Raw genomic sequence first — 132,304 nt, forward strand, 5'->3', positions numbered from 1 at the left:
TCAAGATTTATTATTTTGAAATTGCTTGAATGAAATCATTTTAAGCTGATACAGTTTATGATGGGCACTTTTTATCCTGTTAATTTTGATGTCACAGTAAGTAATGAGTTTTACATTTGGAGAAGCATTAATATGTCTGGTGTATAGTTACAGGACATGCAAAATACAGGCTGATGGTCTTTCCATTAACACGGACTAGTGTTATATATCTCCTTGGAATGGACTTTAAGAAGAGTTGCCAGCTCAGATAATTTAATACTAGAAATATATTCCTTACAGATACCATTAACATTTTGTTGTGAGGAATGAAAATTATGTAGTTTTGGAATGGAAAGGTTTGATATACTGACAGAATGACTGACCGCCAAGTAATTTAATGAAGAGAAAGTCTGGGATCATCTCCAGAAACTTTGATTTCCAAGATTTGCACAGACTTGGCTTATTACTTGCTTTCTCACCAGCAGATCACAAGGTAATACCATGGCCAAAAATAAAATGAGCCAAGGGAGGGAGCAGTGATTCGTATTTGGCATAGAGAGAAGAATATATTTATAGGACACATTTAGAAATGTTGTTCACACCATATCTAAAGTTTAAAGAGATTCATCTTCTCAAGTAATCTTTTTTATTTCTCAAATGTATAGCAGTACAAGTAACAATGTCTGTGTAGGTAAGGTAAGGCTATTTTCTGGAGTTTATTTATTAGAATGAATTCTGTACTGTATGTCCAATTAAGTTGTTCTAGGGTTGGATAGAATGGCTTAGAAAGTGCTGAGCAGACATTGAGCATTAACCAGGAGTCACAACCAAATCTGGAGAATGACTGCTCCACTTGGTTTCAGCCCTGGTATTATAGTAGATCACAGATAAAACACTCTAATGCTGTGGCTTTATGCCAGGTGTGCTGTATTAAGCATTAAGCGTTGCTGTTAAAGTTACTATAGTCCTGAAATAATAAGGATAATGAAAGTTATCAGTTGTATGAGCACATATGGAGCTCCCTTAATGGCTTCACCCACACCCTCACCCACTTTGCAGTGAAGCAGCCAAACCATATATATTTTTTAGATATATCAAGAAAAAGCAAGAGGATCTTATATTCCTACTGGGGGAAGCACAGATGGGTGTGATTATTGTGATTTTATTGTGATTTGACCATTGGTGGTTGCATAGTCCTGCATGGTACAATAGAAGATAAATCTTCTCTGCTGCCAGGTTGAAGATGTGTGTGAATCATTCAGATATTAGAATTTGTATCTTCTTCATTTATTTTCAGAAACACCTTTTTTGGCCAAGCATGTGAACAAGAAATTGTCTTTTTTTGTTTCTTTCAATTAACTCAAAGACTAATAAACTGATATTGAATGTCAAGTGGTTGTTGCTGAACCACGTGAAGCTCTCAATCAGTCCTCTTTAGTCCTCTGTAAAAATAGTCTTTAAATGAAGACAGCATGTTTCTCACTGGAAACTTTTCGCTTGGATCATAAATGCCATAACATAGTGACATGCCAAGCATAGTAATAACTTCCATTATGCCAAGAACAAGACTACACTTAATGCCATTTATTAAATTATTTATAATTTATAGTCTTTATAGTCCTCACTACATGTAATTTATGAATCTGGATAGATATGAATATAAACCCAAACTTGGCTGAGCATAGAGGCACACAGCCGCAAGACTAGTTTGATTTGGGAAGGCTAGTTTATCTACCCAGGAAGCATAAAATAGCCAAGTGTAAATGCATCTCATGAATTACACAATTTTATATTTTCAAGTCTTGTTCTTTCTTGTAGCCCCTCTCTTGCAGTTAGAGTTCATTCTAGCACCAGCTTTAGCCCAGTTCACCTTGTGCAGTCATTTATGTATGGTATGATTCACATCTGTACATAGAATTACACATTTTTTCCAGTGACCATTTATCTCCAAATTGTCTTTTCATGTTGGTTTTACAAGATTTTAGCATTCAAAGTTGTAGCCATGTATTAGACAACCATAGAACCTTGATTTTCTGAATCATTTAGTGTCAGCTGCAGAGTTTCAAGGCAAGAATAACTCAAAAGTCCTTTGGAACTCATATATCAGTCATGAAATACATTTGTGGTTTAGCAACATTCAACTAAGGTTACAGCACTTTTTGGGCCTAGGTAAATATTCTATGTCCAGTCAGTTTTGGCTATGGAAATTTATGACAGTTTATAGATAAGAACGCATAACTAACAATGAGAGTCAAACAGACTATTGAGGGCCCCTTGAAATTTGAGTCTTTGAAGGTTTATTTTCATTTGCTCTCAACATAATATGGTGTAGTGTATATAACGGCCTAAGGAGCAGCTTTCAAACCAGTTTAAATGAGAGTCCAACTGAGTCACAGTTTCTGAATCACAAAAATCAAAAATGTTGTGGGGATGCTGCAGCAGAAATGGCTTTAATTTAATTACTGTATTTTTTCAGTTTTCCAATCTCTGCATTCAACATTCTTAATATGGATATGAGCTGTGCTGTGAGATCAGATTTTGTAAGGGGTCTATGTTATTTGATGACTGCTCAAATTTTTAATTAGGGTAAGGTTGTAGACCTACAGCATGATCAAAAATAGAAAGGTATCTGAAAGTCTGGCCTCATGTGTCAGCGTGCATAAACTCATAAACTGATGACAGAGGCTTCTGGAGTAGATTCATTTTCAGGTTCATTTTCAGAAAACGATATCTCTGTTTTTATTTCCCCAAACCTTTTTCTTTAATTTATTCACTGTGTGTGTGTGTGTGTGTGTGTGTGTGTGTGTGTGTGTGTATGTGTGTGCAATCCAGGAAATGTCAATGCTTGTTTATCTTAAGAATTGCTTTTATCTGTTTTTGCAAATTAACTCTTCAGAAGCCTCTGAATTGATATATGCACATATGCTTTTGGTTTGATTTCTTACTGTCAAAACCTCACTTGGACTTGCCTGAGCAGCACGTTTGAACTTGTCAGCTTTCCTATTCTGGCACAAACTGGATAACAGCTTAGGGTGACAATACAGTTATGTTGCAGTTAGAGTGTCCAGATACAATGAAGCATGTGGTTTTACTTTGGTGCTAACTGTTGGATTTATCAATTCAAACTTTAAAATTCAGTCTGTCACAATTTGATGTTTTGCATTAAACCTTTGTACTGCTTAATCTGAATTAATGTTTTGTTATTGGACCAACTTCAATTAAATCTGCAGTATATATGCATTATGTAGATTATATAGAGGAACTACTCACACTTCACATCAGGGAAATATATTCCTGAAATATGTGCATTTTTGTTCTGTTGAATTTGATGAGGAAGGCACTCTCTATCCATAAATAGAAGTAATGAACTTACTTTCGTCAGTGGTTTAGTGAAAAGTATGGACAATGTTTACAATCCATCTGTATTGAAACTGTAACATGTGAATGAAAATTAATTGTGGTTCAGAAGGTTACATTTTGCCTTCGATTCTGTATTTATCTCTATAAAATGTCAAGATGTCATTGGGTGTTTTAAGGTTGAACACTAAACTGAACTACTTTCCTTGTCCTTTGGGATGAATCATTGTTCATCATAAGGAAGGAAAATGTTCAGCTACCAGAGCCTGCTTGCTAACTACATTAGCAAACATTCCAGCAAAGTCATCAGATGAACCTTCAAATGCTGTGTTGAATACTGTGACTTTTACAAATGAAGTAGAGACTAAATAATACAGAATAAATATTAAATGAAACACTTTATTGACATCATAAAAGGACAATTCAACAGTAAGTTCATATTTTATGCACTCTGTCAAAAGATCCAAAGGGATGATGTCTCTTATTCAGCACTGTCAGACTGGCAAAAAAATCAAGAAAAATAAAATTATTCATCATGTACCAACATTGAAGCTATCTATTTTGTATGGTCGTGCAAGTAAACTTGATAACTGAATTGACCATACTAAAATCTCTACACAATCTATGCAATGTAAACAACACTATAGAGAATACATTTAGATTACCATGAACTAACTTAAACAATCCCATAAAACTAAATTGCCCACACAAGTTTTACATGAAATATAATAACATAAATGGTTACCTTTCCAGCCTCACGACTCTTGGCTCTCAGCTTGTTGACCTGGGACTCAGCAATGTCAGCACGCTCCTGAGCTTCCTCCAGCTCATGCTGAACCTTCCTGAGCCTGGACATGTGAGAGTTGGCCTGCTCCTCCTGTGAAGGAATTGGAGTGAGAATGTGTTGTGTTTTATGAATATTCCATTTTACGACTATAGTTTCTTTACGTCATTACTGATTTGTGTTCCCTTTCCACAATATGGGATCATAAAACATTTGACTTACAGCCTCCTCAGCCTGTCTCTTGTAAGCCTTGACTTTGAGCTGCAGCTTGTCCACCAGATCCTGAAGTCTGTTCACATTCTTCTTGTCCTCCTCAGTCTACGAAAATAAAGGATTGTAAGTGAATGAGGACAAAGACGTCAAAGTGTTGTTTTCTTTTGGTGAAATTGATTAACCTGGTATGTCAGCTCCTTCACTCTCCTCTCATATTTGCGGACTCCTTTAACAGCATCAGCTCCACGTCTCTGCTCAGCCTCAACTTCAGTCTCCAGCTCACGCACCTGTAAAATGTTGGTGATTAAAAAAAGAATCATTAAATTCATTAAAACGTTTAGTAGAAAGTGTAGTTTAAATCCTAAAGCTAAAAATATCATGATCGTTTAAAGTGTATGCAGTTCATACTCTGGATTCCAGTTTCTGGAGCTGCTTCTTGCCACCCTTCATGGCGAGGCTCTCAGCCTCATCCAGACGGTGCTGCAGGTCCTTGACAGTGACCTCCAGGTTCTTCTTCATCCTCTCCAGGTGAGCACTGGTGTCCTGCTCCTTCTTCAGTTCTTCAGCCATCATGGCAGCCTGACATGAAGGGAAGTTTGAAATTAGGATTGTCTTTGTCCCGCCAGACATTAATTGTCAAGCAAGAACTGGATCACGTATTTGTTGAAGTAGCATTAAACATAAAACATAAGACTCACATCAGTGATAGCCTTTTTGGCTTTCTCTTCAGCATTTCTTGCTTCCTGAACAGCATCGTCCACTTCACCCTGAACCTGGACAAGGTCAGCCTCCAGCTTCTTCTTGGTGTTCAGAAGACTGGTGTTCTAAATAAAGACCAAGACAACACAATGTTTTATGTGTAAATGTCTTGCATCTTTGATGGGACACAGTTCTTTTTAATCAGTGAAAACAAACCTGAGAGTGAAGCAGTCCGACACGCTCACTAGCATCAACCAGCTCCTGCTCAGCCACTTTGCGTCCTCTCTCTGTCTGTTCCAGAGCAGCTCTCAGCTCCTCAATCTCAGCCAGCATCAGGCCATTTCTGCGCTCCACCATGGCAACCTGCTCCTTCATGTCTTCCTGTCCTCTGACGGCATCATCAAGGTGCAGTTGGGCATCCTGATAGCAGAAAAAAGTGAACTTTCTCTACCATTTTATTTGCTAGTTTTAAATTCTATTTTTATTAAATATATATCATGATATATACTTTACCTTGAGTTGTCCCTGTACGTTCCTCAGTTGTTTCTGGGCCTCAGCAGCCTGCCTGTTGGCATGGCTCAGCTGAATCTCCATCTCATTCAGGTCTCCCTCCATCTTCTTCTTCACCCTCAGGGCATCATTCCTGCTCCTGACCTCAGCATCAAGAGTGCTCTGCATGGACTCAATCACCCTCTGGCTGTTCCTCTTGATCTGCTCCATCTCCTCATCCTTTTCTGCCAGCTTCCTGTCAACCTCACCCTTGACCTGGTTGAGCTCAAGCTGAACACGGAGAATCTTGGCCTCCTCATGCTCCAGTGTACCCTGTGAGAAAAGTCACAAACAAAGCAAAACATACTTTTTGGGGAAGCAAAATCAAAGTGAATACATGGTTACATTTTAAAAATGTTTTTAATCACATCAGTGGTCCAATATAGTAATCACAATTTTACCTCAGCTTCCTCCAATGCTGACTGAATTTCAGTCTTCTCAGTCTCCACAGTCTTCTTGGCTTTCTCCAGCTCATGGATACTCTTTCCAGTCTCACCAATCTGTTCAGTCAGGTCTGAGATTTCCTCTATAGAACAACCAAAGCCAAGTACAATTAAAGTATCACGACTATGCATTATACATCATAAACAGGTGATGATATGTGTCAAGGATGTTACCACCATAAAAGCTCATAAACTACACAGAAGTCAAAGAAAAACAACTGCTGAATTTATATTAAATATAGTAAGATTGGCATACGCTGCAGGTTCTTGTTCTCTCTCTTCATGGTCTCCAGGTGATCCAGAGACTCCTCATAAGAGTTCTTCATCTTGAACAGTTCAGTGCTTAGAGAGCGAGCCTCTTTCTGAGCTCCTTCCAGCTCTGCCTGGCCTTCCTCATACTTCTGTTTCCACTCTGCAAGGACCTGTAAAAATATTGATGTGTGAAAAATGATTTTATTTGAATAATTCCGATTTTGTTTTCTTTGTAACATTTATGTACCTTATCAAAGTTCCTCTGCTTCTTGTCAAGGTTGGCAGCCAGAGCATTAGCTCTCTCCACATCAATCATGAGGTCCTCCACCTCACCCTGCAGCCTCTGCTTGGTCTTCTCCAAGGAGGCACACTTGGAGTTCACGGCCTCAATGGATTCCTCAGCCTCCTGCAGACGCTGGGCAAGCTTTTTCCTGTCGTGAAGAAGAATTTGCTTTGTTTAGCTGAATAACAGGATTGCAAAAAATAAAAACATCAAGAAATAGATAGAGGAATTTGTACTTTGCTTCCTCCAACTCCTCAGTACGCTGAATTGCATCAGTCTCATATTTGGATCTCCACTGAGCCACCTCACTGTTGGCCTTGGACATTCCTCGCTGCAGCTCAGCCTTGGCCTCCTGCTCCTCCTCAAACTGCTCTCTGAGCAGATCACAGTCATGGCGGGCTGACTGAACAGCATGGGCCAGGGCGTTCTTGGCCTGTTGAACAAACAGTCCATGTCAGAGCTACATCAGAGATAAAGCACCTTTTTTGAGACACATGGTTGACAACGTTTCTCAGATGATCATACGTAATAGAGTACCAACCAAACCAATACATACGCATTCTGAGAATAAAAGAAAATGAACTTTTCATACCTTCACTTCCTCCTCAATGTGTCTCTTAAGCTCCTCAATCTGCTGAGTATAAGCCTGTTTGCCTCTGGTCAGCTGGGAAACAAGAGCTTCCTTCTCCTCAAGCTGGCGTGCAAACTCACCTGAATGACAGAATGTTCATGTGCTGTTAATGAAGATAACTTTCATGATGTCTAAGTACCTATTTTTACAGTACAGTACATTGATGATACAGGTATGTTGCCATTTAATGTGTTTATGTATCATATATGTGTGTTACTAATTACAGTTGACTCACCGTTCTCTGTCTGCAGTCTGGCCCTCTGTGCATTAATGTCATTCAGCTGGCGAACATTCTCATCATTTTTGGCTTTGAGTTCACTCAGCTGGTCCTCAAGAGTTCTGCACATTTTCTCCAAGTTGCCCTATAAACAACACAACAGGATGTGTATTGAGTATTGATGTTGTATGTCAATGCCGTATTTGGTAGTAGCAGTCGCTGTTTCTGAGTATAACAAAAGGCAAATTAAGAACGAATCACTTGCCTTAGACTTTGCAACAGCCTCCATGTTGCTGGAGAGGTCGTCAATCTCCATCTTGTACTCGCTCTTCTCCTTCTCCAGCTTCTGCTTGACACGCTGGAGGTTGTCGATCTGCTCTCCCAGCTCTGCAACACTGTCAGCCTGCTTCTTGCGGAGAGCTGCTGCAGTAGCTTCATGCTGCAGGGTTGACTCTTCAAGATCACGACGCAGCTTCTGGAACTCAGCTTCACGCTTCTTGTTCATCTCGATCTGAGCAGCTGTTGCTCCACCAGCTTCCTCCAGCCTCTCACTGATCTCCTCAAGCTCCCTGGAGAGGTCAGCCCTCTGCTTCTCAACTTTAGCCCGGGCAGCCCTCTCAGCCTCAATCTCCTCTTCCAGCTCCTCAATACGAGCCTAGATTTGATGTAACAAGGTTTATAAATTGCAACATAATTTGCTGTTTTCCACTTACTGAGGCTGTTTTGCCTGCATCTGATACTGTATGTATGTTGAATAAGGTACCTGGAGCTCCTTGATCTTCTTCTGAAGCTGAGCACCAAGAGACTGTTCATCCTCAATCTTGCTGAGGAGCTGGCTGATCTCAAAGTCTTTCCTTGATGAGGATAGCAAAAAAATCTTTCACTTTCATGGTTTTTACTGTTGTTGGATTGTAATGAGTGAGATCCTGAAAAAGAGATTAATAACTTCAAAAAAAAATGTTAAAATCGTACTTCTTGATTTTCTCATCTGATTGCTGTTTGTCATTCTCCAGATCCATTATGGATTCCTGGGCCAATTTCAGATCTCCCTCAAGCTTCCTCTTGGCTCTCTCAAGGTCCATGCGGAGCTTCTTTTCTTGTTCCAGTGACCCCTCAAGCTATGGCATGACAGAAGTTGATTTTAGGTATTTAAAAGACAACAGCATAAATACAAACAAGCTTTTCAGATAATGTTGAAATGTTGACAGGACATATTGTGTTGAATTCTTTTCATGTCATTTAAAACACAGTTTCAGCTACCTGACAATGGAAACAAGTCATCATAACAACGGTTCTCTTACATCATCCACTTGCTGTTCCAGCTTTGTCTTGGCCTTGGTCAGAGTGTTGACTTTGTCCTCCTCTGCCTGGAGATCATCAAGTGTTTGCTGGTGGCTCTCTTGAAGGGCTTTCTTCTCCTTGGTTAACTTGGCAATGGCCTCATCTTGAGATGCCATCTCCTCTGTCAGGTTTTTCACCTAAAATGATGTGAAAGGGTCATTATTTCCATCACTTTTATCCATATTGTCAATTTTTTAAAAAATGTAAGTTTAATATCATTTGAACCTTGTTTTCTGTGGCATGTTTCTCCTTCTCCACTTTAGCCAAGGTGAGCTCTAAGTCATCAATGTCTTTCTTGAGCTCAGAGCATTCATCCTCCAGTTTCCTCTTCTTGGCAGTCAGCTCAGCATTGATTTCTTCTTCATCCTCCAGTCTCTCACTTGTCTCTTTGAGTTTAGCTTCCAGTTGGATCTTGCTTTTGATGAGCCCCTCACACCTTTCCTCGGCATCAGAGAGGTTCTCAACTTCCTTAAAAAAGAAAAAAAAAACAGTTGAAAAAGTTTAGAAGACTGTATGTGGCTGATATGTGGCCGCTTCTTCACACCTAGATATCTTTAAATGTGAGTAATAGTGTTCCATAAGTGAACTGTGTATGTGACAGAATCACACTTCTTTTTGTTTCCTACTTACTGCAGCCACTTGCAGTTGGAGGTCATTCTTTTCCTGCAGCAGGGAAACCATCTTCTCCTCCAGTTCCTTCTTCTTGGCCAATGCAGTAGCCAGGTCTGACTGCATCTTGTCATAGTTCTCCTTCATCTGCTGCAGCTCCTTCTCAGTCTCAGCACTCTTCAGAAGAGGCTTGATCTTAAAGTACAGTTTCAGCCATGGCCAGTTCTTCACATTCATGAATGAACGGATGTTGTACTGGATGGCGAAGATCGATTCTCTGTACAATAAAAATGAACAAAATATCATTTTCACTGGGATGGGTTTTGAAATAAAGAGAATTATCATCTAAATAATAAAATAAATATAGAAAATATCATAAAAAATACAATTTTTTTATGTCAGGATTACAAAATAAAGGCATTCATTTTGAACACACAAATGGACCAAACAGTTCAGTCTAGTGTATAATAATCCTACCTCCTCTCCATCATCTTAACAAATTCCTTCCTCATGACATATCCCCTGCAGAGAGCCTGAGTCATGGTCACCAGCTCAGCCAGTTTCTCATCTCTCATTTCCTCCAGGAGACCCAGCAGACCAGCTTTGAAGAACACCTATGTAGTTTCAGAAAACAAAACTTAAGCAAACATGCATCAAACAGGAAAACTATGAAAGTAATGTTATCTATGAGAATGAACCTTTGTGTGTCCAAACTTGTACTGAGTGTGGTCCACATCAATGGAGCCCAGCAGCTTCTCTGAAGCTTTCTTGTTGTCAATGAACTGTCCCTCAGGGATGACACTGGCATTCAGCACTTTGTACCTGCAAGGAAAATTATGTATTTGTATTTGTTGTTTTATGTAGTTTATTCTGCTCTCTGTCTGACAACCTCTGCCGCAATGCTTCATAAACCAATTGAAATTTTATTGATCCACCTGAAAATTACCTCTGCTTGAAGTCACCATAGAGGATTCTGCTGGGGAAGCCCTTTCTGCAGATTCTGATGCCCTCCAGCACACCGTTACACCTCAGCTGATGGATGACCAAGAAGTTCTCCATAAGACCTGCATATTGCAAAGTTAATGTATTTAAAAAAATCTTCATGTGGCCATGTTACACACAGCACACAATGGTGGGTTATGTGTTTTTTACCTGGGGTCTTGGTTTCATTGGGAATCAGGCAGCGGACAAAATGAGGGTGAGTGCTCCTTAAGTTGGTCATCAGCTTGCCCAGGTTCTCCTGTGGAACAGCATCATAAGATAATAAGACATTAGTATTTTTCAGAGGTTTATAATCGTTATCTAAATATATGAAAAAATACATACCCTGAAAAGAGCAGACACAGTCTGGAAGGAACCGCCCTTCTTTTTACCGCCCTTCTTGGCACCACTAGCCTCTGGTTTGCAAAATAATGAATGTCAATAACACTGAACAAGGACTGGAGTAACAACGGAGCTAATTTTTTTACATTCATAACAATAAATAAAATACCGCATAGTTGTCATCAAGTTCTTACTAAGCCTGACCCAAGTGATTCTTACCCATCACTACAAACTTATTCCACCTCCTGCACACTGCAGTTTTCACTGTCTTTAAGAGTAAAAATAGTTAAACAGATTAAAACATCTGTACTAGGGATGCGGTTTCTGAATACTCTGATGACTCTTAATTTTTTACCTTCAGCTCCAGCATGGGCTGCGTAAAGGAAGGCCAGCAGTTTGTTTGAAGCCTTCTGGTAGAGCTGAACAACTGAGTCATTCAGGGGATCCTTGTTCTTGTCCAGCCAGCCAGTGATATTGTAGTCCACTGTACCAGCATAGTGCACCAGGGAGAAGTGTGCCTCAGCCTTGCCCTTTCCAGGCTTTGGCTTCTCAAAGGCCTTTGTCTTGCCAAGATGCTGGTCATGCAACTTGTTCTTGAAAGTTGTATCAGAGGCCTTGGGGAACATGCACTCCTCTTCAAGGATGGAGAAGATGCCCATTGGCTGAAGGGACATTTTGACAATTTCAAAATAAGGTAGACAGACAACAGAAATTCAGTTCTACCCGACAGACTTGTCTTACCTTCTCAATAAGCTCAATGCAGGCAGCCAAATCCATACCAAAGTCAATGAACTCCCATTCAATGCCCTCTTTCTTATACTCCTCTTGCTCCAAGACAAACATGTGATGGTTGAAGAACTGTTGCAGTTTCTCATTGGTGAAGTTGATGCAGAGTTGCTCCAAGCTGTTGAACTGGAATTATGGAAAAACATTGTCAATGTCATGGCAAAATAGGGCTGAACTTTAAAAGTGCTCAGATATGCTTCAACAACTCACATCAAAGATCTCAAATCCAGCGATATCCAACACTCCAATGAAGAACTGTCTTGCCTGCTTTGTGTCCAGCATCTCATTGATACGGACAACCATCCACAAGAACATTTTCTCATAGATGGACTTGCACAGAGCACTGACAGCATTGTTGACCTAAAACATGGATTTTAGTGTAGAGATTGTTCAGAATATTTGGCACAAAGAAAGTATTTCTGTATTCTTTTTGTCAACCATCAAATTCTTTTTTTTATTACCTGTGGCACAGTCTGACCTTTGGTCACCATCTCATTTCCGACCTTGACTCTTGGGTAGCACAGAGCTTTCAGCATATCGGCTGAGTTCAGGCCCAGGAGATAAGCGATTTTGTCAGCCACTGATGGAGAGAAACACATAATGCACTAAATACACATTAACACATTACAGTTTTACCCACTACAAACGTGTGCATGATGAGAATGTGGTATTTAAGCAATTACCCTCAGTGCCATCAGGTTCAGCCTGCTCCTCACGCTGCTTCTGCTTGAATTTCATGTTTCCATGATGCATCACAGCTCCAGTCAGCTTGTAGATGCCTATTTTTTCCTCAGCAGTGAAGCCCAAGATGTCAATTGCAGTCTGTAATGCAAGTGAGACAAAGTTATTAGTATGTGAATTATTTTCCCCTGTATAGTATCTGTTTAAGTTAATGTGGTTCTTACATCTGTCGCAATGAACTCCTCCACATCATTGATGCTTTTGACAGTGATTTCACCCTGACTGATCATTGGGTAGTCATAGGGATTGGTGGTGATCAGAAGGGCCTCTGTAAGGGCGCAACCGAAATATATAGTGTTTTTATGTGTTTTTTCTGATATTGTGTAAATTTCTATTTCAAATTCATGCAGAAACATACCCAGCAGCTCAGGCTTGTGGCCAGTCATCAGCTGATAGAAGATATGGTAGCTCCTCTCAGCAGACAACTGGAAGGTGACACGGGACTTCTCCAGCAGATCTAAGAATAAAAAATTCAAATGAAAACTTTGAGATTACTGTATTCCATTACAATGTGTTATTTTAGAGACCAGATTGTGGTTGAGATGAATCTTGACTCATACCATGGTTGAAACTTACATGTTTCAATATCAGCTGATGACAGCTTGCCAGAGGAACCAAAGTGGATCCTGATGAATTTACCCTAGACAGCCAGATCATTAAAAACATCAGTTTTTGCAAACAGCAAACAAACAAGTCTCATATATTCCCTCTTCTACTTACAAAACGAGAGGAGTTGTCATTCCTCACAGTCTTGGCATTACCATAGGCCTCTAGCAGAGGGTTGGCCGCAACAATTTGGTCCTCAAGAGAGCCCTGCAAGAGAAGATTCAAGTTACGTTGATTCAAATTAACTTTCCTCTTGCAAACAGGTGTATTCTAAATAAGCGATTTTACCTGCATTTTTCCAGGTGTTGGCTCAGCCTTCTTAGCTCCAATAGCTGCAATTGTTGCAAAATACTGGATGACACGCTTGGTGTTGACAGTCTTTCCTGCACCGGATTCTCCACTGAGGTACAAGAGACACGTTATCAAGATTCTGCTTCATTATCATGAGGTTAAGAAACATTTAGCATGGCAGTTTGTTTAATACTCACGTAATCAGGATAGACTGGTTCTCACGATCTAAAATACAAATGTAATTACTTCAAGTAAGTTTCATTTTCCCTTTCCTTTTGAAGAAGTATTTGTTTAAGATAAATTTTACTTCTGTGTATTTTCATTTTAACACCAGTAACTTTGAGCTTACCGGTGAGCATGAACTGATAGCCATTGTCAGAGATGGAGAAGATGTGAGGTGGTGCCTCAATTCTCTTCTTTCCTCTGTATGCTGCCACACATGTAGCATCATACACGGGAAGCCACTTGTAGGGATTCACAACAACGCAAAACAACCCAGAGTAGGTCTGTAATAGTAGAACACGTTAACATAGTGGTACTAGTTTTACACACGTATATATGCATGCCTACACATTAGACATGCAATTAGTATAGTGTAGTGAATACTCACGTAGATCATCCATGATGCATAACGCTCTTTGAGGTTATACAACACACAAGGCTCATTGAGGTGGGTCATCATGGCCATGTCCTCAATTTTGTCATACTTTGGAGGGTTCCTGGGATGGATGTCATCCTCTTTCACAGTGACCGTCTGAATAGAAAATAGAGTTAACAGTTTTAAGACACTGAGAGACATTTTGTTTAAAGTTTCATCAGTTCCATGAATGGAACTTCCATGGTCTGTGATTCAATACAGTTGGACTAAATTATATTTTCTATTATGGTATCTCTAACTACTCTAACTGCATAACCATTCACCCACCTTTCCTCCGTCCGTCTCAACCGTGGCTTTGCCACCCTCTCTTTTGACCAGTTTACCCTTTAGGTACATCTCATCTGCATCAACCACAAAGAAGGCAGATTTGGCATCAAATGGAGCAGTCTGGGCCTCAATCCTCTCCTTCTCTGGCTTCCGGAGGTAAATGGCCGCCGGGCCATACTGCTCCATCTCTGCGTCCGTGCTCATGGTGGCACTTCAGTGAAGCCTGAAAAGATGAAGAGTTCACAATTGTGTCAACTCAGCAACATGATACAGCCTTAATGTTTTATTTCAGCTGGTAGTAGTGATTTCATGTTCTTTATGGCGATTGCTTTTACCTCAGCTTGTTCCAAAAGAAAGTGTGGTGCAATCTTTGGTGGAGTCACGGTATGCTATAAAAAAAAATGATTGAACATGAATACAATATATATATGTACATATATATATATATATATATATATATACATATATTTGTGTGTGTGTATTGAGATACAAAGAGAGAGAGAGAGACAAGCTAAATAATTGGGTGTTGGTTTTTCTTTGGCATAATATTGTCCAATAAAGACTGCCATCCAGGTAACTGTAGACAATATGGTTAAGCAATAAATAACACAATAACTTTACCGACTAACCAATAGGAGTACAAATTGAGGACACAGTGACCACACTCACCTGTGGTGGAGCCTATCAGTTCATGCAAAGGTTTAGAGCTCCCTCTTTTATAGGGGGTGGGAGTGCCTGGTCAGCAGCAGTCTCTTTCTCAGTTTGGTCATGGCCTCTTTTCACCCTGTTGCTTATTTTGTGGCAGCAATGTTTAAGGAGGTGGGATGCATAATTCACTGTCAACTACAATTTAAAAAATATAGCATGCATTGTGATATAATACAAGTTGATTTTCTTTTAATTTCTTTGATTTAATTGCAATCTTGGATGTGACCAGCACAATTTGAATGTTTAAATTTAAAATATGAATTAATTCTTTCACAAGTCATGTTACCTGTGACGACAATCTCAACTGTAACAAAGGAAGAATAGCAGTAAAGAGCAAGGAGTTGCTGAAACGCACTTACACTTTCTGTGTTCAAACATAAAAACATCCCAGTGAACCAAATAAGGCCAAGGGTTTGCTAAAGGGAGCATGAATGTAAAAATATTTAGAGAGAAATGAGGAGCTTGAAATGCTGATGCAGCTCTGCTTTACCTTATCTTATATGTTTCAAGCTTGCTGCTCGAAATGCTTGTCCTTTAACCTCTCCAAGGGAAGAGGTGATGGCCAAATTGTATAATTCATTAAATAGTGTTGAATATCGTTTTTGTAGTACTCTAATCATTATAATTCTTGATTTAACAGATGCTAAAGTTAAAACATGTTGTGAACATTAATCTATCTTTAATATCAATAGGCAGCTTTGGAGGCTGGTTTTGGAAAGTCTTCCAAATTCCATTGGTATTCAATTGCAGGACACTTGCACATTTGAGACCTCTGGAAGTTCACTCCAAAATGGCACTAATGTAAGTCAGTTGTCAGCAAAATAATTCAATAAAAAATAATATTAATCTTTAATATAAAGTTGTTGTATAGTTGTTAAAGAGGTTGTATTAATAGCTATCATAAAGTGAAGCTGGTGGTCATTTGATGGTGGTTGTGTGCTATTTGATCTCATAAATTAAAATCAAAGCACCTTATTAATAGATATAACATCACATTGCTGTTTTTGTGCCACGTAAGATGCATGCATGGAGCTTAGTTTTGGAAACAGCCCCAAATATTTGGAGTCTACAGTTACAGGACACTGGCACATCTCATATTCCTGTAATAAAATTAAAGAAGAGGTACTATCCATATATGTTCAATCATCTGTTATTTAACTCCCTAAATGGGCATGAAAACAGTTGGCAACTCATTTGAGATCAAGCCCAAAATAAGTTTCACACAATCCAAAATGAACTTCATCGAGTTGCTTCATTTGATACTAAGGAGATGTCATCTCTTAAAGAACCATGATAAGTGCCATGGCATAATTTGAAGGCATGTCCAAATGGCATTTTTGAGTCAAACTGGCAAACAACGGAAAACATTGAAACCCATTTCAAGCGGGAGAACAGTTTTCTCATCTTTTTTCTTAATTTGTGTTGGCTTCCTTTGAGTTGGCTCTTAGACACATACTCATTTGAGCAGATGGTGTGAAGACTTACATGGTCCAAGTGACTAACACAAGTATTTCCCACCACTCTTTATAGCATCTTTGCTCCTAAAACTGATTAGATGGTGTTATTTTTTTAATACTGATATTTTTGTAAATCAAAGTACGGATATATGTTATATATACATTGCTGGTGTCATCATATGTGTGTGTGTGTGTGTGTGTGTGAGAGAGAGAGAGAGAGAGAGAGAGAGAGAGAGAGACCCCATAGCCTTTGTCTCTTGTTTGTCATTATCCCACGGTGCATATGTTTGCAATAAGACAGGGGATGCTCATCAGATCTAAATATTATTTGTATAAAAAGGTGATCATTACAGTATTATATGTTGTGCCTTTGACATTTGGGAATCTGCTTTGGAAAGAAATCCACTGGAGACATTATTCTGTTCCAAGATGCCAAGTCAAGCTGTAATTTCTTCCAGGAGACACAGTGCAGTGCTGGCGGTGGCATACGGATTTTAGAGGATTGCAAGACTTTTTCTGCAGTCTTGTTCTTTATTTTTCATCTTGTTCTTTATTTTTCAAATTGGAAAATATTTTTCGGTTTAAAAAAAAACCCCACTTGGCGGCCTTTCCTTCTTCTTTCTGGCACGACTTTACATCCTTGCAAGGTGTATGGAGGGGGAAAAAGTGGAAAACGCCTGATGAGGTCGAAGCTTCAGCAACAATTGTAGTATACGGAACACCTTCATTTTCAGAGCAATGTGACCCTGATGAAGGCCTCAAGCCTTAATGTGTTGATCTGACAATAAAGTTGTTATGTATTCCACCAGTGCTTCTGGAGTCTGACATCTTCAGACCAGTTTCTCTGGTCAAAGAAACAAAGTAGTCGTCAAAAAGGAAATGACAGGATTCAGGATAGTGATGACAATTATTGCCTTTATTAAAAAGAGCCTACCACCACTTGTTCATATTTTATGAACTCTAATGAAAGGCCTCAACTGTGTTGTGACAATCACTCAGCAGGCTCAGACTAAAAGAGAAAGAGAGAAATTAGTTAGCAGAGCAAAATTTCAAATTTATGATTCGATTTACCAAATAAATTAGCTTCTTCTTTCAACTTACCTTTCCAGTATCACGACTCTTGGCTCTCAGCTTGTTGACCTGGGACTCAGCAATGTCAGCACGCTCCTGAGCTTCCTCCAGCTCATGCTGAACCTTCCTGAGCCTGGACATGTGAGTGTTGGCCTGCTCCTCCTGTGAAGTATTTCAGGTTATATTGTCTTACTTACAATACAGCTAATAGTGATGTTATTGTTAAATCGACAGTAAAAGGTATGTCACATTAACGTCGTTGACTTACAGCCTCCTCAGCCTGTCTCTTGAAGGCCTTGACTTTGAGCTGCAGCTTGTCCACCAGATCCTGAAGTCTGTTCACATTCTTCTTGTCCTCCTCGGTCTACAGAGATAAAGGATTACACAGTAACTGATGAAGAGTAAAGAGTTAAGAGAATTGAGAATTTAGGTTATTCTTTTCAGTAGGAATTACCTGGTATGTCAGCTCCTTCACTCTCCGCTCATATTTGCGGACTCCTTTAACAGCATCAGCTCCACGTCTCTGCTCAGCCTCAACTTCAGTCTCCAGCTCACGCACCTGAAACATGATGAAAAATGATCTATGAGTATTATGCACAAACCTTTAGCAGAACGTTCCACGCACTGAATGTTCAGTGTTGTGATGTGGCTCACAAAATGACCTGTTGTTGTTATTTTTATTGCTTACTCTGGATTCCAGTTTCTGGAGCTGCTTCTTGCCACCCTTCATAGCAAGGCTCTCAGCCTCATCCAGACGGTGCTGCAGGTCCTTGACAGTGACCTCCAGGTTCTTCTTCATCCTCTCCAGGTGAGCACTGGTGTCCTGCTCCTTCTTCAGTTCTTCAGCCATCATGGCAGCCTGACATGAAGGGAAGTTTGAAATTAGGATTGTCTTTGTCCCGCCAGACATTAATTGTCAAACATGAACCAGATTGCGTATTTGGTGAAGTAGTATTAAACATAAAACATAAGACTCACATCAGTGATAGCCTTTTTGGCTTTCTCTTCAGCATTTCTTGCTTCCTGAACAGCATCGTCCACTTCACCCTGAACCTGGACAAGGTCAGCTTCCAGCTTCTTCTTGGTGTTCAGAAGACTGGTGTTCTAAATAAAGACCAAGACAAGACAATGTTTTATGTGTAAATGTCTTGCACCTTTGATAGGACACAGTTCTTTTTAATCAGTGAAAACAAACCTGAGAGTGAAGCAGTCCGACACGCTCACTAGCATCAACCAGCTCCTGCTCAGCCACTTTGCGTCCTCTCTCTGTCTGTTCCAGAGCAGCTCTCAGCTCCTCAATCTCAGCCAGCATCAGGCCATTTCTGCGCTCCACCATGGCAACCTGCTCCTTCATGTCTTCCCGTCCTCTGACGGCATCATCAAGGTGCAGTTGGGCATCCTGACAGAAGAAGAAAAAACAAAGAAGAGTAAACTTTCTGTACTATTTAATTTGTGGGTTTTTTTCATAATTTTTACTAAATATACATCATGGTATAAACTTTACCTTGAGTTGTCCCTGTACGTTCCTCAGTTGTTTCTGGGCCTCAGCAGCCTGCCTGTTGGCATGGCTCAGCTGAATCTCCATCTCATTCAGGTCTCCCTCCATCTTCTTCTTCACCCTCAGGGCATCATTCCTGCTCCTGACCTCAGCATCAAGAGTGCTCTGCATGGACTCAATCACCCTCTGGCTGTTCCTCTTGATCTGCTCCATCTCCTCATCCTTTTCTGCCAGCTTCCTGTCAACCTCACCCTTGACCTGGTTGAGCTCAAGCTGAACACGGAGAATCTTGGCCTCCTCATGCTCCAGTGTACCCTGTGAGAAAAGTCACAAACAAAGCAAAACATACTTTTTGGGGAAGCAAAATCAAAGTGAATACATGGTTAAATTTTAAAAATGTTTTTAATCACATCAGTGGTCCAATATAGTAATCACAATTTTACCTCAGCTTCCTCCAATGCTGACTGAATTTCAGTCTTCTCAGTCTCCACAGTCTTCTTGGCTTTCTCCAGCTCATGGATACTCTTTCCAGTCTCACCAATCTGTTCAGTCAGGTCTGAGATCTCCTCTATAGAACAACCAAAGCCAAGTACAATTAAAGTATCACGACTATGCGTTATACATCATAAACAAGTGATCATATGTGTCAAGGATGTTACCGCCACAAAAGCTCATAAACTACACAGAAGTCAAAGAAAAACTCTTACAACTGCTGAATTTATATTAAATATAGTAAGATTGGCATACGCTGCAGGTTCTTGTTCTCTCTCTTCATGGTCTCCAGGTGATCCAGAGACTCCTCATAAGAGTTCTTCATCTTGAACAGTTCAGTGCTGAGAGAGCGAGCCTCTTTCTGAGCTCCTTCCAGCTCTGCCTGGCCTTCCTCAAACTTCTGTTTCCATTCTGCAAGGACCTGTAAAAATGTAAAATTTTGTGCAAAAATAGGTGTGAAAAATGATTTCATTTGAATCATTCCGATTTTGTTTTCTTTGTAACATTTATGTACCTTATCAAAGTTCCTCTGCTTCTTGTCAAGGTTGGCAGCCAGAGCATTAGCTCTCTCCACATCAATCATGAGGTCCTCCACCTCACCCTGCAGCCTCTGCTTGGTCTTCTCCAGGGACGCACACTTGGAGTTCACGGCCTCAATGGATTCCTCAGCCTCCTGCAGACGCTGGGCAAGCTTTTTCCTGTCGTGAAGAAGAATTTGCTTTGTTTAGCTGAATAACAGGATTGCAAAAAATAAAAATATCAAGAAATTGTTAAAGGAATTTGTACTTTGCTTCCTCCAGCTCCTCAGTACGCTGAATTGCATCAGTCTCATATTTGGTTCTCCACTGAGCCACCTCACTGTTGGCCTTGGACATTCCTCGCTGCAGCTCAGCCTTGGCCTCCTGCTCCTCCTCAAACTGCTCTCTGAGCAGATCACAGTCATGGCGGGCTGACTGAACAGCATGGGCCAGGGCGTTCTTGGCCTATTGATCAAGCAGTCCATGTCAGAGCTACATCAGAGATAAAGCACCTTTTTTGAGACACATGGTTGACAACGTTTCTCAGATGATCATACGTAATAGAGTACCAACCAAACCAATACATACGCATTCTGAGAATAAAAGAAAATGAACTTTTCATACCTTCACTTCCTCCTCAATGTGTCTCTTAAGCTCCTCAATCTGCTGAGTATAAGCCTGTTTGCCTCTGGTCAGCTGGGAAACAAGAGCTTCCTTCTCCTCAAGCTGGCGTGCAAACTCACCTGAATGACAGAATGTTCATGTGCTGTTAATGAAGATAACTTTCATGATGTCTAAGTACTTATTTTTACAGTACAGTACATTGATGATACAGATATGTTGCCATTTAATGTGTTTATGTATCATATATGTGTGTTACTAATTACAGTTGACTCACCGTTCTCTGTCTGCAGTCTGGCCCTCTGTGCATTAATGTCATTCAGCTGGCGAACATTCTCATCATTTTTGGCTTTGAGTTCACTCAGCTGGTCCTCAAGAGTTCTGCACATTTTCTCCAAGTTGCCCTATAAACAACACAACAGGATGTGTATTGAGTATTGATGTTGTATGTCAATGTCGTATTTGGTAGTAGCAGTCGCTGTTTCTGAGTATAACAAAAGGCAAATCCCTCACTTAAGAACAAATCACTCGCCTTAGACTTTGCAACAGCCTCCATGTTGCTGGAGAGGTCATCAATCTCCATCTTGTACTCGCTCTTCTCCTTCTCCAGCTTCTGCTTGACACGCTGGAGGTTGTCGATCTGCTCTCCCAGCTCTGCAACACTGTCAGCCTGCTTCTTGCGGAGAGCTGATGCAGTAGCTTCATGCTGCAGGGTTGACTCTTCAAGATCACGACGCAGCTTCTGGAACTCAGCTTCACGCTTCTTGTTCATCTCGATCTGAGCAGCTGTTGCTCCACCAGCTTCCTCCAGCCTCTCACTGATCTCCTCAAGCTCCCTGGAGAGGTCAGCCCTCTGCTTCTCAACTTTAGCCCGAGCAGCCCTCTCAGCCTCAATCTCCTCTTCCAGCTCCTCAATACGAGCCTAGATTTGATTAAACAAGGTTTATAAATTTCAGCATAATTTGTTGTTTTTCATTTATGGAGCCTGTTTTGCCTGCATCTGATACTGTATGTACGGTATGTTGAATAAGTTACCTGGAGCTCCTTGATCTTCTTCTGAAGCTGAGCACCAAGAGACTGTTCATCCTCAATCTTGCTGAGGAGCTGGCTGATCTCAAAGTCTTTCCTTGATGAGGATAGCAAGAAAGCTTTCACTTTCACAGTTTGTACTGTTGTTGGATTGTAATGTGTGAGATCCTGAAAAAAGGATTAAAAACCTAAAAGAAAATTCTGAAGTCTTACTTCTTGATTTTCTCATCTGATTGCTGTTTGTCATTCTCCAGATCCATTATGGATTCCTGGGCCAATTTCAGATCTCCCTCAAGCTTCCTCTTGGCTCTCTCAAGGTCCATGCGGAGCTTCTTTTCTTGTTCCAGTGACCCCTCAAGCTATGGCATGACAGAAGTTGATTTTAGGTATTTAAAAGACAACAGCATAAATACAAACAAGCTTTTCAGATAATGTTGAAATGTTGACAGGACATATTGTGTTGAATTCTTTTCATGTCATTTAAAACACAGTTTCAGCTACTTGTCAATGGAAACAAGTCATCATAACAACTGTTCTCTTACATCATCCACTTGCTGTTCCAGCTTTGTCTTGGCCTTGGTCAGAGTGTTGACTTTGTCCTCCTCTGCCTGGAGATCATCAAGTGTTTGCTGGTGGCTCTCTTGAAGGGCTTTCTTCTCCTTGGTTAACTTGGCAATGGCCTCATCTTGAGATGCCATCTCCTCTGTCAGGTTTTTCACCTAAAATGATGTGAAAGGGTCATTATTTCCATCACTTTTATCCATATAGTCAATTTTTCAAAAAATGTAAGTTTAATATCATTTGAACCTTGTTTTCTGTGGCATGTTTCTCCTTCTCCACTTTAGCCAAGGTGAGCTCTAAGTCATCAATGTCTTTCTTGAGCTCAGAGCATTCATCCTCCAGTTTCCTCTTCTTGGCAGTCAGCTCAGCATTGATTTCTTCTTCATCCTCCAGTCTCTCACTTGTTTCTTTGAGTTTAGCTTCCAGTTGGATCTTGCTTTTGATGAGCCCCTCACACCTTTCCTCGGCATCAGAGAGGTTCTCAACTTCCTTAAAAAAAAAAAAAAAGTTTTGAAAAAGTTTAGAAGGCTGTATATGGCTGATATGTGGCCGCTTCTTCACACCTAGATATCTTTAAATGTGAGTAATAGTGTTCCATAAGTGAACTGTGTATGTGACACACATGAATCACACTTCTTTTTGTTTCCTACTTACTGCAGCCACTTGCAGTTGGAGGTCATTCTTTTCCTGCAGCAGGGAAACCATCTTCTCCTCCAGTTCCTTCTTCTTGGCCAATGCAGTAGCCAGGTCTGACTGCATCTTTTCATAGTTCTCCTTCATCTGCTGCAGCTCTTTCTCAGTCTCAGCACTCTTCAGAAGAGGCTTGATCTTAAAGTACAGTTTCAGCCATGGCCAGTTCTTCACATTCATGAATGAACGGATGTTGTACTGGATGGCGAAGATCGATTCTCTGTACAATAAAAATGAACAAAATATCATTTTCACTGGGATGGGTTTTGAAATAAAGAGAATTATCATCTAAATAATAAAATAAATACAGAAAATATCATAAAAAATAAAAAATTTTTATGTGAGGATTACAAAATAAAGGCATTCATTTTGAACACACAAATGGACCAAACAGTTCAGTCTAGTGTATAATAATCCTACCTCCTCTCCATCATCTTAACAAATTCCTTCCTCATGACATATCCCCTGCAGAGAGCCTGAGTCATGGTCACCAGCTCAGCCAGTTTCTCATCTCTCATTTCCTCCAGGAGACCCAGCAGACCAGCTTTGAAGAACACCTATGTAGTTTCAGAAAACAAAACTTAAGCAAACATGCATCAAACAGGAAAACTATGAAAGTAATGTTATCTATGAGAATGAACCTTTGTGTGTCCAAACTTGTACTGAGTGTGGTCCACATCAATGGAGCCCAGCAGCTTCTCTGAAGCTTTCTTGTTGTCAATGAACTGTCCCTCAGGGATGACACTGGCATTCAGCACTTTGTACCTGCAAGGAAAATTATGCATTTAGTTTATCCTGCTCTCTGTCTGACAACCTGTCGCAATGCTTCATAAACCAACTGAAATGTTATTGATCCAGCTGAAAATTACTGTCACCTCTGCTTGAAGTCACCGTAGAGGATTCTGCTGGGGAAGCCCTTTCTGCAGATTCTGATGCCCTCCAGCACACCGTTACACCTCAGCTGATGGATGACCAAGAAGTTCTCCATAAGACCTGCATATTGCAAATTTAATGTATTTAAAAAAAATCTTCATGTGGCCATGTTACACATCGTGCACAAAGGTGGGTTATGTGCTTTTTACCTGGGGTCTTGGTTTCATTGGGAATCAGGCAGCGGACAAAATGAGGGTGAGTGCTCCTTAAGTTGGTCATCAGTTTGGCCAAGTTCTCCTGTGGAACAGCATCATAAGATAATAAGACATTAGTATTTTTCAGAGGTTTTTAATTGTTATCTAAATATATGAAACAATACATACCCTGAAAAGAGCAGACACAGTCTGGAAAGAACCACCTTTCTTTTTACCGCCCTTCTTGGCACCACTAGCCTCTGGTTTGCAAAATAATGAATGTCAATAACAATGAACAAGGACTGCAGTAACAACAGAGATATTTTTTTTTTTTACATTTACAACGTTAAATAAATTACCCCATAGTAGTGATCAAGTTCTTACTAAGCCTGACCCAAGTGATTCTTACCCATCACTACAAACTTATTCCACCTCCTGCAAACTTATTCCACCTTCTGCACACTGCAGTTTTCACTGAGTAAAAATAGTTAAACAGATTAAAACATCTGTACTAGGGATGCGGTTTCTGAATACTCTGATGACTCTTAATTTTTTACCTTCAGCTCCAGCATGGGCTGCATAAAGGAAGGCCAACAGTTTGTTTGAAGACTTCTGGTAGAGCTGAACAACTGAGTCATTCAGGGGGTCCTTGTTCTTGTCCAGCCAGCCACTGATATTGTAGTCCACTGTACCAGCATAGTGCACCAGGGAGAAGTGAGCCTCAGCCTTGCCCTTTCCAGGCTTTGGCTTTTCAAAGGCCTTTGTCTTGCCAAGATGCTGATCATGTAGCTTGTTCTTGAAAGTTGTGTCAGAGGCCTTGGGGAACATGCACTCCTCTTCAAGGATGGAGAAGATGCCCATTGGCTGAAGGGAAATTTCGACAATTTCAAAATAAGATAGACAGAAAACAGGAATTCAGTTCTACCTGACAGACTTGTCTCACCTTCTCAATAAGCTCAATGCAGGCAGCCAAGTCCATACCAAAGTCAATGAACTCCCATTCAATGCCCTCTTTCTTGTACTCCTCTTGCTCCAGGACAAACATGTGGTGGTTGAAGAACTGTTGCAGTTTCTCATTGGTGAAGTTGATGCAGAGTTGCTCCAAGCTGTTGAACTGGAATTATGGAAAAACATTGTCAATGTCATGGCAAAATAGGGCTGAACTTTAAAAGTGCTCAGATATGCTTCAACAACTCACATCAAAGATCTCAAATCCAGCAATATCCAACACTCCAATGAAGAACTGTCTTGCCTGCTTTGTGTCCAGCATCTCATTGATACGGACAACCATCCACAAGAACATTTTCTCATAGATGGACTTACACAAGGCCATGACAGCATTGTTGACCTAAAAATATAGATTTTAATATTGTTTTCTCTCTGAACAGCACTTATTGAAATGTAAATATGCTCCATTTCTTTTCAAATGTCAAATTCTCTTTTTATTACCTGTGGCACAGTCTGACCTTTGGTCACCATCTCATTTCCGACCTTGACTCTTGGGTAGCACAGAGCTTTCAGCATATCGGCTGAGTTCAGGCCCAGGAGATAAGCGATTTTGTCAGCCACTGGTGGAGAGAAACACATAATGCACTAAATACACATTAACACATTACAGTTTTAACCACTACAAAAGTGCACATGATGAGAATGTGGTATTTAAGCAATTACCCTCAGTGCCATCAGGTTCAGCCTGCTCCTCACGCTGCTTCTGTTTGAATTTCATGTTTCCATGATGCATCACAGCTCCAGTCAGCTTGTAGATGCCTATTTTTTCCTCAGCAGTGAAGCCCAAGATGTCAATTGCAGTCTGTAATGCAAGTGAGACAAAGTTATTAGTATGTGAATTATTTTCCCCTGTATAGTATCTGTTTAAGTTAATGTGGTTCTTACATCTGTCGCAATGAACTCCTCCACATCATTGATGCTTTTGACACTGATTTCACCCTGACTGATCATTGGGTAGTCATAGGGATTGGTGGTGATCAGAAGGGCCTCTGCAAGGGCGCAACCGAAATATATAGTGTTTTTATGTGTTTGGTTTTTTGGTTTTTTTTTCTGATATTGTGTAAATTTCAAATTCATGCAGAAACATACCCAGCAGCTCAGGCTTGTGGCCAGTCATCAGCTGATAGAAGATATGGTAGCTCCTCTCAGCAGACAACTGGAAGGTGACACGGGACTTCTCCAGCAGATCTAAGAATAAAAAATTCAAATGAAACCTTTGAGATTACTGTATTCCATTACAATGTGTTATTTTAGAGACCAGATTGTGGTTGAGATGAATCTTGACTCATACCATGGTTGAAACTTACATGTTTCAATATCAGCTGATGCCAGCTTGCCAGAGGAACCAAAGTGGATCCTGATGAATTTACCCTAGACAGGCAGATCATTAAAAACATCAGTTTTTGCAAACAGCAAACAAACAAGTCTCATATATTCCCTCTTCTACTTACAAAACGAGAGGAGTTGTCATTCCTCACAGTCTTGGCATTACCATAGGCCTCTAGCAGAGGGTTGGCCGCAACAATTTGGTCCTCAAGAGAGCCCTGCAAGAGAAGATTCAAGTTACGTCCATTCAAATTAACTTTCCTCTCACAAACAGGTGTATTCTAAATAAGCGATTTTACCTGCATTTTTCCAGGTGTTGGCTCAGCCTTCTTAGCTCCAATAGCTGCAATTGTTGCAAAATACTGGATGACACGCTTGGTGTTGACAGTCTTTCCTGCACCGGATTCTCCACTGAGGTACAAGAGACACGTTATCAAGATTCTGCTTCATTATCATGAGGTTAAGAAACATTTAGCATGGCAGTTTGTTTAATACTCACGTAATCAGGATAGACTGGTTCTCACGATCTAAAATACAAATGTAATTACTTCAAGTAAGTTTCATTTTCCCTTTCCTTTTGAAGAAGTATTTGTTTAAGATTTTCATTTTAACACCAGTAACTTTGAGCTTACCGGTGAGCATGAACTGATAGCCATTGTCAGAGATGGAGAAGATGTGAGGTGGTGCCTCAACTCTCTTCTTTCCTCTGTATGCTGCCACACATACAGCATCATACACGGGAAGCCACTTGTAGGGATTCACAACAACGCAAAACAACCCAGAGTAGGTCTGTAATAGTAGAACACGTTAACATAGTGGTACTAGTTTTATATACACACACATATGCATGCCTACACATTAGACATGCAATTAGTATATTGTAGTGAATACTCACGTAGATCATCCATGATGCATAACGCTCTTTGAGGTTATACAACACACAAGGCTCATTGAGGTGGGTCATCATGGCCATGTCCTCAATTTTGTCATACTTTGGAGGGTTCCTGGGATGGATGTCATCCTCTTTCACAGTGACCGTCTGAATAGAAAATAGAGTTAACAGTTTTAAGACACTGAGAGACATTTTGTTTAAAGTTTCATCAGTTCCATGAATGGAACTTCCATGGTCTGTGATTCAATACAGTTGGACTAAATTATATTTTCTATTATGGTATCTCTAACTACTCTAACTGCATAATCATTCACCCACCTTTCCTCCCTCCGTCTCAACCGTGGCTTTGCCACCCTCTCTTTTGACCAGTTTACCCTTTAGGTACATCTCATCTGGATCAACCACAAAGAAGGCAGTTTTGGCATCAAATGGAGCAGTCTGGGCCTCAATCCTCTCCCTCTCTGGCTTCCGGAGGAAAACGGCCGCCGGGCCATACTGCTCCATCTCTGCGTCCGTGCTCATGGTGGCACTTCAGTGAAGCCTGAAAAGATGAATGATGAGTTCACAATTGTGTCAACTCAGCAACATGATACAGTCTTAATGTTCTTTTCCAGCTTGTAGTAGTGATATCATATTCTTTATGGTGATTATTTTACCTCAGCTTGTTCCAAAAGAAAGTGTGGTGCAGTCTTTGGTGGAGTCACGGTATGCTATAAAAAAGAAAAGATGATTGAACGCGAGTACAATGACATTTTTGCATGTGTGTATCTGTATGTGTATATATGTATATATATATATATATATAGAGAGAGAGAGAGAGAGAGAGAATCTAAATAATTGGGTGTTGGTTTTTCTTTGGCATGAAATTGTCCAATTAAGACTGCTATCCAGGTAACTATAGACAATATGGATAACCAATAAATAACACAATAACTTTACTGACTAACCAATAGGAGTACAAATTGAGGACACAGTGACCACACTCACCTGTGGTGGAGCCTATCAGTTCATGCAAAGGTTTAGAGCTCCCTCTTTTATAGGGGGTGGGAGTGCCTGGTCAGCAGCAGTCTCTTTCTCAGTTTGGTCATGGCCTCTTTTCACCCTGTTGCTTATTTTGTGGCAGCAACGTTTAAGGAGATGGGATGCATAATTCACTGTCAACTACAATTTAAAAAATACAGTATGCATTGTGATGTAATACAAGTTGATTTCATTTGATTTCATTGCAACCTTGGATGTGACCAGCACAATTTGAATGTTTAAATTTAAATTATGAATTAATTCTTTCACAAGTCATGTTACCTGTGATGACAATCTCAACTGTAACAAAGGAAGAATAGCGGTAAAGAGCAAGGAGTTGCTGAAACGCACTCATACACATAAAAACATCCCAGTGAGCCAAATAAGGCCAAAGGGAGAGAGAAATGAGGAGCTTGAAATACTTCTGCTTTACCTTATCTCATATGTTTCAAGCTTGCTGTTCAAATTGCTTGTCCTCTAACCTCTCCAAGGGCATGCAAGGAGGTGATGGTATAATTCATTAAATAGTGCTGAATATTGTTTGTGTACTATTCTAGTCATTATAACTCTTGATTTAAAGGATGCTAAAATTAAATCATGTTGTGAGCATTAATCTTTCTTTTTTTTCTTTTTTTTTTTTTTAATATCATTAGGCAGCTTTGGAGGCTGGTTTTGGAAAGTCTTCCAAATTCCATTGGTATTCAATTGCAGGACACTTGCACATTTGAGACCTCTGGAAGTTCACTCCAAAATGGCACTAATGTTAGTCAGTTGTCAGCAAAATAATTCAATAAAAGATAGTATTCATCTTTAATATAAAGTTGTTAAAGAGCTTGTATTAATAGTTATCATGAAGCGTAGTTGGTGGTCGTTTGGTTGTGTTTGTGTTCTAATTGATCTCATAAATTAAAATCAAAGCACCTTATTAATAGATATAACATCACATTACTGTTTTTGTGCCACGTAAGATGCATGCATGGAGCTTAGTTTTGGAAACAGCCCCAAATGTTGGAGTCTACAGTTACAGGACACTGGCACATCTCATATTCCTGTAATAAAATTAAAGAAGAGGTACTATCCATATATGTTCAATCATCTGTTATTTAACTCCCTAAATGGGCATGAAAACAGTTGGCAACTCATTTGAGATCAAGCCCAAAATAAGTTTCACACAATCCAAAATGAACTTCATCGAGTTGCTTCATTTGATACTAAGGAGATGTCATCTCTTAAAGAACCATGATAAGTGCCATGGCATAATTTGAAGGCATGTCCAAATGGCATTTTTGAGTCAAACTGGCAAACCACGGAAAACACCGAAATCCATTTCAAGCGGGAGAACAGTTTTCTCATCTTTTTTCTTAATTTGTGTTGGCTTCCTTTGAGTTGGCTCTTAGGCACATACTCATTTGAGCAGATGGTGTGAAGACTTACATGGTCCAAGTGACTAACACAAGTATTTCCCACCACTCTTTATAGCATCTTTGCTCCTAAAACTGATTAGATGGTGTTATTTTTTTAATACTGATATTTTTGTAAATCAAAGTACGGATATATGTCATATATACATTGCTGGTGTCATCATATGTGTGTGTGTGTGTGTGTGTGAGAGAGAGAGAGAGAGAGAGAGAGACCCTATAGCCTTTGTCTCTTGTTTGTCATTATCCCACGGTGCATATGTTTGCAATAAGACAGGGGATGCTCATCAGATCTAAATATTATTTGTATAAAAAGGTGATCATTACAGTATTATATGTTGTGCCTTTGACATTTGGGAATCTGCTTTGGAAAGAAATCCACTGGAGACATTATTCTGTTCCAAGATGCCAAGTCAAGCTGTAATTTCTTCCAGGAGACACAGTGCAGTGCTGGTGGTGGCATGCCAAAGTAGAGGACTGAAAGCCTTTTTCTTTGGTGTTATTTTTCAAATTGGAAAATATTTTTCGGTTTAAAAAAACAACAACAGGATTTTCATCCCACTTGGCGGCCTTTGCTTCTTCTTTCTGGCACGACTTTACATCCTTGCAAGGTGTATGGAAGGGGAAAAAGTGGAAAACGCCTGAAGGGGATCGAAGCTTCAGCAACAATTGTAGTATACGGAACAACTTCATTTTCAGAGCAATGTGACCCTGATGAAGGCCTCAAGCCTTAATGTCTGACAATAAAGTTGTTATGTATTCCACCAGTGCTTCTGGAGTCTGACATCTTCAGACCAGTTTCTCTGGTCAAAGAAACAAAGTAGTCGTCAAAAAGGAAATGACAGGATTCAGGATAGTGATGACAATTATTGCCTTTATTAAAAAGAGCCTACCACCATTTGTTCATATTTTATGAACTCTAATGAAAGGCCTCAACTGTGTTGTGACAATCACTCAGCAGGCTCAGACTAAAAGAGAAAGAGAGAAATTAGTTAGCAGAGCAAAATTTCAAATTTATGATTCAATCTACCAAAAAAATTAGTTTCTTTTATCATGTGGAGATAAGATGTGATATTCTGAGAACAGTGAAAGTACAAAATTGATCTTGAGATCAAGGAACGTACTTTTCCAGCTTCACGACTCTTCGCTCTCAGCTTGTTGACCTGGGACTCAGCAATGTCAGCACGCTCCTGAGCTTCCTCCAGCTCATGCTGAACCTTCCTGAGCCTGGACATGTGAGTGTTGGCCTGCTCCTCCTGTGAAGGATTTCGGGTTATATTGTCTTACTTACAATACAGCTAATAGTGATGTTATTGTTAAATCGACAGTAAAAGGTATGTCACATTAACGTCGTCGACTTACAGCCTCCTCAGCCTGTCTCTTGTAAGCCTTGACTTTGAGCTGCAGCTTGTCCACCAGATCCTGAAGTCTGTTCACATTCTTCTTGTCCTCCTCGGTCTACAGAGATAAAGGATTATACAGTAACTGATGAAGAGTAAAGAGTTAAGAGAATTGAGAATTTAGGGTATTCTTTTCAGTAGGAATTACCTGGTATGTCAGCTCCTTCACTCTCCGCTCATATTTGCGGACTCCTTTAACAGCATCAGCTCCACGTCTCTGCTCAGCCTCAACTTCAGTCTCCAGCTCACGCACCTGAAACGTGATGAAAAATGATCTATGAGTATTATGCACAAACCTTTAGCAGAACGTTCCACGCACTGAATGTTCAGTGTTGTGATGTGGCTCACAAAATGACCTGTTGTTGTTATTTTTATTGCTTACTCTGGATTCCAGTTTCTGGAGCTGCTTCTTGCCACCCTTCATGGCGAGGCTCTCAGCCTCATCCAGACGGTGCTGCAGGTCCTTGACAGTGACCTCCAGGTTCTTCTTCATCCTCTCCAGGTGAGCACTGGTGTCCTGCTCCTTCTTCAGTTCTTCAGCCATCATGGCAGCCTGACATGAAGGGAAGTTTGAAATTAGGATTGTCTTTGTCCCGCCAGACATTAATTGTCAAACATGAACCAGATTGCGTATTTGGTGAAGTAGTATTAAACATAAAACATAAGACTCACATCAGTGATAGCCTTTTTGGCTTTCTCTTCAGCATTTCTTGCTTCCTGAACAGCATCGTCCACTTCACCCTGAACCTGGACAAGGTCAGCCTCCAGCTTCTTCTTGGTGTTCAGAAGACTGGTGTTCTAAATAAAGACCAAGACAAGACAATGTTTTATGTGTAAATGTCTTGCATCTTTGACGGGACACAGTTCTTTTTAATCAGTGAAAACAAACCTGAGAGTGAAGCAGTCCGACACGCTCACTAGCATCAACCAGCTCCTGCTCAGCCACTTTGCGTCCTCTCTCTGTCTGTTCCAGAGCAGCTCTCAGCTCCTCAATCTCAGCCAGCATCAGGCCATTTCTGCGCTCCACCATGGCAACCTGCTCCTTCATGTCTTCCCGTCCTCTGACGGCATCATCAAGGTGCAGTTGGGCATCCTGACAGAAGAAGAAAAAACAAAGAAGAGTAAACTTTCTGTACTATTTTATTTGTGGGGGGGAGTTTCACAATTTTTACTAAATATAAATCATGGTATAAACTTTACCTTGAGTTGTCCCTGTACGTTCCTCAGTTGTTTCTGGGCCTCGGCAGCCTGCCTGTTGGCATGGCTCAGCTGAATCTCCATCTCATTCAGGTCTCCCTCCATCTTCTTCTTCACCCTCAGGGCATCATTCCTGCTCCTGACCTCAGCATCAAGAGTGCTCTGCATGGACTCAATCACCCTCTGGCTGTTCCTCTTGATCTGCTCCATCTCCTCATCCTTTTCTGCCAGCTTCCTGTCAACCTCACTTTTGACCTGGTTGAGTTCAAGCTGAACACGGAGAATCTTGGCCTCCTCATGCTCCAGTGTACTCTTGATTTCAACAGCAAAATAATTGAAATTAATACAAGATTTATTGTAAACATATTATCACATTTGAAGTGGTGTGCTACAATCTAAAAATCCAAATACATCTCCTTTCAATCGACCCATTTTATTACATTTGTATCGGAGATTGATTTCTCCATATGAGCACATCAGGATTGTTTTAGTGGCATATCAGTGTGCCAAACCAAATTATTTTAAAGATAAGAGGGAAAAAAGTGCTTCATCCAACACCTTTTACCACTGTCCTTATACAATTTTGATTAGACAACTCAAGACCTTCTGCTGAATGTCATTTGCAACTCCCTGTCAACTCCTGATGTTGCTGTACCTCAGCTTCTTCCAGTGCTGACTGTATCTCCACCTTCTCAGTCTCCACAGTCTTCTTGGCTTTCTCCAGTTCATGGATACTTTTTCCAGTCTCACCAATTTGTTCAGTAAGGTCTGAGATCTCCTCTACAGGAAACGCAATACAAAATAAAACAAATTAGGTTTTTAAGTGGCCATTATCTGTATTATTTCCCCTATATTGGTGTAAAGTCAACATACGCTGCAGGTTCTTGTTCTCTCTCTTCATGGTCTCCAGGTGATCCAGAGACTCCTCATAAGAGTTCTTCATCTTGAACAGTTCAGTGCTGAGAGAGCGAGCCTCTTTCTGAGCTCCTTCCAGCTCTGCCTGGCCTTCCTCATACTTCTGTTTCCACTCTGCAAGGACCTGTAAAAATATTGATGTGTGAAAAATGATTTTATTTGAATAATTCCGATTTTGTTTTCTTTGTAACATCTATGTACCTTATCAAAGTTCCTCTGCTTCTTGTCAAGGTTGGCAGCCAGAGCATTAGCTCTCTCCACATCAATCATGAGGTCCTCCACCTCACCCTGCAGCCTCTGCTTGGTCTTCTCCAAGGAGGCACACTTAGAGTTCACGGCCTCAATGGATTCCTCAGCCTCCTGCAGACGCTGGGCAAGCTTTTTCCTGTCGTGAAGAAGAATTTGCTTTGTTTAGCTGAATAACAGGATTGCAAAAAATAAAAATATCAAGAAATTGTTAAAGGAATTTGTACTTTGCTTCCTCCAGCTCCTCAGTACGCTGAATTGCATCAGTCTCATATTTGGTTCTCCACTGAGCCACCTCACTGTTGGCCTTGGACATTCCTCGCTGCAGCTCAGCCTTGGCCTCCTGCTCCTCCTCAAACTGCTCTCTGAGCAGATCACAGTCATGACGAGATGACTGAACAGCATGGGCCAGGGCGTTCTTAGCCTGTTGAACAAGCAGTCCATGTCAGAGCTACATCAGAGATAAAGCACCTTTTTTGAGACACATGGTTGACAACGTTTCTCAGATGATCATACGTATTAGAGTACCAACCAAACCAATACATACGCATTCTGAGAATAAAAGAAATTGAACTTTTCATACCTTTACTTCCTCCTCAATGTGTCTCTTAAGCTCCTCAATCTGCTGAGTATAAGCCTGTTTGCCTCTGGTCAGCTGGGAAACAAGAGCTTCCTTCTCCTCAAGCTGGCGTGCAAACTCACCTGAATGACAGAATGTTCATGTGCTGTTAATGAAGATAACTTTCATGATGTCTAAGTACTTATTTTTACAGTACAGTACATTGATGATACAGATATGTTGCCATTTAATGTGTTTATGTATCATATATGTGTGTTACTAATTACAGTTGACTCACCGTTCTCTGTCTGCAGTCTGGCCCTCTGTGCATTAATGTCATTCAGCTGGCGAACATTCTCATCATTTTTGGCTTTGAGTTCACTCAGCTGGTCCTCAAGAGTTCTGCACATTTTCTCCAAGTTGCCCTATAAACAAAAGAACATGATGTGTACTGAGCATTTTTCAAAACTTATTGAGTAAGTTTTATGCTACTGCCATTTTTGTTAGTCGCAGTTCATGTTTCTGAGTATAACAAAAGGCAGATCCCTCACTTAAGAACAAATCACTCGCCTTAGACTTTGCAACAGCCTCCATGTTGCTGGAGAGGTCATCAATCTCCATCTTGTACTCGCTCTTCTCCTTCTCCAGCTTCTGCTTGACACGCTGGAGGTTGTCGATCTGCTCTCCCAGCTCTGCAACACTGTCAGCCTGCTTCTTGCGGAGAGCTGATGCAGTAGCTTCATGCTGCAGGGTTGACTCTTCAAGATCACGACGCAGCTTCTGGAACTCAGCTTCACGCTTCTTGTTCATCTCGATCTGAGCAGCTGTTGCTCCACCAGCTTCCTCCAGCCTCTCACTGATCTCCTCAAGCTCCCTGGAGAGGTCAGCCCTCTGCTTCTCAACTTTAGCCCGGGCAGCCCTCTCAGCCTCAATCTCCTCTTCCAGCTCCTCAATACGAGCCTAGATTTGATGTAACAAGGTTTATAAATTGCAACATAATTTGCTGTTTTTCACTTACTGAGGCTGTTTTGCCTGCATCTGATACTGTATGTATGTTGAATACCAGTTACCTGGAGCTCCTTGATCTTCTTCTGAAGCTGAGCACCAAGAGACTGTTCATCCTCAATCTTGCTGAGGAGCTGGCTGATCTCAAAGTCTTTCCTTGATGAGGATAGCAAAAAAATCTTTCACTTTCATGGTTTTTACTGTTGTTGGATTGTAATGAGTGAGATCCTGAAAAAGAGATTAATAACTTCAAAAAAAAATGTTAAAATCATACTTCTTGATTTTCTCCTCTGATTGCTGTTTGTCATTCTCCAGATCCATTATGGATTCCTGGGCCAATTTCAGATCTCCCTCAAGCTTCCTCTTGGCTCTCTCAAGGTCCATGCGGAGCTTCTTTTCTTGTTCCAGTGACCCCTCAAGCTATGACGTGACAGTTAATAAAGTTGAACTTGAGGCATTTGAAAGACACAGCATAAAAACAAACAATCAAGCATTAAAGACAATGTTTAAATGTTGACAGGACATATTGTGCAGAATTCCTATCTACTTAGCTGCTTGACATTGGAAACAAATCATCATAATAACATCATAATGTTCTCTTACATCGTCCACTTGCTGTTCCAGCTTTGTCTTGGCCTTGGTCAGAGTGTTGACTTTGTCCTCCTCTGCCTGGAGATCATCAAGTGTTTGCTGGTGGCTCTCTTGAAGGGCTTTCTTCTCCTTGGTTAACTTGGCAATGGCCTCATCTTGAGATGCCATCTCCTCTGTCAGGTTTTTCACCTAAAATGATGTGAAAGGGTCATTATTTCCATCACTTTTATCCATACAGTCAATTTTTTAAAAAATGTAGTTTTAATATCATTTGAACCTTGTTTTCTGTGGCATGTTTCTCCTTCTCCACTTTAGCCAAGGTGAGCTCTAAGTCATCAATGTCTTTCTTGAGCTCAGAGCATTCATCCTCCAGTTTCCTCTTCTTGGCAGTCAGCTCAGCATTGATTTCTTCTTCATCCTCCAGTCTCTCACTTGTCTCTTTGAGTTTAGCCTCCAACTGGATCTTGCTTTTAATGAGCCCCTCACACCTTTCCTCAGCATCAGAGAGGTTCTCAGTTTCCTATATTTTAATGTATTTGTGATCATCAACATACCATATTTTAGACGATGAATAAACAAGAATATGATGATATCATTCAATTTTAATTTCATTCAATGAATCTGTAGAAAGGGAGTATTTCTGAGAAAGCTTGAACAGAATCCACACACTACATTTGTATGTATTCATTTTATAGTTAACTTACTGCAGCCACTTGCAGTTGGAGGTCATTCTTTTCCTGCAGCAGGGAAACCATCTTCTCCTCCAATTCCTTCTTCTTGGCCAAGGCAGCAGCCAGGTCTGACTGCATCTTTTCATAGTTCTCCTTCATCTGCTGCAGCTCTTTCTCAGTCTCAGCACTCTTCAGAAGAGGCTTGATCTTAAAGTACAGTTTCAGCCATGGCCAGTTCTTCACATTCATGAATGAACGGATGTTGTACTGGATGGTGAAGATCGATTCTCTGTACAAAAAATATAAGCAAAATATCACTATCACTGTGATAGATTTTGACACGGAGAGGATTATCATCTCAATAATAGAATTAATATAAAATCTATACATATATATATATATAAATGTCTTTAATGCAGTTGTTTTTCCAGACCTGGGACCATGGGCGGATTACAAAATAATGTCTGGATGCTATTCAAATGGACCAAACAGTTCAGTCTAGTGTATAATAATCCTACCTCCTCTCCATCATCTTAACAAATTCCTTCCTCATGACATATCCCCTGCAGAGAGCCTGAGTCATGGTCACCAGCTCAGCCAGTTTCTCATCTCTCATTTCCTCCAGGAGACCCAGCAGACCAGCTTTGAAGAACACCTATGCAGTTTCAGAAAACAGAACTTTAGCAAACATGCATCAATCAGGAAAACTATAAAAGAATCATTCTATTAGAATGAACCTTTGTGTGTCCAAACTTGTACTGAGTGTGGTCCACATCAATGGAGCCCAGCAGCTTCTCTGAAGCTTTCTTGTTGTCAATGAACTGTCCCTCAGGGATGACACTGGCATTCAGTACTTTGTACCTGCAAGGAAAATTATGTGTTTAGTTTATCCTGCTCTCTGTCTGACAACCTGTCGCAATGCTTCATAACGCAATTGAAATTTTATTGATCCAGCTGAAAATTACTGTCACCTCTGCTTGAAGTCACCGTAGAGGATTCTGCTGGGGAAGCCCTTTCTGCAGATTCTGATGCCCTCCAGCACACCGTTACACCTCAGCTGATGGATGACCAAGTGGTTCTCCATAAGACCTGGACAATGCAAATGCATAATGGGCAAAATATTTCTTCTGGGAGACAGTGAGCAGAAATATGGTTGAACTTTTACCTGGGGTCTTTGTTTCATTTGGAATCAGGCAGCGGACAAAATGAGGGTGAGTGCTTCTCAGGTTAGTCATCAGCTTGGCCAAGTTCTCCTGTGGACAAGTATGACAAAATAATAGTATCTTTATTTTAAAACATTTTTTAAACTTTTTTCATAAATATTAAATAATACATACCCTGAAAAGAGCAGACACAGTCTGGAAGGAACCACCTTTCTTTTTACCGCCCTTCTTGCCGCCACCACTAGCCTCTGTTTGGCAAAGTAATTCATTTTCATTAAAAGAAATGTTTTGTAGTCATTAGAAGAAGTGCTTTTCTTTGTGGAAAATTGATCTTATAATTTAGATACAGTTTGGAAAGAACTGCTTCTCTTTTCCACCACCCTTGTTTCCACAACTGTCAATAGCCTGTCTTTCTAAAGACACTACAACAGTGTCATTGAATCATTTCCTTTGTTTCAGGTTTAACTCTACATGAAAACATGTTTTAGCTCAGTGATGTAAAATTAACAAATTTCTAGTTTATACTGATTAGCTTACCTTCAGCTCCAGCATGGGCTGCATACAGTAATGCCAGCAGTTTGTTTGAAGCCTTCTGGTAGAGCTGAACAACTGAGTCATTCAGGGGGTCCTTGTTCTTGTCCAGCCAGCCAGTGATATTGTAGTCCACTGTACCAGCATAGTGCACCAGGGAGAAGTGAGCCTCAGCCTTGCCCTTTCCAGGCTTTGGCTTTTCAAAGCCCTTCGTCTTGCCAAGATGCTGATCATGTAGCTTGTTCTTGAAAGTTGTGTCAGATGCCTTGGGGAACATGCACTCCTCTTCAAGGATGGAGAAGATGCCCATTGGCTGAAGGGAAATTTCGACAATTTCAAAATAAGATAGACAGAAAACAGGAATTCAGTTCTACCTGACAGACTTGTCTTACCTTCTCAATAAGCTCAATGCAGGCAGCCAAGTCCATACCAAAGTCAATGAACTCCCATTCAATGCCCTCTTTCTTGTACTCCTCTTGCTCCAGGACAAACATGTGGTGGTTGAAGAACTGTTGCAGTTTCTCATTGGTGAAGTTGATGCAGAGTTGCTCCAAGCTGTTGAACTGGAATTATGGAAAAACATTGTAAATGTCATGGCAAAATAGGGCTGAACTTTAAAAGTACTCAGATATGCTTCAACAACTCACATCAAAGATCTCAAATCCAGCGATATCCAACACTCCAATGAAGAACTGTCTTGGCTGCTTTGTGTCCAGCATCTCATTGATACGGAAGACCATCCACAGGAACATTTTCTCATAGATGGACTTACACAAGGCCATGACAGCATTGTTGACCTAAAAACACAGATTTTAATATTGTAATCTCTCTGAACAGCACTTATTGAAATGTAAATATTTTCCCTATTTTTTTGCAAACATCAAATTCTCTTTTTATTACCTGTGGCACAGTCTGACCTTTGGTCACCATCTCATTTCCGACCTTGACTCTTGGGTAGCACAGAGCTTTCAGCATATCGGCTGAGTTCAGGCCCAGGAGATAAGCGATTTTGTCAGCCACTGGTGGAGAGAAACACATAATGCACTAAATACACATTAACACATTACAGTTTTAACCACTACAAAAGTGCACATGATGAGAATGTGGTATTTAAGCAATTACCCTCAGTGCCATCAGGTTCAGCCTGCTCCTCACGCTGCTTCTGCTTGAATTTCATGTTTCCATGATGCATCACAGCTCCAGTCAGCTTGTAGATGCCCATTTTTTCCTCAGCAGTGAAGCCCAAGATGTCAATTGCAGTCTGTAATGCAAGTGAAGCAAAGTTATTAGTATGTGAATTATTTTCCCCTGTATAGTATCTGTTTAACTTAATTGTGATCTTACATCTGTTGCAATGAACTCCTCCACATCATTGATGCTTTTGACAGTGATTTCACCCTGACTGATCATTGGGTAGTCATAGGGATTGGTGGTGATCAGAAGGGCCTCTGTAAGAGGGAAGCAGAAATATATCGTGTTTTCTGGTGTTTTTTCTGATGTTTAAATTTCTATTTCAAATTCATGTAGAAACATACCCAGCAGCTCAGGCTTGTGGCCAGTTGCCAGCTGATAGAAGATATGGTAGCTCCTCTCAGCAGACAACTGGAAGGTGACACGGGACTTCTCCAGCAGATCTAGGATCGACAAATCAAGGTAAGATCACATTATATTGCATGTATGATCTATAGTGGCAACAAATATCTCTTAAACTTTTTTTTCCAGTATCACAGTGTAAATCCAAAAAAGGTGACTAAGCAAAATAAATGACTTACATGTTTCAATGTCAGCTGAGGCCAGTTTGCCACTGGTTCCAAAGTGAATTCTGATGAATTTACCCTAAACATATCAGATTTAAGTTAGTAGGATTTCTGATATGTAGCTCAAAAAGTTATTTCTTCCCCTTTCAACACTTACAAAACGAGAGGAGTTGTCATTTCTCACAGTCTTGGCATTACCATAAGCTTCCAGCAGAGGGTTGGCTGCAATGATTTGATCTTCCAGCGATCCCTACAGAAAGATATTGAAATATATGTTGTAGATGGCAAATAATCTGTGAATAGACAATTTCGTGACCATTTTCTCATTGAGAGCCACCATTTTTACCTGCATTTTGCCAGGTGTTTGCTCTTGTTTCTTGCCACCTGTTGCCACTGCAATTGTTGCAAAGTATTGGATGACACGCTTAGTGTTGACAGTTTTTCCTGCACCGGATTCTCCACTGGAGAAAGAGAGGGATATCTTAGGCCCATATGTGTCAGTGTCCAATGATATTATTTAGTGATTTCTCTATTACTCACGTGATAAGGATAGACTGGTTCTCACGATCTGAAATGAACAAATACATTAATGTCTAAAAAAAAGAAAACAGTTATTGTCTAAACGCATCTCACGTCATAACTGCTGTCGTGTTCTGTGTGTCATGTAAAGATACATTTATTTATCCTCTTAAAATACAATAGAAATAAAATATCTTACCAGTGAGCATGAACTGATAGGCATTATCAGAGATGGAAAAGATATGAGGCGGAGCCTCAACTCTCTTCTTGCCTCTGTATGCCACAACAACCTGAGCATCGTACACAGGAAGCCACTTGTAGGGGTTCACGACGACACAAAAGAGGCCAGAGTAAGTCTGAAAACAGAGCAAAGGGATGTACACCAATATCTCTGTGCGTCTCTGTATCTGTTCTGCCAACTAAATTATCGTTGTCCATATCCATTTTCAGAATGGGCGGCTTTTAAATGGGAAGCGGCTGTTGACTGAATACGAACTGGGTAGGATTCAGTGTTCTTGATGGCAAGAGTAAGAGAACTATTTACAGAACAGATTCTTTGTAAATGGCAAAGAATATACTTCAGTCAGCTTCCTAATAACGATCTTTATCAAGAATTTGGGTATTGACACATTTTACTTGGATGATACTTCACTGTACCGGATACTGGTTACATGTTAAGTTAAACACTCACGTAGATCATCCATGATGCAAAACGCTCTTTGAGGTTATACAACACACAAGGCTCATTGAGGTGGGTCATCATTGCCATGTCCTCAATTTTGTCAAACTTTGGAGGATTCATGGGATGGATGTCATCCTCTTTCACAGTGACCGTCTGAATAGAAAATGCAGTATTAAAAAAATGCAGTTTTAATTGGACAGTATTGTAAATTGCTTTCTATGGCACTGATGGATATTATCATATTTCACAGTTTACAAGAATTTCAAACAGAGCATCGATTCACCTACCTTTCCTGAAAGTGTCTCAACCGTGGCTTTGCCACCCTCTCTTTTGACCAGTTTACCCTTTAGGTACATCTCATCTGGATCAGTCACAAAGTAGGCAGTTTTGGCATCAAATGGAGCGGTCTGGGCCTCAATCCTCTCCCTCTCTGGCTTGCGGAGGTATATGGACGCAGGCCCATACTGCTCCATCTCTGCGTCTGTGCTCATGGTGGCACTTTATTGGGGACTGAAAAGATGAGGAGTTCAATTACTTTGAATATACAGGCCAGTTTAAATAATAATTTTGGCAAAGATTGTCTGAATATTATGCAGTTTTTTGTCATTTGCAGACATGTCTTACCTCAGCTTCTCCCAACTGAATTTGAGCACACAGATCACAGATCTGATATTGTTGTCTAAGGATGCTATGAAAAAGATTGAGATGATCATTGCAGACAGCATTATATATTTGCTACTGTATGGTGTGATCACACTACATGAATTCTAAATTTTCTTTCTTTTTGTATTTTTTAATAATTTTCCATCAGCTTTTATTACTGCACCAAAACTGCACTTTGTTTTTTAATTAGTTTTATGCTTTATCTTATTTTATTTTATCTAATATTAAAAAACAAATGCTATTATATCTTAACTGATTTTATTGGTGTTTATATTGATATAAAATATTATTCTAATGCTTTTCTTTGCCTAAGTAAAGCATTTTTGTGTGTTTGAAATGATCTAAATAAATAAAGTTTCCTTGCCTTTACCATTACCTCAGTTATATAATTACCAAGCCACTCTGAAGACCATAGCCTCTCCAGCGATTGCAAAGTATTTTGATGAAATAACAGATTCACTGTAAAGCTTTTCTAAATCCTTACTTCCTACTTAATTCCTTACTTTAAAAACATCTTTGATTAATATTCTCCCTTTAAAATTACATGGTACATAAGAATATGATAACAAAGTTATATGATATTAAAGCAGTTATAAGTAAAAGAAAATTAGGTAAGGATCAACACACAAAGAGCACTAACCTGGGATGCTGTTTCAGTTCTCAGAGGAGTCTGAAGCAACTGCTTTTATAGGGGCTGGAACTGCCTGGTCAGCAGCAGTCCACCTCTCTATTTAGTCAAGCATCCCTGTCATTGTAAGACCTATCTTGTAACATTGGAAGGTTAGTGAGCTTTTTTGTGTTTAAGATATAACATTGCTTAACCATCAAAACAGCAACAACACGATAACACTGGAAAACTGAAAACGTTTAATTAAGCAAGCTTGGATCAGTATTTTAATGAATTTTACTCAAACTAAAACAGAAAAGGAAGAAAACATGCTAATAGTTTCATACTCAGTTATTGCATGTGGGATTTGTACATTTTGTATATCATACACTCGGTACGATACACAATAAGATCAAAACATAACCAATTTGACAAATACATGTTTGAATCTACTGATGGACTGTGCCTTGACTTCACTTTTTGCCCTTTGTAAGATGAACTCAAATGTCACTGGTATTGAGTGTCAGAGCTGGCCACATTTCATATCTTTTAAATGTAGCAAAATTGAATATAATTTATGAGTATCATCAATATAAGTAAAAGAAGATGTTGTACCTTAAATTCCCTTACACACCATAAATACATTTTTGAAAAGTATGCTAATATTAGAAATATGCAGTGTTTTAAAGAGATGAATTGGGCTTTGCTTTATTTCTGCTCATAAAATGTAAGTGTGATGGTAATGTCCAAAGTATGTCCCAAAATAGATACTGTGCAAAACACACACATGTTTTTTAAACCACTAATTTGGTCCAATAAATAATTTGCTTAAATTTGGATACTGATAAACTTGAAAAATATTTCACCATTTTGAACTGAGAGGCTGTCTCTACTTACCCTTGCAATTAAACATGCTCATGGCCAGGAATGGAACTTAATTTTGGAGAAGCACCCAAGTGGTGCTGGTATATAGTTGCAGGACATTGGCACATCTCATATTCCTCTATTAAAACTGAACATAAGGCCCTTTCCATAAAGTCCAAGTGGTATTACAACTTGCCTTAAAAGGACTAGAACATTTGCCAACCAGGCTGAGATAAGACCTATATTAGTCCCACTCAGATATCAGAGATCTTTATCCCCATGCTACATTTGATTCTAAGGATGTTGTTGCTGTTATGGAAACTTGGTGTCCTTGAAAAACTATGTGACTCTGGTTTTGAGACATTGCTGGCTTTGACTTCAAAATAAACGACCTACTTCAGACTGAAATTGCCTACTATCCACAGGTATTAACACTGAATAATACAATAATAATCTTTAGATTTTCTTAAAAAAAAACTACAATTATCATCATCAACTGATTTTACAGCTTACATTTGGAAATTCTCCATAGTAGCCTATTTATTTTACATTTCTGCATTCCATTTACTCACACAGGTATCTGTGTCTAGAAGATTTGCTGCAGCACACGTTTGCAGTTGGTTTACTCAGAAATTAACAAAATAATGACCTATATTTAGTAGTGACAACGCAAAAATTTCATCCCTGCAGTGAAACATTAGAGAGTAAGGCACTGTTAAAAGGGTTGGCTTCTTTATAAAATACGGTGAAATCCATTTAATTTTTTGAAAAATTGCAGGTACAAAATAATTATTTATGTGCAGGCCTAGAAGTGGGGATTCCACTTATTTTGCATTCATCTTAGTTGTTGTTTGAGCCATAATGACTTCTATTTTACTGTGCATATTTTAGCAGAACCAGCACTTCTCATTAAGATAGTGGGAAGAGTTGTTGACACAGGGAAAATACTGATCATCCTCCAGTTTATCGCTACAGGCTCTCTGTTATCAGTCATAGAGGCCCACACTACCAAGATTTGTCGATTCATTGTATGTTGATTATTGAATGTGCAAAGCTGCGTGTTTCAGATCTAAATAGGCCTAAGGTGTCAGCAGGCAGATAGCTAATCCAACCTACGCTCAATATATAAAGGTCAATTTGGCCAGTGGTAAGGTCAACTGTGTAAGATCTCTGCCAAGGGCAATAGTCCAGTCCTCTATGATTTGCCAATAAGCAAGCACAAACTTCACAGTCAGTAGGCCTATCATTGCAGACAGTTCACATTTGGATCAAGAATTTCCCTCCAGGGATAAATAAAGGAATTCTGATTCTGAATAAGAGTATAATTAGCTGCAAGATATGTGCATTGGGGGTTTCCATACCCACACGTTTTCCTTAGTTTGAGAAATACATTTGCGCTGTTCTGCTATTAAATTGTGTCTGAGTGGTCCATAATGAATGCTTTTTGTATAAAGTGTGAGAAACACTCATGTGCAGGCCACCCCAGAGGACTACTGGTACCTGAATGAGAACTGTGTTATTGTGTGTCTACAGCTGACTATCTATTGTCACATATTGAACTTTACCACCATCTACTGTAAGCTGGATGGCATTTATTTAGCCAAGGTCAAATGCTTTATTTCGCTCTGTTAGCGAAAACAATTAGTGTTTACGCCCAGTGATTCGGATCCACTCCAAAAATTGAATGGAATCAACCACCCTTCTTCCAGGATTCATGAAAAATAGGGCCAGTATTTTTTTTTTCCGTAATCCTGCTGAGAACCAGACAAATAAACAAACAAACAAACCGAGCCGAAAACATAAAATACTTTTCCTCATTTCAGACTGAATTGCCAGCTTGTTGCACACTGTCAACTCGGTGGAGTGGACGGATTCAAAGGTGTGGACCATGGGTGTCTAAGGGCGATCCTGGACCATTGCGATGTCCTGTGACGCGCTGTGACGAAGGCGGAAATGTGACGGAGGACTACACGCTTTGAGTACTCTGCAGGCTAGGTTTAGCTACAGTTAGCATTTTTTTTAAATCGCGAACGGCCGTTTTCTCTGGGAAGAAATGCCTTCGCTAAATGGAAAATCTGATGTTATATTTGTAAGCTACACCATACAGTACATTATTTTCTTTTAGTATGTATTGACACCGAGTACTGGCGTTGGCCTGGTTGTGTGTATGGCAGTGTTGAAGTTAGCTTGTTGCTAGCCGTAAGCTAGCTATGTTGTCAGATATGCATGACTCCTATATTGTCACTGAAGTATTTAAAGTCTGAGCTCACAATAGTTCATAGTTATTGTTCGACTATTGTTAATTTATTAACGTTAAATTCCCATTCTGTGGATGAAAGATAGTAAACGTTATAGCAGCGTTACCCTGTGGCGTCAATGTTAGCTTTAGCAAACGCACCCCTCTCAGAAGTTATTACATTTGTACTTAAAGTGTTATATACTGTTATTTCTGGCTCTGTTAGGAGGACGATGACCTCCCTTACGAAGAGGAGATCATCAGGAACCCATACTCAGTCAAGTGCTGGATGCGTTACATCGAATTCAAACAGAATGGAGCAAAATCCATCCTCAACCTGATCTATGAGCGGGCTTTGAAAGAGCTGCCTGGCAGGTAACATTACAGTTCAAAAGAAAGCTCTGGACTAAAATCCAAAGATTAATGTGACCACATCTATACATGCAAGAATACTTATGTTTGGCCCTGATCAAAATGCTTGTAGCACTGTTATTGCCTAGTTTTGGAGGCCTAACATTAACCTACAGTGACTTCATTTAGATATTGGTGTCAGTGTTATCAAACCAGATTTAAGATGGTTTTCACCTACTATTTACTGTTATTGACTGTTTGCTCCTACTATGTACTATTTTACTATAAAGGCTCCTTTTTTTTTTTAAACAGCTATAAGCTGTGGTACAATTATCTGAGAGAGCGACGGAAGCAAGTCAAAGGGAAATGTGTCACTGACGCAGGCTACGAAGAGGTCAATAATTGCCATGAAAGGGCATTGGTGTTCATGCACAAGGTAATATTTCCTATAGAACTTCATGCTGAACTGCTGGACAGTACTAAATAACATTACTCTGTCGTCTGGAAGTTGTGCTTGAAACTAATCATCTGTTTTTTTCTTAAACTAGATGCCTAGAATATGGCTTGATTACTGCCAGTTCCTAGTGTCTCAGTGCAAGATAACAAGAAGTCGGCAAACATTCGACCGTGCGCTCAGAGCTCTTCCTGTTACTCAACACCCGCGCATCTGGCCTCTGTATCTCCGCTTTGTCCGTAACCTGCCCCTGCCTGAGACAGCCATTCGGGTGTACCGCAGGTACCTGAAGGTATGTCACTTTAAAAGGTTTCTGATCGTACTTTCAGCGCTCTACTACACACACAGTGAAGAAAGCTGTTGTTGCAGTTCTCCTTTGCCATCTAGTGACCCTTCTTTTTTATTTTTTGTTCAACTGTTTGTAAGAAGTTATTGTTATTAGTTTGTAAATAATCTATTTAAACTTGACCACGTGACATGAAGTGTGGTACATATTTAAAAAAAATGGCAGTTTCTTCACACTGATAAATGTAAATGACCCTTATCAGAGCATAGAACTAATGATCTGCTGATCTTGAGAATTCAAGACTGAAAACTCTAACAAGGGCTCAGCTGTCCAAAAATGTTTAATTGATATTGTGACATTAAAATTGAAAGCCAAGAAATGTGAGACCTCTAGCTCTGTTGCTTCCAAAGTGAACACATTTCCTTGATATCTCATCCATACAATACAGTAGAACAGGATTGCTATTTATGGGTGTAATTATTTGTGAAAAGGAAAGCTGTAAATAGATTGTGATGTTGAAATGAAATTTACAGCTTTTTGACATAAATGAAAATGTCCTTAATATCTACTGTCTATTCTTGATACCATGTAGCTTTCTCCAGAGAATACAGAGGAATACATAGACTACTTACGGTCTGTCGGCCGCTTGGATGAAGCAGCTGTACGACTTGCAGCTGTTGTCAATGACGAAAGCTTTGTGTCCAAAGAGGGCAAATCTAACTATCAAGTAAGATTTTATTCTCATCTGAAGTACCTACAAATGTACATTTTTTTTGGCCAGGAAAATTTGTAAATGTTGTTGTGCTTATTTGTGGTTATTTGTTGGACAGCTATGGCATGAGCTGTGTGACCTGATCTCCCAGAATCCTGATAAGGTTACCTCCCTGAACGTAGGAGCCATCATCCGAGGCGGCCTCACTCGCTTCACAGACCAGCTTGGAAAACTCTGGTGTTCTTTAGCTGACTATTATATCAGGAGTGGTCACTTTGAGAAGGTGTTTTTCTCCTGAATATATTTGATTTTTAAGATAATGATTTTTTTAAAATTCAGAATACTGTATTATGATAGTTTATTTGGCTCAATTGCATTAACATTAATTTACTTGTGTGTCAATATGACTATGATCATTAATGTGTCTTTGCTTTTCCAGGCCCGTGATGTATATGAGGAAGCTATCCTTACGGTGGTAACAGTAAGGGATTTCACTCAGGTGTTTGATAGTTATGCCCAGTTTGAAGAAAGCATGATCGCAGCAAAGATGGAAACCACAGCTGAGATGGGACAGGAAGAAGATGGTGTGTGTCGATTCAGTAATATTATTAGCAGTTTTTGCTTTTACTTCTCTTGTCATGCAAGCCTTAAACTTTGTCACCGTCCTACCAGATGACATAGACCTGGAGCTTAGACTGGCCCGCTTTGAGCAGCTGATAACCCGGCGACCCCTCTTGTTGAACAGTGTACTGCTGCGGCAGAACCCCCATAATGTCCATGAATGGCACAAGCGAGTAAAACTGTATGAGGGCAATCCACGCCAGGTGAGTTTTGGGGCTTTTTCTACATTTCTGCTGCTTTTGTATACGCACAAATTCTGATATGAAATGTAACAAATTTTTGCAGCTCAATCTTATGCAATCTTCTGCAGATCATCAACACATACACTGAAGCAGTACAGACTGTGGATCCAATGAAGGCCACAGGGAAGCCTCACTCGCTCTGGGTTTCCTTTGCTAAATTCTATGAGGAAAATGAACAACTCGATGATGTAAGTCACTGAGGTTTCTCTGATGTTCACATCGGATATTTTTTTCTTTTCTTTTTTGTTCCTATGTGTAAAGTTTACTGACTGTCACACAGGCCAGAACAATTTTTGAGAAGGCAACCAAAGTGAACTACAAGCAAGTGGATGACCTTGCTGCAGTGTGGTGTGAATATGGAGAGATGGAGTTACGCCATGAGAACTATGAACAAGCACTGCGTATACTGAGGGTGAGTTTTCTCATCTGCAGCCAACCATTAAAGGTGCAGTCAGTAAAATAGTGGCACCATCAGTCACTCTTTACCTTTCAGACACTTTCAGATGTGTTTGGGAGAAACTTAACTGCACACACTGGGTAATGTAGCATGCTAAGAGACTAAAGCTTTGACAACAAAACAGATTTGTGGCAGGTATGTCTGTTTGAAAATTGTGAACTTACTGACATTGATTATCAATACCTGTAAGTCCCTTCTCATCAGTAATTTGGCGCAAAGAGTAGAATGTCATTGATTCCACCTTTTAAGTATATAAGACCACTTGTATATTTGGACATAAATGCTTTGTATATGTAATTGCGAGACATGTTTGTTTGTTTTTTTTTAAATGATTTGAATGTAGAAAGCAACGGCCATCCCATCCAAGAAAGCTGAGTACTTTGATGCATCTGAGCCAGTTCAGAACAGAGTCTACAAGTCCTTGAAGGTCTGGTCTATGCTGGCAGACTTGGAGGAGAGCCTTGGCACTTTCCAGGTATGTTCACTACATGTCTGTGTGTTTATGCTACTATATATGAACCAAAGATACGCAGTTGGTATACGTCTCATAACAGGTAAACTGTCACATATATAGTATTGGTCTTTGAATACTGATTTACTGTGTTCTTTTGTTTGCCTATAAAATTAGACCTGTCATCCGCCTCTGAGTTGTGTATGTTTAATTCTTCCCTTTTTTTGTCCTTAGTCTACAAAAGCAGTGTATGACCGCATTATTGACCTCCGCATCGCCACGCCACAGATCGTCATCAATTATGCCATGTTTCTTGAAGAGCACAACTACTTTGAGGAAAGTTTCAAGGTAATCGCATGCTTCTAATTAATGAAACCAACATTTAATGTCATAATTTACTCTTGCCTTGGTCAGTGTACCAACCATTCAAACAATTCTTCAATTTATTTGTGTGTACCCTTTTAGGCATATGAGCGTGGTATCGCTCTCTTCAGGTGGCCAAATGTTTATGACATCTGGAACACATACCTCACCAAGTTCATTGACCGTTATGGGGGAAAGAAGCTGGAGAGAGCTAGAGATTTATTTGAACAAGCCCTGGATGGCTGCCCTGCCAAGTTTGCCAAGAGTAAGTAGCTTTGTTAGAATTACACCGACAACTTGAAAACAGTATATTTCACATTGTTTGTGCTTTTTTTTTTCTTGGTGACATGTACTGGAGCCTAATGTACCATTGTGCCTTGCTTTCCAGCCATTTACCTATTGTATGCCAAACTGGAAGAGGGATATGGATTGGCACGACATGCCATGGCTGTCTATGAAAGAGCAACCCAAGCAGTAGAAATTGAGGAGAGACATCACATGTTCAATATCTACATCAAGAGAGCAGCTGAGATATATGGAGTCACATATACAAGAGCAATTTACCAGAAGGCTATTGAGGTACATGGTGAAAGCATTGACAAATATAACAACGAAGAACAACTGAAGCGTGTTTTTTCTGTTGAATTCATTTGATCTTCAGGTAACTCATGTAGATACAATTCTGCAATACTGAAGATAATAATTAATATGTTCTTAGGTTTTAATGGTCAAATGAAAACACCTGTACACTCAAGTATAGGGGACAGGGTGCACACTTGATATGTATTGAGTTTATAACCCCATACATTCTTAACTATTCTTTATATCTGATCTTTTCAACTTGTTGTCTGTGGATGATATCACATCCTTTTATTAATCAAGCTTGCTGTGAAGCGTTGTCATAAAGCTATTTAATGTTCTTTGTTTTGCAGGATTATACACACACACATACATATATAGGTATATAAGGCTAGCACAATTTGATTTGTTCTTACACTTGTTCTTAAACTTGGCATGCAGTGGTTAAAATTTTTTGGAAAGCTAAAAAATATGAAAAATGTTGCTTTGTCCCTTTGTTGTCTTTATTATGATGATAACTAAAATCTGAGTTGTACCTTTGTATTTATTCAGGTTCTTCCTGATGAGCATGCAAGAGAAATGTGTTTGCGATTTGCTGACATGGAGAGTAAACTGGGTGAGATCGATCGAGCCAGAGCAATCTACTCCTACTGCTCCCAGATTTGTGACCCAAGGGTGAGATAAACCACCTCCTGCCATTAGCTGTGTCTCAATGAAATGTGACATGTCCATCAGTGATGTGCACACAGTAGTTCCACTTAATATATTTATAAACCTCATCTTTTAGGTGACTGCCAATTTCTGGCAAACCTGGAAAGAATTTGAGATCCGCCATGGAAATGAGGACACTATTCGAGAAATGCTGAGGATCAAACGCAGTGTCCAGGCCACATACAACACCCAGGTCAACTTTATGTCATCTCAGATGCTGAAGGCCACAACCAGCTCCACAGGCACAGGTGAGAGAGCTTGCAATAACTCGTTAGCCACTGAGCTCTTTCTGGGATAGTACCATGAGCTATATGGGCTGTAAAGGACATTGGGAGGATTTTAAGCAACTCCGATTTAACAGAATTCAATTACATGCAAATCCTTTTTGACTTATATTCTGTTGAATACAGGACACAGACAAGATGTAACATTGTTTTTGTAAACATACGCTCATTCTGGATTTGATGCCTGCAGCATGTTCCAAAAATGTGCGACAGGGGCTTGTTTACTGTCAGTTTTACTTTTAACAACACTATGGTCTTTCCAGTTGAGTCACTCAACAGTTTATGGTCATTGAGTAGTGTTGCGCTTTATAATGTGCCACATTTTCATAGGTTGTAACACAGACCACAGTACACTTTTCCTCTCCATTGCATGCTTAACTACCATTTGTAGATGGAGTGATGACCTGCGTTTGCCACCAGTGGTTTTCCAAAGTGATCCTGAGACCATGTAGTAACATCCTCTCTGATCATGACTGTTTTTAATGCAGTGTTGCCTGAGAGATCGAAGGTCATAGGGATTTAAATTCAAGCCTTAATTAATTAATTAATTATTAAACTGTTGGTCTATTTGACCATGTAGTTTTTCACGAAGTGGTGGACGTTGCTCCATTCTCATTCTCAGCCTTTCGAGGATTCCCATTTCATATCCAGTCATAATACTATCACCTGTTACCAGTCAACCTCTCCTTTAACACAAACCCATTTTTTTCAAATTGGGTTTGTGTTAAAGGATATTATTATGCAGATATGGTAGCCACTGCACAAATATGATTATATTAATGTATTTTGGCTTGTGTTTCTGTGCGTGTCCAACCATTTGTGTCCTCTTGTGTCCAGTGTCAGATCTTGCTCCAGGGCAAATGGGAATTGATGACATGAAGATGTTGGAGCAGAAAGCTCAGCAGCTTGCTGCAGAGGCTGAGCAGGACAAACCCAAGCCCAAAGAGAAGATTCTCTTTGTCAGGTTTGTCTGTCTTTTTTGTTTTGTTTTTTTTTTCTCCAGCGAAAAGTAGTGCTTTTTCGAAAATTTGACATGCGCCAAAGTAAATGTAGTCACTTATTTCTCTGCATCTGTGCAGGAGTGACACCTCTCGCAGTGAGTTGGCTGAGCTTTCGAAACAAGCCAATCCCGATGAGATTGACATTGATGATGACGACGAGGATGAAGATGATGAAGACCAGGGACCAGATGGTGAGACAGACACGAGAGGCCCAGCCTCAGCAGTTAAACAGAAATATTGTGTTGAAACATTTATGTAGACTTGTTTTATTCACTAACATGCAGGTGCTAATTGTCTTCTCTTGGGCTTTACAGAGGTGCAGCTTGAACAGAAGAGTGTCCCCACAGCTGTCTTCGGAGGGCTTAAAGATGACTAAAAAAGTCCTCCCTCCGTTGTTGAATTTTGCAAGATTTTTTTTCTGATTTCCCTTATGAACTTTGAATAGGCTAAGTTTTTGTTAATACTCAGTTGTTCAGTTAGTTTTTTTCATAGAATGTGATATGAGTGAAAAACAGAATGTTGTATGTATTTTCTTGGTGGAATTTTGTAACACAGTATACAAAGATGTGAGCCTGTAATAGAGTTGGCCATATGGTGTCAGTCTTTCTCAAGTATGAAGCTCAAGATAACTGAACGCACAGCTTTCTCTTGTGAAATACCAATTTGAGGTTACATGTAAACTGTAACTGAAGTCTGATGACGGAGTTTTGACTTTCCAAACCACAGTCTGTAGAAGAGTTAACAGTGAAGACACTTTTGTACACCTACAAAATACAGAAACGTTTCTCTGAAAGGAAGCTCTGCCCTAGAAAACACAGGGGAGGAGCATAGTTTCTTCAACAGGGGGCTTTCATTTGAAAGTGGAGCTGTGCATTCAAGCCTCACATTGTTGGCTTGAGGATCACTAGTAGGTGGATGTCTTACAAAACACAATGATTGTGAAAAGATGTCAGAACTTCTATGTGTATGTCACTATCCAAATATACAAATCGTGCTGTTGTACATGGTATTATTGTACACTCAAGCAAAGTTTGTACGGCTAATTGAATAATCAGAGCACTATATAACAACTCATAATTGGATGGCAGTAAATGCTGATTTGGAAAATTGCCTTATGCCAGTGTTCTTGTTACAGTTGTTTACATGGCTCAGTGATCAAAATGTGTTTCAGTCAGTGCAGTGTGTCAGTTTTTGACAAACAAGATATTTCAAACGTTTTTGTATTACCATACTGCTTACATTTCCAGTGAATTATGTATCAGCAATTCTGACTCTCAGAGGCTCTTCACTTCCAATCTATGAAACTTTCTTTACATTGTCTTGTAAACGCAGTTGTAATAAAAATGGGTTTTTGCCTGTTAAATGCATTGACTTTTATCTGACAGGAAAACCTACCCTAGAAAACACTGGTTTGGCATTTGATTTCTTTTCAGATGAGCGTATCGCTGAAACAAGAGTTTACCACTCAAGTCTCATATTGCTGATGTAACATTTTCAATGTAGTGGATGTCATTCACCGAACACATTAAATTTTCTGTAAGTGCAACTTATATATTACGATGGAGTTGCTTTAATGATAGAATAGGATCTACTTCAGTATTTAATCCAAAAGGCCTCATGCATTTTGTTACTGCCACTCCTTAAGAGTTAAATTGACTGAGGACCAGGAAGAAATTGTTTCTTTCATAATTAGATTAAAATAGCTGAGAGGTAATCTTCTTATAAAGTTAGTGCAATGGGGCGCTTGGAGTGCTCTTTTTACTTTGAGGAACATCATGTGATGAAGCACTTGAGATTTCTGTTTTCCATTGTGGATGATGCTGCTGGAAACAAGACTTCAAAAACAACTGAAAGCAAATGGCTGTATTTTCAAATGTAATTTCTCTTTTTCTCCTTTCAGCGTAGATTTACACAAAATAACAGTATGTATGCCAGTCTTTTTAACAGGTTATGACAGCACAGTAAGGTGTGTGAACAGCTGAACTTACCTGCATATTTTTAAAATTGCAGCACACACTGCAAGCAACCCAATTGTTGCTTATAAGAAGCTGATATGAGTAATTCCGATCTGATTAAATCCTTGATAATAAAACCATCATATGTGTTGTTTTTTTTACAGGACTAATAAACATGCATTTAATAATTTACTTCGCATGCTGGTATGACTTGAACTGGTAAAACTATCTACAAATATAAGCTCCCAATGGATGTATTGGTTATGATGTTTTTCTTAAGTGTCACCAATAACAACAGCTACAATCTGGCTTGTCTTCTTTATCGATATAAAGTCTGGTGTGACGGTAGCATTTGTATCACATTTAGCCAAAAGGTGCACCCTCAGGCGTTCACCTGTGTGTGTGAACCTGCGGCTCGACCTGTAGCACGAGTTACACCACACCTCTACCTGTTCTCTGCGGTCACACGGCGAGAGCCCGCCCTCCGTCCCTCGAGCTCAATTTCTATTGGACGGCGACATGAGTGAGTGATGCCAGTGTGGAGCACCTGGTAGTCAGTCATCGGTGGGGCTCTCAGTGGAGCTGCGTACAGTGAAGTGACTACTACACAGCGATGCGGACGAAAAGGGGTGAAAACGAGGGGAATCGTCCGGTTTTGTGTAACGACCCGGTGGGCTGGGGCTTTGCGTGCTCGTGAGGCATAATTTCAGTGGGATATCGTCTCCAAAACCGCCCAGTAAAGGACATTAACTGGCTTGGAAGCAGCTCCGGGGCGGATATTTTCCCGACAAAAACCTTACCCACACTGGTGTTCCCAGCCCCGGCGGTCGTGTGGAATAGTCAGCTAAAAGAATGATCGCTTGAATATTTTTATACTGTCTTGGAGCTTTTTTTAGCCAGCAGCGCTTCCCCCTTTTTTTTACAGACTCGCTATGGTGGACTCCCCTACCATGAAGAAGACTTTTGTGGTCCCAGACGTAAAGCCACTGGATTTGTATGACTGTACTAAAGCAAAAATATGCGCAAGTGTCGGATGGCTATTGGCAAAGTCCTACGGCAGTGCAGGTAGGTTTCAGTTGAGGCTGCAGGCCTGGTGAGTTTTAATGTTGTTAGAGGGTCGTATGAAGATCATCATCCTTTTGTTGTCCAGCAATATGTCTGTATTCTGTTTAGAGGGGTAGCGAATAGCAAAAGCACACACTGTAGGGCAACTACAGTGTGTGTGTGTGTATAGCTCAGCGATTCTCAGCACAAAGAGCAGCATATGAAAGGGAGACCATGCAGGGTATGCATTTTTTGACACATGTCATTTGTTCTCACTCAATGTGTGGCCACATTTTCTAGGTATGTGTATGTGTGTGTGTGTGTGTCAGAGAAACGGGCCTCCTCCCTAGGCCTTATCACGCTAACCCATTTTGTCGTATTTCTAGCCGCCAGGCTTCAACCTCAAATTGCAGCCAGGCTACTGGGTATGTTTTTAATCCGGTTACACAGGCATGGCACATGGGGCGTAGATGATTTTCAGTACCGTTCTTCCCTGTCGGTGATGACAGCCCTAGGAGCTGATGTGAACAGCCCTTTCTTCCGCAATTCATAATCAGGATTAAATAGCTTGTTCATTGTGTGTGTGCCAGTGGACTGTAAATTTGTCAGGGGATCTCTTCCAATATCCTTAGTCCACAAACTCAAGAGGCGCTTGTGAGAAACATCCCCCTATGGTGCAAACCATACCCACCTAAGAAAATAATTTTTTTGTTGCACAGAGCATCGTACTTATCATAAGACATAGTTTTGCCTTAGGTTTTAGAGACAAGTCTTAGAACAGCGTCAGCCCTGACCCTGAGGCGATAACAAGTCTTCTTCTTTGTTTTAAAGTCCTATTTGGTAGATATAAGAAGAAGAAAAACACCAAAACAGTCCTGTTTGAGAAAGCCTTGATGGCATGCCCCTTTTCTTTTTCTTTTGATTTTATTTCAGCAGAAGAACAGGCCTGCGAACAGTAGTCTAATGACAGGGAACTGTTTTTGAGGTATCCTTGGTGCATATAGTAAAATAAGACAAAAAAAAAACCTCAAAACAAACGCGTTCTCACTCCTGTGATGTATGTGTAAATACTCAGAGGTTACTGGCCAAGGTTGTAATCGCAGACTTCATTCTGTTTTTGGATGGAAGTGTATTTGCAAGGGTGAACTCTGTTTTACTTTAACAACACAACTTGCGGGTTACACAATCCCAGCAGGCCTTGGGTTCAGGACTGTAGGCTGCTGCAGCCTCTGTGTGCTCTGTTAAGCACCTCAGCCACCACGCCCTCTGGTCAAAGTCACTCTCCACCCCAAGCTACAGGAATATGAGGACCAAAATTGTGTTGATGTGTAGTTTTGGTCTTTGTGAACTCGGTCGCCTTGCTGATACCACGTCAAGATGACATCAGCGGGTCCCTTCCCAAAAGACTCATCTGAGCAGAACAACAGATAGTACAGCAGGAGCCGGATAAGGTCGTCTGGTCCTCAGCGCCACCAGGTCAATTAACCCAATGATAACAGTAGGTTACGTTTTTAATCTCTGAGTCATTGCAGTGCAGGACCGGCTTTTACATGGTCCACATGCTGTATATGTCTCAGGTATTTTTGTTTAGATTTAAAAGGTTAGACAGTAGCTTTTAATGGAAGCTGGCAAGGGGCTAATGACCTAAAAAATAAAAAAAATCTCTCGGCAACCTCATAGGTAACCCTAATATGAATTCATGTGCAACCGTTATAATCTCAAAGCTTCTTATAAGCTTGTACAGAAATATCCATATTGGAAAAAATGATAATCTAGGAGAACAAGTGCACAGTTTCAGCCCTACAAGATTACCCTCTCCACCACAAGCAAACTTATAGTGTCAAGATAAGCATCCCATTAAACAAATAACAATTTACAACCATGTCTTAGCTTAACAATTTGAAGCACAATACTTTAACCATGTCAGATTCTCTTACTGCTAAAGAAAAATGCTTCAGCAGTTATTGTACTTGTAGCATGCATTATGGGTGTGCCTGTAGGCCTGTACTATAGACCTACAGGGATCAAACAGAGCCTATAGGCCCTATAGGCTCTGTTTGATCCAATGAGTAACATTATGTCTGGAGTTTCATAATAACATTGTTAAGAACTGGCAGAGAATGCATGCTGTAATATACTTGTTTATTAATTCTATATGTAGTGCATGTCAACAAGTTCTCCTTTGGCTCATATAGGCAGATTCATACTTTCTGCAGTTATTTCATTAGGCCATACGTATTTTAAGATTTGCATAATAGATACTAAGCGGCTCAGGACCAAGACAACATCTTATCTTCCTTAGTAGTACTTAACGTATAATTTATGTATTATGTTTTCCATTAAGTTGACGGAAAAGTGGTTTGGCAAGGATGTAATTTATGATCTGCCCTTGTAGTTGCTGTGACAGATGTGAGAGATGTGATGACTTGACAGATCATTTGAGGTTGACTCAAACTAGTTTGTGCCTTTACACTGGAATGAGACCAAGACCAGAACCTTCTGATTACAAGTTTGAAGAGTTGGGAGAAACTCGCTCATATAAATATAACATATTCATGGGGATTATTGATGTGAATTCAGTTTTTTTCTTCTTTCTGACTCCTTTGTAGTCAATCTGTAAACAGTATAATTACCACTTATGGATCAGCTAAAAGCCCAATTTTAAATTCCCTGTTTTGGTCATTTCCTTGGTATCCTCTTATCCTTTCCTAATTTCTTTTTTTGACATGAAATGCAAACCACTTTGTACCTTGGGTACAAAAACCTTGTGTTTCTTTAACATGTTAGCCCCACCTAGCTACAAAGCTCGTCTTGGATCATACCTAAAGCCTATTGAAATGATTACTCATCCTCTCCTGATCATATGCGACTATGGTGAGTCAGCAAGGGACAAGGACCTGAGGAGGATGTTGCTTTGTTGTAAGCGTTTACTCAAGAGGTCGGAAGTTCTGCACTATATGAAACACTTTATAAGAGATGCCATTTGCGACCAGAAGGATAGCCAGACCAGTGATTTAAATTAAAGTTTATTGATAATTTAAGATACTTCTACCACTGTCTGATGAGTGCATCATAGTAAGTTTTACTGCTAGCATTTGAAATATGCTTAAATTAGATAAAGTTATTATTTTTATAAATGAAATAGTACAGTCTTAAAATGTAGACTAGGTCTGCTGGCACTCTCTTCCAGTCCTGCCTGAGACGCTGTAGTGTTTATGTTGGCATTAGTATTTCATTCAGAACCAGTGGTCACGTGTAGGGTAACATGGCCCCTCTCACCACTGCTAGATTTTGAGGCAACAAAACAGTACCTGCTTTGTTCTGAAAATGAGAGTTGGATAATCATCTGTGTTTGATCCTTTCCACCACATGATGTGAGTATGTTTATAGCTGTTTTTAGAATTTAGAAGTCATGACCACTGGCCTTACCAAAACACCTGTAATGCTGAGTTATTCAGCTTATGAAATGTTTTTCAGAAGTTGCACAGGAAGAAAAATTTATCACCACACTGGATTTTTGATTGGGATTGTTTATACTGATGACTTGGGGGTGGAAATGTCTAATCTTGAAGTTTCTGCTTGAATGCTTACTTCGCATGGATCTGCATATCTACGCTTTAATGATTTAACCTGCGTCAGGGTTCCTGAAGGGTTCCAGTAAGCAGTCTCACAGTCTAGATCGTCAAATCCAGCAGGTTTTGCAAGCTGCTGTGCTGTGTTATTAATAGAGAACTACTCATGTTCACTGTTACTGTGACAACCTTCTTGAAATCCAATGCTGATTGTTCCACTTAAATGTAAAGTGAGACAGGGTGGGTGGTGGGGTCTTGCCTGAAATTTGCTTGGTTTAAATAGTGGCTAATTTCAACCAGGCTTTGTTTGTCTGTGTTTATGTTGCTCTGTGTCTGTTGATTACTGTCTAACACGTGCAACAACGTCTGCTACGCAGCCGGCACACTAGCTCGATCAGTCAATGAAGCAGGAGGACACATGGCTGCTGTTATCAACAGGCTATCAGGTCAGTACATATCGGTGCTGACACAGCTGAACTGACCGCAGTCATGATGGCAACCTGTATCAGTCCCACTGTGGTTTAAAGTAGCTCAGTTGTACAACTAAATATTGCACATACCAGCTCAGCACTGAAATGGTGCTGCAGCCTTTTTTGTGTGTTGGTAATGACAAAAACATTTTGACTTTTCTGCTGAGAAAATCGCAGTTTGCTTTCCTTCTGCTCAGGAAGGCGAGAGGTCAGGGTCAGTGATGGCGACAGCATGCGGCTCCTGCAGGCGATAGGGATAAAGTCTCTTGGTCGTAATCTCCTCAGTAGATTTCAAATGCTTGCTTGGACCTTTCTGAAGAGCAAACTCCGTTCTCACTCACTATTGTCTTACTCCAAACAGTAGATAAGCGCTGACCCCATGACCTGTGAAAGTGACAGAGAGGCTGTTGCTCCAGTTTATGCAAACACTCCAGCTTGTGTTTTTGATCTAAACATGTCCCTAGAGATCTATGATGTCAACATTATGCAGGCATAACGTTTTTGTTTTGGCTTAGTTGGTAGTAGCTTAGTAGCCAGCTGGTCATTCTGTTTTAACTTTAGGTGTTTGCTTTATGCAGTGATTGTTACTTTTAAATTGTTTTGTACAGTTATGCATGGATCAGCAACCTTAAATTTGTACTGTTTATTTCTGTGACATATGTGACACAGAAAGTCTTCACTGACAGCCTGTCTTTTAGGCAAATCATTCTCGTATCGATCTCTCAGATCTCACTGAGTTGTGGCATTTGCATCCTGCTTTGCCTTCTGGGTAAGGTTTTTCTTTTGTCTCTTGTAACACCTCAACATGGGAAGGCTTTTTTTTCTCTCTTTTATACTAAGGTATGTTTTGGTTGGCGTGTCACAGTGTTTACAGCACGAAAGTGAGAATTGTGGGTGTGGCACACAGGAGCACATATGAAACAAACCATGTGACAAGACTGACAACTATAGTCATCACAGAGTGAGAGTGAGAGAGAGCAAACAGGACATTGTCTAAACTCTGAAGCTGGGCGTTTTGTTTTGTTGTCTAACATCAGTGGATCCATTACATGACTTTTCAATGGTACACCAATTAGTGACGCCTCCCCTGTTGCTCTGTTAGGCACAGTCTAAGGCACTCATATGTTTATACTTTTCTCTTTTTAGACAGGTATTTCAGCTTTTCAACCTTTTTTCCCAGAAGGCCCTTTAACACAGTGAGAAGCTTATTTCGGTGTGTTTGCACAGACGCACAGGTGATTGAGTTTGCTGCGGGTTTGGTCTGGATGCGGAGAAACCAGTTTCACAGAGGGTGTGTCAGGCTTATGTTTTTGGGATAACGTTTGGTGTGATCTTCTTTACAGACCAGCCTGAGCAGATTCTTGAACAGTCTTCAGCTAGCCACTAATAGCACTGTGTGTTGTGTTGAGACTTTGAGTCATCTCTTTTGTTAATGACTTTGTAAAGATCTGAAAGAGCACCTTTTCACTGAAGCTTTGTACAAAAATGAAGCAAAAGGTTTAAAAAGATGGATGAAACAAGTGGCAGAGCATCTTGTAATCTGCAGACGCCAACCTCTGAGCTCTTCATGCCTCACTAACCTTGATGCTTGCTCTGCTCTACTCACTCATATTATTATAGCTGCAGGATATTCATCAACTGTATTAATCTGGCACTGAATCTGGGAAAAAAGCAGGTTTCACATGCTCAAGATGATCTTTGACTGAAGACACAAAGATGTTCTGCTAATGAGAGAACTTTCTCCCATTGTCAGAACATGCAGAACATCCTGTTTGTGCAGTACATCTCCCTCAACACATTGTTTGTTCAGTTTTTCGAACTTTTAATGACTGTGTCTGTATGTTTTGTCTTTTGGTAGAGAGTGTCCCTGCAGAGCTGCGTGACCCCTTCTACTGTGACCAGTACGAGCAGGAGCACCTTAAGCCACCGGTCACGCGCCTCCTGCAGTCCTCGGAGCTCTACTGCCGCACCTACAGCCTATTGCAGGGGGGCACCGAAGCCGAGGCACAGCCCAAAGACAACACCACCCTGCTGCAGCTCCTCGCTCGGAAAGGCATAGTCACCAAAGATCAGGACACACCAGTGACTGATGCAGACCTTCGACATAAACCTATCAAGATGGTAATGTTATGGGAACAGTGATGACCCCACATCAGTTTGGCTTTTGGTTTTGTGGGTAGTGGCTTCAGGGAGATGTTATAACTACTTTCTATTTGTCTGTCACCCTAAGGAGTGAATGTTCCCTCCCCTGGAAACAGATACTGATGATATAGAACAGATGATATAGAGGAGGCTGTAGAAAAGCAGAAGAATTTGAAGGCGCTTGGTTGTTGAGATAGATGCTTGTTTATGCTTTGATTCTGGGGATTAAAGGACATCAAAAAGACCCCCACTCTTTCAACCCTGCCCCCATTTCCCTGTGCTGCCCCCAGCTGATCCTAGAGGATGAGTGGATCCAGCTGCTGGGGCTAGGGCAGTCACGGTGACACAAGGGGCCACTATTTTAATTCCAGGGTGTGAGAGGGAGGGGCACTCTGGATTCAATAGGTGGTCCAGATCAGTTGCACAACAATGGCTAAACAGTTCTGGTGCAATTTAAGACACTCTATTGAGAGAATACACTGGATTGACTCAGTGAGTCAAACCAAGAGAAACCGGTTTGTCCTCTTAGACCTTGACAATGGGTCTCTCTCTCTTTCTTTCTCACTCTCACTTTAGTGCAGTCAAAATATAGTCCTAAAATTTTCATCCGGAAAGCTGACAGATAACTAAGTTTATTTTAAAGTAAGGAACCATAGTAGTCTCAAAGAAGAGGGATGCTTTTCTGCCTTGATGCACACACACATACAGGCTGCTTTCTGGAAGCTAAGCAGGGAGTCTCTGGGGACCTGTGTGGTTGTTAGGTGAAAGCTGTTCGTTCAACTACTGCTGTATACTGGTCACTGCAGCAGGTGTGGCACTGCTGGTGCCTTTCTCATTATTAGCTTAATTGTTTACTTGATGAGGTGTGCATCCATCTGCGACATTTTCTGAACTGAGCTAAATAGCATAGAAATTGTGTGAATAGCAATAGAACCTAGTGATATGAGAACTCGGTTGTTGGTTAATATAATAATGTGAAATAACTATATCTAATATATGAAAAGCAGTGTAAATACTTGGAAACCTTATAAGTTGTTGTTTTTGTGCAAATACAAGCGAAAAACCCAGTACGCTTGTTTCCAAAAGTCATAATCTAAGTATGCAAGTCTGCCATAATGTTCTGCTATACATTTCAGTAATTTCAATAATTTTGCTCAAAGTGCTTGACCGTAGGCTGAGCTTGTCTACTGCCGCCTGGCACTGTAGCTACAGTGTGACAAGCAAAGAAATTGGGTCATGCTGCAGTAGCAGCATTAGAAGGATGGAGCATCAATGTGGGTCTTGGCCAGTAAACGGATTTGGAGCTGCAGCACTGCTGTGTGTTAAATCTTCTCATATCCGGGTCAGACAAGAGCATAACAAATAGTGCATGTACATAAAAGTACGGTATACTGAGTCATGCTTGTTGCTGACAAGTTAAAACTGGTGCAAGTTAATCTGCCAAGCCACAAATTGTTGATGACTTTTCACTTGTTGTTGATTCATTACACATTTTACATCTCTGCTGTACGTTGCTGATGATTGTGGCATTTGGCTCTTGTATAAATCCAGGGATGAAGGTTTACCCAACCTGTAAAGATGCTGGTCTTGGCTTTGGTTACTGCACCAGCCTCACTACGGTGCACCAGTGACCTGCTCCCTATATAACTACACAGTTTGTGCTATTATCAAAGTAGGGCAAAAACAGACACATCTTAGTTCACCTGACACATATAAAATTGTACTACAGTAGTTATTCTCAACTAAACTCTATGTTGCTGCTAGAGGAGGAGCAAGCATTTGCTGTTTGTCACAGCCTCTGAACCATGACATTTCTTAATAAACAGAAAATAGGTCATGTGAGCTGTGTGATCTTGAACAGGTGGAAAATGAGCCCCATTCTACTCTGATTTGTATGGAAAATGAGAGATTGAAATCTAAAATGAAATAATTTAACAAAGTAAGAGCTCAGAAAAGAAGTCGAGATGTGTTTATTTACTTAATCTTATTTTTTGTATATTGTTGTAATTGTATAACTACTATATCTATAACCTATTAAGTCAGCTGGAAACATGGCGGTCTGAAAGTTTAATTTTGTAACGTGAAATTTTAAATATTAATTAAGTATTAATTAAGTAGAATTTTGTGCCGTACTTTGAGCGTACGTGCAGAGGATATGACGTTTTTGAAACATGGACTAGCACCAGCATCTTTGCAGGCCAGGGTTATGCTCAAAGACGCGCTTTGTAGACAGCACATCCTCAAGGCAAAGCAATGGAGCCTCCAGCTGCCTCCATCAGCTGTGGATTGTAGGCTTTGTGTGTGCGTATGTGTATGCCCTACTGGTAACTGTCCTTCTGGTGGTGGACCAGCTCAGATTAGAGATAATCTGCCATGCAGACTAAACGTCATCATCCACGATTGGATGACACGCCAGAGATGACCACTGACTCACATACACCTCCTTAAATTAATTGTTTGGCAAAATAGAATATAACCAGAATTATTCATTCCAAACATACATACATATTGAACTATCTACTTTTTTTTTTTTTTTTTTTTTTTACAACAAAGCATTTGTTCCCACAGTGAAAAAGCAAGTCATGTAGCCATAATGCAGCTAACCCTCTTGCCGGTCCCCTGTTGGTTTTAGATCGGCACTGACACTTTGTCTTAAATCATACTGCTGTGTTGGCAGGTTTCTGGTCAAGTGAGCATCAGTCAGGAGGAGATTAGTTGAAAACAGAAGTGGCAGACTATCAGAAACGCTCACCATCATCTTACACCATTTGGTCAGCTTTGGGCCTTTGCAGATGAGAAACTTACCACCATATGTTAAACATGTTTGGTGTGGAGCTATTCTAGATTTGTTTTATTTGTTTAAGCACAGTTTACAAGCATATCCGTGTACATATATCCATATGTGTAGAGAGAACCTCCTGTCTAAAATCCTCTGCTGGGCCCCAGACCTGCTGATCCCCCTGTTTGTCTCCCCCTCAGTACCCAGCTGGTAAGGTAGGGGGGGTTGGGGGTTAAGTCATACTTTCAGAGATAATCAGATTTTGCAGTCGTTGTAATCTCACTTAATGATCTGCAAGATGCCTTTGCGTTCTTTGTGTGACTCAGTTGTTAACATAACCATGCAAACAGATGTAAAGATTTTATGTTGATGGGGTTAATTGATGGGGTATTAATTTTTCCTCTCTCTGTTACATTGAGTGTTGACTGTTAGTTGGCTGGATGTTTCCGAGCAGAGAGTCGGTGCTAAGCCAGGGGCACAGAGCAGCGCTGTGGTCAGGCTAGCGTTGAGGTGCATTGTGGGTCAGCTGGCTGGTTGTTATGGTGATCTGGCAGGCTCGTGCTGGGTGCTCATGAGTTGCTCCTCTCTCCCCTCTCATTAGGGACTCTTGTGATTTAGCTTAGTGTGCTCTCCTGGGTCTGCGACGGGAAATCCACTCCTTCTTTTCCCTTTCATTCTGCATGTTTTGTCATGAATTACCCTCCACTCTCTCCTCCCAATAGCTGCAGTGCAGCATGACAACAGCGATGGCTACTTTCACGAGGTCTGTCATTCCTTCTTGTTCATCTCCTCTCATTGTCTCTCTTTTTTTTGGCTCAGCCACCCAGTCTCCTCTCACACAGTGACAATAGCTCAAACCTGTGATTACACTTTGGGGCTAAATGCAAAACTATGTGTCTACCTTAAATCAGTTTATTTTTATACAGAGTGTTTAAAACGTAGCTACTGACAGGCCTCAGAAACCTGAGAACAAATAATGGTTGAAATCAATATCACTGTATTCCCCCTCAATTTTGAAAATAAAGTCAATGGCCACTTGACACTTATCAAATAAAATCTAATACAATCTAATACAACCGCTCATCCATAAATTCCAACAAAGATGACAACGTTCAGGTTTAACTGACACTGTCATTAAGTGTATTTAACCATGTCTTTTTTTTTATTGAGGTTGTGGTTTTCAGTGGTGGTGAACTGAACTGCATTATGGGATGTTTGTAATGTTTTGCCTGCTACATTGACAAACATTAGGGGGAAATTAGAAACAAATTTCAGTATGATGCGGTTCAGTACAACAATACCACTAACAGTTGCTTCAGTAGTGTTGAGTTGAACTGAACGTCAACTTTCAAACTTTCAAATTAATATTAAAAATTGCACTTATAACAATAATAATTAATGTGGACTCTGAGTCGTTTGCAGTAGACAAAATTCTTCACATATTCAAAACAATAGCTTCAATTTGTTAAGGATTTATTTATTTATTTTTTACTATAGAATTTTGCAAATACAGTATATTCATGGTATAAACATCACTGTAATTACAGTTTTGCACAACCCTACTGTGTGTCAGTTTTCCCTGCTAACAGTGCTCTGAATCAGTCAGATTGTGGCTAGCCCTGAGGAGCCATAGTTCCTCTTATCAGGCCATTTGTCCCCTTACTGCACTGCAGACATGTCCACTGAACAGACAAGTCATGTCGGACACACAGTAGCCCTAGTCTTGGCAGCAGTGTTGGGAGCGCAAGCCTGCCAGGCCCACACATCCCCCTAGTGACTGACTGCAGCACATCCACAGAGCTTGGCCCAATGCTATCTGACAAGTCTTTGCTGGCATAGCCCACCCTGCACCGGGTCTGCCCAGGTCAGCACTTTACATCAGGGTTGAGTAGGCAGACGGGCAGAAACGGCTCATGCACGCAGCTGGACTGCCACCAGCACCCATCTGGGGCAACGTAAGAGGTTAGAGTAGGAATGTCTGGCCTCTGAAGTGGAATTTGTAAGTAGTAAAAAGGAACAGGCACTGATTTGTGCGGATTAAGCTCATGCTAAAGACTGGAGATTGAAGAAGTGGCCCCATGACAGGAATGTGTTGTTTGTGTTCTGTCTCTCTGCTCTGTTGGTCGGAATTAATTGTTATATCAAGGAGCTTGTTGCTTGCTTTCTTTTGCGAGAAGAGAAGAGCTCCAGCACTGCTGATGGATGGCAGAAGTGACACAAATAGAGAAGACAAAGATAACATGAATAAATACTACATTGACTGGATAAGGTGAAAGAGTTGTTTATAGAACAATGGGCCAATCATCATCCCATATTTCTAGTGCTACAGCGCTTACTGTGTTGATGAACAATGGTCTTGTCTTTGTTTACAAGCTAGTGTAATAATCTCTGTAACTGCCTCTATGAATTAAATGCACTGCAAATAGTTCAAATACCTGAATCATTTACCACAATGTGGAGTTTAGACCTATAAAATACTGTTGGTTACAGCCCTATGGCACGAACAGAACACAACTTCTAATGAACTAACAGGTTTATAGAATTAAGGCGCTCTCTCTGACTGAGCTGATCTTGTTGGTGGTGCGTTTTAATGGGCTCGAGCCTTTAGAAAGGACTCTGTAATGGCCTCTCAAGCATAAGCAAATACACTTATGTCTGGCTACAAATGCTTTGGAATTTCGTGTATTTGTAAGCAAGAGTATTAGTTGTTGCATTTGTAGAAAAAAATTGTGTGTTGTCTTACAAAAACGTATTCATAGGACATAACTGTTGAAAAGACAGGGAGCACCTGTTTCTTCCAGAGAAAGCTGTTCATTGTTATGCTTCCTGGTGATCTAGTTACAACACCTCATTTCATCCTGTAGTCTGTTACACATGAGTCATACAGGAATATTTTACTGCGCAATCGGGAAGGGAAGCATGCTGAAGAGAAGGCAAATAAAGGTAAAGCAGCTGAGGAATGACAGTCCTGGGACACACGTGTTATCATATTACTGGTCCGTTGCCTATTTAATGATTGTACAAACACAAGTCCAAAGTTCACCCACAACTACTGCTGTGTTTATGCTTGCTTGGAGCTCTTGTCCATGTTTCTGCTGACTCACAGTTGGCTTCTGGTGACCTCTAGAGGATGCTGCTGGTAAATAATGGTAGTGCTGCTGCAGTAAGGGGTGATCTCTGTTCTGCAGTAAGCAGTGCCCTGCTAGAGCAACAGTAATCTCAGTGTCCAGCGTTATGACGCTAGCTGTAATTGATTGGTGCCGTCTGGCCTTTGCTGTAAGTGAAGTGACAGTGCCTCTTCCTTCTCCCATGCGATTGGTGCAGACTGCTCACCTTGCTGTGATCGATGCCCTGATGGCCGTGGGAGCCATGGAGACGGTGACTGCGGTGAAGACGTGTGGTTCTGCCGAGCTATTGGGTGGAGCCTCCAGCTGGGAGGACGCTGTGCTTCATTGGGTCAATGTGGTAAGGAGAAAGCCGAAGTGATACCATGTTTATTTTCAAACACACATATTGTATCCTGTCAGAAAGTAATTATTTGTTTAGACTTTTATTGTCTTAAGACCTTTTTTGTAGATGATCCAATGTCTGTTTAGCTACATAAAAATGATGTAATTATTTAACCCACTGTGTTTTAACAAATGTGACAACACACAGTATACTGTAGATCCATAAGCTACCCGTGTTAACTATTTTGTCTACTTCCCATGCTCTCAGTTAAACCAGAAGTTGAGAGAACGTACTGAAGGAGCCCAGAATGACTCATCTCAGGCCATTACAGAGCCCCAACCTGTTCAGCCCTCTGTGAGTACTGCTTTGCACATTCACTGTATTTCTGTCTCTCGTCGCACATCATTATATCCAGACGCAAATGATAATCTGTCTAGGATGATGGACTCAGTGCTGCCCAAAGTGCACATTGTTTGTTCTGCTGCACTTATTGCCCTTCATCTATTCCTACTCTACAAGTAAAGCTCATTTTTGATTGACACGGTTAAGGCCAAATTAAGGGAAACCTCACTGTTTTGTCAACAAGATTGTCTTGTCATTTCAAAAAAGTACCATCGTTGCAACCCTTTCTCTTGTTTGTCTAGTTCTCCCGCTGTAGGCTTAATAGCTCTCCTTGTGCTCCTGTTCTCCATTTTCCTGTCTTTCTCTATGTCCCTCCTCCTCTCTGACAGTGTCCTACCCGCTGGTACTGGAAACTTGTTCCTGTAAGTTCCCTCCTTTCCTCTGCTCCCTCCCCCCTGTCCCTCCATCCCTCAAGTGTCTTCATCAAACTTATCAGCAATTATCTTACGGTCAGGTGTGTTATTTCCCCCATATGCTGGTGTGGGAATGCTAGTGTGCATCACATCCTATTTGGCATTAAATTGCATGTAACTGCATAAATGTCGTAGGGTGTGGCAGAACAGGGGCGCGAAAGGCATTGTTTGTTCACACACGAGTGATGCATGAATCACAATTTGTACTCAAGCAGGCCTTGAATCTGCCATGTGCAACCGGTTCCTCTGGTCCTCTCTGCAACAGAGGTGTGTGTTTATGTGTGATTGGCTGTGAGGTTTTACAGAGACAGGCTTCTAGTCAGCTGGTCCCTGCTGACAGTGTGATGTTTGTCTGTATACTGCAGTTGTACCTGAAACATTTTGTGCCTCTCTCTTGCCTCCTGAGACCCTCAGTTGTCCCACTTTCTCTTGACAAAACCTTTCTTCTTTCTGCTCTGATTAAGTCAAATCCTTTTGCATTTCTCTTGTGTACATTAGCATGATCTTTATTTGTCTCTTCTTCATACTCCAATTCTTTTTTTAACATTTGCTGTTTCATAAACTTCAGGGTATCCACCCATGTTTGAAAACCTCTGGACTTTGATGATGGCTGAACATTAACCAATATGTCATATATTTTTCACATAAATCTTAATTATTTTCTTGTATGTTCTTGTTTGTTTTTGTTTTTTCTTATTTTCAGCTTCGCTACAGGAAAGATAAAAATCAGTCCAAACAAAAGCCCATCTTTCCAGTGGTGAACGAAGTCAAAAATCTGTCAAGTGGTTGTGCTGTTGCTGCAGTCATACATTACTATTGCCCTGGCCTGCTAAGACTTGAAGGTACCAGCAAATACTGTAACCACAAAGAGCTTTTCAGTACTTTTGCATTTATGTCAGTTTAACACTTTTCCCCCCTCTCTTTCTTTGAGATGTTTGCATGAAGGAGTCCATGTCTGTAGCAGACAGCCTGTTCAACCAGCAGTTCATCCGTGAATTCTGTGACAGCTGTCTGAAGAGCTGCTGTCACTTGACACTAGAGGACATGATATATACACCACAGGAACTTCAGGTAATTCCATTAATGTTCATGTTCATGATCATTAATCAACTAACTCACACATTAACAATAATTGACTACTGTCTTCTTAATAGCTGATTTATTCGGTGTGATTTGTGTAGATCAACTTGCTGAGCTTCCTGGCAGAACTGCTTAGCTGGTTTGAAGTACGAAGGCCAGAATTTGTTCAGCCATTAGACACATTAGGTGAGTGTCAACAAATTTGTTGTCTTATCTTACACTGTGTAATTACAATGTTTACGGTCTTTTATAAAGGCTTACTGGGGCTTTTCTTTTTTGTTAGATGGATCCACACCAGTAACACCGAGTAGCTTGAGTGGTAACAGGTACAGAAGAACAGAAGCTTTCTGAATATGATTTTGCTTTTGTAGAGGTCTGGCATATCTTTTGAATGAAGCACTTGTTTGAGCTAAAAAGAGCCGCGTTTCTCTGCCTTGCAGTACCTCCCCTTCTATCTTCAAGAAGCCTTTCCTCCCCATCTCCTCACCTGCATCAGGTAAGATTAAGACTCTGTCCTGTCATCGTTACATCAAGCTACAGCGCTTTGTGTATGTTTCTATCATTTACCGTCCAGTTCATTTCCCTCAATTCCTGTTTTTCTTTTAATTGTGTTGAGCGTATGATAACTGTGTCTTTTATTTTTTATGGATATCTGAAATTTGTGTGCTTATTTTTTTTCCTTTTATGTTGCATTGTTTGGTTCATTTGTGCATCCCTGTGTGACGTGCATGCCTTTACATGTCTGTGTGTGTGTGTCCCCCACTGTACTCAGGATCTTTGACTCAGTCTACCTCAATGTCTCATATAGAAGGAGTTGGAAAGACTTGGAGCAAGAAACCTCTCAGGTAGGACTGTTTATTCAGTACCATTTAAAAAACTGTCTTTTAAACTTATTTTTATGGTACTTATTGTGCTTTTTTTGTCTTCTCAGTCGCCCCTTGTCAGCTGTATCTTTCAGCATTCCTTTTGGCCTGGACAGTGATGTGGACATTGTGATGGGCAACCCTGTGATAACCCGCTCTATGAGCTCAGACCAGCTCAACCCAGCAGGCCAAAATATGACCCGGATGCCCTACACGCCTCCTGAAGACCTCAGCCATTTATTGAGTAAACCCTCTGGCCCTAATGGTCCTCAGAGAGCTTCCTGGGCCACCCAGAATCCCAGTATTCCAAGGTTGGCAGAGGAGAATGGCCTTGCAGCGAGTGAAACAGGAGAACTGCCTACCATTGAAGAGGCTCTCCAAATTATCCACAATGAAAGCAAGATGGAGCCTCGTTTACACCCCGATGGTGCTCCTGATGGCTTCTACCTCCACTCACCTGATGATCCTGCTAGTTCTAGACATAACTTACCTAACTTAGCACCGATCAGCTGCTCTGCCCCTTCACGCTCAGGAATGATGTACCGACCCACAGGAGAGTCCAGGGACTCCACTCGCACTAGAAACACCTCTGAATGTTCACGAGATGATGACTCTGTCTTGAGAGATGGCAGCGTGGACTCAGATGCATCAGAAGACCTGCCTAAAGCCCAGTCCACTCCAACCACACCGGCTACTGGTACACACTCTGCGAGAGACCAAAGCAGAGAGGTGTCTGACAGTGGTGTGAAGATGACCAGTTTTGCAGAACGCAAAAAGAAACAAATTATGGATTCTCCCAAAGCCAGTGACCCATCTTCTATTCAGATGACCTCGTGGGCCCAGAAGTCTGAAGAAAGTCCCAGCAAGAGCCCACAACTCAGTAATGAAATGTCTGAGCTCGAGGTTCGGCTTGGGGAAAAGCGCAAGGCTATCGAAGCTCAAAAGAAACGCATTGAGGCCATTTTTGCAAAGCACCGGCAAAGACTGGGCAAGAGTGCTTTTCTGCAGTTAAAGAAGGAGCAGCGTGAGGACGAAGTTGGGGATGGAGGAGGGGATGCCCAGGTCAGCACATCATCCACAGAAGAGGACCTCTCTCGCTTGACCCTGGAAGAAAGGCTAGCTCAAATGGAAGAAGAAGAGCAACAGGAACAGAATGAACAGCACCTTTTAGTGGAGGATGAAGGTAATGTCAAAGAAGGACTTCATCTCAACAAACAGGTCAGTCACTCCAAAGAAAAAGCAGATATACCAGGAGAGAAGAGCTCTGGGACACCTGGAGAGAAAATGGTAGCTCCACTTGGGGAATATAATAATGCTGTATCCAAGCTGACTGCAGCGCTCAGCTCCCTGCAAACTGATATGCAGCGGCTGACAGAGCAGCAGAATCAGCTACTCAAGAAGAAAACCACAGCTTCTAGCAGCAAATCATGGGTCATTCCAGCCAGCCCGAAAACCTCCACCCCAGCCCCAGCCCCTGCTCGCCTGTCGCGAGAATCCACCCGAGATTTAAATTCAGCCTCCTCCTCACCTTCTCCATCCCGCAAAATCACAAACCACACCACTCCTCCTAAATCTCCTCATGTCCAACGTAGAGCTCAATCTGTGCCCCCTAAAAGCCCCAGACACCACCAACACAGTCGCCCCTTGGACATTAAGGTTCCAACCTTGTCAAGGGTCATCACTGCTCCTCAAAATGTAGATCGTATACCCCACCTTCGTCGTGTAAATCCCTTGCAATCCCAAGTCCAGACGTCTTCTTCATTCTCCATTGGTGACTCTGACAGCCTAGGTGAGCTGCGCTCCTCTGGACCAACTCCTGTCCCCACACGCACATCAACCCCAGCACCAGCTCCTACCCCGACTCCCCGTCTTGCCGCTGATGACAATCTGTCTGAGGTAGGCTCCAATGACGGTCATAGTGTATTTAGTATGGACCTGGAGGCTGGACCCTTGCATGGTTCTTCGGCTAAGAAGGAAGGGCATGCTGGGGGTGGCTACAGCTCTGGTGCTCCGTCAGAGTGCTCCTTCGAGAGTGATGCTCCTGCAGGGATGTTGAATGGCAAACGCAGTAGCCTGATAGAGATCCCGCTGTCTACTCTGCCGGGTGATGGTGAGGAGGATGATCAAATACCTGACCCTTTCTCTGACTCGGTTAGCGACCGGACAGAGCCAGAGATGAGAGGGGGTGTTGGTTTCTTTTTCAAGGTAGGTGACTGATTATGTGTTGTACTAAACATGTTGTTTATGTAAGGCCAGTACAATAATGCCTTTTTATTTCTGCCCATATTTATAGGATGACAAGGAGCGACCGGAGGATGAAATGGCCCAGCGTAGAGCAGCTTTGCTTGAGAAACAGCAGAAAAGAGCCGAAGAAATGAAAAGACGCAAACTTGAGCAGGAAAAGGAAAAAGAATCAAAGTGAGAATTTTTGTTATTCAAATACCTGAAAATTCAGAAAGATTTGTAACATTAGCATTTAACATCTTATAATGAAGTTGTTCAACTTTGTAAAGTTTGAAAGGTGGTAAAGTAGTCAGGTTTTGTAGTGTATAACTGAGGAGGACTAGGATTTATTGTCCTGTGTTTAGTGTACTCAACAAATTGTCCCCGTTACCTGTCTGATACATCAGTCTCATGTTTTTACCACTGGTTCTCAATGTCACACATTGAAACTTTTACACCTTATCATCCTTTACTTGTAGCAAACCTCAGTGGATGGTCATCGAGGGCTGGGGTAATAAAACTGAAGACAGACCCCAGACTCCAGGTACCCCTCCAGCATCACGTACCCCTCCAGTAGATGGGACTCCCCTGCGCAGAGGAGACTTTACTAGGCAGGAATATGAGAGGAGACAGCAGTTGAAGATCATGGAGGACCTGGACAAGGTGTTGCGGCAGAAACCCACCACGGTTCGCGGTGTCAAGAAACAGAGACCCAAGACTGTGTTCAGAGATGACTCTGTCCTCTCTCATAGCCCCGTCAAGGGTTTCATGGGTAAATACTTTGAATGTTTGTCTGCAGTAGTCTTAATCTTTGTTTGTCCACAGTAGTCTTAATCTTTATGGGCCTTTTTTTTTGCACTCGCTTATTTTCAGTTTCTCAACATAATTTTCCGTCCCTTTTACCTCCTTCCAGGCACCAGGCTGAACAAAGTGTACTCCCACTCAACCATGAACCTGTCCTCTATGGCTAATGACTCTGGAGGTTTAACTGTCAGGAAGTCTCCCAGGTAACCTACCCAGTGATAGCAGCTTGTATGTTTTTTAGTAAATGCTCAGAAAGTTTGATGTACGTAATTTGGCCTGAAACAGTAACAAAATTATTTTAAGTTCAAGACTTGCACTGAAAATATTTTCTGCCAGCTGCAGTTGCCTTGCCTAAAATATTGTCAGAATATTGATATCATTGTATTCAGTATGGATGTATGTATGATTGTATACCAACTACTGGTATTGTGGTAGCGGTTATCAGTGTTATCAGGGACAAAGGTACATGTGACACAAAACATGTACAAACAGACCCAAAGTCGACTTTATTCACTGAATACTTTGTTTTTTTAAATCCCAACAGCCGTTCGCACTCTCCCTCCAGGCTAATGTCACCAAGACGAATGAGCGGGCAAAATGGAGACAAGGACTGGGAGAATGGCTCAACTATTTCCTCTCCTGCTTCTATTCCGGAATACACAGGTCAGTGATATTCTTCATATTGAAAGGTTATGAGAAATTAATCCAGTGAGCGTGTTTTTCTTGGGGTGATGACATATTAAATGCTATGTCTTGCAGGACCAAAGCTGTACAAGGAGCCTAGCTTTAAGTCCAACAAGTTCATCATCCACAATGCTATCACTCGCTGCTGCCTGGCCGGCAAGGTCAATGAACCACAGAAAAACAAGATTGTAGAGGTAAGCCACGCTGCCGTGTCAGAGTCCAACAACGAGGTCCACACTAACTAGGCTGTAAGTGATTGTGATTTCAGTTGTCGGCTTCTCTTATCATGCTTTTTTTTCTGTTTCTTCTTCTTCAGGAAATGGAAAAGAGCGCAGCCAATCACTTCCTCATCCTCTTCAGAGATACGAGCTGCCAATTCAGAGCAGTATACACCATGAACCCTGAAACGGAGGAGATGGTGCGACTCACTGGCATTGGCCCCCGGATCATCTTACCTGAGATGGTCGAGTCCATTTACAAGTACAGCTCTGACCGCAAGCAGTTCACTGTCATCCCGTCCAAAACCATGTCCATGAGTGTTGACGCCTTCACCATCCCTGGTCACTTTTGGCAAAAGCGCCCAGGAACTCCCAAGAAGCTTGGGACCCCCAAATAAAGACATACCCAGGATGGGTGTTACAATTCAGGGAACCATCTCCCAGCTCGACTCCCATTGTCTGCCATTTTGGCCAGTGAGGAAGTTGAGATTGTTTATTACCCAGTTAGTCTAGCAGTGGACAGCATGACTGATTTTGGCTTTTGGTCAGCCATCGACCTGGACCCCAAGAACAACTCTACATGCCAAGAGAAAGGGTCAATGACTCATTCAGCTAAAGTAGTTACTATAGTTTCGCTGTTGAGAGCTTCTGTTTGGCTCTGCCTGGTCTTCTTAGATTGTAAAATGTAATGCAACTTGCTCTGTTGGGATGAAGGATTCTCTCTACCTTGCACCCTGCCTCCTCATGCCTTGCCTTACCCTGCCCCTGGAGTCATTTTTGCGACTCATTGGTAAGAAAAAGGGGGGACAATCACACTGCCTTTGCCCGCACAACAGTATTTTGGGCCAGAGTAGTTCCTGCCCCTCTCGCATCGGCTTTCTTTTCTTTTTGCTGCCTTTCCTTCTTCTTCTTCCAGGGCTCACTCTCTCTCCATTCTACTGAGATAAGTGGCTCAGCACTCAGTTCTGATAGGAGATCTCAGCTGAAAATCAATAGCAGGTAAAACTGCTTTCATATGAATGTAGGACACACACTAACCACTCATTCCATTCAGGGGTCCTTTCACTGGTTGGTGACAACCAGAAAGTAGTGGGTGATTCCTCTTTGGGTTGCACCGGTGGTGGTGCTGTGGTTGTCACTGAGGAAAACTGCCTGTGCTCCCTGTAGTTCATGCATTCCACTCCATTCCAACTCTCCTTCAGCTGTAGACATGTGGATGTTTTTTATACTATTTTGACATGTTTTGCAGGACAAATTGCTTGGGCCTTTGAGAGCTTAAAGAAGAATGAAATTCACATGAGTTTTTCTTCTTAACTTGCTTTCTCATTTTCAACATGTGATGAATTGAAACGTTATATGAGCTTATCTTGAAAAACAATACTGGAAACATGAAGGAGGGCTTTATCGTGTTTATCATTTACTTGGATACAGCTCTGTATGAAAATGATAATCAGTGGTGATTTAATATATACTGAATGCTGATTACTTTGATTTATTTTTTTTTGACAATGATTTGTAAAAAGTAAGTTGACCTTTGTAAGCTACAAATAAGCTAGCCTGCTGCATTAGTGAGATGTATGTTTGGGATGAGAATGAGTGAATGAGAATGAATAGAAATTGTCAAACAGCTGAAACCTTTTGTCTAGGGATTAATAAATCCTTTAGGTCACTAGGGGTCTGTTTTCTTATTATATGATTCCCTGTTTGTGTGCCCCGGCGTATAAACAGTAGGTATGTTAATGAAGGATCATTCCGGACTGTAACAGCCCTCGTCTTTTCCATGCAGTCTCTAGAGACTCCTTCATACATAACTGGGGGAATGTAAAATGCCAAGCTGTTTTTTTTTTTCGCCAGTGTGTTCATGCTATTAGGAGAAACACTTGACCCTGCAATTGCTTGTGATCAGGTCAATATCATCACAAAATCTGTGTAAAATTGGCCTTCTTCCCTTCCTTTGCAGTCTTTAGCACTACAGCAGCTACCGTGGCGCAGCTGTTTTCTTTCTAATCACTGACTGCCTCCAACAAATGTGTCGTTTGAATGAGATTCCAGTACAGATGTGAAAAAAAATTGTCGATCAGCATTTAGGAGAAACGACAATTTTGTTAAAGGTGTGAGTGGAGGTGTGCATATGGAATTAGTGGATGCTTGTATTTATGTGTCTGTAAAGAGTAGTATGTGGAAGTTAAACACTATATTTTGATTCCGTGCAATTTTCCCCTAGAAACCCCCATGTCACCTGGAGTTGTATTTATTTGGTTTGCATTAGATGGTGCATTTGATGTTTAGTTTCAGGTTTTGTTTGTCTCTTTTGGTTAAGGTGGTAAATCACTCATTCATTTCATATAAGCTGTCATAACATTTATATTGTTTTCCTTCTCTTCTGTTATCAAATCTGTGCCAGCACATTATGTATTTTCATTTCATAAATTGACTATCCTTGGCAACTGAACCAGACAAATAAAAATCCTTTTTAAATCATTGTCATCTATTCTTTTTTTCATTCCCACGTTTATTTTTCCATTTGCATTTGCGTTGTTTATGTTAATAGAACTTTGTGTGCTGTTGATTTTGATTAGTGCCACTAGCCTGTGAGTGAGAGAGAAAAGAGCTTTTCTAGCAGATACTGATATGTGATGATACACACTTGAGATAATTCAGTCATGGGTTTTGAGGCATATTCAAAAAAACATTTCTTTATTTATTGATGCATTTTTCTTTCTTCTTTACACAGTTAAGCTTCTGCTTAAAAAAATATCATGGTAGTGCTTGGGTCCCAAATCTGTCCAACAATACTGACAGAATAAAAAAGCATTTACTGGGTGTTTTGGCTGTGGTAATACTGGTAATAATGGGCACTTGGGTGAAATATGTTTAGTAAAAATTTCCCACATTTTTCCCCTCACCTCAGTGCTTGAAGCTTTAAGGACTCTTGTCTTGTAGTGTCCATTTTTACTATTTGCAACAATCACCAAAAGTAAAAACTACAGTGGGATCTGAAAGGCCAAAATGGAGGTACAAATATTCATAGCAGCAAACTCAGACAGTGCCACTCTAGTGTCACCAGGGCTTGACGATACAGCAGCATCTTCTCAGCTGTGCTTGGTGTGCAGCATCTCGGTGAGTAGAGAGTTGCAGGGCAAATCTCCCAGAAGATGCCGCTGGTACAAATACTCCTCAACCTGCAGGCTAATGCTGCGTACTTCAGGCAGCCGGAGAAGCAGCTGGCCGAACTTGTCTGGGTGTCCTGGATGACTACGTTGTGTGTGCTCCATCAGGGCCCTGTTCACCCGCTCTTGAGTCTGCTCCACCTGTCCACGGCTCTGCACTGACTTCACATCTAGAGCGGAAAGAGGATACATGGCATATTCATCATCAGCACACAATACATACATATAGACATGCTCAAAACAGAAGCTGCATGCATGACAGTAGCATAAAAAGCAAAACGCACAGCTAAAGGTCACAAAGTTAGATCTGATTTGGATGTTATAGAGGATGTAATATAACTGAGACTTTCAAAAGGAAAAGCTCACCAGGGTTGAAAAGCACCAAGTATTTGAGACAGACAAACTCATGTTTGTCAAGCTGGAGGACCTTCAATTTGGAAACCAGGTCCTGGGTCCTGGATACCAGGCCACTCAGTGTCACTCCTGCCTGAGAGAGGATGGTCGACACCTCAATCTGCATCAGAATGAGAAAAAAGTTTCTGTACAACTCAAATGTATAATGTCCAATCCAAAGGCATTTTTGATGATCATAAGGTTACGTTACAGCTGAAGTTTACCTGTTGTCCTGTGACCAGATATATGCAGCCCTCTTTGCCATAGGTCACCTGTCTACAGAGGTGATCCAGGACGAGCAGCTCGCTCCAGCAGCTCTGCAGCAGCACCATCTGGTCCTCCACCTGTATGAAGCATAAAAAAATGTTTCTGATGTAATTTGCAAATTAAAGGCTATGACTTCTGAACTCAAGTAAGTACCCAGTGCATAGCTTAGTAAATGCCATAGGTCTGTTTGCTCAGCCAATTAGAGATTTCTACTACCGTGAAAAGGTTGATGTAAGTGTAGAATTTCATGATTCATTACCTTGAGCTCCTTGAAGAGTGCACTGTTCCTGGCCCATTGCACAAGCCCAAACAGAGTCTGGTCAGCCATCTTGCACATGATGCTGAAGGTATTTAAGCGGTCATGTTTGCCACGGTTGGCCTGTTCTCTCTGCAGAGTGGCGACAACCTTGGCACAGAGCTGGCTTTCATCCTGCTCTCCCTCCAGGAGCTGGCTTAGGAAGTTGGGTGTAAGACTGGCAGATGAGGGGGTCTCTGGGGTTTGGGTGGGAGCCTGTGAGAGAGGGGTGGTTGAGATCGGTGTAGAGCAGGGTGATGATGATGGTGTGTTTCTTAGTGTAAATGTACTGTTTGGAGCTGGGTGCACCGGATAGTTTGCGGGAGCTGGGCTGTAGCTAACAGACATTTCTCCTTTCTCCTGGAGGTATCCGGGGAACGTGCGGTGGTACAGTCCAGGTAAGGGCATGGATGGAGGATTGAGCACCCTGTCTACATTCATAGTGCAGTCCAGAGGCATCGGTGCACCCGACTGTCCAAGGCCAGAGGGATACATGTGGGAATGATGAAAAGTATCAGAGGACAATGGAGCACTTGTGTGACTGCTCATTAACTGAGGGTCATTTGCAGCTGTGGGCCGGTGTATTTGGGTAGTTTCCATCTTAATCCTGTAGGGAGCAGTGTTTGCCTGGTGACGCACTTTTTGCTGCTTCATCTGCCTGTCCCGCCGATACAGAGGGCCGAATTTATTCCTGCCACCTCTCATACGATCGGCTCTAACCGCTGTTGAAAAACATGAAACAAATTATCAAGGTTTTCTAACAAGATTTCAGAAATTGATTTAGTTGATTTAGTAGATGATTTAGTTTAAACAAATAATATGCCCCTCTATTTGTATGGCTCACTCAAAGACATCATATATAATCTGGGTCATAACAGCACTGGTTTATGACTTAAGTCAGTGGGAGAAAAGAGACAGCATTTCCTCAGCATGTACCTTCTTTCCTCATGCCTACTGCCAAACACTTTTGGAAGCGACAGAAAGGACAACGTTTCCTCTGCGACAGGTTCATAGGGCACCTTTGTTGTTCTGCACAGGTGTAATTCTTGTTATTCTGCACTGAACGTTTAAAGAAGCCCTGCAGGGAGAGAGAAATGCAAACCTGTTGCTTCATTTTCTACAGGTTACAAGACAATCCTAAATGACACCAAAGTGCCTTGTGGTGCTGTCACAGATCACATACTGAACTTTTTCATTGACCATCCAAACCCTGGGACTTACCTTGCAGCTTTCACAAGTGAGAAGCCCATAGTGGTATCCCGACACTTTGTCACCACAGACAGGACAGCTCTCCTCTGACTCTGGCCTGCACTCTGGCTCTGTCTTTAACTCCTGAGCTGAAGAATGACATTGCATTTAACCTTAATTGTTAAATGTACAGTATGAGACAAACATCTACAGGAGGCCAGTGTAGCACAGGACGAGATAACACATGCTGATTGTTCAACTGAGATGGTTTTCATCCGTGATTCATGAAGCAAATCCTGCCCAAGTCTTCTTCTGGTTCCCATCTTCATTTCTTTTTTATTTACTGATAGTACAATGTAAAGACACCAAAGGTGAGTGGACTTTCCACTGTGTGTATTTGTTTTGTTGGGGATAATTAATGTATTTGGCAAGTACAACAAACAAGCACAATATTCCAGTTTTACATCAGTGTAGGTAATATCTTAGGTCAGTTACTTAATTACTAATATGTGTGAAATGAAAACAGCTATACTGTCCGATTTGAGTTCAGTTTGAGTGCTATGCTACTGACTTGTAAGTGTGTCATCTACTGAGGTTTATTGCTCAGCTGTTGAGACAATAGCAAGAAGTCCAGGACTGTCCCCCTGTTGCAGACAGTACCTTATCACTGTGCTCAAAAGCTTGACTATGATTAGAGATATGACCCTTACATAATTCCCAGAGATCACTGCTTATGACTTCCACAGGAACTAGTCTACGAAATGAAAAATCTGTTGCAGTTAATCACTTTTATGCCTTTACATTTATAGTTTATATGTGGTTTTCAACATGGGCGTGATCAATATAGTTTCTGTACTACTTCATGCAGACACTGTTATAATCCAACTTTCAAAACTAGAAGCCTGAAACATTGATATCTCAGCACTGTTGTGTACAAACAGTATTTTCTGAAGTCCACCTGAAAGGGTACTATCTATCTATCTATCTTGTACTCACACGTTGATGATCCCTCCAGAGTTAACAGACCCTCTGTGCAGTTGCCAGGATGTTGGACAAGAGGCTGGGGCTGCTCTGGGTGATAACCAGGTAGGTCCATTCTGGCCGATGGGACGTGAGCTTCGGAGTCAGTCTAGCCTGATCTTCATTGTTGCAGAGATCATGAGACCGGAGACATGCTGCAGGTGAGCCACAGAGAGGCCGGCAGGAAGGCCCGACAGCCCCGGTGGACTGATGGTTGTTCGAGGCCCACAAGTGGACTTCGATCTGTACTGGGTGTCATAAAACCTCTCCTGCCTGGCACTCCTACCCCCCTCAGTCAGTCAGCAAGCCAACCAGTCTCTCCACCTGCTGGAGTGTTCCTGTAGTGAAACCACTTCAGTATCACTGAGCCATCTTGGAACACAGCTGATAAGATAAAAGTCCAGGGAAGAGTGCAGTTAATCACAGTCAAAACTACACTCGGATTTCAAGTTAATTGCTAGTGTCAAATACGCATTGTTATGTATGTGTGCATTACTGGATTTTATGCAGTGGTGCAGGAAGTACACACAGGTACTTTAATCAAGTAGAAGTAGCAGCACAGTGATGTAAAAAGGTCTCCATTACAGGTAAGAATGCTCAATGTAAAGTGGTTTAAGTGGTGCTAGTTTTTAACTATTTTATATACAGTTCAGATGCTCTGATTTCTTGCCATTTCTTTCTTTCTTTCTTTTATATTTTTAATTTTTTTTTGCCTCCTGAGGTGTTTAGGGGGAAAACACTCTTTAGTGTACCTAAATTCTTCAACAAAAATGCGAACTTTTTAGTGAGGCGTCGGGCAAAAAGGTTGAATCTGTTTAATTTTTAGCAAGCACTGTGTTTTAAAAGCTGAACATGTTTTTTTTTCTAACATACAAAGTAACTAGCTGTCATGTAATATAATTAAGTAAAAAGTAATACCTCTCTTTTTGAAATGTATCGGAGAATATAGCAGAAAAACACGGAAAAGTAAAAATCTCAAACTCTACTTTCCACGGTTGAATTGAAAGTTAAACATCAGCTGCTCATTCAACAGCGTTAGCAATGACGCATTCAAGGAAAAGACAACATAAAAATCTTAACCCTTTGATTTATTAATATATTAATTCTTCATTTTTCATTTCCTCAAAATTAGCCAGTTTGGGAAATCAAACACTGCGTTGATATGTTCCGCATTCTCCGCCGATGCTTGACATAAGGTGCAACTCAAACACCCAAACAATACAAGCTGCTTTGATGAAGGTCACACTGACGTCAGTAACAGCAATTCAAGGGTGGATGGTTATGACACCTGTACATTAGCCTGTAAATGGATTATGAAATTCATCAATAAAACGGTCTCCCTGTTGTTGGTTTTTTTTTGTTTTTGTTTTTGTTTTTTTTGTTTTTACCAGTATGGTTCCCTTCTGACACTTTCTCTCTTCTTGCAGCGGGAAAACCTTCATGAAACGTAAAATATTCATTTTCACTTTAAGCATGTCACGGAAAAGCCGTAAATGTTGGACACTACGTGTATTCCTGAAAGTGAAGTTAGTCTTGAACGCAGTGGTGCCATCTGGTGGTTTGGTAGAACAGCACTGTTGAATGGGATGAGCCTGCCTTGTTTTTTTGCAGGCTTCATCCATTGTTAAACTAGCTGCTTTATGCACATTTCAGGAGGTGATTGGTTAAGAACGACCGCTAGAAATGAATGCAAAAGGGTTACTTTATTGAGTAAGACAGAAAACCATCCATCTGTGCTAAAAGCTGCGTTCTCACTTGCAGGTTAATCATAGGGTGCATTATGACTTGAGGCATTCAGCTGCAGCATCTCTCTGTATATACTGTCTGCTGAAGGTCACTGCACTGGTGCCACGAGACTCAAGACACAGGAGAAAATTCCATTTCCTCACTGCTGGGACACTCTGGCTCATCCTCAGCGACGTACCACACCTCATTGTGCCTGTTAAACAGCGTCATTGGACTGCAAGAAAGGAAATATTGCAGAACATTAAAAAACAAATCATCAAATTTTAATGTTTTACTTCTCTTTTCTTTGGTGCTTTTCTTGTCTATTGTCACTGAGAAAACAGTGGTGATCTGTTCACCTGTTATATCCAGCAGCATAGTGGTAGAGTTTGTTGTACTTTGCCCCTACTGAGTCAAGAGCAGAGGACAGACTGCTGGCTTGGTTTTTGTCAGCCGTGCTCGTCATCCAGCCTCCGTAGCTCTGCACATACACTTTCATAGCTGGCATCTCATGGATTTGCACCTGCAAGTTGGCAAAGTTTCATTATCTGTGGATTTTGGAAGTAGATTTCACACTGTAAATTCAAACATGAGTGTGCAGGTGTGATTAAATGAAGGTTGATGTGTTGTGTTTTTCTGCCACGGCTTGTCGGAGAAGCTTACCTTCTCATCAGTAGGTTTAGGGGGGTTCACCTGATGTTCAGCTGGCAGCAGGAAACTCATTGTGTAGACACCCATTTCCCAGAATTTCTGGTCCTCTGGCATTTTTATGAGAACGGGTGCAGTCATTTCAATTTTGTTTTCTGAGGGCACGTAATAAGAAAATACACTTTGTTTTAGGAATGTGAAACACAAAACAAAGATAAATTGTTGTGATTTGAACGTCCAACAAAACTGCCAAACTGTCTGCTCTCCGATCACAAGTGAATACAGTAATTATAGTGTCAAGTCAAGGGATGTGTTATTTTTAGCTGTACCACACAGGAAAAAATGACGTTGAATAGTCCTCACAAACTGAAGGAGTTACAATAAGTTTTGCAAACAAAGTCTCTAACTTTAAAACTATATTCAGACATTCTGAATACCTGCAACTGCTGTCTGTAATGCTGAACTGCTAAAAAGTATGTAAAGCAAATGGTGCTCTTCGGATTTTCTTTTAGTCCATACTTAAATAAAAAGTAAATACATGAATACATGCACACACACACACACACACACACACACACGCAGCACTCTTGTTGGTACCAGTGATGTATGTATACAGTCGCCTGAAAGCGTGCATTGCTGCAAATTCCATGAAGAAGGATGTCTGCTGAGTTGTGACCCATTTAGCAGAGTCATAGTGACGGACCTGAAGGACAAACAACAGGGTGGGGGTGGAGTGAGCTTTTTTGAAAGTTTCTCGTGCCTGAAATGCGAAAAGGGTTTTCTCACCTCATACTGGTCAGTCTCACAAATCAGATCAAACAGCAGGCATTGTTCCGTTTCAGAACAGAACTTTAACTGAGATGAGGGTCTGTGTAATCAGAGCGCAAACTATTAAAAAAAGCCTCAGATGCAGACATTGAGAGCTTCATAAGGTGATAACAGTAATCATCTTCGCTAACATCTGCACAAATATGTCATTGGTATCTTCAGTCCTTCATATAATTTCATGAAATGATATTTCAATTTCAATATAAAAGCATTTGCTTTTTGACAAATTTTGTTAGAAAGGGGCAAGCTACTAAACATGGAGATTAAACTCAGGTTTCTTACCCAACTCTGGCCTCGGTTGTTAGCACCAGCAGAAAGCCAACCAATCCTGAAAGACACATCCTGAGACAAATATTTCGCTCAGCACTAAAAACTTAAGCAATCTTTGTTGATCCACTGAAAAGAGGACAATGTGATTCATACAGCAAGAAGATTCTATTGGAAGATTTTTATCTAAGACAATCTGGACAGTAAAATTACTTACATCGTGGCAGACATTTGGATCCTGTGCATGTGAAAATTATATCTTTGCAGTCTGGCCTGGTCTTGGACTAGTCTGGTCCACAGGAACTATTTATTTCAACCCTGGGACATGACCACTCCCTGGACAAGCCAAACAATGCAATGTTCTGACCAATGGGAACCCAAAGTAGAAACAAGAAACTGGGAAGTTACACAAACAGAGAGACACATCTGACTGCATGTGACATTTTTAATTCCTCTAATCAATAACATCTCTGTAATGCTTTTCTGGGAGTTTTTCTGTAGTCGATGTGAGGGTATAAGGGCAGGGGATGTTGCTATGATGTTATGTACAGCCCTTTGAGACAAATAAAGGTGTCTTGCCTTGTTTTGTCTTAAGGAGACTGAAGATCAAATACCACCTTTGTGAAGCAATATTCATCTGTGGCATGAAGTCACTGTGGGAAAATTTAAGTCTGAGAATTCTTTTTATCAACAAATATGTTTTATTTTTGTGGTACTTTGCTAAACAGTGGGGATGCTGTTTTTCCCATATTTATGTATAGCTAATGTCTTTATCCTGTGTCTTTATGCAAATGTCCCTTGGTTGGTTTTAATAAAAGTAACCTTGAATAAAAATTTTGCAGTGAACTGCACAAATAAAATCTGTCTACAATAAACATTTCCACATACACTCAGGTACACTTGTCGGTCAACACATCTAAACCAGTTACTTTGATTTATTTTCATGATGCTTGTAGTGTTCATTTTTTTAGAGGTGTTAGTTAAATTTGCTCACTGTATCTTAGCGATGTTGTTGCACCAGACTTTATACACTTTGCAAAGGTAGCACTTATGACAGAGCTGTTCTACTGGACTGCATTACACTGTACAGGTGTAACAAATGTAATGACAGTGGAGAGAATAACATCAGAACAGAAATTTATGAAATGTGACCTGATTTCTCTCTTAAATCCATCTACAATCTTAATGATCAGAATAAAATAAAATAACATTATATTGAATAAAATTCAGGATCCACAAAAAAAATTGAATAATCACCAAACACGACTCGTAACAGTAATGTGAGTACAAAACCACATGAGGCGGTGTACAAAGTGTGACAGGAGCTCACGTGAACCTCACATTTTTTACTCTCAGAACACATGTGAAATAACATCTAGTTCCCATGTAATATTAGGTACCACCGCTTTGTCTGGAACGGCCTTAATGACCACTTTGGCTCTACATTCTGCCAGAAACAAAACAAGAGGCTCAGAGAGAGCTGATGGACTAACAATGAAGGGATTCTTGTCACAAGAGAGTTGCTTACGTTGTCTCTTTTGTTGGCACATAATACCTGTTTTTTTTGTTTTGTTTTGTTTTGTTTTTTACTTGAATTTCAAGAAAATGCATTCAAACACAAAAGATGGAGTCACACCCACATAGACAATACATAAGACAGTTTTGATGCGTAATCAACCAACACCATCAATCAACACACAAAACTGTTAACAAGTACAGTTACAATAAAATAGATTACTCAAATGTATTACAGTTGATTTTTTTGAAGGGCTTTAAATTTTATTTTAAATGATCTCCATAAGTTAAAAAAAACAACATCAGTCATACTAAACAAGAACCTAAAGTCACAGAACAACAAAATTCTCATTTTGCTGCCTCCAGACATGATTTTCAGGACCATTGTTTTACGTGGTAACTAATTAAATATGGACATTGTTTTTATTATAAATCAGATGAAATTCTTGTGTTCAGATAAAGATGACCTACAGATCTGCTTTCCACTGTATTAACAACTCACTGAAGAAAGACTTTAGCATTAATTCTGATTGATTGATTAGCCAAATATGTACAAAGTTTTCGACAATCGAGAGAAATGTCTAGAAGATTGTTCTCCGTACGCACACATCACTGCAGCTCATAATGGAAAGTAAAAACACGTTTTAAAACTTCACTTAATACTTTGTTATCACGTTTTTGTAAATGAACACTGAATGTAACCCGAGTAGGACAGCTGCTTAGAATGAAGACTTTCTTCTTTTGACAAAGCATATAGGAAGTTATATGAAACCCTCCCTCAGGCCTCAGCACAGCTCTCACGCATTCCTGTTCTCAAGCGTAATAAAATACACATATATCCTTCAGCTCGTTTCATAATAATAGTTGTCTGGTTATAAACTCTGTATCATATGCTCATATGAATATACCTAAATAGCCTCTGGTTTATATTGCTGTGAAGTAAATCATATTCAATTCAGTTTAGTTTATTTATATAGCGCCAATTCATAACAAAGGTTACCTCATTACACTTTCCAATTAGTGTATCACCATATCACCATATAGTTATAGTCTTGTACATAAAATTGCATGAGATGGATAAGTAGGGTCAGAGTACCAAAGAATAATCTGTTTTCCCATCAAGATCCAAAAAATGAAAAACTGTATTTCAGAAATGGGTTGAATAAATGAACTGCTTTGACTTTAAGTAATAACTTTAATGCTTAAAAAAAATAAAATAATAAAAACTAGAAAAAAACGCCAGAAAAAAACAACAATTAAGATTTCTGGGTTAATAAATGTTAATGTGACTCATGAAAAGGGAAGCTAATGAGCCATGAAAATGCTGTGCTTTCAAGTTCCTTGTGAAAAAGCATTAAATACATCATACGGCTTGCAAAGTAGCTACAAAAAACACTCACACGAAATGCAACTGTTTAAAGCATACTGCTCCCAGACACTGAGCATCGTTAGCTGATAATTAGCCTGATGACTGATCAGTCACTGTCAATACTTTGCTTGGAATGATAGGTGTTCACTGCCCTCTAGTGGCCACAGTATGACATTGTGTTGCAAGAACTGAAGATGGACCAGTTTACAATTTTTAGAGTTGGCTGCCATCTTCTGGTTACATTCAGGAACGTCAATATATTATAAAATTGCCAAGGTAGCGATCAAAGGTAACAGCCTACTATCTGAAAATGCTTCCGGTAAGCACTTTCAAAGTTAAGTGACAAAGTTGAAACACAATCCAGCCCTCCGTGCTAGTAAAGTACATACATAAATATTTTTTAATCATTCTTAACGCATATCCGTAGAGTAGTGATTCTGATACTTATCTATATGTATCTAAATTATTAATGTAGCCTATTTTTTGTTTCAAATAAAGTGTCCACATTACTGACAAACCGGAAATAATCACTAAAACAAATGTAAAAAAGGAGAAAAGAAGCACAATTACCTCAAAGTTGAAACTTGAATAAAACTTAAAACGTGAATAAATGTTAGTTTCAGTCCACCACTGCTTTTTAGACCTACACATACTGACCTATAATAGTACATTGTGTTGTTTTTCTTTTCAAATCATTATCCACTTCAGTTTTTGAGGCTGAGTGCTTGATGTAGTTTAAAGTTTAATCATAACCTAGATAGGAAGTTGCTGTCACTTAAAGAACTACAACTCCCACCAACAGAGCAGGTCTCCGTGACCCATTTAGGTAATCGCCGGGCTTAAGTAGCAGCCTTATTGGTCTTGGCCGTCCTCTCTGTAGTAGCGGTCTATCGATCCGTTGGTTTGTGTCTTTATTTTCCATACCTGCCGCTGCAGAGGACGCGCTGTTCGCTCTACAGGTTGGTGGACTACAGCAGCACTGAAAAGCAAACTGTTTGGCTATGGTTCACTGGTCCTGCATTTATCCTGGATTTACGGTGTCTGCAATACTCACAGTGACCTTACTGTAGACTGTTTTTATTTTTTATTTTTTTTTAATCAATGACATTGTTTAAATAATATCCTGCAGTGGTGAGAAGTAAGACTCACGTACTCTGCTTAATTACGATTTTTAGGTAGGTCTACCTAGATTGAGTGTTATCATTTTCCTTCATTGTATAAGATTGTAGTTTTTCCTCAGCTACATTCTAATTTAATATAATATGTAAATATGTGAAAACAATAACATGCATTATTATATCAGTGATTAGGGTGTGAGTGGATTTTCCAAAATTATTGTTATTATCATGTTGTGCATCTCGAAAATGTGACAGTTGACATAACGTGCTGTTACAGGGTTAAACTGTAACCGAGGGGCCTCTATGGACAAAGCACTAAGCTTTGTGTTGCAGGCAGCCAAACATTCCAGTTTACAAATCAGATTAGAGAAAATGCTTTCTCTGAACAAGCCTCTCGGGGTTCATTGGCTATATTTCGATTTGAATTAATTGTTGAGAGCAACAACTCAGCTTTGGACTCTCACTGAGATGTGAGATCGACTGTGAGATATTTGCAGCGGAAGTGTCATGGAATTACATTGGAAACATTGAGCCTAAAAATTTGGATTTGACATTAAAAGCTTCTAAGAGGAATAATTATTTGTCCTTAGGATTCAGTGATCATACGGAGAGAAATAAAAAAGTTAAAGAGATAAAAAAGAGAGGCAGAGGTACCAGTTGCTTCAACAGGCATGAGAAGCATAATCTAGTGCAGCCACAAGATTTTTGAAGCATGCAGTAGAAAATCTTGAACTGTTCGCCTTTTTGCATCTATTTTCATGCACATTCTCTAGGGATTTTTAGCATTCATGGCAAAGTAAGACATCAGAAACTAAAACAAGAGGACACATGCTGGCATATTAGAAAAAAAAAGTAAATTCTAACACTTAATCACAAAATAATGTCTTCGCTTGTAAAGAATGGTGATGCTGACATGATATTGTAAGAGGAATATACTGTACCTTCAATCAAGTTTCCTTGTTCACAGCATTTTCTTACTGAGCTGTCAGGATCCTACTGAGCCTTGAGGTCAGACAGCCATGGGAACCAGGAGGGTGCTGGTAACCGGATGTTCCTCTGGCATTGGCTTGGCTGTGGCTGCACGGCTGGCCAAGGATGAGTTTAAACGCTTTAAAGGTCAGCCAATCTCATTCTCTCTCCTCAGTTAAATAAAGGGCAGATGACAGAAATGATCACAGCTACTGACAGTCAGTGCGTTCATTGTTTGTTTGAGGCAGTGGTTGCCACAATGAGGGATCTTACGAAACGGGGGCCCTTAGAGAAGGCAGCAGGTGACTCCTTAAACAAAACCCTGGAAATCAAAGAGTTAGATGCCTGTTGTGAAGTCTCCATCAGAGAGTGTGTCAACAGCCTGCCGGACAGACGAGTGGACGTTCTGGGTCTGTCTCCTCTCATTCACACTTTTTGAGTGAATTTAAGATATTTCCACAAGCATAAATTGACGCAGGATACTTTACTCTCATAGTGAACAATGCTGGTGTTGGCATGATTGGACCGCTGGAGTGCCAAAGTATCAACGCCATGAAGGAGCTTTTTGACACAAATTTCTTTGGCCTGGCGCGGCTGGTGAAAGAGTTGCTGCCCGACATGAAGCGGAGGCAGAGTGGCCATATTGTGGTGATGAGCAGCGTCATGGGACTGCAGGGTACGTTTATATGCGCCTGTGAAATTACACAAGCAATTTATAGAGTTTGAAAGGTTGCTAACAGGTTTCTTTCTGTTTCTACACAGGGCTTCTGTTCAATGACGTCTACTCTGCCTCCAAATTTGCTGTGGAAGGATTTTGTGAGAGTCTGGCAGTGCAAGCAATGAAGTTTAACATCAAGTGATTACATGTCCCGAAAAATAGCTTTATTAAACTTAATGAAGCTACCCTACAACTGAAACCTATCAGTAAGCCCGCCTCAGTTGGCTGTAATGGAACAGCGGCCCAATATTTTCTTTTATATCTGTGTCACAAGGACGACTCTAGTGGAACCTGGCCCTGTGGTAACAGAGTTTGAGAGGAAAGTGTATGAAGAGGCTGAGAAGATGGATCTGTCAGGGACAGACGAGGACACTGCCAGAATCTTCCGTGAAGTTTACCTGCCATATTCTAAGAAAGTCTTCGCCTCATTAGGCCAGACACCAGAAGAAGTGGCTGAGGCAAGTGATGACAATTATGTTTCCTGAATTTGAAAGGTCACCAAAATTATTTGCTTTTGCCAATGCAAATACAAAATGAGGAAGCACCCTCCAGTGGTGAAATATTTTTCTTTTTATTATGCAGCAAACAGTCAAAGTGATCACATCCAAGGAACCTCCTCTGCGCCACCAGACCAACCGCCTGTACATGCCCATGACTGCACTGAAGCACGCAGATCCAACTGGTCGATTGCCTCTGGATACATTTTATAAGATGATCTTTAAGCATGACAATGTGTTCAATGCTACTCTCGGGGTGCTGCGGATGTTCCAGAGGCAGACAGGGAAAAAATAAAGATTTAACTACCCAGAATATAAATATTATTCTTAAGAAGATAGTGAATGACTGCAGTCATTGTTGTCACAGTTTTAAATGTGTAATGTCAAGCTGTAAGGTCACCAAAGTTTCCCTCTGAGCAGCAATGCACATGGAACAGACCACTGAATGTTTTCTGTACAATACAGTAACTCTTAAAAATAACACTAATGCCTCAAGTAGCGTAAATCCTGTTTGAGCTCATGTTAATAACACTGCACAGTTGGGTGGACATGGGCACAGTTTCATGGACTAAATATTAGGTCTAATACAATAATCCTGCAACTTGTGATACCATTGTGAATACCATCAGGGAAATTTTGTTGATATAGACAGATCAAATAGGTTTTCTTTCATTGTTGCTCTAATATTTTAGGCTGTGGCTTGAAATGGCGTGAGAATAACCGACAACTATGAATCTAATTCAATCCAGTATTTCATTATGAGGACCTGAATTAATGAATATCCTTCCTTAAAATGTGAAACAAGCACTGAACACGAGGACACAAACATGTAGTTCCCTACAGTTTTTATTATAAGTAACTTATCTTACAACTTTTGACTGTGGAAAGAAAAACCGTGGAAAGGTTTTATGTACAATGATTTTGAACTACTTTTAAACAAGTATAGAAATTAATAATGATAGAAAATATCTATGACTGTTCTAATAACACAAGGCCAATAAAATATCAGTCACAGCCTCAGCTTCAAATAATGCTAAATGGAGTACATTTTATTTTTGTCCTTTTTAGTACATAACAATCATTTTAGAAACATAAGACTTCTCAAGCAAAGATCTACCCAGAACAAACATATTTACAAACAGAAGTTGGGAGGTTGAAATGTACAGAACACTTAGTGCGACCTGGTAGGGACACTGAAAGACCAGTTATATATAAAAATAAAAAAAAACAAAAACAGACTCATTCTATAGTGAACAGAATAAAACCAGTGACAAATAAACTGTCATGCAACTGTCACAGCTGTCATTTAAGTCTATGACACAACTAGGGGCAGTGTTAGGTCACCACAAAAGTAATAGCTGGGGCAGTGGCCGACTCATTTCTGTTCGTGGTGTCACAAGATGAAAATGCAAATGGTTACGTTCTCATAATTCTACACTTATCAATAAACTTTATCCTGAAATGTTACAGAGAGGATGACCCCTATCCTACACACTCAGGTCATGTGGGGGTGAAAGATGGTCAAACATAAGGTTAGCTGGATGACAAGGAGGGTCATTCTCAGAATTTTGTAAAAAGTTAAAGGGTGCAGCACTACATAGTAGTGTTCCTTCCTTCAGTATCTTCTAACAATCATCTTAAGATGCAACTCCACGGCCCCTGAACTGGAAGCTACTGTAGATGCAAGGGGAACTTTCCCACTGCATGCCATAAAACACCTCCCTGAGGAGTGACAGAGCATAAGCAGTCACAGCCCAGCAGCCACACACTCAAACTGATCGCTACTCCACCACAGACACTACCAGAGACGAGGTGAGAGTGTCAACAATATCTCAACTCCCACAGATAGTCCAGGAATGTTTCCATTTAGTCCCGTGAAGGACATGGTGCAGACTCAACAAACTTCTACGTGTCTGTCAGCTGTGCTGGATGCTGCCAAATGGCCACAGTGTCCAGACCCACAACACAGGCAAAATGGAGGAATGTTTGCAGGGAAGAGTGATACGAAATAGCAGCTGATAAGCATAGCTTAGTACATCTGAAATGATGTTTAAAAAAAAAAATCATCCATGGTTTTCACAAATGTACAGAGTACAAAACAAATGGAACAAACAAAAAAACCCCAAAAAAACAAACTAATAAGGGCAGTGAGAGGCTGACTTTATAGGCAAAACAAAAGTTTCTTAAAGTGAATGAATACAAGCTTCAAAATTAATGGTATGAGGGCTGACAGTAGAACTGGTAAGAGTACTGCTGAAATGGGAACATTTCACTTAAAACTTTAAAACTCTGCTCATTTATTTTGAACTGCCATGAGAAGGATGCTACAAATATATCATAAATATCCATTGTACATAAATGTTGTGTTTGACCCAGATTTGCCCTTAGAGGCTGGCCACTTGAAGTGCTTCAAAGACACTCATCTACATTCTTATTCATAATACTCATATAGAAAGTAATTGAATCAAATCAAATAATTCAATCAAATGGGAACATATCACTACTGCAGAGCAACTCTTAATATATATTTGCTAGAACCAGTTTATCACTCTTTCCACCTGTCGTTTCCCTAAATAAATATCAGTCAAGAGAGGTGAAAATTTCTCTTTCTGTCTGTTGTCTGTCGGGTCTCATTGACAAATTATAGTCCTTTACCATCAATTGTCATACTGGCTAAATAGAAATGCAGGTCAAATAAAATAGGAGGGCGCTGACACATTAGGACAGAAAAAGAAGTAAAAAAAGCAGTTCAGAGAGATAAAAACAATAAATAAAAATAAATGAATTCCCTTCAACATTTTACTTTTTTTCTCGTCTACTTTTAAAATGTTTGTTAGTTTGCAGGAGAGCATCCCCAAGTCTTTGAAATGAAAGACTTGGTTTTCTTCATATACTTTTTTTTATAATAAAAAACAAGTCCATCTGTGACAGAATTACTTCATTAAATTGTCTGCTGTTTTTCAGACAACACACATTTCCCTTTACCTTTTTTTGCTGCAAAAATCACTAGCAGACGGTCCTCGAGATAAACACAGTCAATCCAAATCCAATGAAAATCTTGGAAACAGGCTGACTCATATAAACACAGACAAGCCCAAGAGCCAGTCCACAAATTCTTTCACCTCAGGTCCCTTTTCAAGCAGGGGCCATGAGATCTTCACGCAAATACCTGCATCTTGCCATTGGCCTCTGGGATTTGAGTAATTTGGGTCTGGGCAGGGCCAGCAACTGCTGGGCTGGGTGTGGAATCTGACCAGTCGCATTGAGGAGAGGGGCTGGACCAGGGCTCAGGAGACTCAGGGGAAGGGGTCAGATAGGGGTGCTCGCTGGGCAAATGGAGGTAATGCTTGGGTGTGGCATCTAGTGTGGAAGTGTAGCTGTGCTGGGAGGGAGGGGTTGGGTAATCCTCGGTTCCTGCAGAGCTGGCACTTGGCTGGGAGGGCAGAGCCTGGGTTGACTGGGCCGCTGGTGTGGCTGACTGTGTTGGCTGAGCAGGAGGCTGGGGCTGAGAAGGTTGCTGCGGCATCTGTTGCTGCTGCTGGAAGAAGGGTGGTGGGGGCTGGGAGGTCTGGGGTGTTGGTGGGGTGGAGGTGCCCATGCGGGCCATACTTTGCTGGTTGGTGATGGTGTGGTTGATGAGCTGCTGCTGTTGCTGTTGTTGTTGCTGCTGCTCAGCAATGGAGGGCAGCTTGACTGGACTGATAGTGGGTGTGGAGGTAACAGGTGTAGGCTGTAGCATAGGATTACGGTAGATCTGCTGTTGGTGCATCAGCATATTCTGCTGCTGCATAGCTGGGCTCTGAGGGTGCATGCCTGCCTGGCTACTCTGGACAAGATTCACCACTGGCTGACCACACTGTGAGGAAGGTGGCATCCTGTTGTGCCAGTCAAAGGGCACGCTGACAGGACTAACCATGCCCATGTTGAGCCCCATCTGACCTGAACTCAGCACATAGCCATGGTTGACATCTGAAGCCATGGAGACACGTCCCTGCAAGGACATTCCTCCAGCTCCCAGGTCATTGAGCTGGGCTAGAGATACAGCAAAGGGGCCACCTCCCTCTAACATGCTAGTATGTACCATTGGGGTGTTTGGGACAGACATGGAGGAGTGGAACAGCCCTGGTGACTGCATGGCCACAGGGGAAGTGGGGTTGGTGATGTAGCCAGCATTGCTAGCTCCCCCGTGGGGTGAGTCCAGTGAGTCAACTGGGGACAGGGTGACCGAGCTATCCAGTAAGGCACTCTGCATGTCCAAGGTCAGCTTCTTATTGCGGGCCTTGACTGACTCCTTCAGACTGGTGGCATGTTGGCCTCCCAGGCTAGAACCCTTGGCTCCGGGCCGACGGTTCTTCTTGCCCTGTGGGGTGTTCTTCAGACTTGGAAGGAAGGAGCTGGGAGGGCACATGAGAGGAGACAGAGTGTGTCCCCCAGTCAGGTGGTGTCCTGCCCCTCCATGGCCTTGGGGACTTCTTACTGTGTTGTACTCATCAAGAAGCTGCACAATGTCATGGTGCATACGCTCCTGAGCAATGTCTCTTGGCAACCTATCCATGTGGTCTGTGATCTCTCTGTTTGCAAAGTGAGCCAGCAGCACCCTCACAGCCTCACAGCTGCCCTCACGGGCTGCAAGGAACAGAGGGGTCTCCTCCTTAAAAGAAAAAACAAAGCAACAATATAAATAGAAGCTGTGTTAGATACAACTATATCTGCCACACTGAAGCAAAATTGTGGTTAAAATAGTATTATGTCATACCTTGAGATCTTGCATATCTTTGTTTGCTCCATTCTTCAGCAGGGCAATAGTGGCATCCACATTGTTAACTGCAGCAGCCCAGTGTAAGGCAGATTTACCTAAAAGAGATGACAACAATGAGTATACACATCTATGGTTTCACTGAAGATTATCACAAAATGTCAACATCAGGACACTCACTTGAGCGAAAAGTTAAACACACTTACCCAGTTCATCAACTGCATTGACATCAGCATGACAAGTGATGAGTTCCTCTACCATGCCCTCTACTGCCAGCCGTGCTGCCAGGATGAGTGCAGTTGAGCCATCATACATACGGGAATCGAGATCTGTAGCCCGGTTTCGGATAAGGATCTAAGAGGATGGAAAACAATGCGTTCAGAATTAGAATTTGCACAACACGTGCTGAAATAAGTTAGATGTATTTCTCCCACTGATGTGACCACTATACAGTACACATTGGTTGTTTGTTTACCTGGAAGACACCCTGTGCATCTGCAGCCACAGCAGCATGTAGTGGCGTACGTCCTGTGTTGTCCTGAGCATTGGCGTCTGCCCCGGCATCCAGCAGCCTCTTAGCTGCATCGGCACGGGCGTAGCGGGCAGCTAGGTGGAGCGCTGTCTCACCAGTGCGGTCTGTCTGGGCCGCAAGGGATGCACCCTGGTAGATTAGGTCAGAGATGATGTTGGCTGAACACTCCTCATTTTCCTCTTCCTCTGCTACTTCAGGCTCTAATCCACCTCCACAGAACGATGCCAACATCAGGGGTGTAAAACCATCTGGTAGGAGACGAAAACAGGAATGGTTATGTCTATCCAAATGCTAATTATGACAGATCATACAAACTATAATTACGTAGCCTTGGTATGGTAAACTTAGATTATCTCATGACCAACCTGGACCTCGGACATTAACATCCATGCAGTCACTCTCGTACTCTCCTTGAGGTGGTGTAAGGGCCATGGTGGGAGGAACACGAATGTCTGCAGCTGCAAGGTGATGCTGTGTCCACTGTCTGCTGTCCACTGCATCTTCACTGTCTGAGAGCATACTAGGCTCCTCAACCTGAATCCACAGAAGGAAATTCAGTTTCATTGTATTACTAAATTAAGGCTAAAATCCTGTTGTAAAATTTACATACACACTTTTGTCCTAGTGTATATGTTAACTGAAGAGGAAAATTTACTGTTGTAAAAAAGTTTTGTGACTGACCTTGAGTCTTTTTGCCTCTGGGCAGTCTGAGTCCATCCACTGGTCACTGTGATCTCCAAGGAGAGATTCCTCCACAGTTTTTGGCATGTGTCTGAATTACATGTTAAACAATGTAAGGACAATGAAACACAAAACCACCGCCAAAAGTAACTCAAAATCACATTTCTAAAGCAACTCAACGCAAGTCTCAATCACATCATTAGTGTTAACATTTGAATACAAATAACTTACTTCATTCCCAGAGCATCCTGGCCCACAGGTTCCCTGCGGTTCTTGTTGCTGCTAGGTTCCTTCTTGAGGAAGAAACCCTCAGGGAACCAAAGGGTACTGTGTTCTCTCTTTCTACGAGCAATCAACATGCCGATCACAAGGATGACCAAAAGGAAAAGAGAAGCTATCCCCACCAGCATCAGCTTGCCCCATTCTGGTATGGGGTCAGGGACAATTGGCATCTTTTGACCTGTAGTGAAAATACAAAGTAGTAATCACAAATTTGGGCCTCGTTATATTTGCTAGTTCATTTTGTGTTCTTTAAGTATCCCTACTCACCACGGACTTCTTTGATTGGGTAAGGGAAACGGAGCATTTCCACAGCTGACAGAGCTCCCAGGTACTCTGCAGCACTGTCAGCTGTAGGGAAACAGTCCTCAATGCACAGACGGTTGTCAATTTCCAGGTATACTATAGAGCTACAGGAACAGCAGAGAGGTAGATGTTCAGTGCAATGTAACCAACTATGTAAATCTACAAGACTTCCAACTACAGCTTTTCTGTATGCATGAATTGTATGTCTGACTGACCCGATGACCTCCTGTTGATGCTGCAGCTCCCGCTTGAGGCGCGCCTCTTGGCGGGTGTAGGGGCGAATCATTGCTTCTCCATTGCTGTCAAGTTGAAAGCGTAATGTGGTGCGTAGGATAACACTTAATTTCTGCAGAAAAGCTGTGCTGGTGCGAAGAAGTTCCTCTGGAGGCAGCAGGACAACTAAAACCAAGACACCATCAGCAAGGACTTCTGGAACCTTCACTGCGCAGTCCAAGCCGTCCCAGCCACACTCCTCTGTGTTGCAACCTTGGTCACACCGCCCATCAGCATAATGGTCGATACAGTATGTTTCATAAATTGGACTGAAGATGACAAAAACAGAGGAATTAGCTCAAATTTTCTCAGACCAGTACAGAAGAAATTAAAAGGATTCTAAGTAAAAGTAAACTCACTTGCAAACTTTCTCCTTGCTTTTGCAGTCAAAGTTGTCATACAGACATTCAACGTTGTTGCAGGACTCATCACACTGGCTGTTGTTAAAAACATGCCAGCAGCGTGCACAACGAGTCCAGGGCTTGACTGACAGAGAACAGTCACCACCGTCCCAGTTACATGGGAATGTGTTACATTCCTTGTCACAAACACCATCCTTTGCTTTGGTATGACAGTCTGCTAGAGGGCATGAGGGTACTGTTTCCACAGATCTGCTGCTCTGATCGCACCGTTTACCCGTCCAGCCACTGGGACACTGGCAGTGGAAGTATGGGAAGCTGGTCTCTTCAGTGCACAAACCTCCATTCCGACAGGGCTGGGAGGAGCAGCCTTCATTACTTCGATGCTGACACTGAGGCCCGCCATAACCCTGCAGGCAGATGCAACGCGCGCCCCTTGTCGTAAGTGCACAGCTACCTCCATTGTAGCATGACAGTTCTCGACAGGACATGCTTCTTTCACAGTTTGGCCCAGTATAACCCTAAAGACACACATCATTTATGTTTTAGATTATCAACTGCCATTACACAAGAAAAAAACCTTAATGTGAATGTACACTTACAAGCTGACACGTGCAAGTGTATCCCAGTCCAGAGATGCTGGATACAGAACATGCTCCTCCATTTTGACAAGGTTGAGACTCACACACACTGAACCTGCTCTGACACCTTCGACCTAAAAAAATAAATAAATATTGATGGTGAAGTTCTACAACTGGAGAAGAGTTTTTTAATACAAAAAACATTTGCAATGAGAAGCCAACTGAAGCCTCCATCTAACCTGTGAAGCCAGGTTTGCAGACACATTGGTAGTCATTGGGCAACTGGATGCAGTCAAGGCTGTTGGAGGGATTGCAGGGGTTGGAGAGACACTCATTTATGTCTCCCTCACATCTTTCTCCTGTGAATCCGGGGGGACAATTGCAGCGATATCCACCCACTCTGTCTACACAGGTGCCATTATTCAGGCACTTAGGAGGAGAACTGCGCAACCTCAGGGTTGGAGCACAGTCATCTTCATTGATTTCACAGAGAACACCTTTAAAAATAGAGGATTATTAAACACGTTATTACTATATACATTTATGTTTTTATATGTTTAGTATTAATCGCTGGTTTCTGCTGAATATATACTTGCTTACCCAGTGTGCCAGGAGGGCAGGAGCAGATGTAATGTCCCACCAGATCAATGCAAGTGCCTCCATTCTGACAAGGATGAGACTGGCACTCATTGATCTCTATCTCGCAGTTCTGTCCAGTAAAGCCTGGCATACACTACAATGACAGGCAGATGACAAATACATTACAATCTCCACAAATGTGATGAAGCACCACTTGAATTCTGACTTTGATGGAATCGAAAACAGAGAGCACTGACGAAGCAAAGGACTCACATCACATTGGTACCCTCCAATATATCCCCTGCAGGTGGCGCCATTGCGACAGGGTTTGTCTTCACAGTGGTCCACTTGGCTTTCGCAATAGCTTCCCGTGTAGTCAGGTGAACATTTACAATAGTGAGTATTCCCAGTGTTGACACAGTGACCACCATGGTGGCACAGCTCAACTGTTTGGATCCCTGATTGGAAAAATTTTGTAGAAAATGGTTCTTTAAATACAACACAAACAACAGGCTGAGAGTTCAAATGTCATTATGTACTTACATATGTAACATAAACTTACCTCTCTGGCGAGCAGCTGTTTCACAGGAGACCCTATGAATGTCACAGTAACGTCCAGACCAGCCATTAGTACATTCACAGACAAATGAAGCATCTTTTTGGCGACAGCGTCCTCCATTTTGGCAGGGAGATGAGCGTCTGCACCAGTCAACTGGAGTCTAGACAAGAGGTGTATGGAAAATTGGTCAGCATTTGTTAGTCTAAAAACATAGGTATGAAGATTCAAGGCCTTGCCAAAAGCTTTACAGAGTGTCTGTGAGTGTGTTTGTGTGCACCTGGCAGCGGTTGCCAGTGAAGCCTTTGGGGCAGGTGCAGCGGAAGGACTCCAGACCATCTTGACAGATGCCTCCATTGAGGCAGGGCTGGGAGTCACACTCATTGACCTCATACTGGCAGTGAGAGCCAGTGAAGTCTGGGCGGCAGGTACAGGAATAACCATTGATTTTATCTGTGCACGTCCCTCCATTGAAGCACGAACTGTTGACATGAGTGAAAACCATGGATTTTAAGTTTTAAGTTTTACTGGCATATGCAATAGCTATTTACCTATGTATATGAGTAAATGGATAAAGTACAACATGAGATATCTCTGTGACTCAATTACAAACACACATTTACCTTTCAGTGCAATCAGGGATGTTGGTTTCACAGTGAATGCCAGTAAAACCAGGCCTGCAGGTGCATGTGTAGGAGTTGACATAGTCTGTGCATGTGCCCCCATTTTTGCAAGGGGAACTCTGGCATTCATTGACCTCTAAAGCACAGCGGGGCCCGGTGAAGCCTGGTAAGCAGCTACAGTGGAAGGAGTTGACGCCATCTGTGCAGGAACCTCCACTTAGGCATGGATCTGATCACACAAAAAGACAGGAAAACTTCAGTCAAGTACAGTAAATGTAAATGGACCTGGTATTTCACATAGCTTCACAGCATTAGACAATTACAATAATTCAGCAACAATAACTTATCACTCACTTGGAGCACAGTCATTGATATCTGTTTCACAGGTAAGCCCGCTATATCCAGGTCTGCAGGAGCACAGAAAGCCTCCGGGTGTATTAGTGCAGGTCCCACGGTTCTTGCAGGGGTTTGTGATGCATTCATTCACATCTACGTTACACAACTGACCTGAGAAAGGCAAAATAAGGATACAGTTAAACTCAAGACAACTGGTGTTTAAGGATTAAGACTTTCTGAAAAGCTTCCAGATGGATTATCTCATAGTAGCTGAACAGGCACTGAGATGACAAGTACAGAATTGACTAACCTTGCCATCCTGGTTGGCAGTTACACTGATAGCCCAAGTAGTCTGGTGTGTGTGTGCAGACAGCATGATTGGCACAAGGGTTAGGGGAACAAGGAGTGAGGACCTCAGCACAAGTGGGTCCACTGTAAGGAAGTTCACAGACGCAGGTGAAACTTGCCACGCCATCTACACAAGTACCCTTGTTCAGACAAGGACTGGAGGCACATTCGTTGATGTTGACCTGGCAAAGGTTACCTGTTAGAGGGACAGAGAAGAGATTACAACATTTGACAGAAACGCATTTTAATGAGCCTTCGCCTGACACGAGTGACTATATGCAAATTTTAAACACACCACTAGGGGGAGATAGACAATCATCTTTGAGTAAAAGGAAAATAATGTAAGACATGATAATCTTCTAGACTAAAAGACATCCACAAAAATGGTAAGAAACTATGTTATGACTTTTATTACTGCACGTGTGTATCCCCTTTTTGTTCTATACATTTTATGCTGATTGCTCCAGTGGTTACTCTGTGTTGTGTACTATGCCACGCTCTCACCTCGGAAGCCTTGGCGGCACTTGCAGGTGAAACCATTGAGCTGGTCGATACACGTGCCAGCATTCTGGCAAGGACTCGGCAAACAGTCATTCCTGTCCAGATCACAGTTCTTCCCCACCCATCCAGGCTCACAGTCACAACGGTAACTGGAAATAAAGGAGTACAGTCAATAATGATGACTTGTTGATGAGCAAGCTGAAACAATAAAATTGCATAGTTTCTCCTTGATCTCCCATATGAGTCATTATAACTAAGGCTGTAGGAGTTCATACCCATTGATGTCATCTCTGCATGAGCCATGGACACACGGGCTGCTACCACACTCATCGACCTGGGAGTAACAGTAAGGGGGCTTAAAGCCTTCAGGACACTGGCAGTGAAATCCATTCTCTTCATCCACACATGTCCCCCCATTCCTACAGGGACTAGATGCACACTCATCTATCTCCACATTACACTTGGGACCTGGAAGGAGACATAATCAAAGTGCGTTTGTCAACATTTCCAGTGAGGATTGATTTTTCATCCCAAATTCTGGTTTAATTTTCAGAGGGTCTTACCAGTGAAACCAGGTTTGCAAACACAGTCGTAGCGATTGATGCCGTCTTTGCAAATGCCATAATCACATGGGTTACTGGCACAATCATCAAAGTTTATCTCACAGTTTGTGCCTGCGTGGAGAAAGAAGAGTTAGAGTTTTTACACTGGCCTTTTAGAAATATAGATTTTTGTTGTTTAGAAAATATGCTTCAATTTGAAAAATGTAAATGACAATTATAATATCTTCATATATTTATTCCATATTATCACCCTCAACAGCGATGTCATTTGTAGCATACAACAGGATTTAGTCTACAGTTGCAGAAAATCTGCTGTATTTCTAGCTTTCAGTTTTTAAAATTACTTACTGAAAGGTTTGACTTAACAAGGTTTAATTATGTGTTAACAGAGTTTTTCCTCTTACCCAAGGTTCCATGTTGACATTGGCAGATGTACTTGTTGACGAGGTCCACACACTTGCCTCCATTCTGACACGGGTTGCTATGGCACTCATTAAGCTGATTCTCACAGCGATAGCCAGTGTAGCCAGCATCACAGTTACAGGTGTAGCTGGCAATGCCATCTATGCAGGTACCATGGTGGCATGGGTCAGGCTGACAGTTGTTGATATTACTCTCACAGAGTGTTCCTTCATAACCTAGAGAGGAAAAAAAAAGCATAAAAGGAAAATGATGTGAAGGATTTGATCATCTTTTTCAATGACTGATTTGTTATTTCATTGACCTTCATGTTTGTTTCCCACTTTTTCTTCATAAAAGTCCCTTCAGTTTTGGTTCACTGTGGTTTCTGTGTCGTGTTGGGCAAATAAGTGTTGGTTTGTGTGGCATGTGTGTAGTGCAATGCTGAGTTGGCCAAAGCAGTAAAGACGGACCCTACACAGGCCTCCCAGTACAGCTTTTGTTCTCAGTGGCGGAGCGAACAATAGACTGCACCACGTCAAACAGGGCCACTTCACTCAACAGAAGGGGCCCACAAACACAGGGAATACCAAGCAGCTGGCCAGTGAAACAATGAAGCAGGCTCCTCCATAGGCATAGGTCCAAATAAATATGTTAAATATCAATGTATACACACAGTCAGCTCATACATGCAGTCGGTGTGACAAAATGTACTACAGATCTCCTCATCCAGGTTTGTTTTCAAACATGGACATGACTGAATGTGAAGGAATGGAAGCTAAAATGCAGCATAAGGTGTTAGGTGGGGGTTTAACAGATGAACAGATGTCAGGGTGATGACCAGGGTTCCTTTCTTGGCAACTGCTGGTCCTTAATGACCCCATGATCCTGAGAGCCAATGAGGGAAAGAGTGGGATTAGGGGCCTCAAGTCAGTCTGCTTGGCCAGCAGACATCCAGAGAAATAGCTGACCCCCAAAACACTGAACACTTAACAAAGACTAAACCCAGCCCAAGAAGTGGTTAAGGCTCATCTGCTCTTCTGCATGAGAAGACATCTAAAGCTGAATTCTGTCTAACAACTATTCACTGAGAACTAGTAGGTTCAGAAGCCCTTACCTTCAGCACAGCGGCACTCAAACCCATTGGGCCGGTCATAGCATTTTGCTCCATTTTGGCAGGGTGTGCTGGCGCACTCATCTATGTCGATCTGACACATAGTGCCAGTAAAGCCTGGGACATGCAAACAGAAAGGTGAAGGGTCAGAAAGAAGGTCCAGTGGAAGGGTCCATGCTCAGGTCAGAGGGCAGTTTTGTCTCTTGTTAGGGGGGCAAGGGTCTTTGGGTAGGTTAGTGATGTCTGGCTAAGGTTGGGTTTGAGAGCGTCTCAACTGGTTAAGGACATGTCATCTGTGCACTTGGAGTATTTCTGAGATGGCCACTAGAGAATACACTGTAAAGCCTGTCACTGTGATAATGTTTTTAGGGTTTTTTGTTGAGTATTTTCAATTTAGTACAAAGTAGATCTGAAGACAATTCAATACCAACGCTACACTGGAACGTCAGGACTCATTTTACTACTACTACTACTACTACTACTAATAATAATAATAATAATAATAACAATAATAATTATAATCATAATAATAACTATTATAATAGTAATAATAACCAGCTACCAGCTTTACATGCTTGAGAAACTCAGCAGGTCTGAAATCAGTGGGCACAGTGCCCAGACAGGGGTGAATTGGTGCATTGGTAGCACACTGCCCAGTTGATTAACAGTGTCAAGATGGTCTGTGTGTTAGTGCTTTGGCTGCAAACAGGGGTGGGTGGTAGGGAGGGGGGGTCAGAGGAGACGGAGATTGTTTTCTTTCAGAGAAGCCCCCCCACCCTTCCTGCATCAGCTCTACTGGCTCAATAGCTAGATGGGGGGTGAAGGGGGGACGTCTGTCCCAGATGTAAATTGCGGACCTGGAAAAGAATCTCATTAGCAGGACTGCTGTTCCCCTCCACCACCAGGACAGGATGAGGGAGACTGCTGTCCCTTCCACATTCCACAGAGGAGGGTGGTGGGGAGGAGGGTCACAATAGTGTCTTTGTTCAGACAAGTAAAGAGGATAGGCAGCTTTTTGGGCCTGCCCTTTTATATGAGTGGTGGCTCTAAACACCAGCAGGCAAAAGTAGCAAGGCGGATCCTCCCTCCTCTGGTTCTGGGGACATTTAAACTTTGGCTTTCTGTTCTTATTAATGCTGTCAACTGAGTTGGAGTTAACAGGAAAAGGAGTAAATACAGGGATTAGAAATAAATGTCACGAAAAAAAAGTCTTACCTGGCTGGCAGGTGCATGTGAAGCCATTGACCATGTCCCGACAGATGCCATCATTCACACATGGGTTACTCTCACAGTCATCTACATCAATCTCACAATAAGTCCCCATGTAGCCTGAAAGACAGAAGATCAAACCAATGTCATTGTTTATGTGTGGGTATGTCCACTAAAGCCAGCATGGTGTCCATGCGATTGTGTGCACTCTTTGCGATGAGTAAAGGATATGTGGGAAACTTTTCTCTCATCTGAGGCCTGAGACTTTTTGACACTGGTCTCTGCTCAAACACAGGATGTGATAAAAAGATCCCTAGAGCATCCCCAGCATGCCCACTCTACTGACCTGAAATCACCACACCCTACTGTCCATGGAGCATTACCCCTCCCTAGGTCAGTGTCTCATTCACCAGATGCATGTTATACATTCTGCATTAGCCAAGTATGAAGGGCTTCTTCATTGAGGTGAAACAGAGTGTGGATCAGAGTGTCGCCCCTGTGGAGAGGCTAGCGTGGAATCAGAAATAATCAGCAGCTCCACATGAGCTTTGCCAGGCTGGCTGATGAAGAGGAGGGTGAAGAGGAAGGGCCTGTCTCTGGAAATGAAGGGGGAGGGGGAGAGGCTCTGGGAAAAGGCCTCTTTCCTTCTCTGTGTGTATGAGGGGTGCAAAGTGGAGCACAGAGGGGCCCTATTGTTCCGCTCCATTCCCACCACTCTATCACTCATTAGTATTCACAGCACACTCCTCCCCCTAACTGCTGGCCCTCTCTCACATCCAGTCCTATAGACCCGACTCCCAGCTCTAATTTGTATAGTTCCCAAAACCCCAGGATGCATGTAGGACTGTGCGTGAGAGTTTCACTGTGTTTTTGTCACTGAATGTGCAAACCATCGCTTAGCCCAAACTAATACCCTGTCTGGCCTGTACAGTGAGCAGGGAGTAGAGCAGCGCCTCTGTACCCCCAGTGTCAAAGGGAATGTATTACATAACATTCTACGCTGGCAGTCAGTATGGCAGCATTGCAGATAATGCTACTTCAGAAGGTCAAGTTTAAATAATCAGCTGTCCCACTCTGCTACTGGCTTTGGGCTGTCCTATGTGAATGAAATAGGGATGTGCAATATTTAATATTTATATTTAGCAATATTGCTAAAATTTCACTGCAGCCAGAGCCAAATTGCTTGTTAATAATAATGTTAAAGTTAATGAACAGAGAAGAAGAAGAAGAAGTGCAGCACACTGCTGTCATGCTCACGACAAGCTGCCAGACAGTCTAGATTAGAATATAAACATGGATATGTGGATACAGTTTCAGAGGACGTTATATATGATATTCCAGGCTGAACTGAGGTGAGCTGCATTGTTGACATGAAGTCTGAATACCTGGCATGCAGATGCAGGTAAACTCTCCAATGCGGTCCAGGCAAGTGGCATCATTCTGGCAGGGCATGGACAGGCATTCGTTGATGTCAATCTCACAACGTGGACCAGCATATCCCCGACCACACTGACACTGGAAGGAGCCCTCTGTATTCACACACTTCCCAAAATGCTCACATGGGTTGGCACCTGTGGGTAGAAAGCTGGGGATCACTATATGAAACACACTGACAGAGCAAAACCTATGAGCATGTGACCAACCATTAAAAAATAACAACAACAAACAGCAGACTTACCGATCGAACACTCATCCATATCCTGGTTACAAGCACCTCCCACAAAGCCAGCAGGACAGGTACAAATAGCACGGCCGTTAAGGGGGTTGGTATCACACACTGCGCCCTCATTACAGGGGTTACTCACACATGCATCATCAAGGTGGCACAGCAAACCTATGGAGACAGTGCAAAATGAAAATACATGCCAGCTGATAACAATTAAGTTGCCACAACTAAGGGGGACACAGAGGGTATTTTTTTCCACTAACCTGTCTTTCCAACTGGGCACTCGCAGAAGAAGGATGCTACACGGTCATGGCAGGTGGCACCATTGAAGCAAACGGCTATGGCGCAGTCGTCAATGTTCTCACTACAGTCATCTCCAGTCCAACCATTAACACAAACACAGGTATGTCCGCCGATGGTGTTGAAGCAGGTACCCCCATTATGGCAGGCATTTGGTTGCATGAGACACTCGTTGACATCCTCAGCACAGTATTGCCCTGGAATGGTTAGGCGATATATTGTCTCACACATTCTTACCATGAAATGTATGTATATATTTAAAATATAATGTAAATAGCCCTGTACCTGTCCACTCTGGTGGGCACTGGCAATTGTAGGTGTTGACTCCATCCACACATATTCCTCCATTCATACACTTATGACCTGGACAGTCATCCACATTATTCTCACAGTTGTGTCCCTCAAACCCTGAGACAGATGGAGAGAGAAGATTTATGATACACAGTCACAGTAACACTCACAAACTTAGAGTTTATTAAACACTCAGTGGTGCCTGTTTTAGACGCAAAGTACTTCTCGTCATAACCTCGAGTCATATTTCCCACACTAGAGGAGGTGTGTGGCAATGTGGGCAGTAAAAAGGTTCAGTGGGTGTCTGATTGTTTACATCTTCTCATGATGGTTCCCATACGATGCCAGCAACAGCCGTGACCCCTGCCTGCTTCAGAGGTCTGCAATCCCTGCAGTGTTTGCTTGTTTTATAATCTCTCACAGTTTCAATGACTTCCTCTCTGGCAAGAGACATTTCCTGTCAGCTCCCCAGTGGGAAAGCAGAAAGTCCATAAAGTAAATTCCTTCTGTTGTGACGAGAGCAGAGTGGAGTAGAGTGCCGGTGAGCTGTCTCTTCAACTCTCCCACCACCCCATCTCCCATCAGTAGCTATTAATAGCCCATAGGAAGCTGTCCTGGGACAGAGGAGTAAATCCCAACAACAGCACTATGTCAGCTAAGTCACTAGGCTGGGAAAATCTGTATGCTTGTAGCACTACACTGAGGGCCTGGGAAAATGGCAGGGGCTACACTTTGACGCTTATTTTGTGTGTTTATGTGTGTGCACGTGTGTTCTATTATGCTGATAGAAAGCTATTCTACCTGGTAAGCAAGCACACTCGTAAGAATGGTCACCGGTCTGTCGACAGGTGCCTCCATTAAGGCACTGAGATGGGGCACAGGGAAGGGTGGACACCTCACATGTGCGCCCACTGTATCCAGGTTGGCACTGGCAGCGGAAGGACCCATGGGTGTTAATGCAAAGGCCACCATTGAGGCACACGCCAGGCTTGCGGCACTCATCAATGTCATTACGACAGTTCTTTCCCTGGAAGCCAGGTGGGCAGGAACAGTTGTAGTGGTTATTCCAATTGGCACAACGGGCCCCATTGGCACAGGGGCTTGTGGCACAGGCATCAATGAGGGAGCAGTCTTGGCCTGGAGATTACAAGGTGAATAGTATTCAGTTAAAACAGAAACGTTCAAACTCCCTCCTCAGATCCGATCTTTTCTACTGAAGACAAATTATTACAGATGTACCTCTGAACCCCCTCTGGCACACACAAGAGTATTGTGGGATACCGTTGACCACCTGGCTCTTGCAAGCTGCTCCATTCAAACATGGAGATCGATGACAGGGATCCAGGTGCTGACAAAGAGGGCCAATGAATCCAGGACGACATCTGGAAAAACAAATTCACACACATGCATACACATTAAGATATCTGCAGTTCAAAACAAGTCAAAAGCTGACCAACTAAGGTTCCAAGTCCTGATTCCGATTGTATTCTGGGTTTGGCAATCGGGGCTCAATGACATTTTGGCAAGCCCTGCAGCCTGACTAATACACTGGCCTGAGTAGTGCTTTTGGTCCCTGGAATGAATTTGTATTAAGGCTTACCCCACAAGCATTATTCATGCAATACATTCTATTGTTCACAGAATGAGACACACATCCACTCACAAACACACTTTAAAATATGAAGATGGAAAGACGCCATCTTTCTGTGTCTTATATGCTTTGAAAATCACACACTGTCATTTTCAGCAGGAAAGCCTCAGTTTCTCCATGTAAGCTAACATTCCTCTTCTGTTAGATTTTTTCCGCACCTCAGCTCTTGTTGCTGTTCTCATACATGAAAAGGAACACACCCAGAAATTGCAGTCTGGAAACTTAACAGTTGCCAAAAAATACCGACATGAGAAAAATGAGGACGACAGCATGCATGAAGTTAATAGGACAAGCAGCTGTGGTATTTGAACAAATCAACACACTCTCCCAGTGACCCTACCTATGTCGATAGAACAGTGGATTATCTTGTCTACACGAGGCATTTCAGCCCTGTTTATCAATTACCCACCTTGTGTCCATATGTTGGAAGGGGTATGGTTCCAATTTAATCAATATAGCTTTTACATTTCACTCGAGCCAGATGTGTGTAATGCAAAGGAAGCCATGTGTTTATCCTTCAAGTTTATTTTCTTTTGTTTTACACATGTAACTACAGTACAGTGTGTGGGGCTCTTAAATGCTAAAAAAACCTTTGCTCTGGGGACTGCACTAGGCATGCAGTTAACAACCATTTCCCTACTTGATCAATCTACAAACTATTTACACAACTAAAAGATTAATTGTTTAGTCTCTAAACCATAAAAAAAACGCTCATCACTATCCCAGAGCCCATAGTGATGTCTTCAAATTGCTTCTTCTGTCCAGTCGTTTGTCCATAACCCAAAGACTCTTCATTTATATATTTATAAAATAAATGTGATCACAGCAAAGCACTGGGTCGACGACTCTTTGCAGGCTGTGTAGACAATGTGTAAAGCCTGACCTATACCTGCCCCTCTATGAAGCAGAGATAAACATCCTTCCTTTAGTTCTCTGCAGAGGTCTAGCGGGAGTGTGGACAACGCTTGGACTTCTTGAGAAGTCCAGTAAAAGCTAGTAACTCTACACCCACAGTGGAGCCCCTGGCTGGGTACAAACCCCCTCTTCAAACAGGCTGTTTGATGCTGTTGACAGGGCAGTGATGACTGGGTTTTGGCCCGCCCTTGGGCTCTGTCTTCTCTTTCACTGGAGAAGAACCCCTGGGCAGGATCAACAATGGATTTTCATTTGCTCCCTTCTACAGGTGCATCATTACTAGACTGGTGTTGGTTCATTGCTTACTTCTGCATTGTTCTTTTTGACGCCCCCCGTATTAAACTAAGGCAAAAAACACTGTTGCTGTAACTCTTGCCCTGGCTGGGAGATTGAAGAGGATGTACTTATTTGGCTCTGTATTTCTACTGAAATTGCCATGTTTCTAGACCTGTTCTGTCAGGTTTAACTAAGGCACAAAGGCATTGAGACTTGGTCTGGAAGTTTATGTGAAGCTGCACTGGTTGTGATGTTGAAAGGGAGTTTGCACAGTTATTACAGCTACTCTTCCTAAAGCCCCCCCTGAGCGCCAGCTTGGCTTTCCCCCTTACAACCCCCTCCTCTCACGCGCTGAGAGGTCAGATGTCAGAGGTCCCCCATCTAATTGTGATGATAATGTCACTCAGGCTGCAGGGATTGGGGTGGGGCTGCTCTGCAGAAGAGAATGTCTTTAGAAGGTGGAATTGATGGAGAGAGCGATGAAGAGGAGGAGAGAGTGGTCTGGTCCAGAAAGAATGTCATGTCATATTTCCTGTAATCCCTCGTCCCTCGCTCTGAAAACACTGCACTCCCTCCGAAAGCCCAATCCCTGTTGCCCTAGCAACCTCACAGACGAACAAGCAAGTCTGACACCCAACCAACCACCCCTTCCCACCCCCTACCCTCGGTCCCCATGGCTATTTGTCATGGCTTGGCTGGGTTTATTTAGAGGCAAATTAACTATGTCTGGAATCTAGGGTGTCAGTAAAAATGAAACACAAATGCAGAATCAAGACAGCTTTAAAAAGGAGTGAGGTATATAGTTGATCACAGAGTTGAAAAATACAACACAGACTGACAGTACAATTCTTCTGGAGCCGCTCGGCATTGTGGGCATTTGACTGCTAATGAAAGCCAAAGAGCTACAGACTTAAAATGGATGTTGCTCTCTGAAAACCACTGTGACACTCTGTGGACAGAGAATTACTTACAACCCATTTTAGGAAACTTTGTGTGCCAACGAGCATGTTGATGTTGCATTAAAATACTGTCTATCTGAAATAATTTGTCTTGATCAGAATGAAATGCACTGGTGTTTACATGTGTGCGATAAGAGCTGAATCTACTCCCTGATAGATGTGTACATGGATCGCTGCGAACAGCTGTGGCCACCAGGGACACATAGTAGTTCTGTTTATAATACTTTCTGAAACTGGCTTGAAAGACATATCCCACACACGTGCAAACGCATTCCATAACTTGTTGTAGGGTAGTTTTGACACACGAAATTGGATGTCCACACAGAACCTATGCATACACCTTCTGATAAAGATTACATATGTCATGTGATCATGCACACACTCGCGACATGAAAGTATAATTCCCGCTTTTAGTGTGTATGCCTGTATGTGTGTGTGTGTGTGTGTGTGTGGGTTGGTGTGAAAGAACAACAAGCGTAGTTATGCCTGATAAATTATTTGTCCTCTTTTACAAGTGCACACTGAACTGAGCAGCCAAAAAACACATTCTTTTGTCTAGACCTGACTCACTTCCAACATGCTACTCCCATAACACACAAATCAGAGTGCTATCAGTGCAGAGACTGTGCAACTTTGTCCTTGTGCGCTGGAGAGTCTTCTTATCAGACTCTTTACAACCTCGTAGATTCCACTGCCTCTGGGAAAAGCAGGACAGGAGCTGTGCCTTTGGCTGGGCCCAGCCTTATTTGTGGAGGATGTGGACAGCAGGTGCAAGCTGCTGTTGTGCAATGGGCCCTTGAGTCATATTTAGTGAGTGCCGACTTATGACCTTTGAGGAAGAGAGTGCAGCAGATGAGGAAGAGGTCTCTGAGTGCAGTGGAGGGATGGCCAGAGTGGGTAATCTCTGTGTCAACACATATGAGGACTTCTGCCAGCTGCAGCCCCAGCACCATGCATCTGTCCACTTCCATCAGTGAACCTCTGGATGTCTAACATCTACCTCTCCCGCCAGACTTTAAGCCAAAACAACTGCACTGTTTTGCTTCGGGGGCAAACCCAGTAGCCACCACACACACTCAACCAATGCAAACTCACAATACACATGCAATTACATTTCCTGTTAAACACATTTTCAATATTGTTACACAAAAACACCACTGCAACACAGCAAAAACCCATGCAACAATCACCACACACCCAGACACGGGAGAAGAAACTTACAACCAACCTCAGCCTCTGAGGAATGGTAGTACGATGAAGCCACAAAAGAGAAGATCCACAAAACAAAATTAAAGAGGAAAGAAGAAAGTGATAGCAATTGTCAAACATTTAATAAGGCATTGTTTCAAGTGCAAATGACCTTATAAAACATTTTTATTGTTTTAAATATGACATTCTGGCAGTGTGCTGTAATTATTTAGTTGTTCTGCGTTATACATGAAGGCAGACCAAAACTTATTTATTTATGCAAGTGAGTTCCGTCACCTATACTTGTGTACTTGTGTAACACAATACCAATTTTCCTGTTTTCTGGGTCACTGCAGGGTAACCTGAGCTCATCCTCTCCTATACAATAGCAGCTACTCTTCCAGAGGTCAAAGGGTGTCTCACCTGTGCACAAAGAGGCTGTAATCTCTGACACGGTTCATACACACAGTCATGCTCCACAAAGCAACTAGTATAAAGGAGTGTTCCTCTCTCAGAGGGGATTTCCTAAGACATGTGGAGAAGAAGAGCAACAACAACCAAACTACATTTTTTTTGACTTGGGACAAGATTTTAATTTCTGTATTGTAGGACTGGAGCTAATTGTCAGTTTACAAATTCTTTTGAGCCCGAGACTGCTGGAAAGTAATATTAATCATGAGAGAAACTCTTACAACACTGTCTCTTTCTCTGACCCCCTCTTTCCACAAGCAAGTAGGAACCAGCTCTACTCCTTTATGTGAGCCCATACTGACACCACACTGCCAACAGGAGCCCATCTACATCCCCCCTCCTTCAAACAGCCTCTTTTGCTCTGCTCTCCTCAGCTTGGCTCTCCCTTTCTCAGCAAAGAGCCAGATTGGGGGTTGGGGGAGTGTTTTGTGGCCCAAATAAAAGAGCTAAAGTAGTCAGAACTCCTTTGTATGGAAGTGTTGTGTGTGTGTGTGTGTGTGTGTGTGTGTGTGTGTGTGTGTGTGTGTGTGTGTGTGTGTGTGTGTGTGTGTGTGTGTGTGTGTGTGTGTGTGTGTGGGGTGGGGGTGGCAGGGGGGGCAGTGACCCAAACAGCTAGTCTTTCAGACCTGGGCTTACACGGACCAACAGGCCTCAGCTGTAACCTGGCAACAGTAACCCATGGTGAGAGAGAGCCGGAGTGAGAAAAAGGGGGTGTTGGGAGACAGGGTTTCATAAGGACAGTGGGAGCACTTCAGAGAACTGATCCCCTACATATGCAGGTAGCACTAAGTGCCATGCGGGACCAATTCAGTCTAGTAATTAAGGATGATCATGTCTAAAAGGATGCGTGCTTCACAGTTTAAAGTGCAAAGTTTGTTTCAACAATTGTGCTTAGACACACAATGGAGGCATTGAAATCTCCAGAAGGAGGTTTCCAGAGCACCCCAAGTCCGCATGAATATTAAACATGTGAATATAAGGACATTTAACTTTCTCTTGAGAAAAAGCAGTAATGCATCTGGCCAAAATGGCAAAAACGCTGTCAGTGCATCCTTCTCACCTATTTTAGCCACTAAACACACTTACATCTATTTACATTTGAAAGTACAAATACAGAATCCAGTGGGGACTGCATGTCTTCAGCATGAAGAGAATAAAAATGCACTCTTGTATCTCAGTGCTCTGCAATACTGCTATGAAAAAGGCAGGAAGAGAGCTAGTAGTTTTAACAGACTTAGTTTATACACTATCTGAACAATTTTCCTCAAGTGTCAACAGATCTTTGGAAGAATACTCCCTGACATTTTTCAAATAGCAACACATTTGCCCATAACCACACTTCATGAATCCCAGGGTAGAGGTCTTTCAAAGCATTCTCCATTTAATGCAACCACAAAAACCCCACCCAGCCACCTAAACTGAACCAGATTTTGTTTAACTTTGAAACTGAAATTTAAAAGACCCCATCCCCAACCTAACACTAAAAATCAGCTACAATGCCTTACTGAATGTTTTGCCTCAAGTTAGCCTTAACGGTGCAAACATAATGCTGCAAATCATTTCACAAGCAAACATTTGCTGCACAACTGATCTGAAGTAAATAAAAATAAAAAAAAACTGATCAAATCTAATTAAAAAAATAATTTTATTAATGCTGACAGAAACTGATTGACTGAGACCAGCACAGACTCTCACATGCTTTTGGTCCTGAAAGAATGAGATTTGTTTACAGAACACTGGCAAAGGTTCTTAGTGATAAGCTAAGGAGAACGGCAGGGAACAGTCACAGAATGTCTGTTATCTGCTGTGGTTATCTGCTGCTGTCACCCTAACAATTACTTGAAATCTTAAAGAAGGATGTTGGCCAGTCACACCTAATGAAACATTTTATGAAACTAAAACAAATTACAACAATAATGCAGCAACTGTGTTTCATTTCGTTGTGGTTAAATCTTCAAGTCTCAAAACCTCTGATGAATCTTAAATTACAAAGAGCTAAACACTGGCAAAATGCTGTCTGGCTGCCTTTTGGAAAGTGTGTTTAGTGGAAAAGTGAATCCCTTTTCCTGAATCATTTAATGATGGACCCATCCCTTCCTCTTCTAAAGGGGAGGGACAGACTCTGGGAAATTTTGCAGGCAGACCTCAGTTATTTCAGCCAGGCCAGCCTAAAAGTTTGTTCAGGAACCATCACCTCCTGGATAAGAACAAGCAGCCAGTGCATGAGATTTTAGAGGCTCCGTAAATAAGCATGTGGTTCAGACATACAGCAACTCCAAAATAAATAATAATACAAATTCAATTTCCACATACTTGGTTGTAAGTTGCAAGTAATAAAGGATGAAACAATACTAGTACAATGCAGACTTGTGGCGAGTGGGGAGAATGCACAAAAAAAGATGAGAAAGTGGAGGAGCATCAACTGGTGCACCCAGTAAGCTGCTTAAGCTTTGCTGATAAGACAGGATGTGCGTAGCAGAGAGGTCAGAAGGCACCACTTCCTGTTACGGGCCTGGGAACCACAGTTCCCAGTCTCTAATCGTGACCCAAGCAAGAGGAAGGGACAACAAACTCAAATCTTCCTCCCTGTGATGGTGTAACCTCTTGGTCAGATAGTACTCATCTAATGAGTATGACTGCAATCTTCTTATTAAGTTATTTGAAAACTACTGGGTCTGCATTGCATCACGTTTCCTGGATAATGACACAACAATGGCTCCATCTGCCTGTCAGGACAGCATGAGTGATATGAGCTATACGTTGTCTCACAAAATTGCAGGGTAACTAATTGCAAATCAAACAAGTCATTCCAAACATCCCATTTTCAATGAGACTGAGCTGACAGTATTGTTTAAGACATTCCTGAAGGGGCTACCAGGGTGAATGGATGGGAGGTATGGACAATAACCTGAAAGCACCAGAGGGACAGGAGGAATCTTACTAAGCATTCCTTTCTAATCCACCGTAAAGATGCCAAAGAAAACACTAGCCCTGAGGTGCTCCAAACTAAGCTAACAATATAATCTGTCTCTGCTGTGGTCTGTCAGCAAGCAGTGTGCCTGGGCATATTTGTCCTTCCTTTTGAGCTATGTTTCTCAAAAATACATATTTCATATTTTTTGATTAAATTAACTACTAGCTGCTGCATATCTCTTCTAGAAAGAAAAAAAAGTTCTTGCTTTTGCTACAGATAAAGCCGTTTCACTAGAGAAATTGCCCTCCACACTCTTAGGGCAGCCTGTTCCCTATCAAAGTCAAAGATGTCCTCCTTCATCATGTCCTAAGAGGCTGGGAGTTGCTACGGGGTCATAACAAAACACTCACAATTTATATGCTAACTCTGCTACTGGGGCTGAGGGCAAAGCATTTATAACATAAAGAGGACCACTGTATTCCTCCATGAGCCTCACACAGCGAAGAAGCCCCACATGTATTTCCATTCAGTTTCAAGGATCCGAGAGGAAAGATTTGGTCATAATCTGCGATCTGCCACTGTGTTGAGAGACAGAGACAGAGGATGAGCCGCCAGAGCTGGGACAACACGCAGAGAAAGAAAGAGAGGACCTGCCTGCTGCTGCAGTGTGAGAGAGGCAACATGTGCTAGAGGGACTGTGAGCTACCGGCTTCATTCCTCCACGAGCTTGTCTCTCACAGTATGGGGGCGGCTGACTGCTCAATGGCAGCACCTGGCCCTATGCTTCCCCTTTGTCAAGATCTGACTTCACTGGATTACCATCACAACATCCACCAGCTGTCCTCTACCAAGCCCCCCGCCCCCTCCCAGCCCCCCTCTACCCATTCTCTACCCTCAGTCCGATCCCTCCAGCTGGATCCTCTCTGAATGACACCCTCTCAATCTGCCTAATTATCTCTCCTCTGGCCGCGCCACCGTGGCCCTCTCTAAGCTGCACATTCTGCTGGGGCTGGGGGGGAGGGAGCTGGGGGCAAAGGCTCTTCAGCTGGACTTCCTGACTGCTCACCTAAAAGGCCGCACTCTCTGTGACATCATCCGCCCTCCACTGTCAAGTTCAAAACTCAGGAAAAGAGTGCCATCATAGAAACACTTCCTCGAAAATACGGATTGTGTAGAAAGAAGAAGACAGGTTTGTGCGGCCATGTTGATCTTGTTCATTATCACAGTAACCAGAAAAAGTTGGTTTGCAGAGCTGGTACTTCTGAGCAACTTAAGCTTTGGAGCAGACATGCATAACCACAAAATCAAACCTGCTTATCTGCAGCCCTCAAACAAAGAAAACTGGTTGAACACCGCAGGATATGCTGATACCAAATGCTTCCACGTCGGTGGCAATCATCTTCATTAAATTCACTTTACCTGGTTTATTAAACAACCTCTCACACAGAGTCTGAGATCAACAGAAGTATATCATATCAGCAAGCTGCTCATAATTAAATACCGGATTTCCCTATCTTGTTGCAATGTTTATACAGTTTCAGATTGGCACATGCATGTGCAGAAGATGTTCTGCAACTTTTTTTGATCACTTAAAGAGTGAAACTCATTCTACATCATGTTCAACCATCAACTAGCAGTGGGTCACTGAAACAGGAGAAATGGGTATCAGAGAGTTTGTTCACTTGAACAGTTTAGTGAGGATTAATACTGCAATCCCAATGAGCACCTCTGGTCTGCAACCTTTACTAGGTCAACTGAGAAGGAAGTCAGCACACCCAGAGACCCAAAAAGCTAATAACATAGAGAACGATGAAAGAACTTTGAGACGTCTTGCATGTGAAAGTATGAAATCATAGCCATGTTTGCTAACAAGACAGAAGATACACATTGGTATCTGGGACAGCAACAATGGTAGCTGCCATATATACTGTCATTTGAGAAGCTGCCTGTCGTCAGAAAAAGTGAATAACACAGTGGTTTTCCAACTAGGAACAGATGAACATTCTCTACACGGAACAATTTGTGGAGTTCTGTGTAATAGTGGTCATTTCAGGCAAGGTTGTTTTCTACTGGCTCCAAATTCCTTTCAAATGTCAAAACATGTATCTGTATCTGCATTCTGTTTGTCCTTCCACTCCGTGTTGGCCTCACTTTGCTGTGGCCTTTCTTCTCTCCCTACTTTACGCCATGTTCTGATGGTGCCAGGTTACAGGCAGGTATCTGGTAGAAGAAAGGATCTTTTCTGCTGTTTTGGATCTCCCGTTTCTGTAGGCTCCCAGGGGAAGGGGTGGGGTGGCTCCACCACTCACCTCTGTCTAGGACTGGTCTGACCACTCTCCTGTGGCCACGCACCGCTCCAATGCTCTGCCCTGCTATGGGACTCTTTCTACATTGTGTGACATTTGATGTCCCCTTCCATTAGAAATCCTTTCTCTTTGTACTTTAAGGGCTTGTTTTCCTTGGTGCTGAACCAACATAGTGATTCAATGTGATCAACTTCTACAATCCTAACTGGCATGTTACACAAATGTACATGTACACAGCACGAAGGACTACAGGAACACAAAGGATGAATGAACGGTGTCTTCCTAAAGAAAACATATCTCATGTGATGAAGAAAGATATGGGGATTAACATATCCACTTGGCTAAGCTTTGAGAATGTTGTGGGAGGGAAGCGCTATTTCCGTGTGGTGTGTTGAAAATAAATGATTTACTGAGAAAATTATGTCAGATATGCATACAATTATACATTTACTCACTTAATGACATTCAGCCATGTTGGCTCCAGCTAATGATTAAAAAATGTGGGTGGTAGTTACTTGCTGCACATGCGGTCAAGTTACACATTGGCTCCTCTGTAATGGCTACTACTGACAGAATAATCACTTTACAGAACCTATTTAATTACTTTTGTGTTTGCAAAAATATATGCATTACAAAAATATTCCTCATTATTTGCTTGTGAAAAATACATTCATAGTATTGGCACAACTTTGAAGTCTGCAGTGTTGTAAACTGCAAATAACTCCAATAAACTAATAAATTCACTGTTTTGGAGGGAAGCAGGTGCAGCCAAGGAGTTTTTGTTCCATCAGTAAATGTATGTGCTCCATCTGAAACACTCAGACATGTTTCCTAAACTAAAGGGTTTTAAAAAAAAAAAAAAAAGGATAAATGACCCTCGGGCAAGACACTGTAGGTTATTTAACTTGACTATTGTAACAGGTTCCCACACAACCCCCCTCACCAATTTGAAAAACAAAAGCTTCAAAATGCCTAAAGCAAACAGGAAACAAAGACAAGTATAAAAAAAAAAAATCTTGAAAGTAACCCCCATTGCTAGTAAAAGGCAAACTGTTCATCAAGGAAAGACATCACACATTGGAGATAAAAATGAAAAAACACAGGAGGATAACTTTACACATGCTAGGCCCTGTGTGGAGCATAATGCTGTGATTTATGTGTGACAAAGCTCTTTAACAGGTGCAAGAGATGACTGGAGCAGTCAAACATGTTGAGGCCCGTTGATGCTCACCCGTCTAGGCCTAAGCAGGTTTTCCTATCTTTCACCACCTTTATGTGAATGCTGTAAATTAACAGCCAGTGTTTTATAAAGAAGGCATATTCACGTCATTGTTTTTAACTTATCAGTGTGTCAGATTAGGAATTAATCTCTTGAGGCAGGACAAAACTCAGATTGGAGGCATGACTGAAATGAAACTCTGGCCCACAAGTCTTACTTATCCTGGTACATCTTTGTATATATATGTTCCACTTACAGGCATCGAGAGGGTGAATCTAAGCATGTCCCTCCATTTTCACATGGTCTGTATTTATCCACGCAACGGAAACCTGTGGAGAATTGAGAGATTAGTAAGAGAACCGCACAACACAACTTTACTTCATGTCACCCACTTCAGTCTCAAGAGGAACATGTATACATTCAGGCAATACTGTAAATAATGCATTGCAGATCTTAACAAACTCTGTAAAATATAATGCAGATACTCAACTTAGACAGCCCCTTTTAAACTCGGATTTCAAGCACGTCTTTCTAGTTAGCAGGCCACTTGTGGCATCTTGCAGACACACCCGCTGTGTGCTGTTTACTTTGTCAAAAAAAGCAGATAAACTTTTGTGTTTGATTGTTGAAGATGCAAGTTGATATAGCGAGATTGTATGCTTGGAAACACGTTTGTCTTAACAAACATTAGTTTATCACATCGGTCATTGTTTAACCGTTTAGAGCAAAAAAGATTCCGTTGTTTATAAGGTCTTTGTTGAAAAAAGGAGGGGGGTAACTGGGACTCATCACTCCCTGCCTTTAGCTTCAACAAATCTTCACCCTGCCACCCCCACCCTCCCCATATACGACCATTATTGGGAAACTTCATGTTTAACATCATTGCACAAGCCCAAACTTCCTCCGCCAAACTTTTAAAGGGCTGCTGATGTTACTGGAACAACTTCTACACTTCGCCTTTTGTGAAGTCGGTGGAGCAGCAGCCTTCATATGGTGCAGCCAGACTTCTCCAACAAAAGAAAGCCGGCCATTGCAGAAAGATAAAATGTAATCTGTAAAAACATACATTTCCTCACACAGCAGTGTGAAGTGAATGTACAAAAGGAATCACTGTTTATTTTGACACGTGATGAGTCTTCGGTTTATGTTACATTATCTGTGGCGGTTCAATTATCACAAAGGGGCTTTGGATAAGTTTGTAGAGCTACGAAATAAAAGAAACAAATAAAAAGAAAAAAACAGTCCGGCATATAAACATATTAGTGGTTTTTGACAAGTCATTATAATCAAGTTATCCCGATTTTTATTAGGAATCGTACAATGGATGGGCTGTCTAGACATGCCCAGTCTACCTACGAACATCCCACGTGTATGCCACGAATATTAATCAAGTTAATTAATCAGACTTACCTTCACAAATATGCATGAACAATAAAAATGACAAAATAATCCATGGAATATTCCCTTCCATTTCGGTGGAAAAGTTTCCAGCGTTTCAAGTTGAGCTTTTAGTAGAAATACATCCTTTTTTAAGTTCACGTAAAAATCAAGGCTCCAAAATTGATGGGGATTTTTTTCATAAAGTCAGCCGGAAAGCGTGGCGTTAAGTCCCAATCCCGTATTATCCTCCGCAGCTCGGCCACGGCCGCTGTGAATCTCGGTTAACCTCCTAAAACTTTTGAAAAACTTTTTCCTCCCGATCTGTCCCAGCGTCTGCTGTTACTCCGCCCCCATCTCTCCCTCTCTCTCTCTCTCTCTCTCTCCCCCTCTCTCTCTCTCCCTCTCTCTCTCTCTCTCTCTCTCTCTCTCTCTCTCTCCCGCTCACCCCCACTGTCCGTGCGCAGTTTCCCTGGGCCCTTTACGCACATACAGCAATAACCCAACCACACACACACACACACTAACAACAACACTCCACAAATTGTGAGAATTAAGGCAGGGAAATATATTAACCAGAGCTTCAACTACATTTGAGGCCGCTCTGAACCAAATCCACCAGCAGACATCCATGGACTGGTTTGCTGAGACACCCGTGGAAAAGCTGCTCAGTTCTGCACTGAATCGTGATTTGGTTTCTGTGGCTTATTTTAGAGCGACTGAAACCTGGTACTGGGAATGTGAAAAACATATAGAACAGATTAAATTTTTTTTAAAAAAGAAATGAAGCTGATAGACCCTGCACAACTGCAGTTAACAACATTCTGAGGAGAGCCACAAGTTGTCCCTAACAGAAAACCTGAAAACCACTGATCCGCCATCATGGACATTTATGACTATTTTATACAAACTGTGCCCATGCTGCACTGTGAAATACTGCTAATGCATTAACACAAAGCTCGAGTCAAATATTTACTTTAGTTTTGAAACAATGAGTAAGAAAACACAAAGACTCCTACATTATGTTTATAAGGAAGTAGTTTCTGTATTATGGCAGTTGCTGGAATGTGTCCAGTCCTGTGCAAACTTACTTGTTTGTTTGTGTGTTTACAGTCGATGAATTGCAGATAAGAGAGTGAATTGTGTTTACACGATAGCGGAGAGTGCAGGCATTCCTGTTATCACCGCAGCCCATGCACTGATTTGCAGTCCTGCCATCCCAGCTTGCACCTCCTCAGCCTGTGGCAGTGGACTCATTTTCTGTAGCCGGGGTATAGTGCCTTGGTTGTTCTGCTGCACAGAGCGGAGCCGGTCGCTTACAGAGACAATAGCCTTGATTTGAATCATAAAAGGAGTCCGGCATTATGACACAGTTTCTCTCTGCAGGGGAGGGCAGCACACTAATATTCAAGCACACAGCTCCTACACTACCGTCTCCCCCTCTCCATCACACTATTCCTAGTCCGGGCCTTGAATAAATTACAGGCATGGGTAGGGCCATGAATGTAGCAGGCTGGTTTTGGAGAGAAGTTCGTTAGTGCATGTGACGTCATCTATAGGGGTCAGTGAAAAGAGCTTGTTAGGCCTCACAGACACCTGCTTAATTTGGCACCCACCATGTGATAAAAGTTTGGCACTGCAAAGTTTTCAATAGTTGGATTTGGGTTTTTGTGCACGATGACAAGATTACTTAGCCCTGTATTCTTCATTCACACTTGGATATTACTGCAACTGTTTGAAAATCCTCTTCAAAATCTCATCCAATTTCGTCATCTCAATGCAGGACTGCATCCAAGCTCCCATGTGATGTGTGCATCTGTTTCGGACCGTGTCTCCAGCTGCAACTTGACGGAGACGAGGAGGAGGGTGTAACAGAGTTTATGTGTATTACAAGCAGGTGTAATGAGTAGATTTTTTTTTTCTGTTTTCATTAGGTTGTGAAATATGTCTTTCACCCGCTGGGGGTGTAGTCGGTGCACTCCCAGCTCACTCTGGCAGGTGCTGGCAGTATTTTGACTGGCTTCCATTTGGAAAAAGTCCAAAGGAGAGGTTTCTCAATGTGCTCAGGGGCAGACAGTCGTACTGACAGCGTGTTACTATCCAGACAATCAAAAATGTACGAATGTACCTCATTCCTCTGAAAAACCCAAGGCCTTGATCATACCATGAGGAATAGCTGCTGGCTTATTCATACCTGACAATGTTTTCACAGCAAAAATATTACAAGAGCAGGCTGTTATCAATCAACAAGTGATCACTGAGCAAAACTGCTCAGTGAGGAATGTATTAATTGTCCTTACGTGATCAGGATTGTAGATATATACGTGTATGTTCCTGTTTCTTCATCAGAATTGTCAATTACAGAAACAATGCAGTACAATTATACAGACGACTCATTAAATAAAAGAATTTAATAATTTCTTTTGATTTGTTTTAATCACACTGTCGGTAGTAAACGTAGAAATAGTGCTGTTGAAAGGCTCACAAGACTTCCAGTTTTCTTCACTCCCAAGCTTAATTGCTTTGTTTGAGAGGATTACAATCTGCCCTGCCTGACTCCACTAAATAAAGAGCCAGTGAGAAAATTCCAGTTTGTCTTCTTTCTCTCTGATCTCATTAGTGGAAGTGGCTGCTCCAGCCCTTCCCTCTGGAAATATGACCTTTACTTGATTGTTTCAGAAATAAAAGAGAAAAGTGAATTTAATGTTGGGTGATCAGCAGCAGTAGGCCAATGTCTGGTTTCTCTGTGTGACATTTTTTGTGGTGTGGTCTGTAAAATGTAATTTTAATGAAATCTTAATTGTGTTACATTTTTGTCTCGTTATCTCTCCTGTCTCGCATCCTCTTTCTCTCTCTCTCCACACACACACACACACACACACACACACGCAACACATGAAATAAGTCAGTCTTTTGTTTGTGTTTGAGAGAAAGTGTGAGAGTGGAAGCCCTGGCGATAAAGTTCTCGCGCAGGACTCAGGGGGAATCTTCAATCACACAAACAAAGATGTGACGGGTCAGGATTTATAACTCTGTTCTCTGTTGGAAAGAGAGCGGCACTCCTCTTTGAGCAGTTGCTAGCATTGCTCATAGCTAGTGTACGCAAATGTGAAGATAGAGCAAGACTGCATTTAGTCAGGACGCCTTAGTGTACACATTTCAAGTAGGAGCTGCCTTTCTAACACCACCTTTCTGCTTTTGTATACCCAGCTGTACAAAGTACGCTGTAATGCCTCCCATTAAGCATTTGATACCATGGGATAACATGCACTATTGTGACGCACATCGCTAACAGAGGGGCTTTTATCCAGAACTGCATGTGAATGATACTGTACGTTTGCAGCGTCAAGAGTGAAAGCTAACCAAAGCTCGTTAAGTGAAGACCACCCATTGGTGGGGGCAGGACGGTACACTCATGCTATCACTGTCATCCTTAATGTCTCTTTGATTTGCACTCACAAGACGGGGGAGTATGTCCACACACTGTATGGATACAGTTAGATCAACCTAACATATTTCTATAAAAATTTGAGTTTGCAGCTTATGATTTCTCATCATATTTTAATTCAGCGAAGCCTCTTTCACAACAACAGTGCAGTGTCAAATGGAGTTACCAGTAAGAGCCTACATGCTGTACACGATGTGGTTGGCCAGTGCCCTCCTTTCATGGTCGGTGGCCTTTCAGTGCTAGCACGCTCCATGTGATAGGGGTGCTAACAGGCAGTGTTTGTGGACACAGTGGATGTGATGACTTTACCACCCAGGCCAGACTGATTTATGTGGGAAAAGCCCTAAGAGCACCCACAGAGAGTGTGGAGAGGATTAGAAGCTCCTCTACAAAACCAGTCATGGCCAATCAGCAGCTGAGACCCCCTACAGATAGATGTCCGGGCCAATTGCGGCCCAGTGTTCAGGCTGATGGCGTGGATTGTATTCTTTATTGTTCTCTATAATTGTGTGATCTCTTTATTACTTAGGGTTTGTGGGTAAGCACATCAGCCTCAAGTGTAGTGGTATTCTGAGGTTTGAAGAGATGGCAGGCACACGTCTGATGTTGTCTTTGTGTGTGACGAAAGCACATGAAGCCCAGACGAGCACATGCACACAACACACACTCAACTGTATCCTCAGCTGATAAGATAACTTGGTTGGTTTCTGGAAAGTTTCTATCTTCAATTAGAAAAGGAACTTCTCTGCTTTCCCCAGGAACCTACAATTTTATGATTTCAAACCCCTTTTCACATACTCAACAAAGAAAAAACAATAACATTCCTGTAGTGTCTGTACTCGTGTAGGTTTTTATCTTCATTATATTCAAATACTAATTAGATGTAGTGAGGCAGTATTTGGATTTATGCCTTTTGATATTGACCAGAGTGAAAAAGTCAATTTCTCTTACTATAATGGGTTTTTTTAATTGTACTTCCTCAATCCCTGGTTTGTCAGTTTGTCACCATGCACACTAAAAAACAAAGGTTTCTGCTGGAGTTGTGTGCTTATTCATACTTTCTGTATCCTCTGATTCTTTTCTTCTTCTTTCTTTTCCTTCCACCCACTCCTTGCAACACACACACACACACACACACACTGGGGCTTTTTGCTTAAAGTAAACACATGGGAATGATGGATCTTTCTTTGGATTGTGGGAAAAAGTGTTTGACTTTCACACAAGCTCTCTAAATGGCTGTTAAATCCTGTATGTGTACACAAGTCTTGTTTCTGCAGGAAGGGGCTGGAGGCAAGTAGCAGAACCCAACTTTTACCTATGAAAATCTTTTGTTTTCTGTAGTCTTCTGTCCCAAAAAGACAGTGGGACTAGACACATAGATCTTATGGAATTCGCTGGAATAATATTCTTCTTTCCAAGATCAGGATCTTCTGTCATTAATCAAGATAGAAGAATTTTTGTTCCCTGTGACATATTGGACTGAGACTCAGTGGAAGATCTGGAGGCATTTGCATCCACAGAGCAGTGAGAATGGAGGGCAGAGAATGCAATAGAAATCTCTGTGTAGGAATGTTTTGCAGACAGACCTGGAGACTGGCCAGCTGGAGGAATTCAGAAAGCTATGATTCTGTTTCCGTGTGAAATAGCTACTTAAGACCACTGTGAACAGCTGCCGGACAGTGCCTCCTCTTCACCCCTCTTCCACCTCCTCTCTCGTACCGTGGGGCTGTAAATCTTGAAGGAGAACGGAGGTGATGGCGACTTGCTGAAAGGGAGTCGGGGAGGATCCTGGGGTTTAGTGCAAAAGGTCAGGACCGTGTTAGCAGGGCCTGGTGCTGAGTCTCTGGGCTGATACACACTGATGACCTAACACACACGCTTGAGGCCAGGGTGCTGTTCCAAACCTGCAGACACTATGGATCTTCACTCTGTTGTCAGGATTAATTGAACTGGCGTAAGGGAGAGGGCACTGAAGGCCTGCTGCAACAAGAGGGCTTATCTTAACGAAAGGCAGAGGGTCATTTAGGCCATTTCACCAAACCATGTTCAAATCCATGTAATCTTACAAATAAAGCAGAAAACAACTTCAGTTTGCCCGCAGACTTCTTGCAGTGACGCCCTTGGAAGGTGTTTCAAGTGGCATATGCTCCACTAAAAATGTCAAATAAAAGACATATTGAGAAAAATGACTGAATTATAACTGCGACTGATCCCACATTTGCCTCTGAAAACCAGAAGAGAAAGACATGGAGGGGTCCAGAGCTCTCTGTTCATCCTCTGTCCCTCCTGAGTCAATTGTTGGGGAAGCATGGTGTCAACCCTGCGCCATCAATCACCCCCTTTCAGAGGAGGGCAGACAAGGCGGGGACCCGCCCCCCAGGACAGGGGGGTGGAAGTTCTCATGCCCTCCCCGCCTCCTGAAGCCCTGTGCTGCTACAGACAGGACTCCGACAGCTGGTCTGGCCATTAGGGGTAGGCCGAGACCTGAGGGCCCCCTCACAGCAACAGCTGCCAGCCCACTGCCCCCAACCGCCCCCACCAACAGCTCTATAAAATCTGTATTAGAACAGCAATTTATTGTCATTCCTTCACATTCCTTCACATCGATGCCACATAACAGATTATAATAAATTCTTTTTACTTGAGCACACAGTAGTGAATGTAAGAAAAGTTTATATATTTATTTTTTTTGAGGCAGCTGGTTTTCAAAATGTCATTCTTTTAGGGAAGCGTCTTTTTTTTGTTTTGTTTTTACCAGAGCACTTGACTGGCAATTATGTAATTTTGCTCTTTGTGGGTGGCTGAGTTTTACTTGTTCTGATGCCATATTTCAATACTCTTCCCAGAGCTGATGATGATAGTGTAATCTGATGACATGCCTAATGACCTGCTGATGTTGATTTATATAAATTACCATATTCTTTATTAGTATGCTTTTTCCCATTTGGAAATATAAAAATCCTTGCTATACCCAAAAGGACAAACTGAGGGAATAATGACAAGGATTATTAAGTGTTTTAATCTATCCATCCATCTATCACCACTTATCACTGACAGTGGGCAAGAGACAGTGATATTACCCAAACCTAGTGTGTTTGCATTGTTTGTAGTCAGCTACTTTTGAAAAATGTTAAACTCTGTAAAATGCAGTTTAAATTGGCATGACAGTAACAATTTCGATCTCAAGTTGCATTCTATCTGTTGTAGATAATGATGCCCCCCACTGAAACAAACCATGGTACAAATTTACATCACACATTTGTGTAAATGGTTAATTTGTATGATGTGATTTGTCAGGCAAACTCCTTCAGCAAAGTTCAGTCATTTAGGTCCAACAATGGAACCAACGCAAGGTATTATTTACCTGGCTGTGACTGTGTTTACAATACAAATATGTCTGTGTCTATGTGATTTCAGAATGAGCTTTGATTTGAAGATTGCTGTTTGCAAATGCATGCTGATTGAGATAAATGCTTGAGTGTACTGTATGACTGAATGTGTGTGTTCCACTAAGTAAGAGAGGGAGAGAAGAGACAAGAGCGTTAGAGGAGATTACACCACACTCCCTCGGGGTCCTTGTTACTCATGCACTACTGGCGGCCGAGTGGTTCCCACACTTGCACAGTGAGGTGAGAGAGGCTGCACCCGCAGCCCCACCTGTGCCTCTACGTGTCCCAGCAGAGCCCTCCTGAGCCAGGATCTTCCTTAAGAAAAGAACAGGGAGAAAACACTAAACCTTGTGCGCAATCAAAACAGCTAGTGAGTAACGATGCCAGTAGAACACTAAGGTATAATTACTACTCAAGCAAACAAGAATTGGATAATTCTACCATGCCTTCCACCGAAATCTACCTCCTGCTCCATCCACACATGTGCATCCACATAGTTTGAAACACATAGTTTTTTTTTGCCACAATCACATAAATCTCCATTTACTCTTCATCAGCAATATCAAACACAGCAGTTTAATTCTTCCGAGATGTTACTCTAAAGAATCCAGACAAGAGATGTATTAGTCATTGGTGTTTTTTGATGCATACTTCTATGATATGATGGCTTTGTAGATAGACAGTGGCTATTTGTGAGTGTCTGGCACAAATGTTGCCAATGCTGTCCAATGTGAGACTCCATGCCAAAATCAACAGGCCTGCTTGCTTTATCGTCCAAGCAGTATCTGATTGCTAAATCTGTCATGGAAGCCCCCAACCCTTTTGTTCGAGCCCACTGAAGCGGTGTAAAATTACATGTGTGGTTATTACTCCCACCATCCTCCTCTTCATTACTTTGGATAGGCTGTGGAAGGCAGTAGCAGAACCAGATCCGGTCAAAGATGTTATTGTACACAGACACATCACAGCAGCTGCTGTGCTTCATTAAAAAGTGGCTGATGAGGCCTTGTGGTCAGCCCTGGGACTGAACTCGAGGAAGAAGTCAAGAAAGAGGGGTGAATTTGGGAAATGGCAGGTTTACTGGACCCAGATTGCAAGGTATGCCACCTTCTAGGCTATGGATAGCCAAAAGGCACACTTGAGTGATAAGGAAGGCAGTAATGGAATAAGACAGGGTGGGACTAGAGTGAAGTGTTTGGGGTCGATATGGTTTAAGTGCTCTGTGCCTGAGGGCTGTCTATCCTGCTTTAAAAAAGAAACTCTTAAAGGACTGTTGACCACTTTGCTTTGTAGTTTATTCCAAATATTACTACTATACTATTCATGCACACTCAGGCAGGAAGTCTCCTAATATATTATCTGCTGTGCCAAGGCCTTCTTGAAAAAGATTACTGAACTGATGTTTATGTGCAGATAATTCTTATTTCAATCCTGTGTTTTCATATACTGAGATGAAACATGGGCCATAGGAATTTTAAGTCCATCTTACTGTTATCGTGATGCTGTTACTATTATGCTCTTAAGATATGGGTCACATGGGCCATGCAACCTTTTCAGAGAGGCTTGATTGTGGCACAGAGTGGATGGAAGGGGTGGCTGACAGCAGCAGACATTCCACACCACAGCACCCAGAGGCAGAGGGAAGGGGAGGGGAGGGCTTGAAGTAATTCCACTTTTATTAAAACAATTTGAAGAAAAACAACATGTTGTTCTATGGCAGGAGGAGACGAAAATCAGCATGACGGCTGGATCAAACCCCCCTTTCACTATCTGGAAGCTTGTGCGTCTAAGCTTCCATGAATGTTTTTTTTTCTTCCTTTTCTTTCTTCACATCTTTTCTTTCCAACTCTGTCTACTGTTGCTGAAACAGCTGTCCAGCCATCAGTACTCAGCCCACTCCTTTAATCTCTCTTCCTTAGTTTGTTCTATCCCGCCCATCCTCTTGCCTCCAGTCTATCTCTTGGTCCTTCATTTCCTCTCTCATGGACTTACTATCTATGTTCACCCACCTCTCACAACTGCAAGACCCACATATTTTGCTGTCACTGCCTATCTTGTCCCATATTTGCCCGGTGTCTTAGGGCTTTAGGTAAAGGTTATGTTCCTGGGTGGATCCCAGGCTGTGTAGTGCTAATTTCTCTTGAATAGACACTACACCATTATTGAGGTTGACTTTTTTGTTTGGGCAGTTTTACAACCATGCCTCTGGCTACACTGACCTCAGTGACCTGGTCACTGTCTCCCCAGCAACTAATGAAGGAGGTGTGATAATGCATGAGAGAGGAGGTTTCACCTCAGCATGGTCTGGCTATTGGGCCCAGGGCAGGCACCATCAGCCTGTCACAAATAACTGACGTGTTCAATTCCTCTGTGCCTGCTGTTTGGTTATATTAATCTTACAATATTAATTGCCTGCATATGCCCCCACTCCCCTCTGATACTTCTAAACCAGTTGGTATTTCTTAAGGAATGTTAAGAATATACAGCCCGGTCTAATGCATTACGCATAGATACGACATACTGGATTATCCAGCAGGCTGGCAAAATTCTGACTTAGCTGCAGCCATCTTCCCACCACTCTGCGGAAGAGGAAGGCATTTCAGACAATCCAGACATTCTTGGGTCCTGTTGTGTCCTCTGCTAGTCTCTAATTTAAGAGCAGCTGTTAGACCCTACAAACCCTCAACCATCAAAGCTAGGTATAGGAGGTGGGGGCAGGGTGTGTGAGGAGCACTGATGCCCCCTATCACACTTTCCAAGGTTGTGGCACTGCCTCTCAACAGAACACCTGTGGCAGGTAGGATGGGGGCTAGATTACAGGATAGGGGATGGTCATTTCAAGCACCAGCAGTCATTTGCAGTCAAGTGATGGTCCTGGTAAGAGAAATGCACCTAGACCCTTTGGGCACCATTAACCACTAAGACCTGGTCCACAGTAATGTGTGTAATTTCAGAATCAGAATCAGATGCAGAATTCCTTTATTTATCCCTGAGGGGAAATTCTTGACCAAGAAATAAAAGTGAAGAAATAAAATAGGATAAGACACTGTTAGTGTCCCTCACCCTCAGGCAGCTGCCCCAGCAGGCAACAGCATATGTAATGGCACTGGACACCACCGACTCATAGAAGATTTAAATAAGTACATCTCTGTATGTACTTTATTTACTCAGTTATCAACCATAATTTCTTCAGGATTTATCATAGTAATTTCTACATTTCTTTATTATAATCTACCTGCCTCCTGTCTAAAGCTTGGGGTAATTCAAAAATAACAGTAGTTTTCACATTTGCTCTGGAATTACTGTAAGGGAAACAGGGAGAAAGTGACTGGTGGAAATAGAGAGAGAGGTCCAGGTAGTATGTGTAACCTTTGGCCTGTAAATCCATAACCACTGTTACATGCAATGCCAAATTTCACCAAAATAGGTTCAAAGAGTGTTGGAAACAACAGAAGGTTGTGCAGTTTTCATGTATACTTGGACCTTGTTCGTGGTTCTGACACTGGAAAGCAAAGGCTCCTGCTGGTTTGCTTGGACTGAAGCAAGCACCTGCTGCTTTGAGGAGACAAACAGTTCTGGAATCACCTGTTGCTTGATTCATTCATATTCCTTTAGTCAAAGCAAAGAGCGATGATTGTACTCCGTGTTATGAGATCCCATGTCTTGGAGGCTTCTCACAGTGTCATGCCTTTATTCCGACATGACCAAACTTGAAAGAAAGAAAAAAAGGTTATGTGGCGTGCCACTGAAATAAATATATCAAATGTGTAAGGGAAATTGGATAAAAGATTTAAGCGTTTTTACAATCTTTTATATGCATCATTTATATAAAACTTGTCATGTAAGATCACGATGTGGAGCAGCTGTGTGTTTAGGTGTGCTTATGGGCTGAGGTTCTCACACTCTGTGGAACATGTTGAGACACGAAGTCCCTGCAGATCGTAGATGTGGTCCACACTCTGCTCTGTACTAACCCCTAATTACACTATTGGCTCCGTTATGGGACATAATTACTAGGAATCATTCTGTGATTCAAGCGAGTGGATGCCAATTGATTTATTTTCCCTTTTCTGTCTCCAATTCACATGCATGCAGTCAAACATGATACTACAATAACATGTTGAGTATACACTTAACAGCACAAATTGGTTCACCCACACAACACAAAATTTCCCACTGTCTTGTCAGACGTATCCAATGGAGTAAACGTTTTTCCAGCCCACACCATCATTTTGCATTTGCTGTTATTAGCTAAGTAGCATTTCTGGACAGCTGAAATGTAAATGTTTTTTTATAATCTTTGTGAATATATAGGACATGGACTTCTTCCTGCTTAGCAGTGGATTTGGAGGTGGATTTCCCACATATGAGAAAGGCCATCTTGGGGGTCTGCTTGACCTGCACTCCCATGAAAGTGCTGTTTCGACAGCTTGTTCTAATTCCCTTGTCTCTCCAAACTCCTGTAGGACAAACAGGGAGGAGGAAGCACCGGAAGCCCCACATAACTACAATAAGAGCAGTCTTAGGGACACAAAGAGGAAGAAGGTCAATGCAATCACAGTGGGGCTTGAGGCATAGGAGTGAGGGGGTCGCAAAATAAGGGAAGCGGGTAGTCCACACCCGCTTCCCTTACTGGAGAATTTCTCTCCTTCACATGGGGTATGCTCTTTTTTGTGGTTTTACACAAACTGGTCTGCAGTCCCAGGCTGTTTGAAGTTCTCCTGAAACCTGAGTCCTTGGTTAAGATCTCATTCCTCAGAGCGTGCTAGTTCTACCCTCAACTTTAATCTTTCCATGTGTAATAGTAATCCGAGTGACAGTGTGTAGGAATGATCTGGTAATGGTAGACTGAGCTAATTTTCAGAGACAAAAAATTGCTTAGAAACACTGAGCTGAATTTCTGGATCTGTTATAATTCCTTTACAAAACAAACCACACTTCACACACCACAATTAGGCACGACCACCTCTGTGGTTGCAAAAATCAAGGCTAAATGAAAGAATGCGCGACACTGTGTAAATAGTGATCAGATCTGACAGTCAGGAAGGAGACATCAAAAGGAGAACAAAATGTGGCAAGTCCTTAGGAATCCTTTCATTTACTTACTTAAGTCAGAAACTCCCTCCTGTGACAGCACTGAGGGATTTTGAGTGACTAATGCCTGGATTTCCTCTTCAGTACAGCCCTTGCAAAAATTACATTTTCCATCATGTCATACCTTGGACAAAAAAGCATTGAGTGAATGGCTGAAAATGGTTAGTGATGTGGGGACTGACTTTGCAGCATAAAAAATATCAGCCTGGTGTTTGTACTTCTACAAGCATAACTAATTAGCACTAATGTTTTCTATTTGACAAATGGCACTGAAATGTATAACTTGGATGTAAGGTTGCAGTTTTCAGATTTCCATGCAATATTTCGAGAGGATAGGTTTGACCTTGACTGAGTTGAGTGAAAGCTTTGAACAGGTGGGGGTTTCATTGTTACACACTCTGGATTTTGAGTTATTTGGATGTTTGGTCTTCTCTACACACGTGTGGCTCACACAAGATCTATACCCCGTCTTTAACGAGGCTAAACCCTGTTTCATCTCGGTGTTCTGATGAGGGGCTGTGGCCTGAACACTGGCATGTTCAAAGCAACAAGAACTCCTAAAGTGACAGGCACTCAGGGCATACAATCCTGCTGATGACAGAAACACATGCTCTGTGTGGGCCAGTCATTGGCTTTATGGCCCTAAGTGACTCAGCCTGGCACCCTGCACATTTCACGTTTTCCATCATTCAGTCATGTCCAACTCACTACATTCTCGCTTGACTACATCTCTCAAACCACGATGAGACATTCTCTTTCTTTTCATTTTCTTTCCAGGCATGCCGCAGCTAGACCACTGTGTGCAGGTTTCAGTAGCTCTGATGTTTCAGTGAAAGAGCACTAAGTGTTTCCCATCTTAGCTTTGCTGCTGCACGTGCACAAGCTGTGTCTATTTGTTTATGGTGCTGAATGAGGGGGCTCTGTGTGGGAAAAGCTGCTCTCCACAGTTGGGATCGATGAGGGAAAGATAAGAACGCTCGGTGGCCTTGGTTGAGCATGCATGAAAACCCACTTCTTGTGTGAGAACTTGTTTTTGTAATTTGTCCATAATAGGAGCAACAGCAAAGGTCACCCTTAGAATTGCTCCCTGTGCTGCAAAAAATAGGACAACATTTAGGGGCTAAGGAACACATCTACAAACAGTATAATCAGGGTCTTATGAAACCAAAATATTGTTCAATAAGCATCATTTGGATATTGCCAAAAGTTTGCAGATGTGTTATAGTTGTCTGTTGG

General features: G+C 41.6%; 9 protein-coding genes across 11 annotated transcripts; 3 read left to right on the forward strand and 6 right to left on the reverse strand.

Annotated features, from left to right (window-relative positions):
* Positions 1-3,721: 3,721 nt before the first annotated feature.
* LOC124072915 (myosin heavy chain, fast skeletal muscle-like) lies at positions 3,722-14,410 on the reverse strand. Its single transcript, XM_046414696.1, has 40 exons — positions 14,365-14,410; positions 14,030-14,252; positions 13,715-13,858; positions 13,454-13,610; positions 13,302-13,329; positions 13,102-13,213; positions 12,928-13,020; positions 12,784-12,847; positions 12,566-12,664; positions 12,372-12,475; positions 12,150-12,288; positions 11,928-12,046; positions 11,677-11,826; positions 11,422-11,592; positions 11,036-11,342; positions 10,684-10,754; positions 10,510-10,597; positions 10,304-10,421; positions 10,056-10,179; positions 9,835-9,971; positions 9,379-9,634; positions 8,974-9,216; positions 8,709-8,885; positions 8,380-8,525; positions 8,171-8,261; positions 7,673-8,062; positions 7,426-7,552; positions 7,152-7,270; positions 6,796-6,992; positions 6,524-6,707; positions 6,281-6,446; positions 5,983-6,107; positions 5,546-5,854; positions 5,249-5,452; positions 5,032-5,157; positions 4,742-4,912; positions 4,516-4,620; positions 4,343-4,438; positions 4,082-4,213; positions 3,722-3,835 (listed from the first exon to the last, which is right to left on the reverse strand). Exons 2-40 carry the CDS (start codon positions 14,231-14,233, stop codon positions 3,818-3,820), a joined length of 5,811 nt encoding a protein of 1,936 aa, XP_046270652.1. The 5' UTR covers positions 14,234-14,252; positions 14,365-14,410; the 3' UTR covers positions 3,722-3,817.
* Positions 14,411-17,286: 2,876 nt separating this feature from the next.
* On the reverse strand, positions 17,287-28,043 carry LOC124072916 (myosin heavy chain, fast skeletal muscle). Its single transcript, XM_046414697.1, has 40 exons — positions 27,955-28,043; positions 27,624-27,677; positions 27,286-27,508; positions 26,971-27,114; positions 26,708-26,864; positions 26,575-26,602; positions 26,375-26,486; positions 26,201-26,293; positions 26,057-26,120; positions 25,839-25,937; positions 25,635-25,738; positions 25,413-25,551; positions 25,191-25,309; positions 24,940-25,089; positions 24,685-24,855; positions 24,299-24,605; positions 23,931-24,001; positions 23,757-23,844; positions 23,550-23,667; positions 23,316-23,439; positions 23,095-23,231; positions 22,639-22,894; positions 22,231-22,473; positions 21,966-22,142; positions 21,637-21,782; positions 21,430-21,520; positions 20,927-21,316; positions 20,672-20,798; positions 20,398-20,516; positions 20,042-20,238; positions 19,770-19,953; positions 19,511-19,676; positions 19,207-19,331; positions 18,770-19,078; positions 18,461-18,664; positions 18,244-18,369; positions 17,954-18,124; positions 17,720-17,824; positions 17,534-17,629; positions 17,287-17,427 (listed from the first exon to the last, which is right to left on the reverse strand). Exons 3-40 carry the CDS (start codon positions 27,487-27,489, stop codon positions 17,287-17,289), a joined length of 5,802 nt encoding a protein of 1,933 aa, XP_046270653.1. The 5' UTR covers positions 27,490-27,508; positions 27,624-27,677; positions 27,955-28,043.
* A 2,216-nt stretch (positions 28,044-30,259) lies between these two features.
* Positions 30,260-41,331, reverse strand: LOC124072914 (myosin heavy chain, fast skeletal muscle-like). Its single transcript, XM_046414695.1, has 40 exons — positions 41,266-41,331; positions 40,929-41,151; positions 40,651-40,794; positions 40,159-40,315; positions 39,981-40,008; positions 39,787-39,901; positions 39,598-39,690; positions 39,456-39,519; positions 39,219-39,317; positions 39,028-39,131; positions 38,806-38,944; positions 38,584-38,702; positions 38,331-38,480; positions 38,076-38,246; positions 37,690-37,996; positions 37,327-37,400; positions 37,155-37,242; positions 36,961-37,078; positions 36,727-36,850; positions 36,508-36,644; positions 36,023-36,278; positions 35,596-35,838; positions 35,331-35,507; positions 35,002-35,147; positions 34,793-34,883; positions 34,293-34,682; positions 34,021-34,147; positions 33,747-33,865; positions 33,391-33,587; positions 33,119-33,302; positions 32,876-33,041; positions 32,658-32,782; positions 32,006-32,314; positions 31,695-31,898; positions 31,478-31,603; positions 31,188-31,358; positions 30,954-31,058; positions 30,768-30,863; positions 30,530-30,661; positions 30,260-30,373 (listed from the first exon to the last, which is right to left on the reverse strand). The coding sequence occupies exons 2-40, from the start codon at positions 41,130-41,132 to the stop codon at positions 30,356-30,358; spliced, it is 5,817 nt and encodes a 1,938-aa protein (XP_046270651.1). The 5' UTR covers positions 41,133-41,151; positions 41,266-41,331; the 3' UTR covers positions 30,260-30,355.
* A 3,361-nt stretch (positions 41,332-44,692) lies between these two features.
* On the forward strand, positions 44,693-52,886 carry xab2 (XPA binding protein 2). Its single transcript, XM_046414710.1, has 19 exons — positions 44,693-44,864; positions 45,238-45,386; positions 45,675-45,798; positions 45,911-46,108; positions 46,695-46,829; positions 46,933-47,097; positions 47,254-47,398; positions 47,487-47,638; positions 47,746-47,865; positions 47,958-48,089; positions 48,478-48,609; positions 48,820-48,933; positions 49,051-49,213; positions 49,337-49,527; positions 50,080-50,202; positions 50,315-50,486; positions 51,360-51,486; positions 51,602-51,714; positions 51,838-52,886. Exons 1-19 carry the CDS (start codon positions 44,829-44,831, stop codon positions 51,897-51,899), a joined length of 2,553 nt encoding a protein of 850 aa, XP_046270666.1. The 5' UTR covers positions 44,693-44,828; the 3' UTR covers positions 51,900-52,886.
* A 1,132-nt stretch (positions 52,887-54,018) lies between these two features.
* On the forward strand, positions 54,019-76,104 carry camsap3 (calmodulin regulated spectrin-associated protein family, member 3). 2 transcript variants are annotated; one of them, XM_046414704.1, is made up of 17 exons: positions 54,019-54,543; positions 60,423-60,685; positions 66,810-66,950; positions 67,203-67,289; positions 68,454-68,592; positions 68,682-68,821; positions 68,932-69,016; positions 69,114-69,156; positions 69,271-69,326; positions 69,603-69,675; positions 69,762-71,898; positions 71,987-72,111; positions 72,396-72,688; positions 72,830-72,923; positions 73,265-73,383; positions 73,480-73,598; positions 73,721-76,104. In XM_046414704.1, the coding sequence occupies exons 1-17, from the start codon at positions 54,411-54,413 to the stop codon at positions 74,018-74,020; spliced, it is 4,347 nt and encodes a 1,448-aa protein (XP_046270660.1). In that variant the 5' UTR covers positions 54,019-54,410; the 3' UTR covers positions 74,021-76,104. The 2 variants fall into 2 exon arrangements, with proteins under 2 accessions (XP_046270660.1, XP_046270661.1); XM_046414705.1 differs by having other exon boundaries at positions 69,639-69,675.
* A 188-nt stretch (positions 76,105-76,292) lies between these two features.
* nr5a5 (nuclear receptor subfamily 5, group A, member 5) lies at positions 76,293-80,231 on the reverse strand. Its single transcript, XM_046414726.1, has 7 exons — positions 79,932-80,231; positions 78,969-79,084; positions 78,684-78,825; positions 77,712-78,469; positions 77,410-77,529; positions 77,159-77,306; positions 76,293-76,962 (listed from the first exon to the last, which is right to left on the reverse strand). Exons 1-7 carry the CDS (start codon positions 80,029-80,031, stop codon positions 76,715-76,717), a joined length of 1,632 nt encoding a protein of 543 aa, XP_046270682.1. The 5' UTR covers positions 80,032-80,231; the 3' UTR covers positions 76,293-76,714.
* A 1,426-nt stretch (positions 80,232-81,657) lies between these two features.
* soul5 (heme-binding protein soul5) lies at positions 81,658-84,011 on the reverse strand. The gene is made up of 7 exons (XM_046414747.1): positions 83,641-84,011; positions 83,439-83,498; positions 83,115-83,196; positions 82,926-83,031; positions 82,344-82,483; positions 82,040-82,203; positions 81,658-81,915 (listed from the first exon to the last, which is right to left on the reverse strand). Exons 1-7 carry the CDS (start codon positions 83,667-83,669, stop codon positions 81,813-81,815), a joined length of 684 nt encoding a protein of 227 aa, XP_046270703.1. The 5' UTR covers positions 83,670-84,011; the 3' UTR covers positions 81,658-81,812.
* Positions 84,012-87,100: 3,089 nt separating this feature from the next.
* On the forward strand, positions 87,101-90,903 carry zmp:0000001048 (retinol dehydrogenase 8). Of its 2 annotated transcripts, XM_046414743.1 has the most exons (7): positions 87,101-87,266; positions 88,393-88,541; positions 88,643-88,804; positions 88,891-89,070; positions 89,157-89,250; positions 89,387-89,570; positions 89,695-90,903. In XM_046414743.1, exons 2-7 carry the CDS (start codon positions 88,445-88,447, stop codon positions 89,902-89,904), a joined length of 927 nt encoding a protein of 308 aa, XP_046270699.1. In that variant the 5' UTR covers positions 87,101-87,266; positions 88,393-88,444; the 3' UTR covers positions 89,905-90,903. The 2 variants fall into 2 exon arrangements, with proteins under 2 accessions (XP_046270699.1, XP_046270700.1); XM_046414744.1 differs by lacking the exon at positions 87,101-87,266 and having other exon boundaries at positions 88,395-88,541; positions 88,639-88,804.
* notch3 (notch receptor 3) lies at positions 90,638-119,471 on the reverse strand. The gene is made up of 33 exons (XM_046414694.1): positions 119,171-119,471; positions 118,017-118,089; positions 107,101-107,243; positions 106,663-106,998; positions 105,856-105,978; positions 105,534-105,767; positions 105,283-105,438; positions 104,990-105,175; positions 103,611-103,724; positions 102,399-102,512; positions 101,287-101,520; positions 100,883-100,993; positions 100,595-100,787; positions 100,323-100,468; positions 99,781-100,014; positions 99,489-99,641; positions 99,135-99,363; positions 98,792-98,993; positions 98,518-98,674; positions 98,229-98,413; positions 97,977-98,109; positions 97,616-97,873; positions 97,398-97,510; positions 96,796-97,316; positions 96,379-96,705; positions 96,128-96,267; positions 95,810-96,038; positions 95,579-95,669; positions 95,263-95,431; positions 94,841-95,145; positions 94,572-94,719; positions 94,366-94,463; positions 90,638-94,260 (listed from the first exon to the last, which is right to left on the reverse strand). Exons 1-33 carry the CDS (start codon positions 119,229-119,231, stop codon positions 92,767-92,769), a joined length of 7,410 nt encoding a protein of 2,469 aa, XP_046270650.1. The 5' UTR covers positions 119,232-119,471; the 3' UTR covers positions 90,638-92,766.
* Positions 119,472-132,304: the final 12,833 nt, after the last annotated feature.

This window comes from Scatophagus argus, chromosome 16, assembly GCF_020382885.2.
Source record: "Scatophagus argus isolate fScaArg1 chromosome 16, fScaArg1.pri, whole genome shotgun sequence".
In the NCBI taxonomy this organism is placed as follows: domain Eukaryota; kingdom Metazoa; phylum Chordata; class Actinopteri; family Scatophagidae; genus Scatophagus; species Scatophagus argus.

What these genes read in the sequence shown, in the direction of transcription:
- LOC124072915 (XM_046414696.1), bottom strand. Translation starts at nt 14,233, where the DNA reads ATGAGCACGGACGCAGAGATGGAGCAGTATGGCCCGGCGGCCATTTAC. An exon ending in CTGGATTTGAGATCTTTGAT is followed by an intron (nt 11,593 to 11,676) that starts GTGAGTTGTTGA and finishes CCATAATTCCAG; the next exon opens with TTCAACAGCTTGGAGCAACT. An exon ending in TCAGATGAGAAAATCAAGAA is followed by an intron (nt 8,262 to 8,379) that starts GTACGATTTTAA and finishes ATCCTCATCAAG; the next exon opens with GAAAGACTTTGAGATCAGCC.
- LOC124072916 (XM_046414697.1), bottom strand. Translation starts at nt 27,489, where the DNA reads ATGAGCACGGACGCAGAGATGGAGCAGTATGGCCCGGCGGCCGTTTTC. An exon ending in CTATCAGTTCATGCTCACCG is followed by an intron (nt 26,603 to 26,707) that starts GTAAGCTCAAAG and finishes TTTGTATTTTAG; the next exon opens with ATCGTGAGAACCAGTCTATC. An exon ending in ATGACAACTCCTCTCGTTTT is followed by an intron (nt 26,121 to 26,200) that starts GTAAGTAGAAGA and finishes CTGCCTGTCTAG; the next exon opens with GGTAAATTCATCAGGATCCA.
- LOC124072914 (XM_046414695.1), bottom strand. Translation starts at nt 41,132, where the DNA reads ATGAGCACAGACGCAGAGATGGAGCAGTATGGGCCTGCGTCCATATAC. An exon ending in CTGGATTTGAGATCTTTGAT is followed by an intron (nt 38,247 to 38,330) that starts GTGAGTTGTTGA and finishes CCATAATTCCAG; the next exon opens with TTCAACAGCTTGGAGCAACT. An exon ending in ACGTACAGGGACAACTCAAG is followed by an intron (nt 31,899 to 32,005) that starts GTAAAGTTTATA and finishes TTCTTCTGTCAG; the next exon opens with GATGCCCAACTGCACCTTGA.
- xab2 (XM_046414710.1), top strand. Translation starts at nt 44,829, where the DNA reads ATGCCTTCGCTAAATGGAAAATCTGATGTTATATTT. An exon ending in AGGGCAAATCTAACTATCAA is followed by an intron (nt 46,830 to 46,932) that starts GTAAGATTTTAT and finishes TTTGTTGGACAG; the next exon opens with CTATGGCATGAGCTGTGTGA. An exon ending in ATGAGGGCAATCCACGCCAG is followed by an intron (nt 47,639 to 47,745) that starts GTGAGTTTTGGG and finishes AATCTTCTGCAG; the next exon opens with ATCATCAACACATACACTGA.
- camsap3 (XM_046414704.1), top strand. Translation starts at nt 54,411, where the DNA reads ATGGTGGACTCCCCTACCATGAAGAAGACTTTTGTGGTCCCAGACGTA. An exon ending in TGCTTCATTGGGTCAATGTG is followed by an intron (nt 66,951 to 67,202) that starts GTAAGGAGAAAG and finishes CCATGCTCTCAG; the next exon opens with TTAAACCAGAAGTTGAGAGA. An exon ending in TCAGCCATTAGACACATTAG is followed by an intron (nt 69,017 to 69,113) that starts GTGAGTGTCAAC and finishes CTTTTTTGTTAG; the next exon opens with ATGGATCCACACCAGTAACA.
- nr5a5 (XM_046414726.1), bottom strand. Translation starts at nt 80,031, where the DNA reads ATGGACCTACCTGGTTATCACCCAGAGCAGCCCCAGCCTCTTGTCCAA. An exon ending in TCTGGAGGGATCATCAACGT is followed by an intron (nt 79,085 to 79,931) that starts GTGAGTACAAGA and finishes GTCATTCTTCAG; the next exon opens with CTCAGGAGTTAAAGACAGAG. An exon ending in ATCTGGTCACAGGACAACAG is followed by an intron (nt 77,307 to 77,409) that starts GTAAACTTCAGC and finishes ATTCTGATGCAG; the next exon opens with ATTGAGGTGTCGACCATCCT.
- soul5 (XM_046414747.1), bottom strand. Translation starts at nt 83,669, where the DNA reads ATGCACAGGATCCAAATGTCTGCCACGAT. An exon ending in GTGAGACTGACCAGTATGAG is followed by an intron (nt 83,032 to 83,114) that starts GTGAGAAAACCC and finishes TTTGTCCTTCAG; the next exon opens with GTCCGTCACTATGACTCTGC. An exon ending in CTAAACCTACTGATGAGAAG is followed by an intron (nt 82,204 to 82,343) that starts GTAAGCTTCTCC and finishes GCCAACTTGCAG; the next exon opens with GTGCAAATCCATGAGATGCC.
- zmp:0000001048 (XM_046414743.1), top strand. Translation starts at nt 88,445, where the DNA reads ATGGGAACCAGGAGGGTGCTGGTAACCGGATGTTCCTCTGGCATTGGC. An exon ending in TGAGTTTAAACGCTTTAAAG is followed by an intron (nt 88,542 to 88,642) that starts GTCAGCCAATCT and finishes TGTTTGAGGCAG; the next exon opens with TGGTTGCCACAATGAGGGAT. An exon ending in GCAATGAAGTTTAACATCAA is followed by an intron (nt 89,251 to 89,386) that starts GTGATTACATGT and finishes CTGTGTCACAAG; the next exon opens with GACGACTCTAGTGGAACCTG.
- notch3 (XM_046414694.1), bottom strand. Translation starts at nt 119,231, where the DNA reads ATGGAAGGGAATATTCCATGGATTATTTTGTCATTTTTATTGTTCATG. An exon ending in TATCAATGACTGTGCTCCAA is followed by an intron (nt 99,364 to 99,488) that starts GTGAGTGATAAG and finishes TTGTGTGATCAG; the next exon opens with ATCCATGCCTAAGTGGAGGT. An exon ending in TCACTGGCAACCGCTGCCAG is followed by an intron (nt 98,675 to 98,791) that starts GTGCACACAAAC and finishes CCTCTTGTCTAG; the next exon opens with ACTCCAGTTGACTGGTGCAG.